At 41.4% G+C, this 144,179-nt stretch overlaps 3 protein-coding genes and 1 long non-coding RNA gene across 6 annotated transcripts; 2 read left to right on the forward strand and 2 right to left on the reverse strand.

The window, feature by feature from the left end:
* Positions 1-2,426: 2,426 nt before the first annotated feature.
* ZDHHC2 (zinc finger DHHC-type palmitoyltransferase 2) lies at positions 2,427-25,341 on the reverse strand. The gene is made up of 13 exons (XM_033160294.1): positions 25,024-25,341; positions 13,971-13,997; positions 10,962-11,056; positions 8,634-8,754; positions 8,046-8,115; positions 7,655-7,687; positions 6,468-6,588; positions 4,800-4,932; positions 4,579-4,705; positions 4,374-4,466; positions 3,543-3,655; positions 2,754-2,831; positions 2,427-2,588 (listed from the first exon to the last, which is right to left on the reverse strand). Exons 1-12 carry the CDS (start codon positions 25,220-25,222, stop codon positions 2,791-2,793), a joined length of 1,173 nt encoding a protein of 390 aa, XP_033016185.1. The 5' UTR covers positions 25,223-25,341; the 3' UTR covers positions 2,427-2,588; positions 2,754-2,790.
* An 11,145-nt stretch (positions 25,342-36,486) lies between these two features.
* Positions 36,487-83,382, reverse strand: MICU3 (mitochondrial calcium uptake family member 3). Of its 3 annotated transcripts, XM_033159542.1 has the most exons (14): positions 83,046-83,381; positions 67,478-67,631; positions 65,373-65,404; positions 64,418-64,496; positions 60,701-60,748; positions 59,519-59,601; positions 56,479-56,550; positions 53,789-53,827; positions 47,591-47,686; positions 44,837-44,937; positions 43,782-43,953; positions 40,250-40,358; positions 39,315-39,472; positions 36,487-36,561 (listed from the first exon to the last, which is right to left on the reverse strand). In XM_033159542.1, exons 1-14 carry the CDS (start codon positions 83,364-83,366, stop codon positions 36,493-36,495), a joined length of 1,533 nt encoding a protein of 510 aa, XP_033015433.1. In that variant the 5' UTR covers positions 83,367-83,381; the 3' UTR covers positions 36,487-36,492. The 3 variants fall into 3 exon arrangements, with proteins under 3 accessions (XP_033015433.1, XP_033015434.1, XP_033015435.1); XM_033159543.1 differs by lacking the exon at positions 47,591-47,686 and having other exon boundaries at positions 83,046-83,382; XM_033159544.1 differs by lacking the exons at positions 47,591-47,686; positions 53,789-53,827.
* A 3,731-nt stretch (positions 83,383-87,113) lies between these two features.
* Positions 87,114-90,060, forward strand: LOC117053278. The gene is made up of 2 exons (XR_004427374.1): positions 87,114-87,280; positions 89,748-90,060. It is a non-coding gene; the product is annotated as an uncharacterized LOC117053278 (long non-coding RNA).
* Positions 90,061-95,863: 5,803 nt separating this feature from the next.
* On the forward strand, positions 95,864-102,563 carry FGF20 (fibroblast growth factor 20). Its single transcript, XM_033161081.1, has 3 exons — positions 95,864-96,203; positions 99,666-99,769; positions 101,471-102,563. Exons 1-3 carry the CDS (start codon positions 95,909-95,911, stop codon positions 101,714-101,716), a joined length of 645 nt encoding a protein of 214 aa, XP_033016972.1. The 5' UTR covers positions 95,864-95,908; the 3' UTR covers positions 101,717-102,563.
* The last annotated feature ends 41,616 nt before the right edge of the window (positions 102,564-144,179 follow it).

A 144,179-nucleotide genomic window follows, 5' to 3' on the forward strand; every position in this document is an offset into this window, starting at 1 on the left:
TTAATCACCTAAAAATGTGTCCTCTGCTAAATAGGGCAGCAGCTTTAAAAACAGACATTTGAAAACATAATCACTTCTACAAACTTAAGACAGCAAGCAGCTTCTTAAGAGGCATTTCCCTTCCATTATATATTGGAGGGAATAGTTCTAAAAACAAAAGTATATTTCTTCCTTCAAAATTATTGTTTTCACCTGTGTAAAAGTTTATGCAAATTTAATCACAGATTAAATTGACCAAAATGTCTTAATCAACGTTTTAGCCATGCAGGTGGAGGTGGAGTGAGAAAAGATTCCTTTCCTCTGTACTGTAATTTATGAAGGAATTTGAAATTCCAGAAACAGAAAGTCATAGAGCTCCTCTAAAATTCTGCAGTAGCCATACCTACATCACCACTTACTATCTATGACACCCACTTCTGCTATTTGCTCACTCCCTAATCCCACATGCTTTTATTGTGAAGTCCCATCGCTCACAGATAGCACTGATATTTACATTCAAGAAATGTCAGGATGTATAACAGCCATTCCTACCTTAATACTTATGTGTGACATCTGAATTAGCTGGAAAAAGTGCATCATGATAATGCATTTACACCCATCAAAGGCTGGCTGAATCTTTTGCATGAACCCCACTTTCCCAGGAGGTATGTTTAAATACTGGAATCGGACAGTCATCAGTCTTCCTTTCCATGATGCAGCGATGTGAGCCATATTTAAAATGTGCTCTGATAGTCTGAATTTTACTGAAAAATACTATAAGATAGATTTTATCTGTATAAATGTGTCCCATGAAAACTGAATTTCAGCTTTCCCCTTCATTTTATACACATTTTAATGAATGCTGGTAAAGTATCAAAGGCAGCCCTGCACAACCAGAATACACATCACAATGTGCATTATGAAGCAATGAAAGTACCAGTCTTTCCCATTCGGTCCCTGTGATTCTCATGACCACTTCCAACACTAAATACTAAGTAAATACAACATTATGCTATAGAAACTAGTGGCTGCAAAACATGTCTGCATACTGTGTAAAGCTATGTAGTGCAGAACAGAGTTATCTCAAATATCCCAGGATCATATTCTGGCACTTCTGGTGATTGAACCTGTAACAACTCATTTGGATTAAAATGTATGTAGGGGTTGGGGGGGGGGCTTCCAGTTATAATGGCAATGATGTCAGAGACATCATACCATTTCACTTTAATAGAACCTTATTTACATGGGTGCATAATTTTGAAGTAATCCTCAAAGTCGTCTTTGTTGCCTGCAGAATAGGAAATAATGTTCTTAATTTTTACTTGGTGCAACTGCAGCTGTAGTCACGGAGCCAGATATGCATCCTACTGTGTCTATAATAATTAAAAAATCTGACTACCCAACTGATTTTAAAGTGGCAATTTGTTTCAATTGTGAGTTATGTATAATCTCCTCACTTTCATTTCTCTGCTCATAATATTATCAACTTCTACAAACCATCTTGGAATTAAATATTACCACCTATTTTATGTAAACAGCACAATGTATTTTACGTGATCCATTAAATGTATATAATTTCATCTCAGATATCGTGCATGCAAAGGCACTGATAAAAACATATTATGAAACTTCAGTTTTCTTGGCTTCAGAAATGTCTGACAAAAGAAATGTCTGACAAATCCTACAAAACCCTAAACAACTGTTAGTTTCATTTAAAATAAAAAGGGTCTCTGCAAGCCCACTTGGCTTTTTAATCTAGAGTGTAGTCATAATCACAATAATTAATTTTAGTATGTTCTACATGATAATACACATATTATATGAACATCATCAGGGTAATGATGAGGAATGCAGCAATTTAAGGATGCTAAATAAAACCGAGAAAAGATTCATATAGTTAAAATGGAGCCTCTTAAAGGCACAAAATTTAGGTTAAGCTTTTGAAGCCTAGCAGTATCAAGGAATATTAACATCAAACACTCCTAATAAGGTTGAATAACTGAATAGTAAACAATCACACATTTATAATCTCACTAAACTTTGCTCTGATCATGTTTTACATGCACATAAATTGAGGATGGAGTTTCTCTTCTGCTTCCCCTGTATGATTTAAGAGAAACTGTAGCCTAGCTAGAAGTAGGTAATTCATGTATAAAAGGGGGGGGGGAGCTATTATATTAGCATCAAACAAAACCTTTCCTAAAACTTAATCCAACCTATCTAGATTCAAGAATTGCCATAAGAGCAGGTTCAGGTTATACGAAAATAGCTTACACTCACCTGAGCTATCAATGCCAATGCAAAAATCACCCTTTTAACCTGTATGTGTTGTCCTGTATGTCTTGAGGAAAGACTACCTGCTTTCCCAATGTGTAATCTTCAAGATTTTCCTTTTTGAATTTTAACAATAATATGTGTTAGCCAAAACATTCTTTTCATACATGTAAGAGATGGTTACGGGTCTTATATTTCAAGTGATGATACAAAGACAGCTAAATTAGATCTTGAAATATCTTCTGGCACATCCACGCTGCAGTGGACTGGAACAGCTGGTCAATGGATGCTGATGTTGTCGAGGAATCCTTCATCCTCTCATCAACAATTCTTAACTACAACAAAGCATTAAAGCACACCAGTATGAAAAACAAAGAGTTCTGATGTAAGGGCTGTCATGTCTCCAAAATCTAAATCACATGCAGATCATGAACTACAGAAGATTATAAAAGAGAAATTTATTTAATTATAAAAGTTTATTTTTAAAAAGAACAACTTACTTTAAAGATCCAGAATTTCTCTCTTGTACTTGCATGACTAGGTTTCATTTTCTATCGTTAGTGCAGGATTGGTCATACCTTTGAAAAATAAAATGATGCTTTGAAGCACTGGTTCCTAGGTGTTGGGGTTTTTCTTTTTTTAATTTTACCAGACAGCCTCAGCAGCAGAATTCTACATTCCTTCAACATACATCTGTTGCTGCTACCCTTAATTTCTCTAAAATATATGATATTATGGGCAATGGATATTGTCTGCAGTGGAACAGATCTTGGTAATGCTTTGACAAATAGGAGAATACTGTCCTTCAGATAGCCTACATCAAACAGTTGCATGCATAACAGAAGTAAAAAAATATTATAAATGCCTCTTGTGGAGTTTGGTCATCTGTCTGTATGAGGTCTCTATACTTAATGAATAGGTCTCAAAATCAGAAATCCAAAGACTACTGTGGTCCATGGAGCAGGTATGTGTAATAAAGATACCAATTCCCCAACTGATTCAGGGAACTTTTTTTTTAAAGGACAAGCTGTGCTGCATTCTCATGCATATTTATTTCAACAGACTATATTCCCCTTTTTGTTGCCAGACATCCCCTGCTTTTAATTCACTCACTGCCCAGAAAGTTGCAGGTTTCAAATTAGGGTTTAGGTATAAAGGAACTGCTTATATAGTATCTGCTTTGATATGTACATAAATTTTATTTTGTTTTCAAATGGGACTGAAAGCTAGGCCTGCAAGCAAGTCACCCTGAAAACATCACAGCATAAAAAGCCACAATAATCTCTTACCCGATTTGTTATTTTCAATACTTGCGCTGGTTTCTGTCCAAGACTGAGAGTCAGTAAGGAGATGACTTTGGGAGTCTCGTAATGGTTTAGCAGGAAAATGATGACTATTCTCACTATTCAATGACAAAAATGTTGAAGGAGGAGCAAAAATATAGTTAGAAGACCACCAGGTTAGGGTGAGGAATCTCATTACCAATGTTTTTATTTTTCCTATAAATATTCCAACTTTGTTGTTCTGTGTTTCCTGGTGCATTTGATGAATTCCAGTGCCTAAACAGGTTAGTCTGAATTGTTGATGCATGTGTGCTAGAGAGAGCAGCAGGAGATACAAGCTAGAGGTTTTCAACTCCTCATTGAGATAAGATATTAGCCAGGTATTCGAGTGCTCATATGGTATGGTTGCCATGCTTTGTCACAATGCAGCATTCATGTGCTGCATTATGGGTACCATGTTTGTTTAATCGCAGTACTTACTTATTTTATAAATTTTATACCCTGCCCTTTTGCTGAAAATGTTCTCAAGAGTGGCTTACAAAAAACCAGCACGAACTGGAGAGAGTAAGATTCTCCTTTCTGTAAAAATATGGAGCAAGCATGTGTATTTGTTTTTAAATGATCACATTGAAGAATGCTATCTACAGTCATTTCTGCAATCAAGAATTGTGGATTGTACAAGGTCATTAATTATGTGTCTCAAATGCTACTTGTGAGAGTGCTTCTATGCCAATGTACACTTAAATGTTAATATGACTACTATCTAAGCAGCAGGCAAGAAACAAAAAACAACAACAAGGTAAGTGGAAACTTGACAAGGAATAAATATAGGTTTACTTTTTGTTTGAAGAACTATGTCCAGAAGGAGTAGAAGCCTGCTCAGGATCTTGGTTAACAAGGCAGGTAGGAAAGGAGCATCCATCACCTAGGCTGAAAAGTAAAATGAAACAACATTGTAAGTAGGCAAGCAGCATTAAAAACTCTTTCAACATTCACTGTTGGTTTCAAAACATAACCGGTTTTCTCTCAATATAACACCTACCTGGAAAACACTGGCAACAACCAATATTTTTTCTCATCCCCAAAGACTTGTCTTAGGTTTTTGTCAAATCCCAAACTAAATCCATTCTTATCCGTTCCATGTCGAAAAACAGGTGCTCTGAATGCCTCTGGAAAGTGAAGAGATGTTTACATTCCTTAACCCATTAAAAGCGGTGCACACAGTTCACAGAATATGGACTGAATCAAATTATGAATCCTCACCTAATGTTGATTTATTTTTGGTCACTAACCAACAGTGATATCCAAAGAGAGATGTTAAGCTGACAGAAAACATGGCTGCGGCAAAGAATAAAAACATAATATGGAACTTGGCTTGAGTATCAGGAAGGCCATTCTATAAAGAGAGGAAGGGGGGGGGGAATGTCAATACTTTATACTGGGGGGGGGGAAGAAAGAGAATCTTTTATCACGTGTGTTGGACTTCTCTAATTGCTAAGGAAATTTAATTAAGTAGTTTATAGAATTACTGGGACACACGTAGATACACCACCCTCAATACTTTGGGAGAATGGTGGAAGATACAGTTGCGTACCTCAGAATTTGAACGGAACCCGTTCCAGAATTCCATTCGACTTCCAAAGCATGGCTTCTGATTGGCTGCAGTAAGCTCCTGCAGCCAATTGGAAGCCTCAGAAGCCCTGTCAGGCATTCTGCTTCCAAAAGAACGTTCGAAAACCGGAACACTCACTTCCAGGTTTGCAATGTTCGGGAGACAAAACATTAGAGAACTAGGCTGTTCGAAAACCAAGGTATATGATAAATATTCTATGGGTACTAATGGATCACAGCCTCAGGAAGTAAGGTTAATTTTATTAATAAGCACTGTTTCATTTTCATATTGTATCACAGTGCGCACAATTACTATGCCTCGGTAATAATGCATTCTTTCCCTGTGTAACTTCTCATTTTCAGACAGGATACCTGATATTCGACAGCCACCGTAAATGGTAGTTCAGCAGTGGCCTGAAAATGAGATTATGAATATGAATCCAGAGTAAATCAGTTTTAGTTAAATTCCTTTGCTAAGTTAATTTGGACTAAAATAACAGTTAACATAGATTTCAATGGAAACCAAGCACAACTAAACAAAGTTTACAATGCTTACTCCTCTCAGCGCTGAACCTGGCTGTGGCCTGCCATTTTAACTCCTATACAATGCCACTGAGGCCCCAACATAGCATTGATCCAGAGTGATGCTACATTGGGGCAGCAGAGGCATCATCAATGAATTAAAATGGCAGGTGTCCGAAGTTACACTTGCTACTAGATTGGCTTTTTTCTTTTTGCTGCTGAGCCTGCCTGTCAGGTAAGATAAAGGAAAGGGGCGGTTAAGAGTCACTGCCACCAAAGGCCCTATCAAACCTGGCATCAACCCTGAGTGGCTTTTAACAGTGAATGTAGGCCATATGCCATTTTTTAAAATGCTTTTGATCTTTGTCAGCTAGCATAAAAACAACTGTGAATTCCAGTGACAGGTTTTTCCTCCCCAAAGCATTAACAAGCTTATTACTCTTCTTCTCCCTTACCAAATCATAATCACTGACCATGACTACAAAAACTGAGGTAGAACTCTTCCAATTATTATTATTATATTATTATTAGTTATTAAATTTGTATACTGCCCTATACCTGTGATCTCAGGGTGGTTCACAAAAGTCTAAAATGCAGTCTAAAAATAGATAATATATGAACATTTGTTAGAACAATCCTATGCTTTTTTTACTTGAAAATGATTCCCACTGTCCAGCTGGGTTTACTTTCTTTACTGCCTAGTAATTGTGTTTAGGATAGTACCCGATATATAAGCAGTCAACATGTTTATGTTTACAGAGCTAAATATTTGAAACATGAAATACTTTTAAAACTTACTGTCCAGAATTTAATAAAATACTGTAAATCGGTTGCAACAATGAAAAGGCAGTATAACAGAGAATATGCCAAGAAAAGAAGGAAAAATTTGTAATTGGAAAATCCAACACAGTTGTTCACCCTAGGGAAAAAGAAGCTTGCATCACTGAAAATACACACATATAATTAATTAATTTCCATTTATATTTCTTCATAGGCCTCAAACTATGTATTTACCTCCCACCTTTCTAATCCATTATAATCAATGAAATTTCTCTATTTAAGGCACTAGTGACGGGGTGCTGAGGAATATTGCAAACATAAAAATGTCTGTCCTCAAAGGGAGCCACTTGCATATCAATGGGATCTGGGCTTTTTCAGATGTTCTCCCTGGGCTTTGCACAAGGAGCACATCATAGCTGCAGTAGACTCAAGCACTAAAATACATCTATATTTCCTGTGCATGAACTTAAAATTATTGTTGAAAATATTTACTTTTCTCTAGGCTTCCATGGTTGTTCTAGATGGAATTCCAATGCCAAAAAAATCTGTGCACAATAACCAATGTGGTGTCTTCTAGGTACTGTTGGACTACATATTCTGAGTTTTGCAGGCCAGGTTGATGGCAGTTAAAATGCAACACCATCAGGACACCACCCTGACTTACTGGAGATTAATAACACTCCTTTTCCCTGGCATAAATTGCTATTCTGACAAAAACAATTATTCCTGTTTTTTAAAAATTAAAATTAAAAGAACGATAAAAAAATCTATTGTATCTAGATTTCTTTTGAAGAATGTGGCCCCATGTAGCAGGAGTTCTCACATAACCTTTTAATACCTGAAAAACTAACCATGCAAAACACAGGTTTCACTTTCCTCCTTCATAGCAATTCCCTGCCATATTGTGAAATGTTTCTATTTTCCTTAGCTGTAGACTATGTGGTACTCCTCTCCAAGATAGCACACACAAATACCTTGTTTAACAAAAAATAAAAGAAAAAGCAAAAAACAGGTGATTCCGTTCCAACAGTTATCACTGTTGCTGCAAAGCTACTATCCCCAATATGCTGTGCTATTGCCACAAGATCTTGTCATGCCACTTCCTCAGATCTTGTGAGTAAAACTTTTCACCCCTCACCATCAGGAAACAGTGTTTGTTTCCCATATTATCTAATCCAAAGTGATGAAGTAACATGGTTACTTACCAAGGGCAATGATGATCCATTTTCAAAATACATCTTTAAAAAGACAAACAACAATAATAGAATATAATCGGCAGCCTCAAGCTTGCAGTGATAGCTAATAATCTATGAAATGCCTCAAATATTAAGCATACAATTTTTTTCAATGAGTTACTCAGGTGTTATGTCCCAATGAGATCATCGGGCTATCCACACATGTAAATAATAGCAGAATTCCACACTGAGAGAATAAATAATCAAATACTGATTTATAAAGGAATAATAACCATTAATAAAAGAAAAAACTATTTAAGTATATATAATTTCTTCAGTAATCCATGCAGGTAATTTTCATTGCTCAACTCCTTCAGCAATACCAGAAATGCTACATAGCCTTGCAATATTTGTTCCTTACTTATCACAAACAGAGCAGTGATGACAACGGTCTGGTTTTACAAGTTGGCATCTGTCACAGTATCTGATTGCTGCAAAGACAGAAAAAGACTTCTGTTTAACATAAATGTTACTGTTCTGCTGGTCCCAGAAACTGATGCAGTAAGGGGGGTGGGAATGTTCTGCCAAGAAATTCATGTTTCTTTTTCATGTCTTAACTTGCTAACAATGTAATATTTCTAACCATAACAGGTGAAAAAAATATAAGCTGATTTAAGCCTGCAGTCCTAACCACCCTTAAAAAGTTCCACTGAATTAAATAGGACTTACTTCTAAGTAAACATTCTTAGGATTGCACTGTTAGTTACTACCCTAAAACTAACTTTGCACTCATGTAGCTTGAAAGATTACTGGCAATCATATCAACCAGCTGCTTGAAGGGGAACAGGACTAAATCCACACACACACCAATCTGTTTTAAGTTAATCATACAAAGCACAAGAGAAGTGGAGTTTTACAGGCATCTCTTCTAAGAGAATTCCCCCAGGAAGAACAATAATTTCCCAGTGAGTTTAGGAGTGGAAACGCTTCAATCTTTACAACTCTTTACCTCCAGACATTGTTCTTGTGTAGATGGGGAGGTCCTTGGCTGCTCTCCTCAGCACTTCTTGAAGGATTTCACTTCTGGGTTCTCTGTCTAACAGTTCCTTATCTGCATAGGTCAGGTGGTACTAGAAAAAAAGGAAACTGAATTAGTAGCACAATAATAGGCAAATGTTCTTACACATCTTGAATACATGGTTATGATGTACCAGGTGATTTTCATGATGGCTCAGTTGGTTATACCATGGTGCTGATAAAGTCAAGGTTGCAGGTTCAATCCCCGTACAGGACAGCTCCTTTTTCCTGCACTGCAGGGGTTTAGACTAGATGAACCTCAGGATCCCTACCAACTCTACAATTCTATGCTTTATGTGTGTGCCTCCCAAAGACCATGTGTAATCTGGAAACTATCATAAATTACTTCATGCTATTCATTTGTTAATTTTGTTTGTGGAAAAAAGACGAGTGAAAAGACTTTCTAAGGTACAGTAAATGGGGTTAGGATTGCAGTCTCTCTCTCTTTTTAAAAAAATATTTTTAATGATTTTCCAATTTCGTTCCAATAGTACCCTCATTATAACAATACCAATTTTATCCAATTAATACAATTATTAATGCCAATTCTTCAAATGTCAAATTTTACAATTTAATTAAACTGGCTCCCTTACATCCTGGAGTTGATGATTTCATTCTTCTACATCTTTTCTGCGTTGCAAATTTTTAATAATTTCCATTCCATTCCATTCAAATATAATAATCCCTTATAACAGCTACAATCTTGTGATTTCTATTCGTGTTGGTATAATATATAATTTATAAAGTTTCAAGTGAGGAACTTTAGCTGTAATCCTTATTCTTTCTTGCATATGACAGTTTTTTCCATGACGTTTCCTCATCCATACATGGTGTTGTATCCTTCATTCTTGCAACTGTTGATGGTTCCTATCATGCCCTGGGAGAAGCTGTTATATCACAGTTTTCAAAAGTCACTGCATTGCTTTGTCCCACAATTCGGCTTCCAGTAAACAAGCCGTCTTTGCCATTTTTCCAGCCTAGGAAGAACGGTCTGAATTCAGACTGCAAATAGTTAATCCAAAGACTTTTATTCCCGCTGCTGATAGACTCCTTTTCTCCCTGGCACTGATTTATGGCCAATTATCCTTATCTTGAACACATTCCTTTGTGGATAATGGAGATTAGGGAGGATTTTGCTCTGTATTTTCAAAGCATAGCGTTTCGCCCCCCCTTCCCTCTCAGTTCCTTTCTCTCACTCACGCAGTTCCAATTTTGTTAAATTCCATATTATATTCCAATTTCTTCCATCCTCACTTGTGCAGATATTTTTAATAAAACTTGCATTCCAGGGAGGGCTGCCATATCGTAAATGTACAAAAAAACTTTAAATAAGCAAACTGTGGGCTTCCCTCCCTCCATTGTCTCTTTCACCGAATGAAATCTGCTATTAGTCCAAACCTTTTACATCTTTATAGCTGGGTTGTTCTCACTGTTTCTTGTCTGTCTCTGGCACATGCCTGTAGTTTACTCCAATTAGAATCCAATTAACAGGACAACCTGTGCTTCCAGGAATGAGATTGGGGGGGTGGGGTCATGGCAGCCGGAGTGCTCCAAGCACCCAGTGCCTTTGCCTGCCTTCGCATTCCATGGGGAAGTGAGTGCCAGACTGCCAGGCAAACGGTGGGTGAGAGCCTGGTTCCTTTTCCAACCAAAGAGGGATGTAGATAATGAAATTCCCTCATCATTATCTGATTATCTCCCCCCCCCCCCGAAACAGGAAGCCCGCAGCCTATCTTTTTCAATGCTCCATATTATTCAAATCTCAACCCCAGGTGACAGAGTCTGAAAAGTCAACCTTTTCAACCCTCAAATGGTCTCAATGGGAGACACAATTAAGTTATCATGTCCTATTGCTAAGCTTGAAAAAATTAAGACCAAGTGCCTTGGTTTTCTTTCCTCCTTCATTCACAGTCCTTTTCTTTTGTGTGTCTTGCCTTTTGGATTGTAAGCTTGAAGGCAAGGACTGCCTCCCCCCCCTTTTTTTTTTGCTGAGCTGGGTAAAAATCTTTCAAACAACACACAGACAAACCAAAGTGCATGAAAGAACCCTGTAGTATTAGTTGTGATTTTATTCACCCAGGTGTAAAATGTTTGCAACTATCAATAATGACTATATTTTGCTAACTGGTGGCCTTCAAGTGAATGGGATCTAGAGTTAACGAATTCATACAAGGTGTTACTTACACCTTAAAAATGGGGATATTATGCACCAGAAACAAAATTAACAAAGGCGTTTTTCTTACACCACACTGTAACTTACTTCTTTGGAAGGATTCATTGGTGATGTAAAGATTGTTTTCCAGTAAGACCACACAAACATCGTGAAAAATAGATGGTAGGCAAGCAGGCACACCACTAAAACAAAGACATAAATAAAGGCATTAAACAAATTACAGAAACTGCATAATAGTGTAAGAAATATACAGGCAACTAAGATGAAGCTAAGCATTTCCAAGGATCCACAGTAGGTAACAGTGCTATCAAAACATCAGCACAACTATAAAATAAAGTAAGGGTAATTAAAGAAGTAGCACTACCAGAAAATGTGCAGCCAGACTTATAAGGTTTTCTAGGAAGAATTCTATGGGTGCAATTTAGTACTGTACTAATTTGATTATTCTGCCAGTGCAAGCATTTCTGCTTGCTTGATGAAATTATCTCCCATTCACCTCCCCACTTCCCAAGCCCACCAAGAAGATTTGGGGCAGGTGTGGAGGGCACGCAGGAGACAGCATCTATAAAATGAGTAAAGTCATGCAAGGTTGGAAGCTATAGGAGCAGACCAAGGTACTAGAGTGAGAAAGATGAGGTGTACTCGCAACCAATTTAATGTCCTCCGGTATCCTCCCTTAACCCATGGGAAATTTATCTGGCTGTTCTTGAAGAACACAGCGTTAAGAGATGAGCTTGTCTATTGGATATTTCTATTTATTTAATTAATTAACTCACTGATTCATCTGATAAGTTCCCATCACCATAGAGGGCTCCCACTGCTGTGGACACTTAAAATAATTAAACGAACACAATGATATTAAACACTAAATCAATAAGCCCACAGGATAAGTAGTCATTACTAATCAATAAAATCCAATAGAAGTCATAAAAACATAACTTAAGAAACAGTTACAGTTTAAATCAGGCAGACTACAAAGCCATGAACAAGTCTCATTAGTTCTGCATCTGAAGTAATTCCTTCCCAATGACTGACATTTCTGGCTCAGCGAAGGGTCCAGTTAAGGTTTCCAAGATTAAGGTTCTGAGCTGCTGATTTTCAGCAATGGTTGAGTGAGTATTACTTTGCAATGAGGACAGATATAATATACGGAACCAGACCTCATAGCAGATTCTCCAGCAGTAGTGTGAGCTTGGATTCCTCCCAGGTTTGCAACTGAAATGATGTGCACACCAGCAAACTGAACCCTGGTATTGCTCCTCTCGCATGCTTCAGATTGGTTCTCCACGTTTTTTTGTTTTTGTTTTTATAAGTGCCTCATGATCGTTCACACAGTGATGCATTCATTCATCATCTTATTAGTTTCCTTTCTGAAAAGGAAACTTCTTTAAACTGCCAAACTGCTCCAGGGATTGGAGGGGGGAGATTTTTTTTTTTGGCAGTGAGGACATATCCAGATTGGCAACACTGATCTAAGAATATGATGAACCTCTTTACTCTAATAACTATTTACAGTGGTACCTCGATTTTCAAATGTCTCGGAAGTCGAAAGTTTCGGTTTTCGAACGCCAAAAACGCGGAAGTAACTGCTTCAGTTTTCAAATGCTTTTTGGAAGTCGAACATGCCATGTGGCTTCTGTATTAAGTTTTCCGTTAGTTAAATGCTTCCATATGTAAATGCTTCAGTTTTCGAATGTTTCATAAGTCGAATGGTCTTCTGGAACAGATTACGTTCAAAAACCAAGGTACCACTGTATTTATTTAAATAAGAATATTTATTTATTTAATAAGAATATCCAGCCTTTCCAAGGCTTACACCTCACTCAAGGCAGCTTACATAAGTACACAATAAAACATATTAATAAAATACAGATATGACAGGCACGACAAATAACTGGTAGTCTTCAACACAGACTCTTATCCAAAGTGCTGCAGTGAAAGCTTGCTGGAATGGAAAGGTCTTCAATAACTGATGAAATTGTCCAGGGAGTGAGGCATTCAAACCTAAAAGGACAAGTCAAGATCTAGGTGTGGCCACATCAAAGGCCCTCTCTTGGGTGCCTACCATCCATGTTTCTTCTATAAGTAGGATACAGAGAGGGTTCTCCCCACTAGATCTTAGGCAGCAGGCAAGCTAGTCTGGAAGGTGGCAGTCCTTTAGTCTACCTGCACCTAAACGATTTAGGACTTTATAGGTGAATGCCAAAGCTTTCAACAATATTCTTCCCCATCCAAAACAGGCTGAATCCCTGTTCCAGAATCAGTCTCTCTTCTGACCAGGAGCACTTGTGTCTTGTTTGGATTAAGCATCAATTTAACCCTCATCTTGTGCATTCCTGCCTCCAGGCACCAATTTGGAACATAAACAACTTTCTTAGTAATTATTGAACAGCAGAAACAGAGGTGTGTCATCTGCAGTGACCTACCAACCATAATTGCTTCACAGCATAGTTTGTTTTTTTCCCCAAATGGGGAAAATTTTGATTTCTATATCCCCAAATGGGGGGAAAAAATAAAGAAGCCACCTACATTTCCAACATGTACTGTACTATAAAGCAGCAGTTTCTGCCATTCAGACTGTGCGGAAGGGGAGACACACTCTTAAATACCTCCCCATGCAAACAGTAATCAGGATATCAAGAAAAGGAGTAATAAAATGCAGAGTAGGATTCTACCAAAACTCTATTTTATCCTTCTTTACTTGCATTGATATTGAACTTGATAATTGAGTAACTTACATAAGCTGATTCAAAATCATATCTTCATAAGCATTCCTTCTCTCTCTCTCTCTCTCTCCCCCCCCCTTGCCTTATATTCTATATATGTTTCATTTGACTACTACTACTACTACTGCACAGAAAAATATTTTTTCCAGGCCTGTCAGCAATTTTTCTGTTGGCAGGCCCTGAATTCAAAACTGCTCATCCTGGTATAAGTTAAAAAAATAATAATTACATGTGTAGATATAGGAATCAATTTGCAGAGTGTAAATCACAAAATGTGTAGTAAAACCTTGATAAAGCTAACTGAACTCTGTTTTTTTGAGATATTGTAAGAAAAACAAAACATAAATTTTAATAATAAATAAACAGTTACCTTTTTCTCCAATATTTGTCATGGTTACTGCAAGAGAGACAGAAAGAAACAAATTGAAAAATATTAGTTGCCATTATTTGAACACAAACAAGACATTCCCATCTTCTGGAGACAATGTGTACATTTGTTAATTAATATAAAATTTTACCTTGTAAATTGCTGTGATTAATTAAACATCCATTCCAAAACCAACCAACCCTGGGATAATATCCTGGCAGTTACAATATTTATAAGTAAATAAAGGGGGGACATTCTGGGGCCGATATTCTCTCTTGAAAAAATGATTAGATCCTTGAGGGGGTGAACAGCCATAACTGCATTAAAAGGAAGAGAGAAGTACTCTTCTCAGTAAGTTCTAGTGTGAACGAGGATACAGGAGTTTCAACTTGAGACAGGAAAGACTTCTTAAGCCAGTGGAAAGTATTAAGATAGACAACACTCTTTAAAGTGCTAGTCTGCAGAGATATGCCCCCAAAGGGGTTGAGAGTGGTGGTGGAGGGAAAGGGGCTCCTGGCTCCCAGGGTCTTGATGACCTTTTCTTACAGCTAGGGGGTTGAAACCGAAATTTCCCATTATTGTTAGCTATAATGTTAAAATGGGATCACCAACTGGATGATCACTAACAATTTATCTACAAGTGGAATTATTATAAATTGAAATAGAGTGATAAACAACCATGACTTATTGGTAGTTTTCTTCCCCCATCCATCAATTTTATTTCATTTATTTCTAAAGGTATACAGCATTAACCCTTCATGATCAAAACTGCATTGGTGGTAAAAGAATTAAATGTGGGTTATGTAATTCAATTTTAGGTTTTACTAATTATAGTATTTTGAGACACAAACACTGCATTGGGCAGCAGCAGAGGGAAAGATGGAAAGCAGGTCTCACCCCACCCGATTCTGAGACCAGCTCTGTTTGGCTCCTGCTCTTCCTCAACTACTTCCATTCAAGTTTGTTATGATCCAAACTCAGTAACTTCAAAACTGCTACCTGAATTTACCTGTTCTTCTTTCCCCATCCCCTTTGATACACAACATTATGTTTTATAAAGTTTTACAATGTAAGCCTGTGGGCAGGGACTGTCATTTGTTTTTGATATTATGTGAGTTACTTTGGGAGTTTTGGGGCCTAAGAGTGGGAGAAAAATGCTTCTGAATAAAGAAACAAACAAACAAGTCAAATATGACTGAGTGGCACCTTGAGGTCCTTTGTCCAACATCTTCTGCTGAGTAAACTGAATGTGCTTACAATGTATGTGGATGCACAAGCATTTGAGGTTCAACTGATTTCAGCTGGAAAAATTTAAGCATGTGTTTTAACTTTCTCATTCAACTTGATGCTTCAAAGTGCTTCTGCTTCATGTCTATATATAGCTAAGTACCAGACGTTGCTGAATATTACTTATACTTGTCACAGTAAAATTATGTGACAAATCTTTCAATTAAAATACTTCCAATGTATTGCCTAACTGTCACAACATATTTTTTCAAGATCTTTTCCTTTAAAAATTTATATGCGAGACTCAACCAATATTTCATGTGCCACACAGAGCAAAGCTATCTAGTGAGCTGGTCTGCCTAATGGATAAAGAAAGACCCGCACTAAGGATATTTGGTTCAAATATCATCAGTGTCATGGATTTGACTGTGGTCTTGGCCAAGTCACTTTTTCTTAGCCTATATTTCGCGCATATGGAAATAAGTGGACTATTTTACATACTTGTTCAAACAGAAAATGTAATAGATTAAAACCACTTGGGAAAAAATAAAAAGTGCTATAGGAATTATCATTACAATTTTAACCTCCAGGTCCTTGTCATTTGTGGGGTTGTGTTTTTTTTTGCAATCACATTACTTTCTGCATAGAGTACATCCAAAATGTTCTCCTTGTTTTGTGTTATGTCTAATACACCATACTTTTTCACCGTTCTGTTTGAAACATACTGGTTTGTTTCTGTGCTGGTAAAAATCCACTCTATTTTAATCTCTAATACACTGCCCAGAGAGGAAAGCCCATATACTTCTGTACATAGTTATGACTAAGTTCTATTAAAACCAATTAAACAAGTTAGTCAAGCCACAACTAACTTCACTTATGAAATTCAAACAGGGCTGACTGCTCCTAGCCACCATGGCCATATAACACCAGTTTCCCTGGGCAAAAGAAGTAGACAAATGGCTGTATATGCATTTGGCATTTTGTTGGGGCTGTGGAATTGCTAACATGGTGCCCATGAATACAGCTGAGCCCCATGCTGACCTCCCAGGGTGCCCGTAAGGCCTCTGAGCTCTCCACCTTTTTCTTCTCCCTTCAGAAGAGGGAAGGAAGCAATCACCACCTTAAAAAGAACACCAAGATGACCAGGGGATCATCACTCTTTACCACGTCCTGCCTCTATGAATTTTTTCTGGATGAGATAAGGACCAAAAACAGGCAAGTAGGAAGGTAAAGTATGAAGACATAGTTTTTGGTTTGTTACAGCAGTGACCAACGCAGTGCATCTGGAGGGAGTGCACGTAAAATGATCCAAACAAGAAGGGAAGTAGTAAGAGTGTGTTTCTATGTGATTTCTCCTTGAGGCATAGAAATGTGTGATTCTCTTTATCCTATGTGGAGGGAGAGGAGAGTTTGTCTTCTGTGAAATGGGTGTTTTTGCAACGGTCGTCATTAACAGTCATTTTGTGAATGGGTATTCCTATGGTTCTCATTTTGTGACAGCATTCATGACACTCTCTCAAGATTTTAGATGTACTCATGGACACAAAAAAAGACTGACCTTTTTATGTGAGGGATAAAAGCTGCTAGGAGTAAAGTTAAAGGTAAAGGATTCCTGGATGAATAAGTCAGTCAAACAAGACTATGGAGTGTGGCACTTAACTCGATTTTTAGGCCAAGGGAGCTGGTGTTTGTCCACAGACAGATTTCCGGGTCATATGGCCAGCATGACTAAACTGCTTCTGGAGCACGGAGGACCATGAAGAATGCCAGAGCACACAAACACCATTTACCTTCCTGTCACAGTGGTATCTATTTATCTACTCGCGCTGGTATGCTTTCGAACTGCTAGGCTGACAGAAGTTGCTGGGAGTAGGGTGTAATTTGGAGGGGGAAGAAGGAAGAGGGAAGAAGAGTTAACAAATCTTCCATTTAGTTGTTTCTCCAAACTTAATTGTGGGTAAACATGGGAGAGTCATACACAGTTGCATACAAATTCCAGTTTGGCTTGAAGATACTATCTATATGCCTGCTTCTGGATTACCGGTAACAGGAAAAGTCCTCTGCTGTTCCCAGCGGTCATAATTATTCTTCATTTGTGTGTCTTTTTTGCTGAATACCAGTTTTAAAATACTAGTTTTTTAAAAAGTAAGTTCTTTAAAATTATTTCAACATTCCTGGCCAGAAGCCTACAGTCTTCCCCCTTGAGTAAGGTTATAGAATCAGTGGCTGCATTGCAGCTACATGCAATGCAAGTACAAATTATGTGTCAGAGGCAGTTCCTCACAAGCAGTTCCAGTGCAGCTCCTTTCGAGTATGGTTTGCAAAAATATTAAAATAGAGTGATAAAAAATCAGGGAGGGGTGGTTTCGCTGTGCTAATCCATTACAGCAAAAATAACAGCAGCATTTTATAACACCTTAAATATTAACAGATTCATTGTAGCATATGTTTTTCATTGAATGCTTCTACTACAATAAATCTGTTAGCATTTGAGGTGCTGCATGGCTCTTTTTCAGTATTGGAATATGAAAGGGTGAAGAAGAAGAGAGGGTAAAAAAACCCAGTTTCTTTAACCTTATAGCTACAGCAAATACAGCTGACGACCATTTCACATGGAGATTCTGTTCCCGGCCCCCCACATGCGCCAGCTGAGTGCGTATAAGCACACCCCACCTGTTATGCCCCTGTTCCACCCATTTTTTCGGTAACTTCCTGGTTCAGGACTGTGCGTGCATAAGCAACTTTCAGGCGCACATTTACTAGTCATTGTCTGTACTGGCAAGTCTCCAGTAGCAATTACAGAGATCTAATACATACAATGGAACCTTGGTTCTCAAATCTAATCCATTCCAGAAGTCCATTTGACTCCCGAAACTGTTCAAAAACCAAGGCATGACTTCCAACTGGCTGCAGGAGCTTCCTGCACTCAAGCGGAAGCCACATCAGACGTTCAGCTTCCGAAAAATGTTCCAAAACTGGAACACTTTACTTCCGAGTTTTTGGTGTTCAGGAGCTGATTTGTTTGTCAACCAGGCCGTTTGAGAACTAAGGTATGACTGTATTTCTATATTTTATTTAAACAATTTAAATAAGGACACCCATTGTATATCATAATGGTTTTTGACTGCTCTGGATGAAGGTAACTTGAGCATTAACGCCATTTCTAATATACAACTTGCAAAATCCCAGCCAATTTCTCTTTCAGCATGTGCCAAATGTGGTGCTGATAGTTAAGAACACATTGAACTCGCATATACGGTAGTATTAATTACATATCTATAAGGCAGTAGAGACTATTTTGGTAACAGCTGCATAGAATGCAATAAGAATCCTGCTGGATCAGACCAAATGTCCATCTACTCCATTAATTTGCTTTCATCAGGCAAACCAAATGCTCTGTTATACAGAGTATAACAGCAATAGACCTGTCCCACTGTTGCTTCAACTCCCAGATTTTCAGATGCTGCCTCTGAACATGGAGGTTCCACTTACTGGTAGCCTTCACAGCTAATAACTACAGATAAATCTATCCTCTATAAATGTCTGATTTTTAAAAAAGACCTTCTAAGCTAGTGGCCAGCACTACATCTTGTAGTCTAAACCATTGAGTCTCTTGGCTTGCTGATCATAAGGTCGGAAGTTCAAATCTGCATGATGGGGTAAGCTCCCATTGCTTTGTCCCAGCTCCTGCCGGCCTAGCAGTTTGAAGGCATACCAGCATGAGTAGATAAATAGGTACTGCTGTGGTGGGAAGGTAAACGACATTTCTGTGCGCTGTGGCACTCGGCATGGTGTTCCGTGCACCAGAAGCAGTACACCATTGCTTAGACTTCTAGGTTGTTCATATTAATTCACAGTACAATCCTATGAATCCTTACTCAGAATTAAGTCCTACTGAATGCAAGATGGCACTCTCTCAGGTACGTATTTGCAGGATTGCAGCACCAGAAGAATAGCAGGTTGAATGGTAATTGCCACCTTCAGAAAACCATCAAGGGCAGGGGTGGGGGAGAACAAGGTTCCATAACAATGACAACATAACTTCTATAGCAGTTACAAAACAAAGTGATGTACAATAAAATGAAGCACAGTACTGTCTGCAGGCTTATCGAATTGACAAAAATGTAAGAGATATGAGAATGACACAACAGGAAATGAAATGAAGGAAAATTAACTAAATGAGTAGAAACTGGGAGAACAAGCATGTATTTAAACATTGTTTCAAAACCAAAACTGATGGAAATGTTCTAGTATCAGGAGGCAGGGCATTTCAGAGATAGGGAACAAGAGCATACGGACACAAACAACACAATACACTAGTTTTGTGGCTTGACATGAATCATAAGAAAATAAAGAACAAGGAGGGGGATAAAACTCTTTGTCTTTAGCTATAGAATCTCTGGCACAGAAAATTAAAGATAACAACAACAAAAACCCGCCCCAGGAATTAACTTGAGAATGGCAGCACAAATCCCATGTACTCTGATGATATTGTAATGTGATTGACTGATCAAGATAATGTTAAATTAGAAACATTAAACAATACAATGAAATATTATGGTACAAATCAAAGCAAATAAAAATATGTTAATATAGGGTAGGGGTCACCAACTATTTTGGTCCAGTGGTCACAATTACAATGTTGAGAGTGTACTGTGGGCGCTAGTCATAAAACAGCTGCAAGGGGGCATGGTATGACAAAACATGGGACGGACGGACCATAAATCGTAGGCAAAACTTTCTCTACAATTGAATTTCCATACTATAAAAAGCTTAATCTGTTGAATTTCTGCTTATCATACAGCTGTTAAAGCCACAATAACCCCGTTAAAGCCACAATAACCCCACAATAACCCTGTTTCCCCCCAATGCCAACCAAAGCCTAGGCTGTGACATTAAACACAAAGAGACTTACCTCTGAATAAACATATACACCACCGTACTGTAAATAAACTATATAGTGAATTCTTAATCAGTGCCTGATCTTTAGCTCCTGCACAGGAGACAATCCTAGGCCTCTCTTGAAAGTTTTCACATTTACCTTTTGTGGGAAGGGGAATTATTTAATATCCACCCACATGTATTGTGCTGTAGCATTTGCAAAAAATCATTTCTGGGAGTTATCTGATCTCAGACAAACCCACCACAAGAAAGATGCATCTTAGTTGCTAGGGGAAAAGGAAGGGCAAACTACAGAGATTCCAAGGACCAAGGGGAGGGAAAAACAACAGCTCTTTGGGACCTCACAGATTCCTACTGCCTGGTATCTGTCACAGCTCTGAATTCACCTATTGGATAAAAACACTTGACAGGTGTGATCAGTCAGTCTGGCTCACTTCACAGAGATCAATTAAAATGGTACCTGTGCATTTTGCTTCACAACTTTCTTCCTAAGGGGGCCTTTTATAAAAAAAAATGAAAGCAGAGTCTGCAGCCTCTGCGCAGGGATACCGCTGAAGGCGATCATGGGTGCCATGGCACCAGCGGGTGCCAGTTTGCTGGCTCCGTTTAGAAGGTTGGACTAGGGAAATTCAAATACAATTGGTCATTAAGCTCACTGGATAACTTTGGGTCAGTCACTATAATCTAACTAACAGGGTTAGGATAAAATGTGTGTGTAGAGCATGTCCACCACCCTGAGTTCCTTGAAGGAATGGTAGGATATAAATGAAGTAAGTAAATAAATGCTTGGTAACTTCCTGGGGCTCCCAGTTAAAGATACATAAAGTATTTAGGGCTGGGGGAGATACAAAGTCTTAAAACTAATGGCACAACATCAAAAATCAAAATGGTATGCTAAACATCTGATCCTGTATGTGATTATGATTTGATCACAAACCATCAATGTGTACAGTAATCTCTGATAAGGCAATGATTGTCCAAATGGTCATCATGAGAATCTGCCCTATCTTTCCCAAAGATTAAGGACATAATGTTTAGGGCAAAAGCTAATGGGTGAGGAAGAATTAAATTTCATATTGAAATCCAATATTCCTAGTCCAATTGCTTTATTTATAAACACTATGGATACATTCCTGCTAACGTTATGCACACACTAACTTTCCCACTGAAACCAAAAGGGCTTAAAAGTGCTTTCCTTCGGCTAATTTGTGTCTTTAAACAAAGTCTAGATTTTGAAGACAAAAATGTTTATAACAAAGATTTTTTTATGGGAAATATCCAATTGTCACAGAGGGTAAGCCTTTGTTGTTGTTCAGTCGTTCAGTCGTGTCCGACTCTTCGTGACCCCATGGACCAGAGTACGCCAGGCACGCCTATCCTTCACTGCCTCCCGCAGTTTGGCCAAACTCATGTTAGTAGCTTCGAGAATACTGTCCAACCATCTCATCCTCTGTCGTCCCCTTCTCCTTGTGCCCTCCATCTTTCCCAACATCAGGGTCTTTTCCAGGGAGTCTTCTCTTCTCATGAGGTGGCCAAAGTACTGGAGCCTCAACTTCAGGATCTGTCTTCCAGTGAGCACTCAGGGCCGATTTCCTTGAGAATGGATAGGTTTGATCTTCTTGCAGTCCATGGGACTCTCAAGAGTCTCCTCCAGCACCATAATTCAAAAGCATCAATTCTTCGGCGATCAGCCATCTTGGCGATCAAGATTTATAGGGTAAGCCTATAAATGGTTATTAACCATTCACCAGGATTCTACAACCTATCACTGGGTTTGGGAGTCAATAATTGTTTCTAGCAGGCATTGAGCTTCCTCATTCTCACTTAATATTCCAGAAAGGTAAAGAAAGAGCATCTCTTTTGCACTCACTGCCTGACAATGAGCCTTGCAGAAGAGCCATAGCAAGTGGTGTGTGCTTACGTTTGTAGCAACCCCTGTCTTGCTACAATCCTGCTGTGACCCAGAACAGAATACAGCCTGGTACTTTTTGCGGGAGGCAGTGGAAGACAGGAGTGCCTGGCGTGCTCTGGTCCATGGGGTCACGAAGAGTCGGACATGACTAAATGACTAAACAACAAACTTTTTGAAAGCAGGACTCTCTCGCACATTATATGCTGGAAGCTTTTTAAAAAACTGAATCCATATGATGGAGTACTGTAAAAGATTTTCCTGTTATTTGTTAGATTTAAGTGTACGGTCACCACTGGCCCAGATAGCTAAATGGAACCTCCATGTTCAAAGGCAGTACACCACTGAATATCAGGTGTTAGAGACAAAAAATGTTGTTCTCTCCCATACTGCATTGCTGCCTGTTATGCAAAAGGAGGGGGAAAATCACATCAATAAATGAGAGGTGCATTGGGTCAGGTTGTGTCTCAAAACTAGGTCATGCAACTCCACCCTTTTCTTGTTCATTTCTTTACACTGTTCAGAGGAGGGAAAAGATTGGGGGAGGAGAGAAAAAGTAGAAGACAGAGGAAGAATGAAAGAGAAAAGGAAAAATTGGCATATGTACTAAAACTGACAACTGCATCCTGCACTAGCCCCAAGTTTGAGAAGCTGAAGATTACTGGTATGATATACACTAAAACAGTGATGCTATCTACCTTAGACTTTATTTGCAGAACACTTCCTTAAAAAGTTGGTCACTACCTATGTAGGCAGTCTTAAACATGGGCTGTCAGCCTTTAAAGCATCTGCTGTATGTTTAAAAAAGAAAGTTACAGGTAGGTAGCCGTGTTGGTCTGCTGAGTCGAAACAAAATAAAAAATAAAAAAATTCATTCCAGTAGCACCTTAGAGACCAACTAAGTTTGTTCTTGGTATGAGCTTTGGTATCTGAAGAAGTGTGCATGCACGCGAAAGCTCATATCAAGAACAAACTTACCGGTAGTTGGTCCCTAAGGTGCTACTGGAAGGAATTTTGTTTGTTTGTTTTAAAAAAGAAAGTTATGACAACCACAGAAGATCAACAAAAAATCTACTAAATAACAGCAGCCAGCCTTTAGCACACTTACCGGTAACATTATTTTACATCTGAAACTGAAACAGGGAAGACATTTTATTTCATGTTATAGATGTACAATTATAACCTTGTCCACACACACACACATAGTATAAAGTGAATTTTATCTCTACCACAAATTTATTCACAATAGCAGAAAACAGAATTAAACGGTCATATTTTGATCCAAATCCTCAAAGCACATTTGTGTGTGTGTGTGTGTGTGTTTATCTAAAGCATATAGAAAAGATGGCAATGGTGTACAGTTTTAATTCCCAGAAATTCATATTGTAGTTGTACTCTGTGTGTGAGGTACACTGCTGTTAGTTGTTTACTATATTGCAGATAAGCATCACCACCACAATAGTAAACCAGCAAGCATAAGATTTTTTTAGTGCATGACTGGGACCTACGGTAGCTTAGCACATGCTAGCATTTAATTAACCCAGGAGGCACCATTTACAAAAGGCAGAGTATCTCTCAAGAGACCTTTCTTTTTATTCTTAGCAGATTAAGGAAAATGCCAAGACTACTAAAAATCACACTCCAATTAATCCCTAGATCTCTTTTTAACACCAGAACCATACAAAAATAACGTTGGGGTAGGAGATGAAGGAAGATTTAATATTTCTCCATACAGTGCCTGCCAAGTGGGTTATATTTTGTATCTGTTCATTTCTAATAAGCAATGTGTTCTGGGCTACAGTAAATACTGTATACACGTTAAACAGAAATACCCACAATTATAAAATCAGACACAGAAGGGTCCCAACCATTTGGCCCTTAGACAATGAGCACCTGCTAAACATCACAAGTTAACTGTATGCCTATCCTTAGAGAACCCAAGGCACTGTGAGTGTGTGTACATCTGCCCCCCCCCCATCCTTCTTAACACATGGGATTGTGTAGAGAAAGGTCCTTCTTGGCTCAGCCCAGGCAATGCTAAGCATGTAAACAACAACCTGCGGTAGGAGCAGCAGCGGATTAGTTGCTGCTGTCACCACTCCCAAGGCCAGGCAAAAAGCAGGATGTTTTATTCAACATGAAAACATTTCAGACAAAATCACAGTGTGTTACTCTGCATTACATAATCCAGAGCACCACACACATACAGGAAAAAAGCCCAACCAGGAAGCTCGCCTTTCTATCATGATTAAGAGCAGCACCAAATCACTATTTTTGATCTTAAGTGTTCAAAAAGAAAGACAGAAAAAAAGAAAGAAAGAAAGAAAGAAAGAAAGAAAGAAAGAAAAGGGAGAAAAAGTTTTTTGGGGGAAATATTAGGTGAAAACAAGAGTCCCTGTCAGCCACAAACCCGCAGTGCCCACTTCCTCCTCTTGTGGAAGGTATTCCTATCAGCTGTGTGTCAGCAGCCGGTTTACCTTAGGAGAGTGCGCTCTGGGGCAATCGATTATGCCGAGCGTGCGCGCGACACAGTCTCTCTCTCTCTCTCTCTCTGAGTGAACGTGCGCGCGTGTGCACGCGTGTTTACACACACATACACACGCACATGCGGGTCTACTAAAAGCGCAACCCGTGTTAATAGTGTTTTACCTCAACAAACAACAATTAAAAAAAAAACCCCACACACACAAAAACCCCAGCACGCCACTAAGGAGTCAAGTTCAAATTCTGATGCGCGTGTTGTTATCGAGGGAGGAGGGCGTAAGGCAAGCAGGAGGGATAAAATAAAAAGGTCCCCCCTCATGCTGCCCCCGACGCAGCTTTAAGGCTTGAGGCAGAAGAAGAAGAAGAAGACAAGGCTAATAGGCTCTATCGGGACCAATATCCGAACCGCGACCGCGCCCCATTTCTTAGGCGAGCTTTGGCCAGAGAAACTCTCTTCTCCCCCGCGCCCTGCGAGTCGCCATATATATATTATCTCCGTCCATTTCTCTCTCCCCCACGCCTCCAGGGACTCACTCAAGCAGAGCTGGCCGACGTACGCGTAGTAGGACCAGGCGACGATGCTCCCGATGAAGAGAACCGGCACCCAATAAACGAGCCACTGGCAGCTTTTCCTCACGCCTCCCGCTCGAGAGCGGCTGCTGCTGCTGCGGGACAGCGAGATGCCCGACGAAGCCGCCGGCCCAGCCGGCGCCGCCATCTTCCCGCACCCCATTCTCCCGCCCGCTCAGCGCTCGGTGGTCCGTCGGGGGAGCCCGGGGCCCTCGACGCACATCCCCGCCGGCGGAGGCGGCGACGGAGGCGACGCCTGCGCGGTCCCAGGGCTTTCCCTCCCGTTCCCACCCGCCCGCCCGCCCGTTGTGCCTGCCTCTCCGGGCGGAGCGGCGTGAGGCGGCGGCGGCGGCCGCTCCTCCCCTCAGCCGCCTCCCGACTCCCCCCGCCCCGCGAGCGTCGTCCTTCCTTCCCGCCAGTCACACGCTACCAAGGAAGCCGCATCAGCCAGTTCTTTCTCTTCACACACAGACACACACGCAAAAAACAAAACAAAACAAAAAACCAGTACACGCACACATATACAGTATAATTGATTCCGGTGCAAGAAATCCCCTCAGGAACATAGGCACCAACATGTAGGGGCTGAAGTCCCTTCGCCCCATAAAATATTGCAAAGTTGATGGGCATTGCCATTCAAACAGGGAGGGTGTGTGTGTGTGTGTGTGTGTGTGTGTCTTGTGATTGATTACATGGGCGTAACTGCACCCCCCATCAAGTAAATAAATAAAAATACTTAACTAACTGCATCACAGATAACTCGTTTCTGCCTTCCCCCCAACATAAAACCTGGTCCCCCTAAAATTAATCCATGATTGATTATGTGGGGTCGGGTTTACCTGCCCCCCCAATATATTTTATTCAAGTAGGCACCCCTGGTCAGGAACAAGTACCGGTACCAGCAGAGAGGCGCTGTTTAATTAGGATTTCCCTGAAAAAGGGAAGTGGGGGGAGGGGGAAAGCAGGAAGCAAGAAAGGCAGCTATTCTATTTATGATTTGTAAGAAAATCACACGCCCTTATGTGCGAAGGTTGTGGTAATCTCTCTGCAGTAATAGCCTCTGATCTTCCTTGAGGCCACAGTTGTGTTATGTACATCAGGGAGAATCCAGGCTTGTTGGGTCTATTTTGTTTTTTTTACTAGAACCTCAAGATGCCCCAATCTGAGTGAAGTGCAAAAGACTTGGGATGAAAGGAGAAAGTGCCTCTGAATGCCTTTTGAGGCTAAGGATTTGCTAGTCCTAGCCAACCACATTGGAAAAGCTTAACTTTAATGTTAACTCACCATCCCATGAGTCTCTTCTAGCTGGTAAATAAGTGGATGTGGTGGTCAGTTTCAGAGGTCTGTAACCATGGGATGTGGTAGATCTGCACTGCTATGTCAGAATTGTTTGGTACTGTACCATGTGCCTCTTAAGCCCATCCAAGTCCAGAGCTTTAGCTTTTGAACTCCTGTGGGATTTGTGTTCTCAGTACTGTATTATTGTACATCATTTCTGTCCCTTTCATAGTGGCAAGGTGATTTGACAATATAGTCAGTAATAGAAAGGGTTTAAACTTAAAATAGCAGCAAATTATGGTAATATCCATAATTTTTTTATTGGTATCTCTCCTGCTTGAAACTGGTAGTAAAGTTTCATCCTGTCATGGAGATGTTATGTTCAAAGATAGTCTCATCCACAGGAGTCAACTTTGCCCCCCCCCCAAGTTGATAGGCATTGCCACTCAAATGGTTGTCAGTGCACCGTGTCATGTGATTGATTATGCAGGACAGGTCTTACTTGCCCCCCCCAATATTTTATTCAAGTTGGCACCCTGGTCTCACCCATGTGGAACTCTATGGCCCTCCAGATATTAGGACTCCAGTTCCCATCAGCCCCAGCCAGGATAGTCATTGGTCAGGGATGATGGGAATTGTTGTTCAGCAACATTTGGAGGACCACTGGTTCTTTGCCCCTGTGTTAATAATAATAATAATAATAATAATAATAATAATAATAATAATAATAATATTTATACCCCGCCCATCTGGCTGGGTTTCCCCAGCCACTCTGGGCGGCTTCCAACAGAATGATAAAATACAATAATCTTTTAAACATTAAAAGCTTCCTTAAACAGGGCTGCTTTCAGATGTCTTCTAAAAGTCTGGTAGTTGTTTTTCTCTTTGACATCTGGTGGGAGGGTGTTCCACAGGGTGAATGCCACTACCGAGAAGGCCCTCTGCCTGGTTCCCTGTAACTTGGCTTCTTGCAGTGAGGGAACCGCCAGAAGGCCCTCGGCACTGGACCTCAATGTCCGGGCAGAACGATGGGGGTGGACTTGGAGGCACTCCTTCAGGTATACTGGATCGAGGCTGTTTAGGGCTTTAAAGGTCAGCACCAACACTTTGAATTGTGCTCGGAAACATACTGGGAGCCAATGTAGGTCTTTCAAGACCGGAGTTATGTGGTCTTGGCAGCCACTCCCAGTCACCAGTCTAGCTGCCGCATTCTGGATTAGTTGTAGTTTCCGGGTCACCTTCAAAGGTAGCCCCACATAAGAGTGCATTGCAGTAATCCAAGCGAGAGATAACTAGAGCATGCACTACCCTGGTGAGACAGTCCGCGGGCAGGTAGGGTCTCAGCCTGTGTACCAGATGGAGCTGGTAGACAGCTGCCTTGGACACAGAATTAACCTGCGCCTCCATGGACAGCTGTGAGTCCAAAATGACTCCCAGGGTGTGCACCTGGTCCTTCAGGGGCACAGTTACCCCATTCAGGACCAGGGAGTCCTCTACACCTGCCTGCTTCCTGTCCCCCAAGAACAGTAGCCTACTTCTGTCTTGTCAGGATCCAACCTCAATCTGTTAGCTGCCACCCATCCTCCAACCACCTCCAGACACTCACACAGGACCTTCACCGCCTTCACTGGTTCCGATTTAAAGAGAGGTAGAGCTGGGTATCATCCGCATACTGATGAACACCCAGCCCAACCCCCCTGATGATCTCTCCCAGCGGCTGCATGTAGATGTTGAAAAGCCCATGTTTAATGGGCCATACCGGATGGAAACTGACATTTCTGTTAACATGGCAGCAAAAGAGCTGTAATCCTCACAGACATGACAACAATATTAAGGAAATGAAGTGCAGTGCTTTCAAGTATTTAAAAATAGTTATTTCTTCAGTCTCTTCCACAGATAAAGCAGGGAGGTGAACAGCTGTATTTATTCAATACATAGGAACACATGAGCAATTATAGTCCTGAGGCTACTAATTTATTATATACATAAAGCCATTGTATGGGTCGCCATGGCTGCAGTGTAAATTTTTGGGATTACATATATTGGAACAAAATACATTGAAATATGTGGTAATAGATTTCCTGTAGACCTCTCAGACTTAAGTCAAGAGTGCTGTTCTCTGGCCTATTAACCATGAAAATGATACACATACTCCAAAGTCCATCTACCCTCCTACGTTTTGCTTAAGCCATAGAATCATAGAGTTGGAAGGGGTCCTGAGGGTCATCTAGTCAACCTACTGCAATGCAGGAATCCTGCCCACAGCCATCCTTGGGTGGGCTCAAACCACCAACTCTCTGGTTAATAGCCAGATGCGCTGCTCCATTGTACCAGTGTTGCCTGTAATAACACATTCAAATATGCCCTCTTGACACTCCAATCTATGCACTAAATCTGTACAAAGAAGGGACACCCTTCTAAGTAATACAGCCTTGTGTTTTAAGCTTAAAACAATGAGAAAAAACTCAAACAAAAAATGCTTCTCATTACCGTATATATGAATTACTGTTTTAAAAGAAGATAATAGTTGTTCTGGGTGTGTTTGTGCTACCCAGCTTTTATTACCCTGCAGGATTATTTTTGTTGGTCCTAAAACATTTATGATTTAATCATTCATCATAAGACATGATTCATAGAGGCACACACAATAACTGCTTTCCTAGCATTTGGCTCCTGATTTTAGAAAAGTGATTCAAATAATTCTTGTGAAAATAAATGGACTGGGTCCAAACTATTTCAGCTATGAGCAACCCCACATATATCCATCTCCCTAATGTAAATAATGCCCTGTGTGTAGAACAATAGTGCACTAGGAAGAATGAAAAGCAGAAACCCTTCTGCCTGATGAGTGCTCACTTTCATGTGCACGCTGCCCCCCTCCCCCCGTATTCTGAAGTTGTATAGTCCAGGGAAGACTGTACCACGTGATTTCCTAATGTGTTTTTTGGCGTTGCGGTGAGTGTCTTAGCAGAGCAGGAATGGGCTCATAATCTGTCAGTTCTCCATGCCAAGCAATTTCTCTGCCTAATGGTCAGTTCCTTGGCATACAAGAAAAATCTTGCGGATGAGTGTATTTGCCAAGTGTTTATTTACTAGTGCAGCTGCTCAGCTCTGTCTCCCTTAAAGGAGCCAACCATCCAGTGAGAGTCAAAAGCAAACCATAGTCTATACTAGTGGCTCCCAATTGGTGCTCTGCGGACTCCAGGGAGTCCGCGTAGTGCACCCAGGGGGTCCATGGCACATATCCATCAACTGTCCAGGACATCCCTTTTTTGAGGACATCCAAAAACATGATGCCCAACCAACCCCAGCCTTGCACTGACCACTTCCCAGCTGCCCACTGACTGGCAGATGCTACTGCCTATGCTGCAGTTCCTGCAGCTCCATGAGTCTGAGATCATCCTTCATTGGGATGCCCGGCTGCTTGCCAGCGAGGTCACGGCTGATCCTGGTTCCTCAGTGCCTGAAGTCCAGGTATCTCATGGTGGGGAAGGGCAGGAGCCTGGTATCTGGATTGTGGCCCCTGGATCTGTGGAAGCACTGCTCAGCTCAGTCACCTTTGGCCAGATGGGGGCTACCATCTCTTCTGCTGCAGCTGTGGCCCCATCTGCAAGTGGCCTTGAGGCCACCTGGCAAAGGTGAGCATTTGGGTCACTCCCAGGAGGGATCTTTCACTCTGGCACTTACTCTGGCCTTGCATTTGAGACAGCTGAGGTCAAAATCAAGATATATGGAAACGACAGTTCTATGCTGTGGTCGCATAGTATTACATTTATCCTTCTCTGCTGCAGCAGGTTAAGGACCCCTGACCATTAGGTCCAGTCGTGTCCGATTCTGGGGTTGCAGCACTCATCTCGCGTTACTGGCTGAGGGACCCGACGTACAGCTTCCGGGTCATGTGGCCAGCATGACTAAGCCGCTTCTGGTGAACCAGAGCAGTGCATGGAAACGCCATTTACCTTCCCGCTGGAGCGGTACCTATTTATCTACTTGCACTTTGACGTGCTTTCGAACTGCTAGGTGGGCAGGAGCTGGGACCGAGCAACGGGAGCACACCCCATCATGGGGATTCGAACCGCTGACCTTCTGATCAGCAAGCCCTAGGCTCTGTGGTTTAACCCCCAGCGCCACCCGCTACAGCAGGTTACTACCACATAAATGGATATGGGTCTGTGTTAAATTTAAATACAGCTTTATACTGTATATACATTGACATTGTAGTTGCCTACCGTAAAAGAGAAACATAGCAAATACTTATTTTTTTTTAAAAAAAATTAATGATCTATCATTTTGTCCTTGTGTTACTCCTGTAAATTATATCTGAATGGGTTATTTTATCTGCCAATGAAATCTGGAGTAAGTATGCAACTTTTGAATGTTGAATGGTGGCAGATAAGTGCCTTATATGTTAAAGAATAGCCAAATCAAATGAGGGGATTAATGTAAACAGAATGTTGAAAAATAGGAAACTGGTATTTACCTGCCTCTTTTACGGGATATGTGTACATAGTTCCCTGCCTATTTCTAACTCATACTGACTCTAATACACAGTTCAATAAGTGATGAGTCACCATTAATAAAAAAATATATACCGGTATACAGGAACTACTTTATTCCTAGAATTTGGTAAGCTTTTTAAGGAATGTAGTAAGACCAGGATTCTTGTACAATATACTGTGCTGGTAAAGATGGGGACACAGAAGAGGCATCTTGTTCAAAGGTAAGCTAGAGCAGCTTCAGGGGGATGACTATCACATTAGGATCACAATGCATTTTATGCAACCAGAGAGATTTTGGGACTAGTTTCAGAAGGCAAACACAAAAATTTGGCCTGGCACACCTATTTCAACCATGGAAAAAGCAATGTCCAAAAGCATCCTTACCCAAGCCCACTGATCCATTCAAGCCCACAGGAGGGGGACTGGTGAAAACAGGGTTTTAGGAGACATGTAACTTCGGCAGGACTGATACAAAGAAACAGAACAAAATAAGTAACTCTGCTGAAACTACAAAATATGTGCACTTGTTTAGAGTATTTATTGAGGTTAGACTGTAATGGAAAAACTCCACAGTAGTCTGGCTTTTACACATTTTAAAGGGAGAGACAGAGAAAGGAAGGATTCTAGTAGAAGTATTAAATGCATTAATCTTGCATGTAGTTTAATGCCTGTAACAGTGATGTAAAAGTATACATTTTGGAAAGAGAAAAGTCAGAACCAGAATTTCTATACTGTGGCCTTGGATGTGGAAAGCATACATTTGTTTAGTTTCTAAACTTCATTAAATATTCTTTTTCCATGTTCTTCCTGCAAATTGCTCCTTAAATCTGTCTGTGTTGACTCAATTTTTCTGTCTTCTGTAAATGCAGCACTAAACTGTTTCAAATTATGGGTGTGATCCAGCACACATTTATGTATCCTATACAGGTATTCCCACTGTTTTTAATTAACTGGATACAAAGTTCATGAGTGATATATCTATTTTACTGAAATTCTTAACTTATTTCCATTGACCTTAATGAATCAAAAGTACCACCATGTAACGTTAGAAAATTAGGGCTGGGTCCTACATTTATCTTGCCCAGGATTCTCTATGCACAATGGTGTAGATACACCTCTCCTTTCGCCCCACCTTGCTAGGTATATAAAATCATTTGTGATCCAAACACTACACTAACAGGTCTGCATATGCACTCATGCAATCCCTCAAAACCGGGCAGCAGGATGTATGATTCTTGTGCACAAGCCTCTGAACTGTGTATCTGCACCTAATATCACATAATGAAGAAATGATGCCTAGCCTTCTATCATGTGTAGAGGTTCTGCCAAGTGAGTCTGTGAACTAGTCAGCAGAGCACATATGCTAAGAAAATTGCACTGTATCCATTCATTATCTTCTAAAAAAATCCTACTGCTATAGAACATTTATTTTAAAAAGCAGTCTTAAAAGCTGCAGCTTACTGCTTGCAGTTTTCACATGATTTCTTACTTAGCAACCTTTTAATTGACATATCAATATAAAATCATGGCACTTTATCGTTATAAGATTCTGTGACAGGCTATGACTAAAGATTAATGCAGGCATTCCATTTGTTTTGCAACTACAAAAACGGGAAGCAAACTAGCACAAAATTTAAGGTCTGTTTTAGTGTTGCATGCTAGTTAACTCCAGAAGACAATGCATCTGTCTACTAAGTCATGCACTACATGACTAAAGTACTTTCAGCTAACTAAAGAAAGTGCAAAGAAAACACTTAGGCTTGGAACCAAGAGTGCCCAAGTGCAAGCATAAGTTGCTTTTGCTCATGCAAGCCGATGTTCCTGATTTCCAAGGATTCCTCTTTCCAGTAGCAGCCCCCTGAGGTTCCAGAGGGTCTCTGACTATCAGGAGCTGCTTTTGTAGGAAAATGGGTCTGCAATGAGGAAGAGCCAAGGAACCCCCATTTTGCAAGTGGAATTATGTTCTGTTGTCAGGATCCAAGGATTGTGTATTAAGATAGCACAGAATAAGTAGGCTATAACACATTTCCTTTTGCAGTGCTATCCATAATTATATAATCTGAAGTCAGCACATTCTGATTAACCTATTGAGTAAAGCATAAACAATAAAACTACTATCCTTGAACCAGTTGAAATTTGATTTAGTCCAACAGAATGTAATAAGAAACACCAGGATTAAAATTGAAATACTCCAATTTAAGTGGCTTGTGCACCACTGTACCATAATGTTTCCATGTTTAAACTATTTTAACTTTCACATTAATCTATACTATAAGAGTTTGTTTAGCATGATGTTTCAGAGTGGTATGAATGCAGCTTTACAGCTTTGAGCTACAAAATTTTCTTCTGCTTCGGAAGAAATCTCATTTTGCATTTCCTATTTGCTTTCCACATGTTCCTATTATAAAATCATATGAAAACATTTTTTCCCTCCATCGCCATAATTATAGGCACATTTAACAGCCTAACAAACATATTAAGAAAATGGAATGGCATATGAAAACAAAATAAATACAACAGACATTTTTTAAAAATACATTCCTAAAACAATTCACATTTTGTTATTATATTTAAAGTGGAACAATCCCCTCCAACTCAGGGCACTAGATGTATTTGTCACACCTGGAGAAGGAGCAGGGTGTTACAGATCCGACACTTGGGGCTCTGCATCTGGAGCTGTTGCAGAAATAACTCAGCTGTTTTTAGGCATAGCTGTCAACTTTTCCCTTTTCTTGCGAGGAATCCTATTCGGAATAAGGGAATTTCCCTTAAAAAAAAGGGGAAAGTTGACAGCTATGTTTTTAGGACTAGATTGTGTCCTTTCATGCTAAACAGCTGATCAGCAGGATTTTAATTTCTTTGAAAGGGCTCCACAAGATCAGGAATGGGTGCTCCATGCATACTTTTTTAAAAGAAATGATTTGTACACTTTCCCCCCATTAGGATGGATCCAAAGCAACTCACAAAGATATGTAAAACCAGATAATACTAAATCATAATATTGTTGTGTTGTGTTTGGTTTGGTTGTAAGTGTTCTGTAAATATAACCCATTTTAAGACTGCAATCCTGTGCACACTTACCTGGGAGTAAGTCCTACTGACTTATTTCTCAGTACCTGTGTAAGTCTTCTCTGCAGATAATTAGAAAATAATATCTAATAGTTAAATAAAATCCTTACGAAGATTCACTTGAGTCCCTGTAAGAAGAAATATTCAGAGGATGACTCTCACTCCACAGACACTCACACCAAATGAAGTGAATGAAAATTATACAGCAGAGCACTTTAGGGATCACAGTCCAAGATGATAAGATATAGCTACAGCTGGAAGATATTTGGCTTAAATACCAACTTCATGATTTCTGCATTCAGTTTGCAAGGCATACCCAAAAAGAAAAAGAAAAATAATCAGCGGTGAACAAAAGTGGAAGTGTCTTGTCATCCATCACAGCATATCTCTATTCCGAAATTGCTTCCAACGCTGCCTAATGTGTTTGCTTGTTACAGTCACCACACAAACATAGTAGTCCTTCAACCCACATTTCGGTTTTTTCTGTTAATGAAAACAAACATAATTACAGCTACATTAAAGGAGGCCTGTATATAAAATACAATACGAAACAAAACAAAACAATAAATTCTAAATAGCTTACAAGAGCTAGGTGTTTTGGCTATGTCCCTTACGATGCAACATTAAAACAAAACCAAGAAAACCTGGCAGTGCCTCTGTTAACAGCTAAGGTAAAGGACAATATCTTTGTTTAACCCTATTCAAAATATAATCTGTTTTATAAAAATAAGATTTTTTTAAAAAAATGTCCTGATACCTTAATTTAAAAAATAAATGTTTAAATATTAACACACAAAGCAGAAAATAAAATTCTTAACTCTTGTAGAATTAATGTAGGTTCAAGCCAGATAAAGTGTAGATTGTTGAGCAAAAACTCTAAATCTCTAACCATTGAAAAATGCAGGCTTGAAGCTAGCCACTTGACTATGGGATATAAAAATCATTCATAAGCAAATAGCTTGCAAGAGAAGAGTGCTGAATCTGCTGTGTGACTTGTGAGCAGGCAGCATTTTAATTACACGTATCCTCCATTTCCTGGTTCCATTACACTTAGCCAAGCCAAAGAAAACTATACTTCTTGTGTGAATTCTATTTTGCAGAATTTGAGGACAAGCATGAATGTAGGAATCTGTGACCCCACACAACAATTATGCATGTCCTATAAATAAAATGAAGGGCAATCTCAGAAGCATTATGGTGTTCAGGACGGCAACCCATTAAATCCTCTTACATACTAGACATGAAGGTTATATTAATTAACAACATACGTATTCTTCTGGGAAAATCAAAATACTAAAATTTCCATCTAATTTGAAGTGTATAATGAACACTTAAACATTTCCAGAATAAAACATCACATCTCTTTTGTGCCTAAGTAGCAACAACAGAACATAAGAATCCTGCTGGTTCAGACTAACCTCTATCCATTCTAGCATTCCAGCCACACTGGACAACCAGAGGAAGCCCACAGGAAGCTCATAAGCAAGACAAAAGCACTCTCTCCTTTGTGCTCCTCAGCAACTGGTATTTAGAGGCATACTGCCACTAGAATATATAGATATAATGAAGCCACCGGCAGCCTTATTCTCCATGAATGAGTTGATCACCTTTTAAAGCTGTCCAATTTGGTGGCAGTGAATGGCATACTTTAACTATGTACTATGTGCAGAAGTGCTACTTTTTGGTCTGCCTGATACCTCCCACCATTCAGCATAATTGGATGAGCCAGTGTTCTTGTATTATGGGAGAAGGAGAAAAAATTCTATTGATTTTCTCCATACCATACATTTTACCTACCCCAATAATGTCCCTGGTTCTTCACAGGGCAGATGCTCCAGGCCCCTAATCATTTTAGTTAATCTTTCCTGGAAAATGATCAAGGAGCTGGAACAACTCCCTTTATAGAAAAATGAAATGTTTTCTAAATGGGGGAATGGGGCAGAATGATCCTGAAATATCTAACGGTTGCTTATAATTTTTTACTATCAAATGTATGACACGTGTTTATATGAAGTATAGGTCTCATTGTGCTGTTGTGGGAAACACTGTATTGGAGCTTAACACGGCTCCATATATGCCAGAGGTCACCAATGTGGTGCCCGTGGGCACATATACTCCTGTAGAGGCCTTCCCTGGCACCTCCCTCCCTCTGCATGCTGAAAATTGTGCTGAAAGAAGGAGTTTGTGGTAGCCAACAGCATAGGTTGCAGTGCCTGCTTGGTATGGTGCCCACAACAATTTCTCCAATTTTCAAATGTGCCCATGGACCCAAAAAGGTTGGCAACTCCTGATATATGCCAACAAAAATAGGTAATACAAGAGTCCTAGGTTAAGAGCCTCCAAACTCAAGCCTAAAGACTTGGACATAGATTTTCCTAGAACAAACAAGTTTATGCACAAATTCCCCAAGGAAAATGGAGAAGAAATTGAAATTTTGATTCTGAATGAACTGAACAAAATTATATAGAGTTCACTTTCTCATCAGTTATTTTGATTCTCAGTTGTCAAATGAAAGGTCAGCTAAGTACAGTGGTAAATCTTTAACCAACAGTTTTAGAAACACAGTGCATCATAGACATACCATAGTTTATCTGCTATTGAGTTCCTTCTTCACACAGGATTTGAAAGTGGTGTATTTTTGTAGGGTTTTGTAGCCCTGAGAAGAAGACAAAGAAGTGTGCATGTGCAAGCATCATGTGAAGGCAGCCAAAGGTGAGCATTAGGAGATGATGGCATGAAAATAATAAAGGAATTGTACTTGTTAGTCATAGTGTAGAAAACTCAGTAAAAATAATTTTAGGCTAAAATATTCATGCACCTGTGATACAAGTATGTATGATACCACAATATAGGCATAACTATTAATTTCAAAGATGCTACAATAGAGAGTGTTTTTTTCTTAAAGTTCTTGGTAAAGAAGAGAAAAATGTATGTTTTAAGCAAAGATTTTGAATCTACATCTTAAATAAGGTATCATGAAAACAGCCTCCATACTCTACTTTCATACAACTTGTGTGAAATTGCAAACATCACTACAAATGTTGGCAATACAGTCACTGTCCACAGGGTGGCAGTTAAACATACCAGATCTCAGAGCAGAAATTCGTAAAGTTTAGGTTAGAAAACAATTATAAAATCCCTTAGTACATTTGCAAAGGAGACAGAATATTCAGAATTATGAACAGTGTATATAGGGAATGCTAAAAGAAGATTGGCTAAAAACACATTTTAACTCAACACTAATAACAAGGACAATCAGCAACTCCACACTACCATGGCACTTTTAAAAAACAACATTCAGAGCACAAGCAATGAAATAAATTTTGTCACCACATTTTGAAGGCAAGGTATTACAGAGTTGGCTTGCCAATTCAAATTACAGTACTAGAGAAGGTGTATAGATTCACTCTTCCTTCTTTAAAGGCCTCATAAATCAGATATGATGTAAGAAAACAAAACTGGGGTTGTATGAGTATTTCAGCCCACTTGCTTTAATCCTGATTTTGAGTCGCCCTTTGAGCATGGCAGAGCACAAAATAGCTAGCACCCCACCTCATATGTTCCCCACACTCCCCGGCAGTTCCCATGTCCTAATGGGGAAAACACACACCCATACATTGGAGAAGGGTGTTCCAGTTGGCTGAGGATCATGTCATCTGCCACTGAGGCGAAGCCCTGCTGTGTTCCATGCCCTCCGCACCTGGTATTCCCTCTTCAAGATATTTTTTTTTCATTAGAGAAGGGGGCTTTTTCAACTGTTTGAATAGTCCATCTCAATTGTTTATGGGCTGAGCAAGTAGGTAGCGGCTTAACCGAAAATATTTATATTGTACATTTATTTCAGGCTTATAAATAAATGCAATCTGATTACTGTATTTTTGATAGAAGACTAAGCCCAATTTAAAATGTGAAATTAAATGCAAAATTACATGCGAAAGGCTGGACTGGATGAATCCCAAAATGGAATTAAGATTGCCGGAAGAAATATCAACAACCTCAGATATGCTGATGACACAACCTTGATGGCAGAAAGTGAAGAGGAATTAAAGAACCTTTTAATGAGGGTGAAAAAGGAAAGCACAAAATATGGTCTGAAGCTCAACATCAAAAAAACTAAGATCATGGCCACTGGTCCCATCTCCTCCTGGCAAATAGAAGGGGAAGAAATGGAGGCAGTGAGAGATTTTACTTTCTTGGGCTCCATGATCACTGCAAATGGTGACAGCAGTCACGAAATTAAAAGACGCCTGCTTCTTGGGAGGAAAGCAATGACAAACCTAGACAGCATCTTAAAAAGCAGAGACATCACCTTGCTGACAAAGGTCCGTATAGTTAAAGCTATGGTTTTCCCAGTAGTAATGTATGGAAGTGAGAGCTGGACCATAAAGAAAGGCTGATTGCCGAAGAATTGATGCTTTTGAATTATGGTGCTGGAGGAGACTCTTGAGAGTCCCATGGACTGCAAAAAGATCAAACTTATCCATCCTTAAAGAAATCAGCCCTGAGTGCTCATTGGAAGGGCAAATCCTGAAGTTAAGGCTCCAGTACTTTGGCCACCTCGTGAGAAGAGAAGACTCCCTGGAAAAGACCCTGATGTTGGGAAAGATGGAGGGCACAAGGAGAAGGGGACGACAGAGAATGAGATGGTTGGACAGTGTTCTCGAAGTGACTGGCATGAATTTGGCCAAACTGCAGGAGGCAGTGGAGGATAGGGGTGCCTGGCATGCTCTGGTCCATGGGGTCACGAAGAGTCAGACACGACTGAACGACTGAACAACAACAACAACAACGTTTACAGAATTACTTAAAAATACTTTGTGACAAAATTAATTTCTGCTGACTACTATTTAGTTAATTTATTGTCTCTAGGGGGCAGTCAGGAGTACAGATTAAACTTCTAAAACTACTCAATAGGCTATCAAAAGCTTTTAGACATTGATTTCCCAGTCTATAAATTGCAATGTCGAGACTGAACCTTCTAGATAATTAACTGGGGACCTACTTGATCAACAGCAAGTTGGATCAGAATGTGTCTGTAGACTTGGCTATAGAAAAAACAAACAAATCCCAGTTCTGTAAATTAAGGGTTAGTAAACTAAACATATACAGAGGTAGTTTTAACTTCAATAATAACCATAGATTAATTGTGAGTTTCTTTTCATAGTCAGACTAATGTTGCTGTTTATTGCAACATACACTATGAATTTTGGCACATCCTTAAATAATAATAAAATACACATCTACGTGATGCAGTTCTTGAAACCCTTTCCAGTTGAAGAGTAGAACAGATATGTATAAAAAATGGCTATATTTCAAATAGTTTTGGAAACAGCGAAAATTTAATAGTTTATGGACTGCTTATATCTCATTCATAAATTTTTGTGATTAAGAGATAATCCATGTTCTTACCTTGAACCCTCGTTGCAATCGATCTTTCATAATACCAATAAATTCTTTGTAGCTGAGCTGATCATCTTTGTCTACATCAAAGATCTTGAAGACAGTGCTCACTAAATGCATTGAAAGCTTCAAACCTGTAGCTACATATACTGCACGCTTGAATTCATCTACGGAAACAAGGAAATTTAGCAGGTAGCCAAAATTATCATGCAACATAGTGATTATATAACATATTATTGAAAAAAACTCATTCTCCATCACATATATATATTTGTCAAGAGCACTGTGTTCTAAGTGACCCCTTATTATAGCTATAGTTGCACAGCTGATCTCTTGAAAAGAAGCAACTGCTAATGCAAATGATAAATGAAGAGTACAGAATACATCTAATATACACGTATATTTTCATTCATGTGGTTTGAGGTGGTCTGCTGGAGGCTTATGGTATCTTGAAGCTACTAACATGAGTTTGGCCAAACTGCGAGAGGCAGTGAAGGATAGGCGTGCCTGGCGTGCTCTGGTCCATGGGGTCACGAAGAGTCGGACACGACTGAACGACTGAACAACAACAACAGTTTGACCATAGGTGGAAGCATGCAGCTTAACTCCTGTGGAGCTGCTGCTTTACTGCTACTGTGGCTTTACAAGCATATGCCTATAAAAAAGTATATAAATGGTTCATAGATGAGTCTTCCCTACCACCCTTGCATATATTTATTAAATGGCAAGAAAACCCTTAGATACACAGAGGCATTTTATGTCTCATAGGATTCAAACATGGATAACTGCCATGCAGTACATACCTGTACATATTTAGAGGATTTTGGAGAGGTCGAACAGGCAGAAAAAGCACAATTTTGATGCTCACACAAATATTAAACAAAACAGATTTCTTTTCTTTTAATATTAAAAAAGTATTAACCATTGACATTAAATATTTTTACCTTTTCCTATGGAACGGTTTGCAAAATTATACATCTGCATTGCAATTGCGAAGTCTTCTAGATTATTCAAAAACTGGAAAAATGATCTGAATTCATCAAATGTAATGCCCTATGGAAAAAAAGAATACTGACATTAGTACTATAGAAATAGCATCAGCAGCATTCTTTAATTGTTTGGCAGCAGTTTTGCAGCTGATAATGGAGTCAGCATACAATGGAGACAGTTCTATACCTCTCATAGCCCCCTTCCCTCACAAAGTTGCAATCCTGCTGCTGCAAGCCAAATTGTAATAGTAGAGAAAGAATGCCTCTCTCAGGAGGAGTCAGGCCTCTCCCATGTGGCCAAACGGACAGAAGCTTTATTGGTAATACAGTACCTGTTCCCCACTTACTGGGGAGCACCATTTGTGGCATGGAATGGTGATGGGAGGAGGGAGCAATTGGCAGTGGGAGCTTCCTGCACGGCTGGGAAGTGCTTTACATGCTGTCTAGTCAAGTGGGAAGTTGGGAGTTGAGTGTTGTTTTACTGTCAACAAGCCATGATCTGAAGCCATCTCTTATTGTTGGCTTACTCACTCTGGTTTATTTTGCTTATGGCTTGGCATTATGTATGAACCTAGTATCCTTCCTTAAACAAACTACTTACAAGTTTTGTTACTATCACGTGGTATACACAATTTGTTTGTATGGAAATAAATAAAATAAAAACCATGGTTTGTTTGCCCACTCCATCCCAGACACTCAGTAAGCTACAAAGGGACATTGTAAGAGCAGCTGGAAACTAAACCAAATTTTGGAGAAACAAGTCATAGTTTGTTTGATCTGTGGACAACTGATTGTTAAATTTTAGTTTGATAAGCAACCCATGACTTTGATTTATGTGCATATGATACAGATATGTCCAGAATTTAAAACATGCAGTTAGGTTTCCTTGCTCTCTAATTCTTTCTCCCATTTCCCTAACTCCGAATATTTGGGGTTTTTTTTAGGTGGGGGTACATGACCCATTTTATTCTTTAACAAGTATTTATATTTTTAATGCTTGTTTATACCACTATTATTGTAGCACATTCATGTTTCTTTTTAGTACTGTGCTTTAAGTATATTTGTTGAGTGCCTTATCTGTGTCATGATACCGAAGCACTTTGGGTGTTTCCCCCCCTCCTTTTAACTACCACTAACTGCTAAATGATGCTTACTGGCTCTTTTTTAAGCCCCTCAAACTAAAATGTCAAGAGTTGAAAAGTGTGATCATTTGAAAATAAGCTGAACTGTTTACAAATAGATCTAAAACAGTTAAACCTGATCTTTCTGTAAACAAATAAAAGTGAATTATATCCAAAGCACTCCATGCTTGAAAGAGTCCCTGAAACATCAACCCTATTGGTTTGCACTGATGCATTTAGCTGCCACTATGTCTCTTTGTTGCTTAAATTTACCAGACAACACCTTTGTTTCCTAACAAACAGTTTAGCTAGCAAGGTTATTTGCTTTTGCAACTGCCCAAGTTCTTTGAAAACCTCTTTTTAGTCACTTCTAAGAACCACTCACTCCACACTGGCCTTCTACAAATGATCCTGTGTTAAGGAGACTGAAGAACTAGATTAAACGTGTTAAAAGAAAGCATACCCTAAAGATGGCCAAACTGCACATGGGACTTTGTGGCATTCTATCAAAATTAAATAATATGTCATTTAGGATAGATTATATTGAACATCATCTTTTGCAAGTTAAAAAAAACCCCAACAACCTAAACATGTTCATTCAATAATATTTATGACAAATTCTACCCATCCCACTAAAAGGTGAGCACTACAAAGGCCAAAGCCCTAACTCATGACCCTTCCAGGTAACAGTCAAAGTCCTGGTTAAACAGAAATGTTTTAGCTTGGTGCCTAAAAGCAAACAATGATGTCCCCAGGTGTATATCCTAGGGAGAGCATTCCAGAAATGGGGAGTCACTACTGAGAAGCCCCATGCTAAAATTGTTTTACCAAAGACAGCTATCTGGCTACTGAATTTTGCACTAGCAAAGGCAACACAATGCATAATGCATTGCCACAATCTAACCTAGTACATCTGTAACCCACTTCAACCACCCCTTTGTACTTTGTAGATGGGGCTGTTCCGGCTACATAAAGACTCAATAGTTTACTATTGGTATAAACATGTAGGGCATATACTATTGGTATAAACATGTTGTTTTTCTTTTCATGGTTCAGCCACTCCATCCCATTCCCCCTGGCTTTCTGTCCCAGACAGCATTCTGTGCCTATTACCATGATCAGATCTCATTGGGTGGGTGTGCTTTTTTGTCAGATTGGGACACAGTGGTCTCCAGTCCCAACTACATTAAAATCTTCGATTTCTCCAGTGAATTCTATCAGAAGGCTGTAACTGTCATCATTTGGGGACTTATCTACATACCCTCAAACATTAGTCCAATGAAAATAGAGATGTCCTATTTAACAACAACAATTTTTATTATTTATACCCCGCCCATCTGACTGGGTTGACCCAGTTATTCTGGATGGCTTCCAACATTTTATATATAATAATAAATAATAAAAGATTAAAGATTAAAAACTTCCCTATACAGGGCTGCCTTCAGATGTCTTCTCAAGGTTGTATAGTTTCTTATCTCATTGGCTTGGGGGTTGCATAACTGCATACTCTCCAACATTTCTCCAATGAAAATAGGGATGTTCTAAGGAAAAACAGGACATTCTGGGATCAAATCAGAAACCAGGATGGCTTCTGTAAATCCAGGACTGTCCCTGGGAAATAGGGCCAGTTGGAGGATCTGTATCTATATGAACCAGGAAATGACCTGTCCAGACAAGGAAATGGGTCTTCCTACCATTTTTATATCCCTGCGCATCTTGCTTTGTATTTATCTTTCAGTTACTCATTTCCATTCTCCTTCCACCTGGTTTTCAGTTTCTTTCCCTCTCAGTCAGCCAGCATTCCATGGGCACTGTGCATGCTTAATCCTCATTGGGCTGTTTTAAGGGTTTCCTCCTTGGGGTTCCCCTGATACTGCCAATACCTCCCTCTTGTGTGTAGCTGTTGATGTATATGATCTACATGAGCAATGGCCCTCAAAGAACAGGACTACAATTAGAATATAGAATAATTCTGTTATAATTAGCCATTCTGAGATAATATCAAAATCCAGTGAAAGGTGTTTTTTAAAGTATTACTCCTTCCTGCCTATGTGCCCAGGCACAATTCAGATGCAAAATAAACCCAGAATGTCCATGTCCAAAAACTCACTGAAAATGAATGAAACCTAAGTGGTTAACAGGACCAGTCCTTATTTCTCATTTTTTGTTCTCCAAAACTATTTGGCCTATTCCAACCCACCCCTCCTTCCCACAAATCCCACCTGCTCAACAGCAGGTATTACATTTCAGCGCATGTAACTGGAAGTGATTGACATTTTCAGGTAACCGTGCTTTCAATCAGGCTATGATTTTGTGTGTGTGTGTGTGTGCAAGTGCAGATGTTTGGGTCTTTGCTGAAAGCTTACTTGCTCTTCTGGCATGCTGCAGCGTACGTTTTCCAGATAGCTTGATGTATTTTCCACATTTGTATATCTTAAAAGTATATGAGCAAAGTCTTCCTCACTGATGGTAGTCATTCCATTAGAGTATGAAAGAAATTCTATTTCAAGAACTTCAGTTTGGAGATTATCCATAAACCTGAATTATAAGAGGTATTGATTTAATAAATCTTATAACTCCATATGTAGAACACCGCCCCCTAATATTTCAAACATTCCAACTCATGCAAAATGAATAAACTTGCAATTTCATTAACAGCTGATTGACTTCTTGGTTTGACCTAGTAAAGGAAATTTATCATTGGCAGATCATTTCTGCACACACAAAAATATTGTGAAATATATAGAGGTGAAATTTGCGGGGCTAAAATGTGATGCAATGACACTAGAAAAATATTTTCATGCCAAGGGCTGCAAGCTTCCAAAGTTACATGGTTTAGTATTGCACTCTATACATGTCTATTTAAAATGCAGTCCCATTATTTTAAAAAGGTCTTATTACTGTATTAGGTAAGTATATAGGATTGCAGTTTATCTCACATTGGTTTCAGTGTGTTTTAAGCTACCTAAATGTGCAAAGGGTTTAAGCTAGACAAGATAGGCCTTTGGTGGCTCTTCTCAGGTTCTAGGCTATGGAAGCCATAGACTCCAAAGTTGTTGTTTTTTTTAAAAAAATCAGAAAGTACCTTCAAAAATATTTAAGGATACAGACAATATTATTGGCATGTATGATTTCTAATACAGTGGTACCTCGGGTTACATATGCTTCAGGTTACATACTTCGCTAACCCAGAAACAATGCTTCAGGTTAAGAACTTTGCTTCAGGATAAGAACAGAAATTGTGCTCTGGTGGTGCAGTGGCAGCGGGAGGCCCCATTAGCTAAAGTGGTGCTTCAGGTTAAGAACAGTTTCAGGTTAAGAACGGACCTCTGGAACGAATTAAGTACGTAACCAGAGGTACCACTGTATGACATATACAAAAGGATTTGTACATATTAAAAGTATTAAAAGTAAGGCTCACCTATAAAAATCTTCAAAGTTAAGCTCAGCCTTTCCTTTCTTACCAAAAAAGTGTACCAGCAGTGTAGTATCGGATAGTAAACCAGTGATGTCATCTGCACGCTTAAAAACATATTAGGTATATTAATTGCTTAAAGTTGCAATAGCTTTAGTAACAAAAATAAAACCCACAGAATTTTATCAATGCACTTTGCTATAAAAAGATTGCTTCAAGATTAAATGCATCCATGCATCAAATACACATTAAATCTATTAGCAAGATCAGTTAATAACATTAGTCAGGTCATACTTCCCCACACAATATTTTACATTACATTTTATCCTACCAAACTTAAAAAGTGAGATGTTATGATCAAATGTGTTAAATAAACCAGGGACCTGGGTGAAATTAATCAGAATAGTGAGATAATAAAGTGAAAATAAGTTGGCACATTTTAAAAAATGATTATGATGATGGAAAGGCAACCATCATTGCAGACGTAATTCTCATCCATAGCTTTGTTAATGTCAAAAAAAGTGAAGGAAATATTTTGTTGGAGAAAATAATAAGGAAGGCCTACCTCAGGAGCTTGTGGTTTTTTGTTTTTTTTTTGACAGTGATGTTATTTCTCTGCAAAAATCTGTCCATGCAAAATATGTCAAAGATTCTACTTCCTATGAGGAAAAACCTCAAGTGTGAACAGAGGAAGAGTGGAATTATAAGAAACTGTCTATAGTTAAGAATATATATTCACACATTGAGATATTTTTAACCTACAGCTTCTGAAATGTAATCTAATAGGAGTAGCAGGTCCTCAATATGAGACCTGACCAGCTGACTTTCAGATTCATATAGTACACAAACCAGACATATTTAAGCAGTATGAAGAATTGTGTATTTTCATTTCTACTTCTGGACAGCATTATTAACCGTTGCATCTATTTTTATTGCTTATTTATCAAAATACTGCCCTTCTGAAAATGCAAGCTTGACCTACAGTACCAGCTCAAATAATTGGCTCCCAAAGACCTTGCAGTAAGGCTACACTTGATTCATACGAATGACACTGACAGATGACCATTATATCAATAGCTTCCAAAACCTCTGAGTACAGTTGGTCCTAGAATGGTGCAAATTCAATTTACAAGCACATGCCAGATGCACCCCAGGACTTGTATTCTCCAGGTCATCCCAGGTGATCAAGGCAATTGCTTTGAACTTAAAATTGAGTGTTTTTATGTGGTTGTGCATGAGTTTAAGTTTTGTGGCAGCAGGATGGTCTACAATCCGAGTACATGGTAAAACAATTACTTAACCTCTTTCCTATGGATTTTATATATTCATCATTATACTCAATATTCCACAAGTAAACCACCTATATCTACATGAAAATAATCATATGACTCAGTGGATGAGAAAGAAAAAATGGTTATAAAGGGGCTTAACATGGAGAATAATTTGTTGTGTATGAACTATATCCTAGGGTGGATATACAAAGACCAGAAAATTACTTATTGTAGGCAGCAGTACTCTATCAGGGTCTATGCACATACTGTATGAAACCCTTTAATTCTGACTTCCCAAATAAAATGCTTTTCCTCTTCAATTCCCATAGCCTCAAGTCAGTGTTTATTAATGCATTCATTCCTTTCATTGAAAGAAGTCTAAATGTCTCCTCTTCCTCAAATGTCTTCCTTGTCAGTCTCACATAAATATGAAAATTGCCTTTCGTCTAGCTGGGAGGTCTGTAGATGCACCAAACGGGGCTTAAACCCATCAGCAAGTAAGACACAGAGCTAATGTCAGATGAATTTTCAACTTGCAGTGGGGATTCTGTGCCTTCAATAGTTATGTAGAAAAGGGAATCTTGGCAGGCACAACCCCTCATGCAACAGTATGAACAATTGCCCATGCCTGATCCCATCTTCATATCTACTAAAATTAGCTGTGCCCAAATAATCCTAAATGGAAGCTATTCCAATGTACAATGGTTGTTACCAGGCAGAGCTGTTCTGTTAATCCACAGGCAGCTCCCAGTTTCATTTTAGGTAGTCCCTCAATTTTTTATGATGCTGTCCCATTCTATCCTTACAGCGTTTCTTGCTTCCTGTTGGTTTCCTCTGTATTTTTCCTGGGTTTTTATAGTTTTATCCCACTCTTGCTATGTAGTTTCAGGACAACTGGAAGGAGCAGCATTCTAAGTTAGCTAATTTATAACACTTTTGTTTCTGGCTCCACATACAACCAGCATGTGTCTCTGACAGATTTACCCCAAGGGAATGTACCCTTCAATAGAGAAAGGTTGCCCACTTATGCTTTTATGAAACATAAATGTTTATCATCAGATGGTTCATTAAATGGAAAGCACTGAACCTATCTATACCTTTCAAATGTAAAAGACTAGTTTTCAAGATAGGCATACTTACCGTATAACTGTGAAGTATCTTTTCAAAATACAATATAATATAATACAATAGAATAAAAAGATATCCAATATTCCACGAATAAAATAAGACCAATTATTTCACTGTTAGTAAACAAGAAGTATGGCAGTTTAAAGTATGTGTCAAATGCATGTTTTTCTTATGCAACAAATATAACAAATGCAAATACCAAACCAAAACCATGGGAAAAACAAAAACAACAACCCCAAAGCAAGGAGGAGGGGTAATTTAAAATTTTAAAATATTTACAATATACACAATAAAATGGAATACGAAAAAGAAAAAGAAAAACGAAGAACAGCTCATGGACCATACAGAGGTTTTGTTATACCTCTGCAAGGTCCGAAAAGAGTGCCTGGCTTGTGCTACGTCTCAGAGTATCCCAGTAGCTTCTTGGAACCAGGTCCTCTCCTTCTGATTTTAGCACCTGCAAAATTTTCAAGATGCATAGGTTTGTTGGGAAGGGGTAATAAAGTAATAAAAACCAAGAGCAGCTTATACACTTTTACATCTTTGCTAACTAATCTTCAAAAAGAGAAAGCTCTTTGGGTATGTGATCACCTTTTCCATTTTTCCTACACAAAGAAAAATATTGTATAACACATTGCTTATAACGCATTGCCCTTTTCAAAGCAGCAGTGTCCCTGAGAATCACTTATTCATGATGATGTAATCTTATTAGGTTGATACTGCCAACTTTAAAAATATTATGATATAGCTTTGCACATGGGAACAAAACATAGTTTTGTACATATTTTTAAAAAGAATGATTCTCATGTGATAAGTTTTCTTCTTCATGAGACACTAGAATCTTAGACTTTTTCCCCCATTCTATTTTAGGGGGGAAATGTGGGTCCATTCCAGAAAAAGTTAGTCACGGTTCTCCATTGAAGTAAATGGGATTTCAGTCTTGACTAATTTGTCTCGCTGAACTCTCTCCTAAATTGGAGCCTATGAACTCTCTCTTAATTGGAGCAAGTCTGTGAAGTATTACTCTTACTAGATTAAAATGCAGTATGGGGAAGATCCCACCCAATTAAGAATTTTAAGTTCTATTTATTTCAATGGGAAATACTTAAGCACACGCTTAACTATCTCCTACTGAAATCAGAAGAATTTAGTGACATTTAATTTGGCTGGATTATGCTCGGAGTTTTGATCAGTAGCCAACATATATGAAAAGATAAAAAGAACACCCTCTCTATATATTATATAAATATTTCTAGCTACTTTAGATATTTTTCTTCAGGCAAGAAAGCTATCTTTAATTATATGTGAAGAAATAATGTTCTTATGTTGGGGTTTTTTGTAGTGACATGTCAGATGACACGGAGTGAAGCTTACAACGTGTATGTTCGTATACTAGGTCATCCTTCTGAAAAGTACCAAAATTATTCAGCTGACATTCTGATCCGTAAGTGTAGTCAGAAATAAGTACCATCAATTTTAACTAAAATTCCAAACACGTGTGCTTAGAAAAGTAGTGCTGGGACTCCAAATTTGCCAGCAATATTGCATGAAGCTTTGTGCTGAAATCCTGGACACAGTTATGTTTTGAGAGGCTGGAGAAGATGGAGTGTGGTAGACAGAGACCTGAAACAAAAAAAAAACTAGGAGCATACCAGGTATTTCCAAGAAAAGTCCAGTACTCAGCTCATAGATCCTTCATGAGATAACAGCAAGAAGTGTGTGGGGTTTGGGAGTCCATGTTTGCTGCTATCACAGCTGCCAGTCCTGATCATCTTTAAGTAGTTAATGAAGGGGTCTTTCTCTATACAAAACAATTTTGTGCTTGTGGTTTGGTTGGTTTCTAAAAAATGTTTCTTGTTAGATTCAGGTGAAGGTATTGGCATGGTGCTGTACTACAGCATCTCTTTCCTATGGTTCAAAATGCAGAGGACATGCAGTAGGAAAACCATGCCATTAAAGATTTGGTATCTTTTTTCTTTTTTTAAAGGGCCATCGTAGCTGTCATTTGAAAACACTATAAATCACACCTCAGTCTTCCACTGGTGTGAATGGATGTGTCTTATATCCATAAATGCAGCATCCTTAAATGTTATAGTGACAAGATGGGGTAGCATATATAGGAACACATACTATAAACAAGGAAGTGAAATAATTCACAGCAAGCAGAAGGATCAAGGCAGAAGGAAAGAGATTTTCCATCCTACACTTTGCCTGTACTCACATTCCTTGCATGTCTCTGTGTTTGCTGTTTTGTCCCTTTGGGAGCTGTCTCCATGGAGATAGTTCTCAGCGGCTGCTGCAACAGGAATATTTCAAGGTGGGAAATCCCTCACTTTAGCTGGGTTACTTCAGCAGCAGGTGTGTATCTCCTTCATGGAGACAGCTGTCAGTGGGAGATACTGATGGATGACATTACTGTAAAATCCACCATATTCTAGGATTTCCTGACTTGAATAGGATTGCTCAGGTGATGGTGAAGATAGGTCTCACTAGAGATTGTCCTGGGAGTCCATGGAGGCAGCTCTTAGAAGCACACAGCACCAGGTGTTGACATCTACTTAAGCCTGATTTACTGGTGACTATGGTTGCTCGATGGGCAACATGTTCCTGTGACACCAGTGAGACTGGTGGAATGAAGTACAGGACACATTACAGTGGCACAATCTGAACTTGCCAGTAAAAACTATCCTCTGTTGGGAAGTAGGGACTCACCAGAACCCAAGAGCTGCTTGGTCATACAATCTATTTAGTGTAATATGCTGTTTTCTTGTAGTGGTTCTGTCAGATTCCATAGCAAAATTTAGAAGTAGACAGTGATGCAGTCCAAGGTGACTTGTGATTATGCTACTGATGTTTGCACCTAAGACCATTTACATTAAATATAAAGGGTGATTCATAATGAAGTATAGAGTTTTCAGTTGCTGTAAGACAAGCAACAGGCGACAACACGGAGCACAACTGCGAACCGTGAGGTAAATGTACTCATAAAGTTTGTGTTCCATTACTGAGGGAAGTGACGTAGGCAACAGTGGGAGCCAGTGTGGTATAGTGGTTAAGAGCGGTAGTCTCAATCTGGTCAACCAGGTTAGCGTCTCCACTCCTTCACGTGCAGCTGCTGCGTGACCTTGGGCTAGTCACACTTCTATGAAGTCCCTCAGCCCCACTCACCTCACAGAGTGTTTGTTTTGGGGGAGGAAGGGAAAGGAGAATGTTAGCCGCTTTGAGACTCCTTGGGGTAGTGATAAAGCGGGGTATCAAATCCAAACTCCTCCTCCTCCTCTTCTTCTGCGCGTGTCATGTGACTAGTCAGGCAAAATAGCTGCGTTTACAGTGGAGAAGGCGTTTTGTGTTCTTGAATTGAACAAAACAGAATCTAACTATTGTGCGATGGCAATTTCGATCGCAATTCAGAAAAAAAACCTCCAAGCAGAAAATGTATGTACAATTGGCATAAAAAAATTTGAAACTACGGGCTGTTTCTGCAAACTTAGAAGTCCTGGACGACTGTGTGTATCGGAAGAAGTCGTTGATAGTGTTTTCACCGCTATTCAACGAAGCCCGGGAAAATCAACGTGTAGGGTGAGTCGTGTTTGGGCAGAAATGGATTACCGGTTCAATGTGTGTCGTGTGACAAAGGGTGCACACACAGAACATCTGTGACTGTTTATAAAAAAAAACTTTAAACATTCCCCTACAATTCTGTTACAGGTAACATAAGATACATTACATTCTTCTTTTTTATAGTGCGTTGAAACTGTATACTTCATTATGAACCACCCTGTAGCGTAGTATATATGTAGGCAGCAGAATGCAGAAATGGTTGGGAAGCCACGTACAGATTGTTGTGTCCACCCCACACCTAATAATGAACGTCCTTGGCAGATAGTAGCAGTTGTGCTATTCCTGACGGAGGGTGTCCTGAGGAAGAGTTATGTTGACTACAGAGGGAGGGGGTTATGCGTCCTTCAACTACAAAAGGATGATGAGCAGTTCCCTGATGGCCTTAGGTTCAAGGGATAAGCAGATGCATGTAGCAGGCTGTCAAGGCATTTAATATGTGTGTGTGTGGGGGGGGGGGAATATCAGATCCTCTAATGTCTCACTCCTTCCACATTGACTGATATCATAGAGTTGGGTACAAGGGGAAGTGCTCTTAATGCTGACTCAGTGCTCAGAGGCATCATTCAGGAAAAACCACTTGTCACTGCACTCATACAACTTTTGGGTAATGCCAAAGTGGCAAATGAAGGTGTAAGCACTTTCCACAAAACCATCTTGAGCTCTCTTCTTCTCTTCCAAATCTTTCAGGTGCTGCAGCAGAGGTGGCAGAACCAAGATTTTTCTTTTAGGGTCTGAGGGGAAGATATGGAATGAATCTCAAAAGTGGAGAATCTTGTGAACCCAGGAGTGACAGGACCCTGGACATCCATCTATGCAGCCATGAACTGGCAGCTAAACCTAGATATTAATAATTTTTAAACTTATATTTCAGGGAATAAACAAGTGTGAAGAAAGATTGGGGGGGAGGTTTCTAGAGGAGCAGCCATGTTAGTCTATTGCAGCAAAAACAACCAAGATTGTTGTGGCACTTTAGAGAGTAACAAATTTATTATGGTTAAAAACTTTGTGAACTTTTGTGAATAAATCTGTTAGCCTTTAAAGTGTCACAAGAATTTTTGTTTTTGTTTTTAAAAATAGTATTCCTTAGCTTTAGCTTTACCAAGTTACACTGCATTTAACTTCATGGCTAATTCCAGCAGTAGAGAAGAGAGTTTTGAAGTCTGCATCAATACATTAGAAACAAAATTAATATATTTTTCATGTAGCCGTGATTGCCAATCTTAATTCATACAATACATGCAAATACCTTTCTCATTAGCTTCAATGGTATGTGGAATGCATCATTTACATTTTAAACCTTAAATTCTACAGATGAGAACTTTCACAATATGTATTATCTATGACATAAGTAGTTCTATAGTTGTGACCTCTCCTGATCAATGTACTTTTTTCAAATAAAATCTGTTTAGAAGAGTCAAGGAAGGCTTCACAACAAAATGGCAGTACAGTATCTTTCCATTTCAACTTGGACAAAAAGAAAAACTTCTCAGGCCTGTGCCTAGAAGTCATGGACCAATGGAAGAAATTGCAAGACAAATACTCATTGCCATAATCCTCATCATGGGATTCTCAGGCAAATATATTGTGTGAGCAGTGAAACAAGGAAAACAGTACCCAATTCTGGGGTACCATTCCTAAAATGTATTTGCCTGAAAAGCCCAATCCAGGAATAATTCTGTGAGAGGAAATGTATGTGTGTGCATGTGTGCATATACTGTAAAAATACCGGTACTAGCTAACTAGCTTGATACTTGATGTTATCTGCTGCATTCAATACCAAGGATGTCAGTATTTTTACATTATACATGCTTCATCTGCATAAAAGGTTATACTAAAGTCATTAGCTGTGACATTTTCAGTTCAGCCAGTCATGAGGCACATGCAGTGCATGCGAAATACATACACCAGGCCATGCACCAGAGAATTAACCCACAATATGAAAGAAAAAGAGGGGGGGGAGGACAGAAGCAAGTTCCTGTATTTTTTCTTGTAACTTAATCAAACTTTCAGGCAGAATGGTTCCTCCTTCTTCCCTGCATGGTGTTGCTAAAGGGCTCCCAACCCATCCAGAACCAATTTCAGGGAATGCACAAGGGAGGAAAGGTAAAATCCCTGTTGCAGAAGCCCTTGCACAGGGCTTCCATTAGTTGAATCCTACCCCTAGTACTAAAATCCTATCAAAATAACCTCATCTACCCTAAATGGTATGGTGAGCTCACCAAAAACAGGAACATCTATTATCTAGTGTGAGGATTAAAGCTTGCATTTGGTGAACAGTCAGAGAGTATAATCTACCAAGGATTTGAAAAATGAAGAACCTATTGAGGCAGTGATCCCTCATGCTTCTACTTTGCCTATATGCTATACAGTGGTACCTCGGGTTACATAAGCTTCAAGTTACATACGCTTCAGGTTACATACTCCGCTAACCCAGAAATAACACTTTAGGTTAAGAACTTTGCTTCAGGATAAGAACAGAAATTGTGCTCTGGCGGCACAGCAGCAGCGGGAGGTCCCATTAGCTAAAGTGGTGCTTCAGGTTAAAAACAGTTTCAGGTTAAGAACGGACCTCTGGAACGAATTAAGTACGTAACCAGAGGTACCACTGTATAAAAAAATGACCAAGTATTTCTTCAGTATAAAACTGACTCAGCTTACAAATGAAAGCTCCTGCCCACCCCTCTAAAAGTTCTGCAGCAGTGAAATAACAAATAACTGTTACACCTTCTACCAGCTTCTTCCACCAACCCAATCACTGATCCTCCCAGATCAGCTATAGGGTAAAACTGGAGTCCTCTTGGTGAACCTTAAAACAGTTTCTTCTTATCAACACTGAACATTTTGGTTTTAATTTAACACTGTGCATCATTTCTTGTAGTGAATGCCGATTTCACATAGATTTAATACTTCAGAAGTATAATACATTTAGAGTACATACAGCATTAGTAGAACTGTGGTATCCATAAAGCTGGAGTTGCTGATATAGTAAAGAGTGAAATGAAGAGTTGCATTTCAAAAGGAAGCCAGGATAAAAAGAAAAGATAACAATAGGTTAGGGCTTAACAACTTCCATTGTACTTGTTGTGAAATACAGTTTTACTTAAAGATAAGTCTTTATTTAAAATTAAAGAAGTTCAACAATATTTTTAAAATTAAAATATTCTTAAGGTTTTTAAAAAGTAGGTCATCAAAACAAACTATTGTCACCACAGCAATAGGATTATCAAAAATGAAGGACTGAACAGAGTTCCACCCACAACAGAATTCAAACAGAAACCAGGATTTCAACAGAGTAGAAGCATTTCTGTAGTAAGCCCAGTTTTCTGTAGGAACCACTTTCTGGCTGGTTCTGCAGCTGCTCTAGAAATAACAATCTAGAACAAGGGAAGACATAATTTTTGCCTCCTCTTCAAGCACCTTATTATTTATTTCACTTATGAATTGCTGCCTATGAAGTTTCCTGAAGCAATTTCACAATAAAATGTAAACCATATACAAAACAATTACATATATAATAACAATTTCAAATAAATTCACAGACTGATGGGCATTTTAAAAAACTCCACTTGTTAAAAGTCTTCAACAGGTGCCGAAAAGAAAATAACAGTGGCACTTGTCTGAAATGTAATGGAACGGAGTTCTAAAGGTAGGTACCACTACACTAAAGGCCTGCTTCTGACATGATGTGGAATGGACCTCCTGATAAGATGATATCTGCAGGTTGTCCTTTTCTGCAGGGTACAGTGATCAGTTGGGTGTGTAAGGGATGAAATTATATTTTAAGTATCCTGGTCACAACAGCTCTGTACAATTGGAAATCTGTACAATTCTTTCAGCAGCAGATGATAGCCTGCCCCAGGAGCAGCTGAGCAGCCATTTTGCACTAGCAACATTTTGCACCTCAAGGGCAGGCCACAATCTACAGGTTACCAGCATACCTTTGTACAGCTTTCCAGGTCATGTGACCAGCATGACTAAACCGCTACTGGTGCAGAGGACTGTGATAAGTACCAGAGCACACAGAAATGCTATTTACCTTCCTGCTGCAGATGTACCTATTTATCTATTTGCACTGGTATGCTAGGTTGGCAGATGCTGGGAAAGAGCAATGGGAGCTCACCCCGTCACACGGATCTGAACTGCCGACCTTCTGATCGGCAAGCCCAAGAGGCTCAGTGGTTTAGACCACAGCGCCACCCACATCCCTATAACATATAAACAACAGCTGTCAGGCTATCATGGTCCAGAAACATCTGCAGCTGTTTTACCAGCTGAAGCTGGAAAAAGGCACTCCTAGCTACTGGGGTCACCTGGGCCTCTAGTGACAAAAATGGATTCAGGAGCACCCCCAGACTATGAACCTGCTACTTCAGGGAAAGTATGGCCTCATTCAAAGCAGGAAACTGACCAATTAACCACACTCAAGAGCTGCTTGCCACAGCACCTACGCTTTGCCAGAATTCAGAGTTGGTTGGTCCACCATCAGCCCACTCCCAGGCCCAGGGCTTGAACAGCCTCTCCTGATACAGATATTACAGAGAAATACAGCTGGGTATCATCAGTGTACTGTTGAAACCTTGCCCCCAATCTCCTAATGGCTCCATATAGATGTTGAATATCATTGTGGACAAGCACAAGTGACAGGTGTCTAAAATATATTCTCAATGCTGTTCTCTGAAACTGACCTTGGAGATTGGCCCAGAACCACTGTAAAACAGTGTTCACAATGCCCATCTCACAAAGTCAGTTCATGAGGATACTATGGTTAATTGTATCAAATCCCCTGAGAGATCAAGTAATGATTACAGGGTTGCACTCCTCCTTTCCTTCTGTCAATAAAAGCCATCCATCAGGGCGATCAAGGTTGATTCAGTCCTGCAAATGGCTCTGCAAATGGTTTGGAATGGGTTAAGGCAATCTGTCAAGGGTACTTGTAATTGTTATACTACAACCTCCTCAATTGCCTTCTCCAAACAGGGCAGTACTAATCACAATCCGGTCTGGGCCTTTTCAAGGGTGGGCTTATGAGATACGAAGGTCTACCACAGCCCCTGGGCTGTGCAAGATCCCTCCCCTCCCATGTGAATGACTCTGACCTAGTGATGTGGTTCGTGTTTTTATCTTTCACTCACTGAATCTGAAGGTTTTGGTCAAGGAATGCAGAGTGCCACCCACAACCTAGGAGATGTGTCCTCGGATGCAGAGAAAGCAGGAACAGTAAGACTTGCTAGATCAGAATCCTCTGCACCCAACAGTCTCTGATCCAAACACTGGTTTGTTTGTTTCCCCCCCTTGCTGGATCTCAGTGTAGCAAGCCTGAATTAAACATTCAAAACTTGGGGTGGAATGGAATTAAAATAATTCTGATCACTGCCACAGCTAGTAGAGTGGAATCCAGCAGTTCTGCCCATTCTTACGTATGACTTTAGGTTTCTTTGATTAGCATACCAGTACTCCTGTCTCCCTCTAAATGTCTCCCTTTCAGTTAAAGTTTCAACATAATAGAAAATATGTACCTGTGATTATTACTGTAAGCTTAACACTCTGTGCAGTATTTGAGATAATAAATCTCCAATAATCATGCGAAGAAAACCAGAAAGTCCACAGGTTTCTTTCATCAATACTTACCAGCATAGCACGTTTATCTACATCTCCTCTTCTTTCTTTCTTTTCATTTTTCTTTCTGAATATGTCTTGCAGCTGCAAAAAAACAAAAAGCCAATTGCATTCCCTATAGTCATTCCTCTGTCTTAGGATATTTACAGACATAAAGCCATCACACACTAATGCCTCAAGGCACTATCCAACAAAAGCTACGGTATATGCAGTGAGGCTTATCTGCAACTAACTTTTGTTGGATTGTACCCTTAATATTTAAACTTATTTATAACAAACACAATGGAGTTTTTAATACACATTTTCTCCTCCTGAGTCCCATCTTCATCTCTAGGTAGAAGCAAGTGCAACGCTGTGACGTATGTACCAACTGACACAAACCTATCCCACTCTCTCTGTGTGCTATCTGTGCAATTGTAAATGTAGGAAAGACACCATAAAAACCAATGGAGAGATATTGAGCAACAGATACAATTTAAGTACTCAGAAACAGAGCTGAAAGTTCTGCATTGGATTTTGTTATCAGCAGGCAACTAGACTAACATGATCTATAGCTCCTTACATACTTGGACTGATAGGCACCTATCTCCAATAATAAAGCTACTTGAATGTGTCCACCACAGCATGGTTCACCAGTCCAATCCAATCCAATCCAATCCAATCCAATCCAATCCAATCCAAGCCTCCATTGCAAATTGTGACTCCATGAAGAAATAATGAGCCATAGAGCCAATTCAAATGCTCAGAAAAAGAATATTGCTCCCCCTGGAATTTCAGAACTTTAGAAGGCAGGATGAGGTTTCATGTTTGATTGTTCCCTTCATCAAAAATTTCCCACATATAGAAAGCTATTACCTTAGGGAGAAGGATTCTAGCCTAGACTTCTTCCTGGCATATTAGTTTTCCAAGCACAGAGAATGTGGGAAGCCTTCAAACATGCAAAACCCCATCTGCATTCTGAAGTAGCACAGTCCCAGGAGACTATACAATATATTCTTTTTGAACATTTGAAATACCTCAGATTGGCGTAAACTAAAAAGTAAGGTCAATTCATCATGAAATGGTAAGGAGAGTGTTGGTAATTGAAAAAGCAGAAAGAACTTTTTTTAAACCTCCAGTTCATGCTTTGATTTCCTCTACACCAGATACGGGGAGGAAGATCTTGTTGCACTCATCAATAAGGCTCATTTGATCTTCTGGAAATGAACCTTTTGTGCAGAAGAAGTGCTACAGGATACCAAAGAGTACGACAGTGAACATGAATTAATCTGAGAGCACTTTTCATAGGAACATTGTCTGAAACAAAATAATGGGATTGACTGTTGAAAGCAGAAAGGACAAAACAACATCTCTTGTATCAAGGGAACAAAATCCCTCTGTTCTCTGACCTCAAACCTATGACATAAGCAAACAGGATTTCTTTTAATAAAAAAAAGTCTGTAAAGTGTTTGATGACTTAGTTTGGATAATTTTTGGTGTGGTGTTGTATACAGGAAAAACTGGGTGTTATAAGCTCTTCCTTGTCACGTTTTATGTTCTTTCTGCAATGGGACCTAATAAAGGGCAGCACCATTGCCTTAATTAGACAGGTTTTATTTACATGAGAACTCACTTAAGAGTCTGCTTGGCCTTTCAGTAACTCTTAGTATTACAGATGAATGTTAAAACAGCCGCTTGAGGGCATATTAAACATTCAGATTTTCTTTAGAACAGATGTTAAGGATTTCCGCCCATTCATATATATATATATATATATATATATATATATATATATATATTAGTAAAGTCTTTTCTAACACAGATGGTAAAGTGGTTCTTGCTCTGAAAGGTTGGTCACAATTCACATGGCCAATACCATAGAACAGGTGTAGGGAATCTGTAGCCCGCCATATGTTGCTGAACTACAACCTCACACCAGCCTCAGCAAGCATGGCCAATGGAGAGGGATGCTGAGAGTTCTAACAACATCTGGAGGGTCAGAGATTACCCAAACCTGCCACAGAGATTTTTAAAAAATAATGTTTTCATTTGTGGTCATCATATTGCTACCGCGTATCCAACTCATGAAACAACAGCACAGTGTCATTTCTCCCTTACTGACTGATATTAAAATACCCATGCATGTAATGATCAACAACCCCTTCTTTCCATCTCTGAACTGCCACATCTCCAAACTGTTACCATGGATTGTAGTTTAACTAGGTGGTCTAAACCACAGAGCCTAAGGCCTGCCGATCAGAAGGTTGGCGGTTCAAATCCCTGCAACGGGGTGAGCTCCTGTTGCTTGGTCGCAGCTCCTGCCCACCTAGCAGTTCAAAAGCATGTCAAAGTGCAAGTAGATAAATAGGTACTGCTCTGGCAGGAAGGTAAATGGTATTTCTGTGCGCTGCTCTGGTTCGCCAGAAGTGGCTTAGTCATGCTGTCTGTGGACAAACACCAGCTCCCTTAGCCTATAGAGCAAGATGAGCGCTGCAACCTCAGAGTCGTCCACGACTGGACATAACGGTCAGGGGTACCTTTACCTTTACCCACCATGTAGTTATCCAATCAGTGAAAAACAGGAGAAATTTCTCATTTTCATTTCTTTCTACTTACTTGCTTGTTTTTCAGTCTCAATTGTTTCTCTTTTCACCCACATTTCCCAGCTCTCTCCCCACTCCGCCACACACTTCACCTCCTCCGTGAAGCATGTGCTGTTTGCTTTATCATCACAACCACAAGAGTGTACCATGCACATGGTTGCTAGGTAACCACCCACATGGTTCCTTAGTGCCACCTTTTCATAGTGGGGCCACATACTGTAGCTGGAGTATCCAACTAGGAAAAGTCACAGTGAGTAACTGGGAAATAAGTTGTTGCAGAGTGTACATGCTTTGAGGGTGGGATACAAAGGCCTGTTCAGACAATCTAGTTGCTGACTCTTGAATCAGAGGGATTTTTTTCTGATAACAATTTCACAACTTTTACTTAAAAGTTTTCTGCTACAATATGCACAAATACAACAAACAAACACTTAAGAAGCTGGTAAAAGGGCAATGTATAATATACATACCACCAAAAACTCTTTTTTGTCCACCATCTCATTTCCATCTGTATCAAACATGTTGAAAGCTATTCTAAAACCAGCATGTGGCTCTGCCAAAGGAAAAAAAGAGGGGAAAGGTGTAACAGAGAAAAGCAATTTAAAAGGATACACCTGGGGTGATGGGCTGCAGAGAGGGTTCAGTTCACCTCACTTCTGCTGTTAAAATAAGACTGCCTAAAATCAGAGATACACCCACCCATCCAAGCATGACTGTGACAATTTTGTGTTTAAACATACATAATGTTTGGTCTCTACTTTGACCCATAGCTGTGGGCCAGTTCCAGGCAGCATGGCAACAAGGCCATGTAATCTGAAACCAACACCCCATCCCAACCACTTGAAAAGTATTGAGTCTTCACACACATGTAAGCTATGCCACTTTGTAGATTTGCCACTGCAGATCACCTAGATGAAGTTCATGGACCACTTGTGGTCTACGGGTCACATTCTAGAAACCCTTGCTCAAATCATAAAGACCACGTACCAACTTGGTGTTTTTTTTTATCAGTTCTTGCAGCACTATTTCATGACAGGACCATGGGCTGTTGTGCAGAGGAGGTGGAATCTTAGGTCTTCACATAATTCCTAGGAACCTCCATGGTAACAGACAATTTTGGAAAGCAGTTCACTAATGAGTTTTTGACAGCAGCACCCCATTCATTTAGATAGGGGGTGTATTGCATCAGTTTGAGGAATGGGAATCTTTCAAACAAAAAATCCCACACACGTATTCTAAGGTGCAATGGGATAATCACATGGAAGATTGCATCACGTACAGTATGTACTAGAACCAGCCCTTCAACTGGGATTGAAAGGGAGACGTTGAAACTTATTTTGGTATTGCCTCCTGCCAATAGAAGACCCTGTTTCACTTCCACTGTGGTAACTGACTGAAATAGTAACAGACTTATTTATTAGAAGAATGAATATGTTAAAGAACATGTTCAGTACTGCTTCCAGGATAGTGATTTAAATTGTCTTTGGTACTTTTGTATTGAATTATTCCAGTAATGTTTCACCATGGGCAGATAAGAACAAACTGTAAATTATGAGTTTTTCCCTTCTACAAAAATATTGACTCATTTTAATGAGCATCAAATGGCATGAAATGTACAAATATAGGATATAATTTTTACTTTGAACACTTACTTGTTAAGATACATAACAGAAACAGATATTCTGTATAAGAAATCACACCTGAAAAGAGCAAGGCAACAAATCACTTAAATTATTTCTCCAGTCATAGATCAATAGTCACAGAGTAAATAATGGGGTTTGCCCATACAGTATCATAGTCCCTTTCTATGGCAACTCTACAAACACACTGGAACTCCTTCATCTGCAATAAATCTCTCTTGGCTAATGAGTTAAGCTTGATATATAACCATTTATTTAATAACATAAGAAGAGCCTCCTGGATCAGGCCAGTGGCCCATCTAGTCCAGCAATCTGTTCTTACAGGGTCAACAGGATTTGGAAGCCCACGAGCAGGCTCTGAGTGTAACAGCACTGTGCCCACCTGCAATACCCCGCAACAGGTATTCAGAGGCATGCTGCTACTGACAATGGAAAAAGTACATAGCTATTGTGGTTAGTACCTGTTGGTTGCATCTTTAGCAACTAAAACGGCTACCTTATTTACATTATTAGAGAAATCCTGTTATCTCCATTGGAATTTTTCCCTCTCCTTTGGTTTCCAGCAACTGGTATTCAGAAGCATTTCTGCCTCCAACTGCGGAGGCAGAGTACAGCTATCATTGTTAGTTGCTGCTGATAGCCCTCTCCTCCATGAATATGTCTAATCCTCTTTCAAAGCCAATGGGTTTTGGTTGCAATTTCATACCCACTTGCATCAATGGGATATACCTCTAAATAAACATGCATAGGCTTTAGATTCAGGTAGGTAGCCGTGTTGGTCTGATGCAGTCGAAATATATATTAAAAAATTGTCCAGTAGCACCTTAGAGACCAACTAAGTTTGTTCTTGGTATAAGCTTTTGTGTGCATGCACACTTCTTCAGATACACTGAAACAGAAGTCACCAGACCCTTATATATAGTGGGAGGGTAGGGTGGGGTTTTTCTCAGGAGGGTAGTAGGAGATGGGTGATTGACTCAATGGGTATGGTAAACCTGTTGAATTGATGCTTCTGAATTATGGTGCTGGAGGAGACTCTTGAGAATCCCATGGACTGCAAGAAGATCAAACCTATCCATTCTTAAGGAAATCAGCCCTGAGTGCTCACTGGAGGGACAGATCCTGAAGCTGAGGCTCCAATACTTTGGCACCTCATGAGAAGAGAAGACTCCCTGGAAAAGACCCTGATGTTGGGAAAGATGGAGGGCACAAGGAGAAGGGGATGACAGAGGATGAGATGGTTGGACAGTGTTCTTGAAGCTACCAACATGAGTCTGACCAAACTGCGGGAGGCAGTGGAAGACAGGAGTGCCTGGCGTGCTCTGGTCCATGGGGTCATGAAGAGTCGGACACGACTAAACAACTAAACAACAACAACAAACCTGCTGACAACTGTTAACGACTGCAATTAGTCCAACAGGAAAAAGCAGGGGATAGTATGCAGAAGATTAGCATATGTAATGAGACAGGAACCCAATATCTCTATTAAGACCAGGTCTCTCCATAGTTTATCAGTTTAGTGATAAGTTGTAATTCAGCAACTTCTCTTTCAAGTCTGTTTCTGAAATTCTTTCGTAATAACGCTGCTTTGAGATCCTGTATTGAATGTCCTGGGAGACTGAAGTGTTCCCCTACTGGCTTCTCTGTCTTGTGATTCCTGATGTCAGATTTATATCCATTTATCCTTTGGCGTAGGGTGTGACCTGTTTGTCCAATATAGAGAGCTGAAGGGCACTGCATAGGCTTGTATCATTATGGACCATGAATAGGGCCAAACTAGATGAGATATTAAGAGATTCATGATCACTTTTTTTAACATTTATATTTCTTTCTTTAAAGCTGCTGCAAATTGGATTGGATCATGGCACTGGAGGAGTGGGCTCTAAACCTTCCCCCTCTGTTTCTCTGGTGTACCTCTCCCTGCCACAGAATTCTGCTTCTTTAGAAAAACATACAAATCCAATTTTAAAGTACAGTACTGTACGCTATTCTGGCAAGTAAGTACTCAAAATGGGTTAAATTGATTTGACTTCTGCCCAATCACATTTTTCTTTTTTATTAACGCCTCTGTCATAACTAATTTCAACGCCTTATTGCAAATACCTTTTATATAAATTACCTGGAAAGAAAGCAACATGCTTACCCACATTCAAGTGTATTGAAACTTAACATACATTTCAGCTTAAAAGAGCATGAACCGCATGAACTTATTGCTTAATACTCCAAACCCTCAAAAGTGGATTGCAGAATCCAACAACTGTTAGAAAGTCTTTTTCTTTTACCTCCCATATGCTCACTGCCACAAAAATGAAGAAGTCAAACTTGCACAACTAATCTAGCCTGCTCATTTAAGCCATCACATTTCTGGCATTTAATTTTTTTCACTGAAAGTCTCAGTCACCTAACAATTAATGATCTTTCCACACCATGCTTATTCATTGCACCATAAACAATGTTGTTCACTCTCCTTCAGACTATTTGCCTCCAAAGGGCAGGGCTTCCCTTGGCTAGAGAGGCCTCCCATAGTACCCAGAGTGCGCGCGCACGCAAAGACCCCCTGACTTTAAAATGTTCTATTTAAGTCACTTTACTAGAGACCAATGAATGAAAAGTGGCTCTTGTGAAATAGGTCAGGCAGACAAGAACACAGCTATCTAGGAAATCTCGAACACATTCCTGCTTTTTGTCAGTACTAGTATATTGCATCCTATAGACAGATAGTTCTGGATGACTGCTCTTCTTGTTCTGGGAGAGAGATTCTGGAAAGGCTGCAGGCAACAGAGAAAAATCCTTTGGGCAAATTACAGCTCAGTCTGCTGAAGGCAGTACTATTCGTTTAGGTACAAGTTATTACAGTGGCAATATAAGCAGCACAAAACAATAATAGCTAGTCAAAACAAAATGAAAAAAATCCTTCCAGTAGCACCTTAGAGACCAACTAAGTTTGTTCTTGGTATGAGCTTTTGTGCGCATGCACATTTCTTCAGATACACTGAAACAGAAGTCACCAGACCCTTATATATAGTGAGAGGGTGGGGAGGGGTATGACTCAGAAGGGTGGTGGGTATGGGTGATAGGCTGATAGCTGTGGTAAACCTGTTGACGACTGTTAATGACTGCAATAACAGCTAGTGTGAGGGAAGATCCTAAAAAGGTAAAGGGAAATCTAAGGCTTAAGGTAAATACTGTTGTGAGTTTGTGGGTGCCAGATTCCCCTGTGTTATGAGTTTCTGGGTGCCAGACACGGAATTCAGGCAATGGTAAAATATAAACCAGGCCAGTTTCTTGATGAGGAAATCACCTGGAATGATGGACCATTAGGAAAACAAAAGGAAGGTGATGAGCCATTAGGGAAGTGAAAGAGAAGGGGCTCTGTGCCAGACAGCAAATGAGAGGGTGCCCTCTCTCAATTCAAGAATCAGTTGTAGCACAAAGTGCGAATTTGAGGGCAGAGTTTGCTGTGATGTGACCTGGAGGCTGTAAAACAAGAGAAAAAGGCCATGCCTGGTTTCTGCTTGAATCAAAGGCTTCAGCTATGGAAGAAACAAGACCCTTTTGGGGGTGTTGATGCTGTGACCCCCTCCATCGTAGGCTCAGGTTGCATATATGTGTAAATAAACCACGTATTCTAAAGACTCCGCAGATTCCGCTGTGCCTCATTTTCAAAGGAAACAGAAAGCCTGGGACTCCTGGAATCTCACATTCTACAAAACATATATTCCTCTGTACCTTTCTCTTGGAGGTTACGAAAGAGTTTTGATGACCCTTTCCAAACTGGTGGAGTTTCTACAAGTATTTGATTCAATTCCTGTAAAACAGTAATTAAAAGAAAGTCGACTATGTATGTGATAAAAAGGCTCAATAAAGCTGTAATCCTCTACAAACCTACCTGAAAGTAAGTACCCTTGAACTCAATGGGACTTACTTCTGAGTAGATATATACCATATTACACTGCAGAGAAGAAAGGTTGTGGCAAGAACTGGATTAAATCCCATGGTACAAGATACTGGAAAGTCTAGGTTACAACAGCATGCAAACATTTAATAAAGTAGAATGATGGAATGCAGATTACATATACAGTCGTATCTTGGTTCGCGAACGCCCCAGAAGTCGTACATTTCGGCTCCCGAACGATCGAAAACCAGAAGTGAGTGTTCCGGTTTTGAAACATTCTTTTGGAAGCCGAACGTCCGATGGGGCTTCTGCGGCTTCTGATTGGCTGCAGGAGCAGAAGTTGAACGTTTCGGAAGTCAAACGGACTTCTGGAACAGATTCCGTTCGACTTCTGAGGTACGACTGTAATAAAAATATGCAATATATAACACCTCACTCATTCACATCAACAATATGAATTGGCTACCATTATCATCTCCATATACTGAAAATGAGGGAGCAGCTTGCCTAAGGTCACCAATCTGAGTTACATCTGAGCTGTGAATTGAAAGAAGGGCCCTCAGCTTTTGACTCTTTGTTACTACATCACACCAGTTCACCCAATACTGAATACTTTACAGTAATGTCAATCTCTTTACACCTATGAGCTATTTATACAATTCAAGCAAAGGGAAGTGCTTCAGACATTCCTCTCAAAATATAAAGTAACTGTAGATAGTAAACACACATATAAAAATTACACACATTGAGGCAAATCCTAATTCTTTGTTGTGCAGAATTGAAGCTCACCTGTTTTGAAAGAGACTTCCATTTTCTTGTCCCTAAAATGAATACAGAAATAATTACTCACACAAAATATTCAATAGCACAGGAACATAGGAACTGTCCTATTGACCAAGCAGATGGCTGTTCCATCTAGTTCTGCATTGTCTACACTGACTGGTGTTGGCTCGCCAAGGTTTCAGACAAGAGTTTTCCTCAGCCCTACCTGAAGACATCAGGGATAGAATCCAGGACTGCATTGGCTGCACAAATTATCACCGCAAAGCAAAATAGTGGTTGTTTTTTTTAAGCTGGTGTTGGTCAGGAGTTGCTAACTTGTGACGCTCCTGATGTTGCTGAACTACAACTCCAATCACCTCTGATCATTGGTCATGCTGGGTGGGGTGGGGCAGATGGCAGTTAAAGTCCAACAGCAACATGGAGTCTCACAGGTTCCCCATCTCTACTACAGAAGGTTTCTAAATCACAGGACATTTTATACCACCTGTTACTCATCCAGTTGCTATTATTTTTGTTTACATAAACCATTTTAAGACTGCTTTTTCAGCAACTCAAAACAATTAACAATTAATTTAGAAACACCAGTTAGATCAAAGCAACAATCAAGCAAACAAAACCAGGTTATCAAATAAGCACAAGAATATTAACTCATCCTGGAGACCTTAAGAACTGCCTTCCCCAATATGACTATCCCAAGACCTGAAAACTTATTTGGAAGCCCGTGTTTGCATCCTCATGCCTTCAATGGTGAGGTGGCAGGTGACATAGCCACCCTTGCTGTTGTGATGCCTGACTGCATGACCCCAGACTGAGACCCCAAAGTCTGGCTACAACTGCGCCATTCGTAACACCCCCCTTTGAAATGCCTTGACCAGGAAGGTTAGCCTGGAACTGAATCTTGTCTTTTATTGCACTGTGCTGCTTTTATTATGCTTACTTTATTATTATTATTATTATTAGTAGTAGTAGTAGTAGTAGTAGTAGTAATTAATAAGTTTGAGTTTCAACAGGCTGAACAGCAGAACAGAAATCAACCAAATGTACAAAACAAAAAGCAACAAAATTCAAAAAGTGGGCTTCCAAATATCCAATAGCAAATGGTTTTAGGCTTCCAGACCAGGAATTATAACTACAAACGCCCATACTGCCACCTTTCTCTTTCACTATGATGCTTGCTGACCTACGCTCAATTGGAGCATGAGCTAATATAGGGAAAAGCAGCCTTTCAGGTTTGTGGATCCCAGGCCATGTAAAGGCTTTAAAGGATTAAAATCAGCACTTTAAATTGAGCCCAGAAACAGATCAATTACCAGTCAATTCTTTAGTGTTAATAGTTTTTCTATACAGAAAAGTATAAAAGAGTTATTACTGTTTAAATGACTTTTGCGACCATACTCTTCCTTCAAATTGCTTCTCAAAGTACGCTTTTCCCACACAGCCTTTGACTTATCCCTTTAATCCTCATTCCCTTATTTAACCATATTCCTCCCTCCCTACTCTTGTCTCTCCTCCCCTACTTTTGATTGCTTCCCCTATTGCTTATTTTAGATTTCGAGAACCCTAGGGAGAGGGTTCCGACTAGTTTTTCCCATGCAAAACGCATCATACAAACAATAACATCAGCTTAAAAGTATTTTGCATAGTAAATTTTAGTGTGTCTAACAGGGACCATGAAACCAATATTATTTCTATTTTTAATTTTTACCCTTGATTTCACGAAGCTCAATGGTTTAAAGTTTGAAAATATCAGTACCAATATACAATTGTAAATACTTGGGATACCTAAAGTGAGCCCAAACAAAAGGGAACCTATACTTTAATTAAAAAAAACTGGAAGACTGCATATGAACATTCAGTGTAGCAAACACATTGGTGGTGGATGCACAGGAAATTGACTAAAACATCAAACAAAAGCAGTTATAGAAGCAGCACACAGAGATAAATTTATTTATTTATTCACACATACCTAGATTGAGTGCCCAGGTGGTGAGGGTTAGCTTCTTACTAAAATGCTAGTCTAGCTTAATAAAGTTCTGGAGATTGCTCTGCAGAACACATATTTGGAACGACTCAGAAACCACGCCCAGAAAACAACAACAAACTATACTTACTCTTTGGTTCATCATTTGAAACAGACTGAATGAAGTCATATGGTGTCATAAAAAGCTGCCCTTCAAATTCTAAACTGGCAAACATGCGAAATCGCTGCTCCCGGGAAGTTGCATAAAGATCCAACTCTTGAAGATCTGGTCTGCTTTCTGTGCCCTTTTAAAAAGACAAAAGAAACCAAGAGAGTGTTAGCTGTTTCGTTGACAAAGATCCTATATGCTCTCTGCCACAGTTTAAACTGGCTGACCTCCCTCTCACCTTCAATCCCACAGGTTTTTTTTTTTAAAATCATAGACTATATATTTCCTTTTCTTAACTCCCTCTTATAGTTTAAACCTACAGCTGAAAGAAATGTGAGTTATATGCATGTATTACTTTACTATAAAAGCAGCATCTATTACAGAGGACATATCAACTATTATGCCCTATCATAATGGGTTTGTGGTTTGGTTTAGTACTGAGCTAAAAATGCCTCCCTCCTTTTCATGCTGCAATTCATCTCCAGTAAAAGTGGGGAAATTATTATTTTTGTCTTTTTTTTGGTGAGTAGGTGTGTGCGGGGGGCAGGAAGAGAAATTTATTCTACTTTTAGTGGGGCTTATACAGTGGTACCTCGGGTTACATACGCTTCAGGTTACATACGCTTCAAGTTACAAACTCCGCTAACCCAGAAATAACGCTTCAGGTTAGGAACTTTGTTTCAGGGTAAGAACAGAAATTGTGCTCTGGTGGCGCAGCAGAAGCGGGAGGTCCCATTAGCTAAAGTGGTGCTTCAGGTTAAGAACAGTTTCAGGTTAAGAATGGACCTCCAGAAAGAATTAAGTACCTAACCCGAGGTACCACTGTATACAATATGGGTATGAGTAGGCAGTAGGGTTGTAGCCTTTCTTTTCATAATAAAATTGTTTTGCTAGTTCAAGTGGTGGCAAAGAGTTAAATGGTTAAATCCCACCATCAGCTGGTGGGATCCCTCATTGAGTATAGTCCGGGAACCATGCCATGCCATAGCATTCTTTCCAGAAGGATTGTCAGCAATAAATAAGTATATATTTTAAAGGCTGTTTCCACTTCCCTGTTGCTTATTGTGGCTCCACCACTGCTTGAAGCAGTGTCAAGACTGCAACCGGCTGACATCTAGCATGGTAAGCCATTCCATCCCTGGAAAATTATTGAGAACTTTCTCCCAACTCGCATAAGTAAGAAAAATAATTTCAGTGCTGTTTTCACCCTCCCTGTGCCTTAAAAGGTCTGTACCGTGTTATATTTTAAGGAGTAGTCAGGAAACTTGCCAATAAATCATGCTGCCTTGTTTTGGCCAGGCTTAATGGCTTAAATGGAACTAATCTCTTTCCCTCCATAAAGCAACTTGTAAAGCAGGGCAGAGAAAGAACTTGCCTCCCACCATGTATAAGTATTAGGACTGCTATGAATGTGTGGTGTTCTGGAACAAAGATGGCAGAAGTGTGCCCAAGTCATGCAGATTCAAACGTTTTCACAAAACATAATGGAAATCACACCTGACACACCATGCAATGAGATCCAGGAAAGGACAAAAGCACTGGTGAGGTAATAGGTAAGAGTCAATAAGGGTCCAGTTTCTATTCTTACTTTTGGAGATTATCTGATCCAAATCTCCTAGTAATTAGCGGCAAACCTCAAAAACTTCCATGAAAGCATATCCCTATCAAAAGATGTTAAGACTTTTGTTTACTAATCTTCTTGGCAATCTTACAGTGATGTTGTATCATGTTATAGCTCAGCACCTTTACAAAACTGGACACAGCCATTTCTTTCAAGCAAAGCATCACAAACCTCTAATTAAAGCCATTTTCTTACCATTATGAAAAGTGGATTTTAGAGAGAATGTGTATTTCTATGCGAAATCTGGAAGCTAACTATAATGAATTATGTTGAAATTAACATCTTAAAACATACGCACTCAGAATAGAAAACACTTATGTTGGAAATATTTTAACCTGCCTTCCAGAAGAATTACCCTATGTATTCAGCATTGTAGCAATAGACAGAAAACAGCTAACATCTTCAGACACCAAATAAGGTCACTTTTCCCAGAACAAAGCAATTCAATACTTTCTTACTCAGAAGCAAGTCCTGCTGAATTTTATCCTGCTTTCTTCCAGGACAACAGCCCAAGCATATCAATGTTATTAACTTTTGCAACGTATATAAATGAAGCTCAAAAACCATTTTGTCAACTCATATATTTCATCAACCCAGCTGTAGCTTTCTTTTAATGTCCTTTTAATTGTGCATTTATGATTATTTGTGTTCATACTGCCATCAGGGCAGTCATCCATGATCCCACTTTCAACACTATTTGCGTTTACAGAAGTTGTGAGGCAGCAATACTGCTCTATTTACATACCCTGCAACTTGTGCTGGAATCCCATAACTTTTTAAACCCCATGTGTTCTGGGGTGGTGTTTGTCCAACATAGTGGCATTGGAGAAGCATTTCAGAGCAAGTAATAAAGAGGAAGGAAGTCCAAAACAGATCCACCAACAATGCACAATTATTGTGTGAAGAACACATTACAGAACACCCGCTGTAGAAACCACCAGGTTGGAAGAGCCTGTGTGATTTACAGTAATTTGTTGGAACTCCAATAAAATATGTTTTCAAAAAATGTAAATATTCAAATGCATTTGTTCTGCATTCTGCTGCATCCCAATCTTGCCTCAGACAGGGCAATCCAATTGGCCTATCATGTTGACAGCTAGTTTCTGTTGTTCTGCCTAGGGAAGTTAAGCTCCTATGGAATCCTAAGAGAAAAACTGTGAATGAAATGACAGCACCCCACCAGACAATGTAGCAGCTCCTCCTCCAGTGCTCACCAATGTCCCACCAATGACAGAGCCCATCCCTCTATTAGTCAGGCACTGAAGAAGCAAATTGATGCATAGCAATAGGCAGTGCTTTTTTCCCCTAAAAAAATATTTAGGGGAAGTCTCATTTTCCTACTCATATTGAAATACTGCCCCTCAATGAGACCAAACTTAGATTCACAAAATGTTTAGGGGTATGCATCCCCCTGTGTCCCACCAGAAAAAAGCACTGGCAATAGGCATAATTTTGCCAGGGAGGCCCTATGACAAGCAATGAGAGAAGCTATAACTGTATTCTTTCTGACATGAGCACATGTTATCAGCTCACTGGATAAAGCAACGGGATGGGATACAGACAACAGGTTCAAGGTCCACCTGGAGGAGTAACAGAACCTAGACCCAGCATACCTTTTGCATGTCCCACAAGTAATATCCATGTTAGATAGAGGTAAAAGAAATTTGTTGTTGTTCAGTCGTTCAGTCGTGTCCGACTCTTTGTGACCCTATAGACCAGAGCATGCCAGGCACGCCTATCTTTCACTGCCTCTCGCAGTTTGGCCAAACTCATGCTAGTCGCTTCGAGAACACTGTCCAACCATCTCATGCTCTGTCGTCCCCTTCTCCTTGTGCCCTCCATCTTTCCCAACACCAGGGACTTTTCCAGGGAGTCTTCTCTTCTCATGAGGTGGCCAAAGTACTAGAACCTCAACTTCAGGATCTGTCCTTCCAATGAGCACTCAGGGCTGATTTCTTTAAGGATGGATAAGTTTGATCTTTTTGCAGTCCATGGGACTCTCAAGAGTCTCCTCCAGCACCATAATTCAAAAGCATCAATTCTTTGGCGATCAGTCTTCTTTATCGTCCAGGTCTCACTTCAATACATTACTACTGGGAAAACCATAGCTTTACCTATACGGACCTTTGTCGGCAAGGTGATGTCTTTGCTTTTTAAGATGCTGTCTAGGTTTGTCATTGCTTTCCTCTCAAGAAGCAGGCGTCTTTTAATTTCGTGACTACTGTCACCATCTGCAGTGATCATGGAACCCAAGAAAGTAAAATCTCTCACTGACTCCATTTCTTCCCCTTCTATTTGCCAGGAGGTGATGGGACCAGTGGCCATGATCTTAGTTTTTTTGATGTTGAGCTTCAGACCATATTTTGCATTCTCCTCTTTCACCCTCATTAAAAGGTTCTTTAATTCCTCCCCACTTTCTGCCATCAAGGTTGTGTCATCAGCATATCCTGAGGTTGTTGATATTTCTTCTGGCAATCTTAATTCCGGCTTGGAATTCATCCAGTCCAGCCTTTCGCATGATGAATTCTGCATATAAGTTAAATAAGCAGGGAGACAATATACAGCCTTGTCGTACTCCTTTCCCAATTTTGAATCAATCAGTTGTTCCATATCCAGCTCTAACTGTGGCTTCTTGTCCCACATAGAGATTTCTCAGGAGACAAATGAGGTGATCCGGCACTCCCATTTCTTTAAGAACTTGCCATAGTTTGCTATGGTCGACACAGTCAAATGCTTTTGTGTAGTCAATGAAGCAGAAGTAGATGTTTTTCTGGAACTCTCTAGCTTTCTCCATAATCCAGCGCATTATCGCAATTTGGTCTCTGGTTCCTCTGCCCCTTCGAAATCCAGCTTGCACTTCTGGGAGTTCTCGGTTCACATACTGCTTAAGCCTGCCTTGTAGAATTTTAAGCATAAACTTGCTAGTGTGTGAAATGAGTGCAATTGTGCGGTAGTTGGGGCATTCTTTGGCACTGCCCTTCTTTGGGATTGGGATGTAGACTGATCTTCTCCAGTCCTCTGGCCACTGCTGAGTTTTCCAGACTTGCTGGCATATTGAGTGTAGCACCTTAACAGCATCATGCTTTAAAATTTTAAATAATTCAGCTGGAATATCATCACTTCCACTGGCCTTGTTATTAGCAGTGCTTTCTAAGGCCCATTTGACTTCACTCTCCAGGATGTCTGGCTCAAGGTCAGCAACCACACTACCTAGGGTGTACAAGACCTCCATATCTTTCTGGCAGAAATGCAATGCATAGTGGATACACTGTAAACCAGCTCTTGAGCTACATAGCCACAGCAACAGATAGGGGAAGGACACATAACTGGACATTTCCTATCTTCTGATTCACTTATACAGGAGGAACCCTAGTTCCATGAAACAGCCTAGGTTTCACACACAGAAAGTCCCAGGTTCAGAGCCTAGAGTAGAACAGTTCTTATCCAGTGCTGACCATTATTAGCCCCAAACTCTGTCATTTTCCAACTGGGAAAAGGCTGCACACAAGATAAAAAGATCTGCTGCATGGAAACCGATGCCAACAATGGCTTAGAAAAGTAACTCAACAAATATATCCATTATCAATAAACCATGCATTTTATTTATCATTAAAACATGCAGTTTATTTAATCCACAATGGATCATGTCAAAACATTTACAAGTCAGAACAATCTTATACCAAGTATATAGTATAAAATATATAGTTTCCTGTCTATAAGACGCCCCCATGTATAAGACGGACCCAATTTGGGGGGGGGGCTCAGATTTAAGAAAAGGGGGGGAGATGTATCCATGTATAAGACACTCCCTAATTGTTGACATTATTTTTTAGGGGAAAAACCTACCGGTACAGTGGTGCCCCGCTAGACGAAAATAATTCGTTCTGCGAAAATTTTCGGCTAGCGGGTTTTTCGTCTAGCGAAGCAGCAATGACAGCCGCGCTTTCGCTAGACGAAAAAGAAAAAAAAAAGACGAAAAATTTTCGTCTTGCGAGGCAGCCCCATAGACAAATTTGTCTTGTGGGACAGCCTTCCGCTAGACGAATGCCTTCGTCTAGCGAGTTTTTCGTCTTGCGAGGCATTCGTCTAGCAGGGCGCCACTGTAGTCTTATACACAGAAAAATACAGAGATTGGAGCTCTTTCACTGCTATGGAACAATTATTGTGTTCTATGCTTAAATGTGTGGGTGTCTATCTGGACACCTCAGTTGTTGGAGCAGAGCAGGATGTTGAAGATCCAGTTCATTTTTTTTATTCTCTCACTCAGTTTTTTTATTCGCAATATTTATATTTACTTGTTACATATATAGTTCAGACAAGGCACTGTATTACTGTACATATGGCAAAGGGAAGGTGGAGACAAAAAGAAAAGTCACACAAGTTATACTTTGTAGCATGTGTTTTCACCTTTCCTTGTGTACCTGTGTGGGGTGCTCTGTTCTGGTAGCCCCAGTTACTGGAGGTGGAATTTGAGTTGTTTAGCACCTGCAGTCCTAAGGCAGGGTTACTTGTGAGTTTGATGCAGAGAAGAGTTAGCAGTGTGCTCAAGTTGCTATCTGTGTTGTGAGGCCAAGCTGTTTTATGTTAAACACCCTCTTTGTGTGCAAAGTGCTCTTTCTCCATTGTTTCTCATCACCAGAGTTACCCTTGTGTATATCACATGGAATCAGAGAGGTATAGCCAGATGCCCTACTATCTGAGTTGTGGTGTCCCCTGTGGGGCTTACATACTGGTGGCTGTGTGCTGAGTTACAACATATCCTAGGCTCTGTTGTGGTGACAGCTCCCACTGAGCTCCCAAAATCAGCTCCCACTGAAGTCAATCAGAGGGAAATCAAAATCCTTTCTGCTCTGCCCAGTGTTGATGTACAAGTTGTGCCATTGACAGGGTGTGGCTTTGTATTAATGGTAGAGTATAGGACATGGCATACAGATGGTCTGCTGGCATATATTTGCTGATGGAACAACTATACCACTGCATAAAGGGAATTACACTGGTTTATCTGTCATGACTGTGGTGTATCTGGTGCTGCACAGGCTTAGTGGGGATTCTACAAAATTCTAAAGACTCACAGCCTGCACAACACAAGTATAGGATTGTCCCATGAATTATTATATGATACTTTATTTCCACTGTGGGACAGATAATCCATTTGAGATTCCGACTGAAATCACTGTACTATGAAACAAACACATTCTGACCAAAAAGGTAGTAGCTGTATTTTTGTACTCAGCCTTTAGAAAGAAAAGTTGCTGCACAAATACAAAGTACAGGGACACAAAATTACAGTGCAATGATTATTATTCTGCTGAATTTTACACTTAATATAAAAAATGTAAACACTTTGTGACTATAAAACAAAAATCCTTAGGAAATTATCACTTCCAATTTTCAAGCCAAGTTCTTACAACTTTTATCCAAGTTTACTATAAAGGGTTTCTTTTTATTTTAAATGAGCAATTTTCACATTCCTTGATGCAAAGTCAGTTTGTTTGAAATTAGTGTGATTCTGTACAAATGAAGGAAATGAAGGAAAAGAAAACAGTTTTTAAAAAGCTGTGCTTTACTTGGCCTCAGGCTAACATACTATGCTCCCAAGTAGATAAAAGTAGTATAATTTTGTTTGCGTGCTGGGTGGCCAAAAGGTTAAACATCAAATTCTTAGTGTGGGAAAATCCCAAAGCAGGCAAAATTGTTTTGGTACTTAGCAAACTCTGGAGCAGAATGTACTAGTTGTCCAGCTATGTGATTTTCTAGCTAAAGGATTTTATATAAATATTCTAGATACACAAAAAGTATAAATATCTATAATATTACATTTTTTGTCATATTTTAAAAAGGGGAAAGGGGGGTTGGGTCAAATATGTCACAGTTCTGGTAGTTCAGAATCTTTTTCCAAAAATATTTGACCATACAAAGTTGCCAAACTTTCAAAGACTTTATGGTAAAACACATCCTGCACCCAAAATTCTTATTGCTGTCACACTTCTACCAAACAGTATTATGTGGTATTGCAATATATTCATTGTCTTGTTAAAAAAAAAAAGGTGAAGGACCCCTGCATGGTTAAGTCCATCAAAGGCAACTATGGGGTTGCGGCGCTCATCTTGCTTTTAGGCCGAGGGAGCTGGCGTTTGTCCACAGACAGCTTTGTACAGTATGGCTACCGTAATACAAATCCTATAATGCAGTACTTCTTGACTACATATTCACACGTGAATGTGAAAAATCAAAGGGGAAAAGCTGACCTTAATTTTCAGATCAGCAGATCAGGATTTCACCAGAGTGATTATATATTATGATCAAATCCTGTATGTACATAAAAAGACAAGGGGTTGATTTGGACATAATGCTAAACCATCATTTTACTTCCCTTTCTCCTCTCCGGCATGGCTGTTAGGAAGAAGCTTTTGCTTTTGCTTTACCACAGCTTCCTTGATTGACCAGGGCCAGACAAGCTATGGTTAATCTTATGCCTAGTGAAAACAAGCCAAATTTATACCGTATTTTTTCGCTCCATAGGACGCTTCGGACCATAGGGCGCACCTCGTTTTTAGAGAAGGAAACAAGGGAAAAAATATTTTTCTGGTTTTCCTCCTCTAAAACCCATGGTTTTTTTTTAGAATCAGCTCAAAGTTTTACAGCTTTTTTTTTTTTTTTTTTGCAAAGGATCAGTTCAGATTTGTGCAGCTTTTGCAAAGGGGGAAAAGCATTGCTTACAAAACAGTAAGCACCAGTACAGACCAGTAAGCACCAGTAGAAGCCAGTACGCACCAGCAAGTAATAGGAAGCAAGAGGAAAGCAAACCAGTACAAACCAGTAAGCACCAGTACAAACCAGTACAGACCAGTAAGCACCAGTAGAAACTAGTACGCACCAGCAAGCAATAGGAAGCAAGAGGAACACGAACCAGTATAAACCAGTAAGCACCAGTACAAACCAGTACAGACCAGTAAGCACCAGTAGAAACCAGTACGCACCAGTAAGCAATAGGAAGTAAGAGGAACACAAACCAGTACAAACCAGTAAGCACCAGTACAAACCAGTACAGACCAGTAAGCACCAGTACAAACCAGTACGCACCAGCAAGCAATAGGAAGCAAGAGGAACACAAACCAGTACAAACCAGTAAGCACCAGTACAAACCAGTACAGACCAGTAAGCACCAGCAGGTAATAGGAAACAAGAGGAAAGTAAACCAGTACAAACCAGTAAGCACCAGTACAAACCAGTACAGACCAGTAAGCACCAGCAAGTAATAGAAAGCAAGAGGAAAGCAAACCAGTACAAACCAGTAAGCACCAGTAGGTAATAGGAAGCAAGAAGAAAGCAAACCAGTAAGCATCAGCAAGTAATAGAAAGCAAGAGGAAAAGTAACAGAAAGCCCCAAATGGCTGAAAAACTCAATTTCCCAGGATCCTCAGCCCTTGCAAAGGAACTACTATGCAAAGGGCCTGGGCGGGGCAGGAAGGGAGCTAGCTCCCTTATCTCCCTCCCTGATCTCCTGCAATCAGCTGTTGAGCGGGTTCTTTTCAACACTCTCTTTCCCCCTTGTTAGCCTTTAGCTCTTTCTAAAACAGAAAAAGCAGGATTTGCCTTTCCTCCCTGGGCAATTTGGCTCCAGGGACCATGCATTCGCTCCATAAGACGCACAGACATTTCCCCTTACTTTTCAGGAGGGAAAAAGTGTGTCTTATGGAGCAAAAAATACGGTAGTTTATGAAGCTGGATTGTTTGCACTAACTATTGCTTATTTAGGTCTGAATGGCATGGTAAAAGGTAAAGGTAAAGGGACCCCTGACCATTAGGTCCAGTTGTGTCCGACTCTGGGGTTGCGGCGCTCATCTTGCTTTACTGGCCAAGGGAGCCGGTGCACAGCTTCTGGGTCATGTGGCCAGCATGACTAAGCTGCTTCTGGCGAACGAGAGCAGCACACGGAAACACCGTTTACCTTCCCACTGGAGCGGTACCTATTTATCTACTTGCACTTTGACATGCTCTCGAACTGCTAGGTTGGCAGGAGCAGGGACCAAGCAACGGGAGGTCACCCCATCGCAGGGATTTGAACCGCCAACCTTCTGATCGGCAAGCCCTAGGCTCTGTGGTTTAGACCACAGCGCCACCCGCATCCCACAGCGCCACCCGCGTCCCTAATGGCATTATCTGTATAGGTTATATAAAGTACCTGGTAAATGTTTTAGGATTTCTATAAAATGAATAAACATGGCAGAATATGAGATTAGGAGAAGAAGAGGTGCTTTTCATCCAAGATTTTTCAATACCTTTGGGTGTATCAATGTGAAATCTAGAAGTGTTCTAACTATGCTACTTCAGTTGCATTCCTGAAACCCTTCACAGCCTTCCTGACTTCACTGGTTGGGTGCTCTTATTTCTACAATTTCTCTGTTCCCAGAGTTTCATTGAATTTACCCTAAAGTGTACAAAGCAAAGAATCCAAGAATTGCTTCTAATGGCTGTACTTCCTGCATATTTATTATACTACTCCCTAGCTCCCATCTGAGACCACTTTGATTTTATTGTCTCCCAGAACATTTTTTTTTCCTAAGCAGGGGTGTAACGTAACAAAGTAGACTGATGGATGCATCCCTGCTATACTCTCCAACATGTAGACCCCACGAGAAACAGAAACATAGCCATGTCAGTTTGTTGCAGTGACAAAACTGAGAAGTCAATTGGCAAGTTGTTTTTCAAAACTGTAAACAAACTTAAATATGCAAGTTACAGGTCGGTAGCCATGTTGGTCTGCCGTAGTCGAAACAAAATAAAAAAATTCCTTCCAGTAGCACCTTAGAGACCAACTAAGTTTGTTCTTGGTATGAGCTTCTGTGTGCATGTGAAGAAGTGTGCATGCACACGAAAGCTCATACCAAGAACAAACTTAGTTGCTCTAAGGTGCTACTGGAAGGAATTTTATTTATTTATTATTTTGTTTTAAATAAACAATAAACATACTTAGATCTGCACATTAGGAATGCTGCCAAAATAAAAACAGTAAGATAAGCAGCAAATAGAGAAACTTAGAACTGCCAAGAGTGTCTTACCAACTGTAATTTGAATGATTGCTACTGCCACTATTTTTCTTCTTCACTACCACTTTTTCTATAGCACTGAAGGCATTTCTCCCTCAATGATGCTGCCTTGATGCATATGTGTTTGGTAATCATGCACAAAACAAGATGAGGCTGTACCCAGATATAACCTTGGGAGGCCCAACTTAATAGCATCTGATCATGAGAAACCAAACCTCGCTCTCTTTTTTATCTATTCCATGAAAGTAGAATATTGCTGAAATTTTAGCATTGATAAAAAGGTTGTTTATAAATTTTTAACCTTTAATAAGTTTACAAAATTATGAAGTTAATGGAGCCATTCACCCAGAACATTCAACATTACACTATATACAATGTCAGAACAGTCTTTCAAGCTCTTTTGGATGCACACTTTATCGATTATACATTTAAAACCAGTAAGTCACAGTTTATCATTTTCTATGCAAAGCAGGCTTAGATCAGATAACCGATCTCGGGACATGATTGACCTTAGATAATTATTTATCCTTTTTAGTCTAGAACATGATCTTTTGCAAGTACAATCTGTAAACATTAACGCATGAACAATCTGAAAATTGCTTCCATATTCAGAAAAGCTGTCCAATTTTTCTCTTGGAATATTATATGACACAAATCTTGGTGGCTGAAATTTTCTTTTGCAGGGTGACTATGTTCGATGGACAGGTGAAAGAATTAAATGATGTGACTAAGTTCAGCATCTTTTTGATTCTGTTGCATGAACACCATTGTGAATCTGTTCCTCGATTACTTGCAGGTTCACCAAAAATGAAAAATCATTAGCTGCACTCCTGTACACTGTTGCTATTCTATCTAGGTTGGCTTCAGGAGCATCAAAAACAGGGATAAATGAATTTACCCTAAACTTGTCTCTTGGAGAAAATTAATCTAAGGCTTCAGGTGCTGTCCCATCATTGGTACAGTGGTACCTTGGTTTACAAACTTAATCCGTTCCAGAAGTCCGTTCTTAAACCAAAACCGTTCTTAAACCGAGGCACGCTTTCCCTAATGAGGCCTCCTGTTGCCAATGCCCTTCCACTGTTCGGATTCCATTCTTAGACCATTGTAAAGTTCGCAAACTGGGACACTACTTCCGGTTTTGCAAAGTTCGTAAACTGAATCGTTCATAAACAGGACTGTTCTTAAACTGAGGTACCAATGTATTTTTAGTGTACTCTTTTTGTACTCTTTTTTGACATTTCTTTTGACAATTTTGTGCTTTATATCCAGTAGAGTAAATTTTACTTGCTGTTAAATTTCATCAAAATTAGACTGAGTGTTTGATATGAACTGCAATAGTAAGCTGTAAATATTTACACATGTGTTCAATGAAATTTGTGAACTTTGGAATGCCTTGCTAACTTTATGAAATTGGTTTAGCAAATGTGTCCAAAGGCGAAGCATTAAAATGAATTCAAATTCATTGCTTGAGTGGCATACAAAAGATGAATTGGTAAAATCGGCAATGATAGATTGGGTGAAGGATGTTGGTCATAATATTATGATGGATGACTGGGAAAAGTTGTGGAAAATTGGTATTAAATTTACAGCTTCCAATATTTGAGAGAGAATCTGATGAAAATGATGTACAGATGGTATCTAACCCCAGTTAAACTAGCTAAAATTTATCATGGTTCTAGTAATAAGTGTTGGAAATGTAAACAAGTGGAAGGTACTTTTTTCATTTGTGGTAGACATGTCCGAAAGTAAAAGACTTCTGGGAGAAGATTTATAATGAGCTTAAGAAGGTGTTGAAGAACACTTTTACTAAAAAACCAGAGGCCTTTTTACCAGGCATTGTAAACCAGGAAATCCCAGTCAAAGATAAAGTAATTTTTATGTATGCCACGACAGCAGCAAGGATATTATTAGCAAAGAACTGGAAGACAGAAGTGATTCCGACAGTTGAAGAATGGCAGTTGAAGATGATTGATTACATGGAGCTCGCAGAAATGACCGGGAAAATCCGAGACCAGAGGGACGACGCGGTGGAGAAGGATTGGAAGAACTTTAAGGACTATTTAAGAAATCATGCAAAAATAAAGATTTAAGAAAGGAGCAGATGGAAGTAATAGGCAACAGTTAGTTTATAGTAGAAATAGAAGAATAAGTTTAATAGTATTTCTTATTGGGTAGAATTATGAGGTTAGGGATTACTACAGATGTGATACAATGTACATAGGAGAGGGTGTCACTAAGACAATGTAAAAAAAAGATGTAATGGAATTTATGATAATGTTGTTGGTTTATTGTTTGTATTGTTGTTGTCTTGTATTTGTTTTTCTTTTTTGTATTGTTATATTAGAAAATAATTTTTTTATAAAAAATAAAAAATAAAATGAATTCAAATTCTTCCATTTTCATAACTTTCACTAATAGCTGCAGTAGCTTTGGTGAGCCTTGCATCTTGTGTCAGATAAATGTTGAGTAACTTTTGACTCGAGACAAGAATTAGCACTCTCCATCTTTGTGTAGAAGCTGAGAGGGGGGAAAAGCTCCTTTATTGTGGCAAAAAAGTCACTGCATCCAGGCAGAAGTCAACTGTGGTTTGTCCAACTAGATTTAGGGAATGTCCAGTGCATGCAATAAACTCTGTTAACTTGTTCCTTTCTAGAACTTTTTGTTGAATGCTGTTATACTTTTCCAGCCATATTGGCTGCATTGTCCTCTACATTTACTGAAATCTATTTTCAAGTTCACTGACACAGTTAAGTATCAACTCACCTGTGAGAACTTTCAGTTCAAAAAATTCAGGAAGTGTTAAACTGATAACCCATCTCTAGAAAAAACGTACCCAACAATGAGAGTTAGTTGATCAACATGGGAAACACCAGGGGTTGAACTGATTGATAAACTAAAATAACGTAACCTGCTTGTTTGATGTTGCTCAGTATTGCTTCTCCAACTGGATAACCTCTTCACATATGGTTTTGGATAAGTATAATGGCTGACTAGAACTTTTATGTGAGCACATGGAAAAGGACTGAATTTGACAATTAACTCAAGCAATCCAAGAAGTTACCATTGTTTGATGAATCAAATGTTTCATCATCTCACTTAAATGCCAAACCACATTCTTTCAAAAGAGAAGTCACTGGGATAACTCACTGATGTATATGCCTCCAGTAATCCTGCTCTGCTTTGATTTGATCTCTGAGTTTTGATGTGAGCATTTGACCATACTTTCTTGTTAAGTATGTTAGCAGCAAGTTCAAATGATTGTTTCCTGTCAGAATGGGATACTAATGATTCAATGTAGATTTGTAGCTCTTTATAGTAGCATCACTTAGTTTCAATGTAACAGTTATACGTTGCTTTTTTAACCATATCTTAGTATTAATGATCATTAATGATAATCTGTAAACCATTTTGAGGGTTTTCTTTTTAACAACCAAGCCATGTATAAATTTTATGAAATAGATGAATAAGTAATATGCCAATTGCAGAAAACTTAATATGTGAATTGCAGAATGCAATCTCCTTCCCAGATTATCTATGTTGATACTCCACATACTTCTAGACAAGCCCACATAACAAATGCTAAGTCTGAACTGCCCAACTTGGGGTTTACAATTATATGGATTGCACCTTATTTAGCATGCACAAAATTGTGACTGCTTCTCTTGTAAAATCAATAAACATTTAAAAAACTGGCTTTTGACAAACATCATGTTAACATCTGTACAATAGCCACTGTTACACCTGTATTGAATTAAATATTAATAGTTCCATTATTGTTGTAAGAATCACCAAGTACATTGTGATGTCAACAGGGCTACTCCTAAACTGCTCTGGGTATTCATATTCGTATTTACTACATAGACAAGAATCTGGACATGCTGTCACTAGCTGCTAAGCTTTTAAAATGAGTAACACAGATCAGCTGGCAACTTGATAACCTTTCTTTACTTTCTAACTGGGGAAGAAATGTAACAAAAATAATCTTCCAGACAAACATCTTTGCCAATTGTCAAATTCCTTTTTAAAGTAAAAAGTGTTGACTGTCAGTGTGTGGTGGAGAGTATGGAGGACCATTTCAAAACAGTTAACCTCCTACACAGACAACATTTCACATAACGAGAAACACACACAAAAAACCCCACTCATGGAGCGTACATGTGTCTATTTTCCTGTAGGTACAAATGCAGCAGGTCAATCAAAGCATCCCACCATGTGCAGGTGTAATGGAGCCAGCTAGCGGGAACATCAAAGAGATCATCCAAAGAGGCTGCCTTTTGTCTTTTCCTTTAAAATCAACGGAGCTGCATAAGCCACTCTGGGAACCTAAAGAGGTGGGATGAACCAAACAAACCACACACACGGACTCCACTTTATATGCGGGGAGGGGGGGGCAGGCAAAATACGTAGCAAACTGCACTACGAAGCAGCTCCGCTTGACAAAACGATGGCAAGGACCGTGCCAAGAACAGAAAGGGGAAGAATAGCTCCGCCAAGGCCGTAGCATCCTTGGCAAGGCGGCTCCCATTTCCCCCGGAGAGCAGCTCGTCTCGCTTACCCTTTTGCAAAACAGCAGCTGCGCCAGGAGACGCTGACCCAAGCGAAGTCTCTGCTGCTGCCGCTGCGGCGGCAGGTGGCGAAGGACGCCGCGCTGCCTGCAGAGCGAAGAAGGAGCCGCTTGCAGCACGAGAGCGGCGGCGCCTGCTGCCGACAACACTCCCGCCCTCTTGCAGGCCGGCGGCTGAGGAGCAGGCAGCCGTGCAACAGGTAAAGCGCCCGCCTGAGCCGCCGCCTGAGCCTGGGAAGCGGGAGCTGAGTGGGCACAGAGCATCCCCTAAGGGCAGCCGTTCTCCCGAGCCCTTCCTCCTGAGGAGACACCTACCGTCGTATCCTTGGCAGCGGCCGCGACAGGGATGGGCAGCAGCGCGCGGGCCTGGCTGGCCTCGCCGCTTCGTCCCTTCTGCCGCTGCTGAGGCGACGGCCGACGCTCGTAGAAGCGCTGGCAGACGAACCAGGCGAGCGCCCCGCCGGTAGCGCCCGCCGCCGCCGCCGCGCCCAAGCTGCTCAGCGGCGCGGCGCTGCTGCCCGGCGGCCGGGCCCTGACACCCCACAGCCGCCTTCGGTGAGGCAGCTCCGAGTCGCCGCCGTTGCCGTTGGGGAGGCGGCAGCGACGCCACCTTAGGAAACCCCGCAGCGCTGCCATAAGTGCCGGTCCGGCGGACTTGACAGAAAAGAGCGAAGCCGCCGTCGTTGCTGCGCCGCCGCCGCTGGGGAAGCCTCGCGAGAGTGTCTTTTTTTTTTTTAACCGAATCCCCGTTATTGCTCCGCCCCTCTCGCTCCCCTCCCTCAGGTCTCATTGCCCTTTCTTCAGACTACAGTAATTTACTCGCCTCAGGCCACAATACAGTGACGGCGAGTCCCTTTTCCCTCCGCAATTGCTGGTCTTGAAGGGACCGGCAGGTGCAGGCAGCCCTAGACGTGTCTACTCAGAAGTAATCCGCACTGACTTTGAATTAAAGGGACGGCTGTCTGTGGGATTTAGGGTACAAGCGGAGGAAGCGGGGCTTCTGCGCCTTTAATAGCTGGGCAGCATAGCTGTCAACTTTTCCCTTTTCTTGCGAGGAATCCTATTCGGAATAAGGAAAATTCCCTTTAAAAAAAGGATAAAGTTGACAGCTATGCTGGGCAGAAGAGGGGGTGTCAGCAGGTGCAACTTGACACACCAGCTGAAATTTCTTATTCTGAACAATTTTTAAGGACACAGGAGCTCTGTTATCTTTTTCACTTGGTCACACTATAGCGTGTTCCCAAACCTGGGTCTCCAGTTCTCTCTCCCCCTCCCCCTGCCCTAGGTTACAATTCTCATTATCCCTGACCACTAGTCTTGGTAGCTAGGGATGATGGGAGTTGTAGTCCAAAAAAAAAACAGCTGGCGATCCAAGTTTAGGCAACACTATTTTAGAAGAAGTAATATTGGAAACAATGCAGATTATAAATTCTTCAGGTCATGTTTACCATAGTTCCATCACTAGGCCATATATGTCCTACCTATTCTCTTCCTATAGAGTGTGTGTTAAATTTTCAGACCCAATTAAGAACTGCAGGATTGGCTGATTTGTTCCTGCCGAGGTGATCCATTTAGTGCAGTGCTGCTGCCAGATGCCTCTGGAAAGATCATATAGGATTTAATGGTGATATTCACCTTCTTCTGTTCACTCTATCACCTAGTCATCAGAAGTAAAAGGTAAAGGGACCCCTGACCATTAGGTCCAGTTGTGTCCGACTCTGGGGTTGCGGTGCTCATCTCACGTTAATGGCCAAGGGAGCCGGCGAACCAGAGCAGTGCACAGAATCACCGTTTACCTTCCTGCTGGAGTGGTATCTATTTATCTACTTGCACTTTGACGTGCTTTGGAACTCCTAGGTGGGCAGGAGCTGGGACCGAGCAACGGGAGCTCACCCCGTTGCGGGGATTCGAACCATCCACCTTCTGATCAGCAAGCTCTAGGCTCTGTGGTTTAACCCACAGCGCCACCCGCGTCCCTAGTCATCAGAAGTACATTCCCCCAAACATGGAGGCTCCATCTGCCTACGATAGCTAGGAGCTGTTAGGAAAAACTGCTCATAAATCCGTCACCTTGTAATATTGGGAAGGTTTCTTATTAGCAGGTTTTCCCTTGTTGCCTAATGTTAAAATTTTCAAACTGACTTGGAGTACGAGATTTACATTTATCACTTCAAAACATGTATGAATCAACAGATAGCAGTGCTGCTTCTACCGGTATTTCCTTGAAGTTTGAGTCTTCAGTCGAGAAGTTAATGAATTCAGTAGCACCTGCAGGCTAATCTTTTCAATTGGGGAAAAATGCACATCTGTATCTACTTATGTCTGAATATGCTCCTCAGACCCTCCCACTGAGATGTTTGTTTAAGAACATAAGTTCATTTTAATCACATAATATTTTCAATCAAGTTGGATACTATTACGTGCCTAATGCACATCTCATAAATGAAACACTGTAAAGCAAAGGTTCAAGTGCCATTGTTGGAAACTTCATTGGAGAACTACTGAACATGCTTTCTAATGCCTTATATAAACAAAATTTTATTCAGACCAAGTAATCAATGAGATAAAAGGCATATGTAACAAATATATACCCACTAGAAATAGAATTAGATGATAAAAGTGAAACTTTTTTGGGGGGTGGGTGGGATGACCCTAGAACTTATCAAGCCTGAAAAATGTTGTCTGCCTAGACTTAAGGCTCCAGTTTAGGTAGGTAGCCATGTTGGTCTGCCATAGTCAAAACAAAATAAAAAATAAAAAAAAATCCTTCCAGTAGCACCTTAGAGACCAACTAAGTTTGTTCTTGGTATGAGTTTTCGTGTGCATGCACACTTCTTCAGATAGATTGAAGGCTGTTTTTGGCTTGGTGCTGGTTTGCTTTATGTGTATATTGCAGTGTTCCACTGATGAATCTATGAGCTTTCAGTCAGGACCTCAAGTAAGTGTTGCATTTGTGTTTTCTTTAAATCTGATTTTTTAATTGAAAGTTTTCAACATACAATATAATAAAAACCAAACTAATTTAAATAAAAATAGAGAAATTCTGTCGTGATTTGCTTTGAACATTATTTCCATAAGCCACTGGGATGATGACATATCCTTGCTATAGCCAACATGGATTGACTGTGAACACATGGAGAGACAAACAGATCCACAACTGCCACTACTGGACATTGCATTTTCTTACCAAAGAATGGCTTAGACTGTGTGTAGATGTGTATGATTTAGTGGTGACACTGCTGTAGAAACAGTGAGCTGCCTCCTGCTGGTATCTTCAGCCCACAGCACATGATGATCCTCTTATCCTGGGGTCCTGAAGTTGTTTGTCTACACACCCATGCTCACTTGTCCTTCCTGGTATTGCTGTGTTCTCATGTGCTCTTCCATACAGCATTCAGAAAAAGTTGCATAGGCAGTAAAATTTAGTTTAGTTCCAAAGCAGTGAAAGTCCCTAAATGATTGTTACAGAATTCAAGAGTGGCTTGTAAGAGTCATGTGGTCTGAGCTGGGAGCAAAGGCTTGATTACCGAATCCCTCCCAAGGCGAGCTAAGCCTTGCAGGACAGCTTACTCCATGGCAGTGTTTCTCAAACTTGGGTCCCCAGCTGTTGTTGGACTACAACTCCCATCATCCCTGCTAGCTAAGGATGGTGGGAGTTATAGTCCAACAATGGCTGGGGACCCAAGTTTGAGAAACACTGTTCTATTGTATTAACCCCTGCATGCATTAATTAGACTTAATCATGTTGGTTATATGAGGCTGGTTACCTCTCAAGCAGAACAATATCCCATGGGGGTAAAGTAGCTACAGCAATATATACACAAAGGGTTAGGGAGTTGGACTAAATGACCCTCAGGGTCCATTCCAGCTCTACAATTCTATGATTCCTCTGTTGCCTCTCAGATGTCAGGTTTTGATCTTGGCATAGGTACATCCATACATCTAGTAACACCAAATTTACTACCTACTATCCTAAGAAATTGTCGCCACTTCTTTATCCCATTGAGATCATGGACATAATTTTGACACTATCACAGCCCTAAGTATCTCAGCTATCACTCCATATTTAAGGAGCTTCTTTCCCAAGGAAGTCCATTAAAACTATTTTCTTTCTGCACTGAAAAAGGCACCAAAACGTCTTTGAAACAATATGCTGTTTTTAGCAAGTGTCCACGTACTACGTTGTCTATTGCAAACCATAATACTTACTTGCTTTGGGAGTTTAGAAAACCAAACCTGGATCACCTATATATTTGTTCAATAGCATTGAAAGTGCCGCTTTAGGAAGTAAAAGGGGAACGATTAGATTGTAGAGTATACTTAAAGTAGAGTAAGGAGTTCTTGCAGAAACATTCAAATATATTTAACTTCCCATGATAGTAAGACAGAATGAGCAAAAATATACATACATATTGGTGTTATCGCTTCCTGTCACATGACTAGTGCAAACGGCAAGGTGAAAATAAGGCCCTTATCGTGTTTCCCCAGTACTTGATAAAATGGCATAACTGCTTCCAAACTCAAGACATGAAAGGCTGCGCTTGAAAGAGGTCAGTTTGTTTAGTATTTCACTTTCACTGCTATTCTAACCCTCTTCATATTTGTTTTAAGAGCATTATATTGAGCTTTCAATAAACCTGACTAACAAATGATGCCTTTAGAAAAATTATTGGTGTGGGTTAATTGCATCGCTGTGATATTTCTACAGTTTGCTATCCAATGGGCAGGTTGGATTTGCTAATCCCTCAGCTTCTTCCAACGTTGTGATTTTGGCCAAGTTGCTTACTAAGGCAGGAGAAGTATAGGCAAGGTTCAGATTAGCCCAGATTACACCCATGTCGGTCTTATTTTAAAGACTGCTGAGTTGGAACAGATCAGGGGGCCTGCCTCCTGATGCTATATCATCTATTACACACATACAGGTGAAACTCGAAAAATATTGTGGAAAGAATATTGTGGAAAGGTTCATTTCTTTCAGTAATTCAACTTAAAAGGTGAAACTAATATATGAGACAGACTCATGACATGCAAAGCAATATACAGTGGTACCTCAGGTTACATATGCTTCAGGTTACATACCTTTCAGGTTACATATTCCGCTAACCCAGAAATAACGCTTCAGGTTAAGAACTTTGCTTCAGGATAAGATCAGAAATCGTGCTCTGATGGCGCAGCGGCAGCGGGAGGCCCCATTAACTAAAGTTGTGTTTCAGGTTAATTCTGGAACGAATTAAGTACGTAACCAGAGGTACCACTGTATGTCAAGTCTTTATTTGTTATAATTGTGACGATTATGGCGTACAGCTGATGAGAACCCCAAATTAACAATTTCAACTTTGGGGTCTTCATCAGCTGCACGCCATAATCATCACAATTATAACAAATAAAGGCTTGACATATCTCGCTTTGCATGTCATGAGTCTATCTCATATATTAAACTCCAGTAGCTAATGAAAACAATTGCTTACATAAATGGACTTTTCCACGATATTCTAATTTTTCGAGTTTCACCTGTAATCCTGCAAACTGGCTGGTTTTCCATTTGTGTTCCAGGCTCAACTGAAATTTCTAGTTTTGACCTAATGCTCTATTTGCCCCAATGTCTGTAAAAGACTGCGTCCCTACATATATCCCATTATAATCTCTTATAAAGCAGCAAAAATGCATTCTTCTTCATCTCACCAATTTGGGCATCAGAGGAATGGTTCCTTCTCACCACTACAGAATCACCACTCCTCAAGTCTTACCAAGAACTCAGCCTTCTCTTGGAAGTCTTCTCTTTGAAGTGGTGTGAAGCTCAAGGATATGTTTTAGGGAATCTGTTTTCTAACTGGACAGTGTGTATGTTCTCTGTCTAGAAATGGGCTGGGCTAGAAGTATGAATGAATAAATGAATAAATGAATAAATGAATAAATGAATAAATGAAATGATTAAACCAAATCTTAGATTAGGATGATCATCACCATCAGAGTGCCATCCATTTATGTCTGTAGCAGATGAGGAAGACAGCCCCTGTGCCAGGAAGCTTCTAGTCTAAATATATGATCTTAAGGCACATATGACACCCAGGGATAGCTGTGGGCAGGATTCCTGCATTGCAGGGGTTGGACTAGATGGCCCTTGAGGTCCTTTCCAACTATGATTCTATGGTATGATATGATAATGACTCTATGATACGTCACAGTTACCTTGCAAAAAGCTAAGGCGATGCGTGTCTGGTCAGTGCATGGATAGAAGACTGCTTTGAAACTGAAATCATGTCTTCCATTAAGTTGTGAACTGCCCTGAGATCTATGGAAATAGGGTGGTATAAAAATCTAATAATAAAAATAAATAAATAAAAGAAATCAATAAATGATTACAATTGCAAACTTCTTAGTTTCAGGCTTTTCCCTGTACATCTGAGAACTAGCTGACTAAGCTCACTGACACAACACAATAACTGGATCACGTTGGCTGGGGAAACCCAGCCAGATGGGCAGGGTATAAATAATAATTTATTATTATTATTATTATTACTTGCTTTTCCTGGGAGATAAGGTGCAAAAGAGGGCAGGGCTCCTCCTGAACCTTTAATAGTTGTGTCAAAGGGGGAATTTCAGCAGATGCACTCTGCATGACAAGCTGCACCTGCTGAGATGTTCTTTTCTACACCCTTCTGCATCTTGCTACTCAACTTGGGACCAACGCAGGAAGCATTTCTGTGACTTGAAATAATATCTGTAGGCTCAGGGTCTGATAACCTGTTTCTTAATTATAACTATTTTGCTTGTGCTCATGTCCCCAATGTTTTGTACTGAGCTGCATTGATAGTTCAATTCTCCTGTCCATATGTACACATGTTTTAAGATATCTATATATCTATATATCTGAATGACATGATGTGTGCTTCAATTGTTGGGGTGGGGTTTTCTTGTTTTGGGGGGTAATGCTATCTTTAAGACATAAGTGTACAGGCTCCCTGCACAATTGGTTTTCTTCAGTTTCTGCAACTTTGATCTCGTTCTTTGATTTAGCTCTGCAATTAAGAAGATTTGGTTCAAAGCAAAAGCCCATTGGTTGATGTTTTACACTGATGTGATAATGTTTACACAGATGTGCTTTGAAAGCTCGATTATGAAGGATTTTTTGGGTCCAGCCACATGACAGGCTCCTGTTATTTGAAAGGTAAACTTATATAACATCTATCTGCAACAGCTTTTCCAACAAGTCTGCCAGCTCTCCCTCTCGCTCCCTGCTTTGGAAGTGATTTATCTGATCATTGTATTTAACATTATTTTCGTTTTGAGGTTTTAAATCCTTCCACAATAAATCACTTGCTTTCAACAATCTTCTCTCTCTCTCTCTTTTTTTATCACTCAGGTGCACACAGGGCAGTACTTAGGACTACTGTGATGAAAAGGTGTTGTGTTACCTGCTTTAAGCCACCTGCCAATTAATTAGCCCCAAACCTCTCTCCAACAAATAAAGCAAAGCAGCCAAATCCATTTGATCTCCCAGATTTACATGGTTGGTGACTGAAAAGACACATGGAAAGAGACTTTGGAAAGGAAAAAAAAAACCACCTAAGAAAAACATCACTCTATTCTTTCCCATTGCTCTACAACTTTTGTTTTCTTTTGTTCGTTAAACAAAAGTGTAAACCCACCAAGCAATTTCCCGCCCCCACGGCCCTTTCAAGATTTGGTTCTGAAAGGTCCTTGATAAGGAAATAACATTTATCTAGTTGAGAATATACAGTGCATTAAGGCGGGCAATAATACACTTTGCAATACTAGGGTTACATTAATGTTCCCAAAACACACATGAACCGGTGTGTTTTGTACTGAGCCAGTCAGTGACTAGATTCAGATTTTATGGATCTGGGAAATGGACAAGTTACTTTCTCCAACATTAATATGCAAATAAGCTCTTCCTCTCTTACAGGGTGGTAAGGATTTTTTAAATAAAAAAATATTGTAAACAATTTTGCACATGAAAGTGTGATTAACAATGATACACTTTTTATTTATATCCTACCATTCCTCCTAAAATGTCATGGATGTATTCAGTTAAGTTCCAGTTGGAGTAAACCCATTGACATGAACGAACCTAAGTTAGTCATGTGCATTAATTGAAATGGGTCTACTCTGGAGTATAACAATGGATACAACCCTCAGAGTGGACTCTATGGTCCCTGCCCTTTTATTCTCACCGAAACATCTGTGAAGTAAATTAGGCTGAGAAATCAAACTGGACAAGGTCACCCAGAAAGCTTTGTGGCTCAGGGTTAGGATAGTCAGATACAAAAGAAGACAGGGCTTCTTCAATGAATGTGTAGATGAAGGAATTTCAACAGGCACAGATGACATGCGCTCTTCTACGAAACTATTAAAGGTGCTCCAGTCCTGTTCTCTTGCATCAATACAACTTTAATGAGCAGAGATTTGAACCTGGGTTTACCCAGTCCCCAAACTCTAGCTACTACACCAGCTAGAGAAACACATCGGGTGGTATTCAACCAAGTCTTACGCAGGGTAGACCCACTGGAATTAATGCCCTTAAATTAGCCATGACTATTAATTTCAGTGGGTCTACTGTGAATAGGACTTACACTGACTCCAACCCGTAATTTAAAATATGGACGTACTTAATTGCACCTGAAATTATATTAAAAGAAGATGCCTCTGAAACAATCTGAAGCTGGTCCTGAGTGTCACCATTTGCATTGGGAATTGATCACTACTGGAAGAGTGATGGCTCTCACTTGTGGTACAGTACATGTTCTTGAGACTCTGGAACTAGACAATCCTTTGCTGAACACTTTCAAAAGTTAGTTCTTCATACAAGAGGACCCCTTTCCTCTTTTACATCTGGTCACTCTACTTGCTAATCCACTTGTGCTGGTATCAACATTATTAAAACACCCCCACAACTGATGGACAATCAATATACAGGCACACACTCTGCGTAATAGAAATATCTGGAAATTGGGATAATTTTTACCTCTCTCTTGAAATTTGGGACAATCTGTCTCTGACCCATAACATAAACTGCAGTCTTATGCACACTTACCTGGGAGTAAGCCCAACTGAACTTAATGGGGCTTACTTCTGAGTAAACATGCCTAGGCATGTGCAGTAACTCTCCTGCATGAAGATGAACCCATGCACATGAAACAGACTCTTAGGTTGTGTGAGGATTCCACTATCACACCTTTTCTCTAACCTTATTAAGAAAAGGTGGGGTTTATTATAGTGGCAGTCAGGAATGCGAGTCTGAAAATTGAACAACAAGCCACACACAGATGGGACTTTCCCCTTCATGAGCTTGAGCAACCCTCTGGTAAGGAACTGTGAAGTTTCCCCTTGCCAGCCAGGAACACATCCATGCTTGCAGAAGCAGACTAGGAAGTTGCAAATGTATCTTTCCCCAGCTATCAAAGTTTGCCCATAAAACATTTTGATCGCTTTTGTCTCTTTAACAACCCAAATACAGAGAGGTCCTGAAAGATTAAGTGGAGGACCTCCTGGCAGTCATGCAGAAATGAAACCCACTGACTACTTCCCTAATGCTTTCATTACAAAATACGGCTTTTTTGATAGCTTCTTAAACTTTAAATGAATCCAGGTGCATAACTAATATATTTCTCTGCCTCTGCATTTCCAACAGGAACACTATGTGTCGGGAACCAGGTATGACCACCAGCATCTTGATACATTCCTAAACACCTGAAGGCAGGGGCAGGGAACCTTTGGCCCTCCAGGTCTTGTGGGACTACAACTCCGACAAGCCTTCATTGTAGGCCATGCTGCCGGGATTGATGGGAAATGTAGTTCAGCAACACCTGGAGGGCCAAAGGTTACTCACACTTGTTCTCAAAGGGATTGCTGAGTCCACCAGAGAGAGGGAGGGAAGCAGCAGCAGCAGCAGCACTTGACATCCTTCTATCATGTCTGGATACAGCTCTTGGTGACACCCCCTGCCCTGAATGTGAAGCTAAACTGTTATGTATAATAATATCCCTCTATCTATGAAATTAGTTCTTTTGGGGGAGGGCTTTACCCTGAAAGCCAACATGTAAGTATTGAGAATAAATGAAGACCTTTAATCTCACGGTCGTGGGTTTGAGGCCCACATTGGGCAAAGGATTCCTGCATTGCATTTCAGGGTGTTGGACTAGATGATCCTTGTGGTCCCTTCCAACTCTATAATTCTATGATTGTTGCATGGCAATTCTTACATAATGCATAATTGTGTCAGACTGCCATCTCTTCAAGGAGACAGAGACATGCTCCCAATGTGACACCTACTCTTTCCATATCTACTTGACCAGAGCGTCTACCGTGTACCAGGAACTAGTTTCTCCATCCAGAGATGAAAATGCTTTGATCCTCCATGTTGTTCAACTATGCCTCTTTAGCCTACAACTCCCATGGTCCCTAGCTAGCCAGACCAGTGGTCAGGGATGATGGGAACTGTAGTCTCAAAACATCTGGAGGGCCTAGGTTGAGGAAGCCTGATCTAGATGGCCATAGGTTAGTCACCTGTAGCATAGAAATGGAGAGTGGTGACTGTGGTACTAAAATATATATTTCAGATAGAGCCCCTCTATTCATGGGTGATCCAAAAAAAAATTGCAGGAAGGTCAGTTAACATGAGATTACAAATCTGCCTTCCTGCATTACCACCAATCATTTTTAAAACACAATACAAGAAGACTGAGAACTCTCACATATGCACACCAAGGAGAGGGAGAGAGAGAGAAGGGAGAGGGGAGAGAGGTTTAGTTTTCCTGAGAGTCAGGCCCCTTGAACTCAGTGAGGCTTACTTTGGAGTAGACCTGCTTGGCTTTGCACTCTCAGGCTGCAATAATTATGAACTTACCTACTTGGGAGCAAGCCCTATTGAGCTCAATAAGGCTTTGAGTAAACATCTTTCAGATTGTGCTATCAAATCACTAAGTGGCAAGTATGCAATCAGTTATAGCCTCCTGAGACCTGATGGAAAAAAGCAGAAAACATTGTTGGGTTCTGCCTTCCCCTTCCCTACAGGGTATGCAGTATGGGGAGATCTAGGAGCATGCCTAGGATTGGATGAGCCATTTAGAAAGAGCAGGAGAAGATTAGCTTTTCAGATCAAAGCACAGCCAGGCACTACAGTTCTATGCATAGAGTTGCTGAACCTCATTCCCTCCCCATTCTAAAAAAACAGCCCTGCAAAAGATGGTTGGTGGCAATCTGGTTGGTGTAATATGGGTTCATAATGTGAGCTCTAACAATTTCTCTAAGGCCCACCAGATGTTGTTGGCCTCCAACTCATCTCAGCCATAGGCAGCAAAGGACAGGGATGATGGGAGATGGGAGTCCAAGAACATCTGGGTGGCCAGAGGTTCATCACACCTGCTGTAAGGCCACATGTGTACGTGTATTAAGGCAATGTCAGAAACTTGACATTGCTGATGTTGATTGGTAAGCTGTTGCAAGACCCAGCTGGAAAGGCGTTCCCACTTGTGGCATCTCTTCTCCCTGTACGCCAACCTTCTCCAATTTGGTACCCTACAAAAGGTTTGGACTACTGCTCCCCTGTATGCCCAATAGTCAGGGTTTATGGGCATTGTAGCCCAAACCACCTAGAGGGCACCAGGTTGAAGAAGGGCACCACAAATTAGGGGAATGACATTTTGTCATTTACAGATGACCATAGACGTAGCCAGGATTTTTGTTAGGGGGGCAGGAGTTTTGTTAGGGGGGCAGGACTGATGTGATTGGTCAATTAAATATTTCTATTGTTCTACTTGATCTAGGGAGGCAGTTCCCCCCCCCCCCGTCTATGCCCATGGAGAAAGCATTCACTTGACTTCATCATTTACAGGTAAACACCAGCATTTTCTGATATTTCCCGCTGGGCCACTTCTAATCTGGAGACTGACCAGTAAATGTCGATATTCACCAATAGCCTACCAGATCCCCGAAACGCATCTGTTCTGCTCTATTCAGATAGATTGTTAAGCACTATATTAAGACACACCAGAACAATAGTCCTGTGTCACATTGTCTGTGATAAATGAAGTATAGCAGCCTTCAAGGAAGGGGGAAACCCCAGTTGACGATGCCAATTCATTTGGAAACAAAATCCCCCCTCTTTTGGGGGGGAAACCTAAGGTGATAAAAGGAAAGGGTAATAAACGCAACACTTTTATGAGTGCTCTGAAAAATCTCAGAGTGGAACTGTTAGATCTTTTGCTTTCTCTCCCCCGCCTCCCCCCCGCCCGCTGCTCTTTCATGTGTGTCTGGGCAGGTCTAACCCTCAGGTAACGCCCTTTCTCTCCTGCTTCTCGCTTACCTTTCCTTGCACCTGTCCACGTAATGCACTGCAAGCTCCCCAAGTCCAACCCTGCTTCTTTCTCCTGCACCTCTTGCCAAACTGGGCTTTTGCGCCTTCTCGATTTACTGCTGTGTGAAGAAAAGCCTGAACATCAAAAGCAGGCAGGGAACCGACGGCATCCTTCGCCCCACCGACAACAACCTGGTCTCTCTCTCTCTCTCTCTCTCTCTCTCTCTCTCTCTCTGGGGGGGAGGGGCTGGTGCTGGTGGCGGCGGAGGGGAGGGGTGTTTCCTAGGCTGCTAACTTCGAAGGGGCGTGCGCCAAGGCGCGAGAGAATGGCTGGGGAACGTTAGGAACTCCCCTCCGTCCCTGCAGAGTGAGGGTGGAGGCGGAGGGGAAGAAAGGTGTGAGAGGAGGGGCGGCAAGGAGAGAGAGAAAAACTCCGTCTAGGGTTTCAAACGCAGGGGCGCGCATCCGCATTAGCATATGTCAGGGGGGAAACCCGCCCGACGTGGCTATATATAGAGAGCGAGAGAGAGATTTCCCCCACGCGCAATTTTGGAGCGGCCTCGCTTGCATCGAGCCAGAAGCAGCAGGAACAGCAGCAGCAGCACCGGCTGTGGATGTTTATGCAAAGCTCAGCACAGTCCTGCCAGCCCCATGCCTAGGGAGAGAGGAGAGCCTCCCCAGACAGGCAACTGCTATCTGGATGCGGAGTCCGGCCTCCGGGAGAAGCCCCAGCTGTGAGCGTTGAGGCGTGACTCTGACTCTCTGCATACATCTACCTGTCCATAATATATATATATATATATATATCTCCCCGCCCTCCCTCTCCGTCCCTTCCTCGCTCCCTCCCCGCTGGGACTCCTCCATGGCTCCCTTAGCCGACGTCGGGGGCTTCCTAGGCGGCCTGGAGGGCTTTGGCCAGCAGGTGGGCTCCCACTTCCTCCTGCCTCCGTCCGCGGAGAGGCCGCCTCTGCTGGGCGACCGCCTGGCGCAGGTCGAGAGGGGCTCCCGAGGAGGCGCGGCGGCGTCGGGGGCCACCGAGCTGGCGCACTTGCAAGGCATCCTGCGCCGGAGGCAGCTCTACTGCAGGACCGGCTTCCACCTGCAGATCCTGCCCGACGGCAGCGTGCAAGGCACTCGGCAAGACCACAGCCTCTTCGGTAAGGCTCTTCACTCTTTCCCCTGCCTGCCTGCCTTCCTCCCTTCCAGATTCTTTGCTTCCCTCTCTTTCCAAGCAGGCTTCGCTCTCTTCCGCGGCTTCTCCCCTTGCGACGGAAGCATCCTATAGCAACAGATGGTATAGCAACGGACCTCAGGCTTAAAGGCATAAACCGCTTTAAATCCGGGCTAGGACCGCGGCAAAGGTAGCCAGCGTAGCTCCAGATGATGCTGGAGACAAGAGTTTGAGGGAATTTGGGGGGGGGGGGAGGCATCATTAGAATCGTAGAGTTGGAAGGGATCCCGAGGATCATATATTTTAGTCCAACCCCCTGCAATGCAGGAATCTTTTGCCCCAACCCTTGGCCCTGAGGTTACGAGTCTCATGCTCTAGCATCTGTTTGCAAGGCTTTGTTTGGAGCAACAACCTTTTTTTGGGGGGAAAAGAAGGTCCTTGTAGGCATGATGTAACAAAAGAAGATTTCCTTGAGCATGTGCAGAGTGCCTTTCCGGCACCACTGACAGGTGCATCCCATACTGTGCAGTAGAGGAACGTTGTGGGTGGGATCCTTGGAAGAAATAGCGTTGCACCTGAAAACTGCAATGGGCCACAGTTTCCATGTCAATAGTTATTCTCATGGTGGTTGCATGCTATTTTGGTCACAGGTGTGCTTTCCTGCAGGAAATAGGTAATTAGTTGGTGCGGATGAGAAGAGAGGGGTTCCAGGTCAGGGCGTGCTGCGCTAGAGAGCCTCAGGACCTCTTCTTTTAGAAAGGAAACACCATATGTATTTGCTCAGTCATCTGCACTGCTTGTATGTTGGCAGCATGTGTGTGTGTGTGCGTGCATATGCGGAAATACAGAGACATACCACAGCGGCATACCTGGACACACTGCTCTGGCTGAGGGGAGGAAGAGGGCGTGTCAATTCCAGCCTTTCACTCTGATCTTTGCCAGGGCTTTGATTTTTCTCCTAACAAATGAATGTAGGTCTTGCCTTCCTTAATTGTTTGCAATGCAGCCCTGCCCTTTGCTACCTGTGTATTAAGCCCCATGCGTTCCAGTGGGAGTTAGGCGTACGCAAATGTGTGCAAGGCTGCACTTTAACAAGACGCTGCTGTGCAAAGTGGAACTGAACTGTGCTGGGCCTGCATAAACAGCAGCAGCTACTGCTGTTTCACATCTGTTTAGCTCTGTTGTGCCAGGCACTACATGCGACAGAACAGGCCGCCTGCCTGCCTTAAAAGCAGTGAGGAGACTGTGAGTCTAGGGCTGTATTCCTGCGAAGATAGTTCAATTCTCTTCCCAACAGCTCTATTAGATTTTTTTTTACTATGCCCATTTCACAGATTGGAAAAAGAAGGCAGGGTGACTTGAGGAAAGCCAACCATTGAGTTTATGGCATAGCAGGTGTCTCCTAGGTCCACACGTGACCTGACACACTAGGCACTAGTCCGATAACTTGCTACATCTCTGACCTGCATTAGTAGTAGTAGTAGTAGTAATTAATTTCTTATTTATACCCCGCACATCTGGCTGGGTTTCCCCAGCCACTCTGGGTGGCTTCCAACAAAAGATTAAAAATACATTAAAACATCAGTCATTAAAAACTTCCCTAAACAGGGCTGCCTTCAGATGTCTTCTAAATGTGAGATAGTTGTTTATTTCTTTGACATCTGATGGGAGGGCGTTCCATAGGGCGGGCGTGACTACCGAGAAAGCCCTTGTTCTGTTTAGGATTCAAGTTTTCTTCTTCTTCTTCTTCTTCTTCTTCTTCTTCTTCTTCTTCTTCTTCTTCTTCTTTCTTCTTTCTTCTTCGGTGATCACTCGTACCCGAGTAAGATTGTCTTCCCATGAACACGGTCTTAGCAGTGTGTCCATAGGTAACTGTGGAGGCCAGTTCTGGATCCGCACATCCTTCCACATGGTGAGGGTTTGCCAAATGTGCTGTCCTCTTAGCTCATTTCTCCCTTTCTCCCTGAGTTTGAGTGTCTTCAAAGTCCATGACACCTCTGGTAAAGGCTGTTCTCCAATTGGAGCGCTCACAGGCCAGTGTTTCCCAATTATCAGTGTTGATACTACATTTTTTTTTTTAGATTTGCCTTGAGAGAGTCTTTAAACCTCTTTTGTTGACCACCAGCATTATGCTGGGAATAGGGTAGTTGCTTCGGAAGACGATAATCAGGCATCCGAACAACATGAGCAGGCCAACAAAGTAGATGTTGAAGAATCATTGCTTTGACACTGTGCATTAATGACAATAGGAGACTTAACGCATGATTGGGAAAGGTTGCTTAATTTGTAAGAGCAAACAAAAAGGGGCAGATTGTAGGAAGCACAGCCTTATCTGAAGAAACCTGCTACTGTTGACAACCATGGAGGGGTTTGAACAGACACAAAAGGCCAATGGAGGGGTTTTCTATCAGGTTTCCCATAGTCAAAACAACCCACTGCAAAAGGTTCTTTACTGATTTTGCAATATGCTGGAAACATCAAGGTTTCCAGACTGAACAGAACGTCAGTTCAACAGAGTTCTGCACAGAAGGGAAATTTCTTACAGCATGTAAACACAGAATAATTACCTCCAAAGAGAGAGAGAGAGAGAGTTTGAGATCGAGATCAAACATTCTTGGTGCTTCTTTATTCTATCGCCATTCTCAATAGGTTTGTCTGATGTGGTGTCTTTGTGGATTGAATCACCTGCTTATTATGAATTGGAGCGGGGGAGGGGAGGGGAGTTTTTCTTTGAAAATGATATCAGAAAGGCAGAATACCTCCCATGTCTTTCAATGGAACTTTGAATATTGGGAACTCTGAAATCTCTGATGATTTATTTGCAGTGGGAAGATTTAATATCTGATCTTTGTAGAAGATTTGGCTGGGCTGCCACTCAGCATTACACAAACCAAGACCCTGGCAACTTTCAATTAAAACTCCCAAGCAAATGATAGAACATTCATTATCTTGCTTTGGGAGTTCGGAAAATAAAACAGCATTGATAAATACAGAAGAAAGATTCAAAGCCATGCCTAAAATCAGATGGCAATATTTCAAAGGGGGGGAGAGCCATGGTTTTTAAAAGCAGTTATCAAAAACTTCCTTTCCAACAATCCAAATATTTGATTACTGTTATTATTTAACAGAGAATGGGATAGCCCAGCCAAAGTTGCACTTATAAGTTCCACTGATTTCAACTGGAGAGACTTGGGCACATGCTTAACACTCTCGTTGAAATCAATGAAGTGTCAAAGTGCTTAGTTTTGGCTGGATCATGCCCAGTATTTGAACCATTGTAACTCAGGGCTACACCTTTTGAGGGTGTTCTGTGCTATAACAAAATATTACAATTAGATTTTGCATAGCTAAGTCTCCGTCTGCCTTTAGCAATATTTTATAAATATATATCTTCACTGCAATGTGCATGGAAGTTGAAAACATTTGTTTTTCTCCCTCCTAAATGCAGGTATCCTTGAATTCATCAGCGTGGCTGTGGGATTAGTCAGTATTCGAGGGGTGGACAGCGGCCTTTACCTTGGAATGAATGAGAAAGGAGAACTTTATGGCTCTGTAAGTATTACCATTGTATCACTCAGCTTGTGCTATAAGCTCAGATTGCCTGTTGACCTGAAATGTTATAGCCACTGGGAATTTTGCTGCTGGTGTCAGAGAAAGTTGGATCATACCAATTTATTATTATCCTTTCCTATCACCTAGTGCCGGACCATTCTGCATGCAAAGATATGCTCTGTCTCTGAGCTATGCCCCTTCCCCAGATGCCAGGCCAACTTCCCTGGCTGCTACTAGCAGAGTTAAAGGAGTCATTGGGTGCACTTTTCATTCATATGCGGTGGCAAACCGGTTCCAGCCAGCCTGGCCCAGGTGCTCATGTGAATGACATTTGGTTCTGAGGGAAGAAAGAAGTCCAAATTGCAAGGAGTGAGGGGACAAGGGAGTCTTAGTATTGTTAATCTAGAACAACTTTAGCCAACCCAGGTGCCTTCCAAAGCTTTTGGACTTACAACACCTACTAGCTGCAGCCAGGGCTGATGGGAGTTGTAGTCCGAAAGGGCACCCAGGTTGGCAAAACTGGTCTAGGAGTCCAGACAGATTCGTAAAGGGGTTCAGTAGCTAATATTTTCCTTCAAATATCAATCTTGGAAAGCGAGTCCTGCTCCGAGTTCACTCTCTGTTCACCAAAATAGAGAGAGAGAATGAAGGAGTTGTACACATAAATACCACAGCATAGACGGCTAGCAGTGAAATTTGCGGCTCCATAGTGGAGCTCTGGGGTGTACTTTCTTTCTTTCCTTGTTAATAAAATAATCATCTTATATTCAGGCCAATACAGTACAGTGGTACCTCGGGTTATGAACACTTCGGGTTACACACTCCGCTAACCTAGAAGTAGTACCTCGGGTTAAGAACTTTACCTCAGGACGAGAACAGAAATCATGCGGTGGCAGCGGGAGGCCCCATTAGCTAAAGTGGCACCTCAGGTTAAGAACAGTTTCAGGTTAAGAATGGACCTCCGGAACGAATTAAGTTTATAACCAGAGGTACCACTGTATATCCCCTATGCTTCCAGAAGAGAAGCGATAGATCCATTGCTTTAATAAAAGAGTCCCTTTTCTGGAAGCATAGGGGATATACCGTATTGGCCCAAATATAAGCTGCACCCGCAAATAAGCCGCACCTTTATAATTCATTGGGGGGGGGGGAGAAAAAAAGACAACACCCGAATATAAGCAGCTCCCTTAAAATTCTGCAGGCACTCACACCTGTTCTGTTTTACCGTATGTCTGTTTCAGCGGCGATATCGTAAAAGACCATTTTTGTAAAGTCGCGAATTTAAGCCACACTTTAACTTTTCACGGTTGGAATTTGGAAAAAAAGTGCGGCTTATATTCGGGCCAGTACGGTAATCCAAGGTGGGGAGGGTTAGGGGTATTGCTAGATCTTTAAAATGGCACAAATAGGTCCATGGTACAAATCTGCATAAAAATGCACCTGCTAATTTATATGTATAGATACACATTTAGACTGACTTTTGGAGGGAAAGCTTCCTTGTAAGCAAAATTCACTTTTAAGAAGCTTTTATTCCAAAAACAATTTATTTGTGAGTTGGCCTAAGGACAGTCGTTGGCTAAGGGATTTAGTTAGCTCTTATCTGAGCGAGTGAAAGGAAAGCTGCTTTTGAGAGATGCCACCTTTGATGCATTTTCTTAATCAGATTTCTCACCTCTGTGTTTATTCCTAAAATTTCCACAGGAGAAGCTGACTCCTGAATGTGTCTTCAGAGAGCAGTTTGAAGAGAACTGGTACAACACGTACTCCTCCAATGTGTACAAGCATGGAGACTCTGGCCGGCGGTACTTTGTGGCGCTAAACAAAGACGGCAGTCCCCGAGACGGGGCGAGGTCCAAAAGACACCAGAAATTCACCCATTTCTTGCCCAGGCCGGTGGATCCAGAACGAGTACCAGAGCTCTACAAGGATGTGTTAGTATTCAGCTGAAGTCGGAACACTGGAGGCGAATGGAGCCTCTTAGCCTCAATGGTAACAAAGCACGAAGGACTTCCGAATGCTGTGGAGTTCCTGAGATATCTAGGGTGCCGGTTGTCAGAGAAGCTGTTTAGTGGTAGACAAGCCCTTCATTGCCCAACGTCTTGATTTAGGAAAGTGGGCCTTGAGGTCAAGTGGGTCAACCTCTTTTTTGGTTTGCTCGCTTGTGCGCCGGTCAAGTAGACAAGGAGAAGTTGGAACTGGACTTCAAACCAGACTGTTCTGGATTGCTTTCTCCCTTCACCTAGAACACAAATAGCTACCTAAAGCATGTGGAGGCGGATTGTAGGAAAATGGAAGAAATGGCAGGAAAAGAATGAATGGCAAGCCCAGTGAGGGAAAGCACAGCTGTGTGGTTTGGGAGTGTCCATCTATGGGGACCGCGCTAACTTGGGAAGTGAAATCCGGATTTGTTTTTCCCTTCAGGATGGACCTAATTTATATACTTTCAGAGTGCATATATTTATTTTAAATATTTATTTATTACAGAGTTTATTTTTTACTGGGCTATGAAGAGAGTACAACCCTTTACCCCAATGAAAAATCAATTTTGGTGCCAATATTTACTCCAAGGTAGTGTCAAGAAAAGGTGTGTTGTATCCCCCAAAGAGTTCAAATGGAGCAACATCTCTGGAAACATCATTGTTGAGAAATAACAAATTGGGGTTATATTTCTATGCACGCTCCGTTGCCTTACACAGGAAAAGTTGTTGGCTGCCTTGTGACTGCCCCCTATATTTGTACTGGATTTTTTAAAAAATGCACATTTAAAAGGGAATTAAAGATAAACTTCCATCTGTTTGTTTCACTGTTGTTACTTAATGGAATTGTCAATCAGTGGTAGCAGAGGCAACGGTAGTCCTCTCCCACTCCTGTTTCTCAGATTGCACATGGTTATTATACAGAGGTTGGTATCTATATTTTCAACTCTCTGGTTCTTCATAATGTCTCTGGTCCTTGATAGTAACTGTTACGTTATGAGATGGGGAGTCTGGTGTCCTCCAGAAGTTGTTGGACTCCAATTCCCATCAACCCCAGCCAGCATGGCCAAAGGCCGGGGATAATGGGAATCAGAGTCCTGGAGGGACCACAGGTTTCTTGCCCCTGTTACAAACATGTAGGTGTGCTCAAGAAATGCACAAAAATTGCTATGCTGAACAGAAAAAGGAAACACAAAAGTGACTGTCAGCTGCTGATAGCATTGATACAGTTTTTGTATTGGATTAGAAAGAAAATAATCACAACAGATGTTCTTCAAACACACTGGTCTTTTGCAAGAGTGAGTATCTGAGCCCCGCTATGAAACTTGCCTCTCGGTGACTTAAATCTCTTTGTCTCTGCTCTTGAAAACTTGAAATCTGGTCCCTGTAACTGAGGCTGTCAAACATGAACGCATTGACCAGGAGTTGAATGCTATTGGGACATGCTTCTTAGACTCGTTCTCTTAGATTTGCAAAATTACAGCCTTAAAAACGTACTGTTCAATAAATCATTTAAAAGGGCATTGTGAGATCTTCACCAGCATTTTGAACTCTGAGGAAGGGCTGAAGCTCAGTGACAGAGCACATGCTTTAGACATAAAATGTCCTGAGTTCAATTCTTGTATCCTCCAGGCAGGGTGGAGACAGACTTAGTTGGTGACTGTAGACTAGGGGCCAGAAGCCCCAGATATTGAACTCCAACTCCCATGAGTCGTAGCCAGCATGGCCAATAGTCAGGTAATTGTAGTTTAGCAACACCCAGAGCGCTACAGCTTCTCCATCTCTGCTGTAGGTAACATTGAACTTGACCGGCCGGTGGCTGATCTCTGCAGAATACAGCTTCCTAGGTTCCTGTCTTCTGAAGATATTAGAATACTTATAGAAGTATTATTTATTGAGTAGAGATGAGCAGCAGTGGACTGCAAGGGATAGCGCCTCCACACTGCTTATTTCAGAATAGTAGCATTAAAAATATTTGACTACCCAGCACCTAAATTTTGAGGATTGATTGCTGGCCTGGAATTCCTGTTTTCTGAATGAAATACAGGCCCTTTGGCCTTCAAGTGGTTACTGCCTCCTTCAGTAAAAAGCCCAGTAGCTTTGAAGACCAACCCCTGCTCAACAATGATTTTATTGCATCTCTCCAGCACTTTGGAGATTGATCTGTGAGAATATTAATAACGTTAGACTACTTCCTGAATGATAGCTGCTACTAGCAACTGCCCCCCCTGAAAAACACAGCAAAGAAGAGCTTTCTGACTGTTCTAGAGCACTCTCCCAGTTGATAAATGATTCACTGTGTCTGAGCACTGGTCCACCAGCATTGTCTACACCCTCCACGGTGGTTAGGATGGCTTTGAAAACTCTTGTCTTGGAGAGTTCTGAGACAGGAAACAGATAAAACTTGAGTTACTTGCACTTCCTGTTTCATCCTGGTCCACTTTAATGCCTGAAGTTGCTTGAAGGCTCACAGATAACAAAATGCAGTGTCCGGTACCATTATACATGCTTAAAGAATGGCTATAGATTTGGAACAGAGATCCTGAAGATGCCACACTTTTCAGGATCCTAAATACTGGTAAGTCTCATGCTGGAATTTAGTGGCATTGTCAATAATACTCAGACTCTGGAAGGCATCATTCACCCTTCCCTCGCTTTAGTCACAACCCATGAAAGGAACCATGGAAGTAGTGCTAGAGAATTACAGCTGCTCAGTTGCTTCCATTCAAAGGTTTTGCATGGCATAATTGGTACACTCCATGCTATTCCCAGTTGCTTTGACACCAGAGGCTTCAGAGACTTCAGCCTGGAAGAGTTTCTGACATACGGTTTGCAACTGAAGTTCAGAAAAGGCAGTGGATGGCGTTTCACTGTTCACCACAGACATACATTCCATCTAGACGTAGGCCTACTCTTTAATTTCACGGGAACAAGTGAATTTATTCCTTCTGCACTCCTCCACTCAGCCCCTAACCCAGCCAGTTTTCCTATGTACAAATACTCCCATGGATGGCTAGAATTACAGGAGCACCATGCTGGAGCTTCTGGAAAGAAGCATGAACGGGCCGTTGCATGCTTGCAGTGCACGTACAAATTACACGTACAAAGGGGAAATGGTGGGTAATATTACACTGAAGCTAGACACCAAAAGGCTCCACAACTTCTGAAAAAAATACGTACGAGACATTTTATCCAAAGCAGTTTGGTGCCTGGTAAAGACTCGGTGGTCTTCAGGCGACTATGGTTGATACATTAGCTATATGAGTAAATAGAATGCAACACTATTTCCGGTATTACTATACTGTAATGCTTCAGTAGATGGATAGAGGACAATGTTTTTAAAGAGAGAATTGCAATCATCACATAAAATCCTGGTTAGCTGAAGCCATATGGTGGTTCATCGGCTTTTAAGGATATGAACGATTCTTGACCTGTGCTTTTGGGCCTAAATTTTAGATAAATTGTAAAATTGGCAGGGTCCTGTACAAAGATAAAATCCCCCCCCCCCCAAATGGCTCTGTGCCTATCATATATTACAAGTGAGGTCCTCTTGAAATCACTTTGGGTATAATCTAGTGATATGTAACTCTCTACCTAAATTCTAGGGATGTGGGTGGCACTGTGGTCTAATCCACAGAGCCTAGGGCTTGCCGATCAGAAGGTTGGCGGTTCGAATCCCCACGATAAGGTGAGCTCCTGTTGTTCGCTCCCAGCTCCTGCCAACCTAGCAGTTTGAAAGCACATCAGACTGCAAGTAGATAAATAGGTACTGCTCCAGAGAGAAGGTAAATGATGTTTCTGTGTGCTGCTCTGGTTTGCCAGAAGCGGCTTTGTCACGCTGGCCACATGACCCAGAAGCTGTCTGCGGACAAACGCCGGCTCCCTTGGCCAATAAAGTGAGATGAGCGCCACAACCCCAAAGTCATCCGCAACTGGACCTAATGGTCAGGGGTCCCTTTACCTGAATTCTGTTGAAATCAGTGGGATGAAGCCCACTGGGTCATGTGGGTCATGACTAAGCCACTTCTGGCAAACTAGAGTACCGCACGGAAACGCTGTTTACCTTCCCGCCGGAGCAGTACCTACTTATCTACTTGCACTTTGACGTGCTTTCAAACTGCTAGGTGGGCAGGAGCAGGGACCGAGCAACAGGAGCTCATCCCGTTGCAGGGATTTGAACCGCCGACCTTCTGATTGGCAAACCCTAGGCTCTGTGGTTTAACCCACAGCGCCACGGCACCCAACCTCTGCTTAAAAACTTCCAATGAAACACAGTCCACCACCTTCCGAGGGAGTCCGTTCTACTGTCTAACAGCTCCTACTGTCAGAAAGTTCTTCCTGATGTTTGGTTGGAATCTCCTTTCTTGTAACTTGAATCCATTGGTACGAGTCCTCCCCTCCAATCAGTGTGGAATAAACTCACTTAGAATGGTTCTGAATATTCATTCACAAGACAGAAAAGCCGGAAGATGAAGCTGTGGCCAGAGGTGCAGTTTGGAAATCTGGGCTCATGGGACCCCCCCTGTCTTTAGAGGACAATATGTATTACCGGTATATTGCTTCGGTCCCCCCCCCCCTCCAATGTGGCAAGCCAACCCTATTTGGCCTCTGTTATGCTCATTCTGCCCTAGACATCTGCTCCAAAGTCCTGCGCTGATGGTGCCCCTGGTTGCGCTAACATCTACGAATGATGGGCTTCTAAGGAGCTCAGCCATGTTTTCACATAGGCCCCGCACTTTCGAGAGAAATCAGGATGTCATGTGTGGCATACAGTGTCATCGATAACGTGAGCATGCTCAACACTGACCTTCTTTATACTGGAGCCAGACAGTGTCATTCGCTTGTCTGACAAAGATTGGGTGCTGGAGGCAGGCCAGTTGGCTCCATCTCAGCACGGATGAGTTAGAGGTGATGCTTAATGGGCAGCGGGGAAGCAGTCAGGAGAGCCTGCCAAGCCTCAGACGGCATGCTAAGTTGGCAACAACATGTCCGTAAGTCAGCACTATCGGAGATAGGAACATCAGCCAAAGTCTCTTTTCTTCATTTAGTCAGAAGTTGTTAGATGTGCAGCCTGCTCCCACTCATGCTTATGTAAAGCTAAGAGCTGTTCTACACATTATGCCAAATGAGGACGGGAGCTAGACTGTGATGATACAACTCTGAATTTTGTGCCACTTCAGGAGTACACACCGCACCTTAAAAGCACATTTGAAACACGTGCTTTCCCTCAAACAGTTATGGGCCCTGCAATCTACCCCTCAGAGTTACAATTACCAGAAACCCTTAACAAACTACAGGACTCACAAATCAAATGTGCTTTAAATTTAGAGTGCCTACACAGACTGAAGGTGGGGTGTGTGCATTTTCTTTTCATTAATACACTCCCATGTTGTAGTATACCAGCAAACAGTGGCCAGGGAGACATTGCAGGTGGGGCTCTGTTGCTTCCCCAGCTTCCCATTGTTGCTGCTGCTTACAGTGAAGGAGGAATGGAGGTTGAGGTTTGGGAAATGTGGGGTGGCAGGAGCATTGGATTGGGTCTTATGAGACCCACCCCCTGCCCCTCATGCTCTTGATAAGCGACACAATGCATATGAACTGACTTTATACTGAGTCAGACTTTTCCATCTCGACCACTGCCCTCTCTCCCTAATGGTGAAATCTTTCCCAGCTCTGCTGTCTGAGGTTCATAGGGCTGGAGGTGTCATGGATTGCACCAGGGGCCTCAGCATACAAGATGTGTGCTTATACCACTGAGCCAGGTGTGCCCCCCCCCCCGTAGCATAGTTTGGACACCCAGAACTTCTGGAATTCTGAACTGCAAGTGAATTGGTTGTTATTCTATAGCAAGAGCGCGGAAGCCAAAAAGGGCCACTTGCAAATGAGCCATTTGGAATCCACTCATGGATAAACTGATGTCCCCCCCCCCAAACCTTGCAGAGATATTAATTTACTTTTGCATTTGACAGCGAGTGAGAAATATACCGGTATTATAAAGGCTTTATACTGCCATTTTATAAATGAAAAAAATAAAATAAAAACTAAAGTTTGAATATGGTATGGTTTGTCATCTCAACCTCAACAAGATGCAGTGGTATAGATGGTCAAGCACAGAATAATACTTAAGAGAAAATATTTCATACAGTCAAGTATGTCTCTAGTAGTGCTAGATACATCGTCAAAAACTGGTTTGAAGTCCATATCGTGATATCAGTTTTATAATTTTTGACCTGGAAATATATCACAAATCATGGTGTGTGTGTGTGTGCGCATGCTATGCAAAAATCACGATGTAGAAAAAAGCCATGAAGCCAGCCAATGACTCTACATAGCTCCATGCTTATTTCAGACATCATGATATATCAGCATAACATGATGATTAGCGGGTGATATATATCACAATGTTGAAAACCAGATATTGCCCTGCCCTAGACACTAGCAGTAGCATCCATTTGGAATCTGCACCTCCATGTTAGAAAGAACAGATTTCCAGCCCTCTTGATTGCAGTGAAATTCTGACTTACATTAGTACTTTCCACTACAAGCGCTGGAGCTTTCATTAGGGGGGCATCCCCCCCATTTCTCTCATCCCAGCTGTTTCTCAGGGGCAGCTGTGGGAACACCTGGAAGCTGCTCACATGATGCCCCATGGAGCTCAGGTGCCCTGGGCAAATGTCCCCCTCTCTGCTAGCTATGAAGTCAACATAGTAGCAAACGTGAATCCATGTGAAAAGGACACTATTGTTTCAAGCAGCAAATCCCTTTTATCTCGTGGAACTTTCCTCAACACTTCTCTGAAAGATTTGGTTGCTCAAACATTACCGAGGGTACGCAGATGCTTAAACAGGATTCTTTTATGATGTTGGCCAGCAGTGATGAAATTAGCATGTTTTGATCCATACACAAGTTGTTCATAAAGAACTTGAAAGGAGCCATCAGGAAAATCCAAGTGCCGAAACGTTTTAAGATACGCTTTCTGCTCTGAGTTTTGTGTGATTGTCAGCCAGGGACTATCATGATCCAGGTAGCTTGCCAATTCCCTGCCACAGACACAATATTTATGAGTGCAATGGGGATTTCCTATCAGAGATCTGAAGATATGTGGGCTTAAACATTATTTTATGCTAGGTAACCTATAAAAACCAGAAGAAAAGATCTGCCAGTAAAAAAAAGCAAAGGGAAATGTACAAGGAAGATATTGATTTAATTCAGTTCTCTGATTTACATTTATTTAGATTCTCGCATTTTATATTTTTTTTAAAGAAATCAGGACATATAAATGAAGGCACCATTATTTAAAAAAATTATTAACATATTTATATAGCACGTTAGAAGCTTTGAATGTTATCCTGTTCTAATTCTCACAACAACCTTGGAAGGTAGGGAAATTGCAGCTCAGGACTGCAATATCTCAAGGACCGCCTCTTTCCATATGAACCTACCTGGACCCTGCAATCATAATATGAGGCCCTTCTTTGTGTGACTCCTCCAGCTCTGACGCCAATAAAATGTGTTTTATTGTGGATACCAACAAATCAAATTGATAAATGAATACACTGAGGTTTGAAAAGCCAGTAAAATCCCCAAAGCTCTACCTACAACCCACCAGTTCATGCCCAATCGCCACTTTGGCTCAATCTTATAAACCTGGCTGCAGAAGCCATTTAGATTGAAATCATATTTTAACAACCCTAACAGTTTCCAAAGGCTATTCACAGAGAAGGGTGGTTTGGCGTTTCCCTTTCCCAGACTGGCAAGAGGAATTGAGGTGGGAGGAAACCCCCCTGACACTTGCTTTGAATTTTCTGTCCATAATTTCTGATGTCCAAACTGAAATAAACAATTGGAAATGTGGTTGCTGTTGTTGAGGATGGCAATTTATTGTCGTCCGTTTGCATCCATTTGGCACGAGAGACAATGGAATGTGCCTCTGGGGTGAAGTCAAGCCACTACATTAGCAGCACCAAAGTGCAGGATACAAAGCCTGGTCAGTGTGCATGGAGGACCCTGGGCTGCCCAGATGACAGGACAGCCCTCTTGGCCTTGCTGATGCTGTCCAAAGGAAAGCAGAGCAAGACGTCTGGCACCAGCTTGGCTGCAGGAGTCCAACCATTTTAGGGACTCCACTCTGCATTTGTGTAGGGCAGAGCTTTCCAAACTGTGTGTCGTGACACGTTAGTGTGTTGGCTACGGTGTGTAAGTGCATTGTGTGAACGCTCTCTGTGCTGCTCCTGGGGCTGGAAAGGGGTTAGTTTAATCTTTGGTTTGCTAGGTAAAGGTGAAGGTACCCCTGACCATTAGGTCCAGTCGCGGATGACTCTGGGGTTGCGACGCTTATCTCGCTTTACTGGCCAAGGGAGCCGGCGTACAGCTTCCGGGTCATGTGGCCAGCATGACTAAGGCACTTCTGGCGAACCAGAGCAGCGCACGGAAACGCTGCTTACCTTCTCGCCGGAGCGGTACCTATTTATCCACTTGCACTTTGACGTGCTTTCGAACTGCTAGGTTGGCAGAAGCTGGGACCGAGCAACGGGAGCTCACCCCGTCGCGGGGATTCGAACCGCCGACCTTCGAATCGGCAAACCCTAGGCTCTGTGGTTTAGCCCACAGTGCCACCTAGTAAAACTAAACTACTATGTCGCGAAATGATGCGTGTCTAAAAAGTGTGTCACAAACATGAAAAGTTTGGTGTAGGCTTTACTCTTTAATCTTTTCTTCTCCTGAAGATATCCCACAAAGCAATGAAGGTTTAGGATCAGAGTTTCCCTCTGGGCTACCTTCCCAGGTTGATGAGCCCACCTACATTTCACTTCCCTCTACAGCATGTGCAGAAACTGCCTTCTTGACCGTTGGAACAACACTATTGGTGTTGTCCACTCAATCCACCAGAGCCTGTCTTCACGTGCAGGGGAAGTCCTTAAGTCACTGACTCTTTGGCTACTCTCACTTGGCTTAGCTGGCCACTCAAAGCCATTTTCTGGGGTGTGGCCCCTGTTGTATGTTGACAGCTCGTGGGAGGCCCAGATGAGAGCTGAGTGCAGGGTGGGGACCAAAGGTGGACAAAGTACCTCAGAAGGAGCACGACATGTTCCCCACCAGAGTTACTACCCCACCCCTAACACCCCATAATAATTTATAGGTTTTCAAAATTAGGAAATTCTTAACATCTGTATGGTTAGCTCATGCTGCACCTTGTCTTTATGTTGATACCAGTGGGTTGCTAAATCTGTACAGGTGATGTTTCAGAGCAAAAGGCATGTGCTGGCATGTTGCAGAAGGCCATTTGCTGGTGCTCCAGGCACTTTGGGGATGCAAGCAATTGAAGACATATATTAATGGTCTCATAAAACGTTGCATCAAGTCTCTCGCTGCAATTACACCATTGTTTATTACCAGTTTGCGACTTTGTATGGGAGGAGGACAATAAATAGAGTAATATAAACAATGGTTTTAGACGGAAAGCTCTGTGAGGGAAGGAGCCCTGTCTATTTTTATTTTATTTTATTTTATTTTATTTTATTTTATTTGCTTATGAAATTCTGTCAAGTGCCACGAACTAGGGACGGGGGAAGAAAAACTTGCTTTATTTGTTGGTTCAGGACACATATACAGATTGGAACATAGTTAAGAAATGAATTGTGAAGTTCCAGTTTTTTCAGTGCAACCCCCCCCCCCCCCCGTTGCCACCAGGGTTGGGTGGCAGTGGCTTCTTCTTCCTCAGGTGGCAATGATGGATGGGCTGCCCCTGCAGTTCAGGTTCAAAAAATTTAGGGGAAGAATGCATGCAATGGATCAGGCCTATAGAATCATGGAATTATAGAGGTGGAAGGAACTCCAAGGGTCATCAAGTCCAACCCCCTGCAATGCAGGAATCTCAGCCAAAGCATCCATGACAGATGGCCATCCAACTTCTGCTTCAAAATATCCAAGGAAGGAGAGCCCACCACCTCTCGTGGGAGTCTGCTCCACTCCCGAACAGTTCTTACTGTCAGAAAGTCCCCCCCCTGAATGTTTAGTCGGAATCTCATTTCTTGTAACTTGAAGCCATTGGTTTGAGTCCTACTCCCCAGAGCAGGAGATATCAAGCATGCTCCCTCTTCCACGTGACAGCTATCATTGGGTGCATGTGAAACTGATACGGAATCGGCATTTGGCGATCTCTTTTTTCCATACCTTGATCCCCAACAGCACAATGAATATGAAACCATGAAAACATGAAAAGAAGTCAGTCAGGGAAAAGAATGCTCAGCACTCAAGAGATGGGCCCAATTCGTTCCTTGCTTTTTACTCTGGACTAAACAGGGATCTATTTCCCACTTTCGCAACATAAAGAAAAATGTTTCGGATCTTCAGCAGGAAAGGAAGAAGAAGAAGAAGATGATGATGATTTATACGCCACCCATCTGCCTGGGTTGCCCCAGCCACTCTGGGAGGCTTCTAACATATGTAAAAACATAATAAAACATTAAACATTAAAAAAACCTTCCCTAAACATGGCTGCCTTCAGATGTCTTCTCAAGGTTGTATAGTTACTTATCTCCTTGGCTTGGGCATTCCATAACTGCATGCCCTCCAGCATTTCTCCAATGAAAATAGGGACATCCTAAGGAAAAGCAGGACATTCTAGGATCAAATCAGAAACCGGGACGGCTTCTGTAAATCTGGAATTGCCCCTGGAAAATAGAGACACTTGGAGGGTCCAAGTCCAGACACACATGTGTACTTCCAAAGGTTTCCTTGGGAAAGGTATTCCTTCAGAGGAAACAATCCTCTCCAACCGAGATGAGGTGTAGCTAGAAAACAGAAGGCACCAAAGCAAACAACAGCTGGAGCAAGTTGTGTGACATCCTCTCAGGCTCATGCCTTTGGCAAAAAAGCCACGATTTGCACACCCAGCTGTTTTGGTGGCAGTTAAGAGGGAGAAATCCATCCACATGAGATGGAGAGCACCGTTTTGTTTCTGAAAGGGTGGTTTCTAGCGTACGGCCATTGCTCTTTGTGACCCTAATACATGAGATCCCATTCTAAAGTTTGAGCTCATAATATCCATCTGTGAAGCCTTTGCCGCTAAATGTGTCATTGGCAGAGGCTATTCAATTAAGGTTGCAATCCTATAGCTTCTTACCTGGGAGTAAGCGCCACTGAACTCAGTGGGATTCAGTTCTGAGTAGACAAGTATAGGATTGCGCTGTAAGGTTCCAAGCCTATACATACTTGTTGTTGTTTAGTCGTTTAGTCGTGTCCGACGCTTCATGACCCCATGGACCAGAGCACGCCAGGCACTCCTGTCTTCCACTGCCTCCCGCAGTATGGTCAGACTCATGTTAGTAGCTTCAAGAACACTGTCCAACCATCTCATCATCTGTCGTCCCCTTCTCCTTGTGCCATCAATCTTTCCCAACATCAGGGTCTTTTCCAGGGAGTCTTCTCTTCTCATGAGGTGCCAAAGTATTGGAGCCTCAGCTTCAGGATCTGTCCTTCCAGTGAGCACTCAGGGCTGATTTCCGTAAGAATGGATAGGTTTGATCTTCTTGCAGTCCATGGGACTCTCAAGAGTCTCCTCCAGCACCATAATTCAAAAGCATCAATTCTTCGGCCTTCTTTATGGTCCAGCTCTCACTTCCATACATCACTACTGGGAAAACCATAGGAAACACTCTGTGAGGTGAGTGGGGCTGAGAGACTTCAGAGAAGTGTGACTAGCCCAAGGTCACGCAATAGCTGCATGTGGAGGAGCGGAGACGCGAACCCGGTTCACTAGATTACGAGTCTACCGCTCTTAACCACTACACCACACTGGCTAAAAGCAAATTTCTAAGAAAGAAATTAAAGTGAGAATCTTGCTGAGGGTTCATTTCTCCTTCTGTAATAACTGACACTTAATATTGCTGGCCCAAAGCAGAGACAATAATACTAATTCAGCAGACTTAACAAATCTGATTTAGGATTTGCTTGTTAGAGCCAACATGTCAGCAATGTGTTCAGTTTGTGTGACATAATATGCCTGCAGGTGCATATGTTGGATAGAACATGGTGGTGGCAATATTGTGAACATTAGGAAGCTTGTATTGAGTGTGTTTTCCTGGGCCCACAGATACCCTAACAGGGTACAGGGCTGCCACCAAGGAACCTACTATACCAGTGACACACCAGACTTGTGGCATTGAGCCAGCAGTGGCTTCTCTTCCAGGACTGGTTATGCTGGTTCAGCTGCAGGTGGCACCAGTCCTGTGCCAGATTAAACATCTGCCAGGGCCAGCAATGACATTCTTACTTTCCTTTGCGCTGCTCAATAATCTAGCTTTGAGTTCTATCCTCAGTTTCATTTGGATTTAGTCTTCCCAGATGTGACCTGCTTTGCCCCAGACCTGTTATTGGCTAAGTCCACAGCCCGGCCCTGGATTAATCTCTGCATTGCTTCATGGCTGTTGCTTGAGAACCTGACAGCAGCACTTGACCTTGGCTTCATCTTGTGATCTTGTCCACATTCCCTATTGCTGACGTGCATTTTTTTAAAGCAATTCATAAAATGGGGTAGAAGTACTTTAAAAAAAAAACAGTTGTTCAAATTAAAAGTTAATTTTCCATACCCTTTTAATTTTTTTTTTACATAGTGTGCATCGACTGCAAGAGAGCTTTAAGTTGTTGATTGACAGGTTCCAGCCAATCAGTGACGAGGTAGTCATCATAAAGATTTGACTATGGATTGATCAGTGGCGTAGCGTGAGTTGCCCGCGCCCCGGGGCCAGCAGAGGTGGGGTGGGTGAGAGGGATGTGCACATTCAACTGCCTAACAGCCTCTGCGTCACCCAGGAGATTGCAGCTGCAGAGATAAGGAAAGAAGAGTTGTTGCATTGTCTGGAGAGGTTACTTCCTGGTTCAGATGGAGAAGCCATTTTCAATGGAGCCCAGCAATGGATGTGCTCAGCTGTACTGAGGCAGCACCAGGTGATGAAATTTTGCACCCCTAACAATTTTGCTCCCGGGGCAACTGTCCCTGTGTTCTCCCACGTTATGCCACTAGAACTGATGTCCCTCAAGGCAACCCAAGTGTACTTGAAGTAAGAGCCATTTTTCTGTCATTGTAGGATGATGATCCTAGCCAATCAGGGATCACTCTGAGTGTTGAATATGTTAGCAGCCACCTCACAATCACCCTGTTTGATGTCAATAAAGATTTCCATCAAACGTGCACATTTCAGTTCAGTCCTAACTTTGTCATACGAACTGAAAGCAAAATGGCTTTTCCCAAAGGCACTAGTATATATAAGATATGGGACATATAGGGAGAAGCACACCGGCTGACATAAATCTGTTCAAAAATTACACACAGTCCCCATTCATGGGCTTTTGCTTTGAAGGTTACACTGCCATCTAATGATGTAACAATAAATTACACGAATTGCATGAAAACATTTCCCCTCTTATTTTTGTTCTGCTGCTCTTGGAACACAGCCCAGAAACGTAAGCAAACATAAAGAGGCAGTGCAGTGCAGTGGCTAGAGGACTGGGTTTGGATGGGGAAATTCACATTTTAATTTCCCGGTCAGCCATGAAACTCGCTGAGGGGGCAAGTTGTTACCTCTCTGCCTAATCCATCTCACAAGGTTGCTTTGAGGATGAAATGGACCCCAGTATATTACTCTGAGGTTGCTCAAGGAAAATTAAGATGTATGTGAAATGTGTGTGTGTTTGTGTGTGTGTGTTTGTGAAATGCTCCTGAGGGGAGACCTTAGTATCCAGTTTCAAAGTAGGGGGCAAACAAAGGGATGGGTGGGTGCTTAACCTTTACCCTGCCCTCCACATTTCCTCTACAGCTGCTTCACCCAAAACTGCTTCCCACCATTCTGGCACCTAGACAAGGTTTACCAATCAAGTGGGGCAAAAGTGTCTTTGGAAGGTTTCGGTAAGAAGATGCTCAGCGGATTGTCTCTGGCCCCACAGAACTTAAAAGTCAGACTTTTTTATTCCTCTTCACTTATTTCTAACATTTAATTTAGCGACTGCTTTTCACCGTAGACGGTCACAAAGCAGTGCACAGAACTATCAATGAAGCAATCTAGCAATCAAAATAACATGGTGTTTAAAAGTGTTGTGCCCGCTTCCCCTTAATATTCACATTTCTTTACTCATTTTATTTTGCTTGGGGAACTGCATTGCAAAATCCAGAGGTGTAGATTTGAAAGTGTAACCGCATTTCAGCTCACATATGGCTCCAGGAAGTGTGAACTTGGTTCGGCCATGAACTGAGCCAAACTTCTACCCAATCTCCATCTCAGCAGGTGAGATCAAGAGCATGCAAGATCTCATTTTCAGGAATCCAGAGTAGAGGTGCAATTTTATCCACATGAACCTAGGAGCGAGTTTCATTGAACTCAATAGGACTTGCTTCTGCGTAGACAGTCATATGATTGCACTGTGAAGAAGAATAAAATGATAGTTTCCCCTTGCCCCTCTTCTCCTATTTCTGTGATTTTTTGGGGGGGGCACACTTATACTTAGGAGAGGAATATTTTAAACCAAAACAATGTTAAATGTTCTTTGCATTGTAGATATCGCTTTTGAACTTTCAAGAGTGGCTGTTATATAGTTTTGTTTTGTTTTTAAAAAAGAGGTCGGGATGTAGCTGTATTTTTATTTATTTGGTTTGTTTTCTGTTTTTAAACCCTTGCAATATAAATCCTCAGGTCAATTTGCATATACGATAAAAAAAACAAAGAAACAAAGAAAAGACACCAAATATACAAGCCTTGTGCCATCACTTGTACGTACTCTAGGCTGATTTAAAGAAAAAAATAGGACCTCTTATTCAGTAGTCCTAAGAAAAAATCAGCTTAGCACAATTCCTTACAATTATAGCTTCTTTCCAATAATACAGAGTATAGTTGCACAGCGCAACATATTGATGGTAGCATGAACTCTTGACATAAGCCATTTTTTTTTTTGGTATCTTGCAAGTGTCCTGCCAATGAAGACAATCATCTAGATGGTTGTTTCCCCCCTCAACAGATGAGAACATGCTGTTGAGTTTTGGGAGCATCAGTATCTTCACAGGCGAAGGGGATCAAAGGGATGCATTATGTCGCTGTACATAACTTTATGGGACAGATGGAATCTACCCTGGAAGACCCATGACACTTAGGGCCAGATTAACGAAAGTATCAGGCACTAAAACCTATTAACATGTTCAAGCCTTTATCCTCGCACTTGTCAGCACTTTTTAGTTCTGTTTATAGGGGCCAATGGGAATTTTAACGGCTGCAAAAGTTCAAGTCGAGGTTAGGCGAGTGGCGAAGGGAGTTCAAAAATTCTGACCAACTTTGCAGGCCATGCACACCCACAACTACTCGCCAGTCAGCACAGATTAATATTCAGCTAGATGGACTCATAGCCTGACTCTGTGTAAGGCAGCTTCCTATCGCTAATAGACAAATTTCTCAATTTTGTTTCTCTTGGTTTGCCAGTTTGCCAGTCTTAAGTTCAGTTCTCCACATTTCTGCACAGTTTGCAATATTTTAATTTTAAAAAATCCTCATGAATTTTTCATCCTTCCTCAGCATTTTAGTACAAATTTCTCAAATGTAGTAAAAAGCTATACATTTTTCTGTATGCAATTCTGCCCTCAATATACACCTTTTTCGAGCAATTTCCCTTAATATGCATTTTGTGTGTTATTTCCCCAGGTTTATATGCATTTTTATCCACACTTTACCCTAATGTACACATTATTTGTTTGGGGGACTGCATATCAAACTTCAGGGAAGTATAGCTACTTTCAGAGAATAGCTGTGTCTCAGTTTACCTAGTTTCAGAAAGTTTGAATTGGGTAGGTTTGCATTGAAATCCTCAGCGAATCAGTTTCCTCGCCCATCCCTAGCAGTCTGAGAAACGATAGTACAATAGAGTAATAATAATAATAATAATAATTTATTTATACCTCGCCCATCTGGCTGGGTTTCCACAGCCACTCTGGGCGGCCTCCAACAGAACACTAAAATGCAATAATCTATTAAACATTAAAAGCCTCCCTAAACAGGGCTGCCTTCAGATGTCTTCTAAAAGTCAGGTAGTTGTTTTTCTCTTTGACATCTGGTGAGAGGGCGTTCCACAGGGCGGGTGCCACTACCGAGAAGGCCCTCCCACCAGATGTCAAAGAGAAAAACAACTACCAGACTTTTAGAAGACATCTTCTAAAAGAGTTGCAGTGTATGAGGATAAAAAATAAAAAATAAAAAATCTAGTCACACAGGAGAAGACCTCCCATATCAACCTGCTCTCCCACCCTGAGTAGAATACAGTATTTTCTTTTTGGTGACTTTTAATTTGGTCATTGGGTTCCCCCCATTGAGAAGAGGAGCAATCAAGAGCGGAAGAGAATGGGTTAAAGCGTATTCTCTCTCAAGCAGGTGTGTTGGTTAGCAAACTATCGGGCTTCCTTTTTGGCCACTTGTTCACTGCAGGTGTTGCTCACCAGCATTTCCATCCTGTTTGATATCTAGGCTCTTGTGTCTGTCAGCTGGGGAACTTTCTCCCCCTTCCCACTCAGTGTGTGTAGCAACACTCCCCCCCCCACCCACTTTTGGCTTTGTTGTTCAGGTTGAGCAGGATAAAACAGAGCCGATTCCTGATCAGCTGGAAAGTTGAAAAGGCTCAGGCAGCTTGAGCTCCACGAAGCTGAGTCTTGTTTTAACTTGGCCTTATGTACAATTCCTTCCTCATTAAGGGATGCAGAAACAAAACAAAGGAACAAAGGCAGCAGGCCAAAACACACTCATGAGGGAATAAACCCTGCCGAACACAATGGGGCTTTAAGAGTACTCTGGTGGTCAGGGGCAGTGCACATCCAATTTTGCCGCCTGAGGCAAAACAGGGACTCGTGTTTTGAGGCTCTTTGCAGCACGGCTGCTGTGCAAGGAAGTGAAGTTTCTGGATAAAAGAAAGTTCCTGGGTAAGCATCATCACCTATGCAACGGTTTGTAATCTTTTGTACCAAAGCATAACATAAGCCTGATGCACATCAATGCCTTAAAGTAGAGCTATATCAGTGATTGCCATATAGATGTGCCCAAGGAGCTAAAGGGGCTGCATGAGTTCCATAGAACTTATAATTACACCAATAGTCTGATTCCATTCATCTTTATGCAGAAATAGCCTATTGGTTTCAGCCAAATGTATTCTCTGAACAAAAGTTGGTAGGATTGCAGCCCTGCGGTACAGCCTGATATATGTATACTCCAGAGCAGGGATCATCAAACTTTTTCAGCAGGGGGCTGGTCCACTGTCCCTCAGACCTTGTGGGGGGCCGGGCTATATTTTGAATAAAATTAATAATGAACGAATTCCTATGCCCCACAAATAACCCAGAGATGCATTTTAAATAAAAACACACATTCTACTCATGTAAAAACACCAGGCAGGCCCCACAAATAACCCAGAGATGCATTTTAAATAAAAGGATGCATTCTACTCATGTAAAAACACGCTGATTCCCGGACCGTCCACAGGCCGGATTTAGAAGGCGATTGGGCCGGATCGCGCCCCTGGGCCTTAGTTTGTCTACCCATGCTCCAGAGTAAGTCTCATTGAAATTGAGGGTAGGGGAGTACTCTCAGGTAAGGACTTCAGCCTTAGTGCAGCTTTTTCAATGGAATGAAGAGCAAACCAAGAATCAAATCAAATCAAATTAAATTAAATCTCATTAGTTGGATCCAGCTATTCATAGAGAAGCTCTATGAATGACTGAAACTAGTAGACAGCAAGCCAGGGCATTCTGAGAAGGAATAACCAATGAAATTGGCTTGTGTCAAATAATTTTGTGCGAGACTGAAAAATTGATTCATTTCTCCTTTTGAACACCAAGACCGCAAATGCATCCATCATTCTAATTTTGCATCTCAAACACTTTCACCTAAGGACACAAAACATCTGCTCCTGTTGGATCAGCTATTGCTGCTGGTTAAATGCACCACTGCAAGTGGGGAACTCGAGATCAAGGACAGGCTCATCTCTGAAGCCATTCACATTCAGGTTACACAATTATCAGGATTGCACGTATCGAATAAGAAAGTATTCTGTACAAAGGTAATTCACTTGTGAGTTCATCATCCCATTCCTTTACCCTGAAGTATGCACAGTTGCAACAGACTAGCAGGATATGGAGTAGACCAGGGCAGAATGGATGAGGAACGGTTTAGGGAGCTGGGTATGTTTAGCTTGGAGAAGAGAAGGTTAAGGGGTGATATGATAGTCATATTCAAATATATAAAAGGAGAAAGGTTGTTTTCTGCTGCTCCAGAGAAGCGGACATGGAGCAATGGATTCAAACTACAAGAAAGAAGATTCCACCTAAACATTAGGAAGAACTTCCTGACAGTAAGAGCTGTTCGACAGTGGAATTTGCTGCCAAGGAGTGTGGTGGAGTCTCCTTCTTTGGAGGTCTTTAAGCAGAGGCTTGACAGCCATCTGTCAGGAATGCTTTGATGTGATGGTGTTTCCTGCTTGGCAGGGGGTTGGACTGGATGGCCCTTGTGGTCTCTTCCAATTCTATGATTCTATGATTTTGAGGCACATCTTTCAGCACTACTGGGTGAGATCTGCCTTTAATTAATAAGGGCTTGCTTTATTTATTTCTTTAGAGCATTTGTACCCTGGTCTTCAACCCAAAAGGCTCCCAGAGTGGCTTACATACAATCAAGACAGTCCCTGCTTACAATCTAAAAGACACAGCATGCAAGGAAAAAGGGACAGGGAAAGATGAGGGGGAAAACCTCACAAGCCAATTCTTAAATAATAGTTCTTATAATGACCAGCTGGAATGGAAACAGTCTGCAGCAGGAGACATCCGATGGAGCTGGTCTTTGAGCAGATGGAATGAGCCCTGCTTCTCATTTCTCCTACTGAAGCAGCCTGCTGGAATGGTTGCTACTCAGTGATGCTTGAGGAACAGGAGGCCCAATGGAGTTGGGCTTGCATTGGAGCTATAGAACGAGTCCTGTTTCTCATCTCCCTCAATGAGGCAGATGCTTTAGGCCTGCTTCTGATGTTTCCCTTAGGCATAGCTGTGAACTCCCCACCCCCTTTTTAAGGGAAATGCCCTTATTCTGAATAGGATTCCTTGCAAGAAAAGGGAAAAGTTGACAGCTATGCCCTTAGGGGATGGATGCAGAACCTGTGGCCCTCATTGTCGGTCATTGTCAATGCCAACTGCAGCCTAACAGCATATCAGGGGGGTAGGAAGTGCTACAGCACATGCATTTCTTGATGCTACTGAAGTGGCATGGAAGATGTGGGACGGGGGAAGGAACTCATGGTCCAGGTTGTCCCCACACTGGCACTGCTGTTGTTTCTGAGAGAGGTGATGCTGCTGAGCCAAGAAGTCAAAATGCGACCAATTTCCACAGGGAATGGATTTTCTGGTACACGGCACAGGAGATTTCCATGCTGTAGCAGCTGCAACACCCTAAACACGATGTTTAAATGAGCCTTCAGAAGCACACTCTGCCTGTATGCTTGCTGCCATGTTGTTTGAGAGAAGGAGGGTTATATACCGAGGAGCAAATAACAAAATATGTATCTTCATCTCTTGGTGTTAAGCAAATTTATTAACAGGTGAGTCTGATCCAGCCTTTACCCACCATCTTGCTTCCAGAAAATGAGTCGAGTGAGAAGCATTATTTAAAGTCCTTAACCTTCTAATGGCCCTAAAAGCATCTTACATTCCCTCTACACCTAAGAGTACTGGGGGTTGTGCATTGGCCAGGGCAGTTCCATCTGAGCTCCAGGATGAAATCCTTTTACGTGTAAGCTTTATTGGATTTCTAGAATTGACAAAGAAAACCACATAAATGCTCCACGTAGATTAGCAGGTCATCCTTTGGCCTCTTTGCTCTCAAGAAATGAAACCTCCTTGATCCTAGACCATAAAAGGACTCCTGAATTCCATTGAGCTTCTCTTTGATTTCTGCCCCCAAACGTTGCATTTTCCCACAGTGCCGAAGTTCTGTGTTTCGTTAAGGATCTATTATCTCCCTCCCTCCCCACTCCCTCTTTAGCACCCCTGCTTGTTTTGAAGATTCCCTGTGAATTTTTGGTGATGCCTAAAAGACAATAAATCATAACGATGAACGTTTGTTTGTTTTGCAAATACCACATGTGTAATATTTTTTCTCCTTTCAGGGTAATGTAATGTAATTTCTACCTTTCATAATACACACTTTTAGTTCAATATTGACCTATGTAGCAGCCAGCATCTGTCACAACCTGTCATCACATCCTAGCACATGGTCAGCCAACATAGTGTTTGAGTCCAGAGGTTGTTGGACTCCCATCAGCCCCAGCGAGCATGACCAATGGTGAGGGGTGATGGAAGTTGTGGTTTAAGAAGAGCTGGAGGGCACCATGTTGGCTATTCCTATTTTAGCACCACTAAGAAACTGAGCCCAAGATGGTGCTCTGCAGAGAGGGGCTGGCCCAAGTGGCCCAATTTTCAGTTGTGTTTGCTGAGTTCCATGGGACAAAAGAAAATGGATTGCAGTTGAGGACACAATAGAGAAAACCTACCGCTCATGTTGATGTACCCACTAGGCACAAGAGCAGGTTTAATCTCCCAGTCTAATGGTGTTTTTGAGTACACTGCTGTTCAGACGCTGCACTTCTGGATAACATTTGGTTAAAGTGGGGGCTTAAGGTGCATTTTTTTGGTACTTCCCATATATTCTGACTACCGTATTTTTCCACGTATAACACGCCCCCGTGTATAAGACACCCCCTATTTTTGGGACTCCAAATTAGGTAAATGGAGGGAAATTGCTCATAGTTGTTCAGCTGCCTGACCTACGCTGTCACTAGTATGCATCAGAAAAGCCACCTATTGTCTGACCCCGGCAGAAGAAGCAAATTGCCCGCCCTACTGCCACAGCGACAGCCAATCAACACCAGCCCTTGCTGCAGCCATCAATAACACGCTTAATAGCCACTGACAATCTCCTGCTCGCAGCAGCAACCATCCCACGCCCCCCATGCACTATCCGTGTATAAGACGACCCCCTATTTTTAGCACAATTTTTAAAATAAAAAACCGCGTCTTAATCAAGGAAAAGTACGGTAAGATCATGGCTTTAAAAGGTATCAAGACACAATTTTACAATTGTCTGCTTTGAGATGATACGATTTTAGAAATGTGCATCGAAATGCAAATTTAAAAAAACAACAACACAATAATGTGGAAATGGGGCAAAGGCAACTTATGGGTTCAATTATGCTGAAGGGATGCAGACCAAAGCAGACTGATTTCCCCTATCCCTCCATTCTCTATTCTCAACAGGGTCTTCACAATCTTGCTGTGAAGCATGCAGAATAAAAATTAAGTCCTACAGTTCCTCTGGGAGAAGGTGGATCTTTATATGGGCACCACTAATGCAAACATTAAATTGACACCTGGTTAACATTACCACAGTGAATAATAGAGTACCAATGACAACTGGGTGGCAGCCAGCGAGGGCTTATAGTAATGAAGATCATTTCCCTCCTTTCAATGTCTCTGGCTGGGTAGTAAAATATGTCTTAATTTAACTTGTCAGGTAGCGTTAGTAGAACAGAAACACAATTACAGTATGCACCAATGGGATTTAAGGCGACAACCGTCTCATGTAACAGTGACAAGTCTTTACAAGTAGCTGAGTCATCCTTATGGCTTTGTTTTCCTTAAGGGGGTTCTTTTTCTTTTCCCAATTTTAATAACTTCCCATAGTTTGGCTGAAATTTTTGCTGTGCTTCCAAAGTGGGTGTTCTCTCTCCCTTCCTCTCTCTTTTGGCACCCTTTGCTTGTGGCAATGCAAGAGAGCCTTGAGATTGTCCGGTATACAGTATATCACCTTATGTTGCTAACCTTTTCTCAGCATCATGAATTCACAGCAAAGTTGACACTATGCAATTCAGTTTGAACCCTTGCAATGGACCATGGGTGGGGAGTGGGGTGGGAAGGGGAATAGGAGAAAACTGTATGGGAAATTCAATACTTGACGGAGATTATACAATGTATGTAAAAATTCTCGTACAAAAATAATTAATAATAATAATAATAATAATAATAATAATAATAAAGACACTATGCAATTCAATTCAGTGGGTTGCACCCAATGGTGGCTTTGCCTTGGAAGAAAGCACTTCCTATTGCGCAGATCAAAGCTCCTGGTTTTCACATCCCATTCCTCCCTCCACAACCCTAAAAAAGCTGCTTCTTATGGCTGGCGGTCTCTCTGGTACAGGGGGCTGCAGTAGGGTGACAGGTAGGACAGATGAAAATATGATATCCTGACTTTCAGGAGCAGAAGTGCTTTCCCTTACAACAGGAGTGGGTAACCTTTGGTCCTTCAGATGTTTCTGAACTAAAATTCTCAGCAGTCCCAGAAAGCATGGCTAGTGTGTTGGTCCCGAGGCTAATGCAAGAGGCGAGGTCCAAGTCCAGTCTGAAGTCCAAGGAGACGACAAGGGGTTAGTCCAATGAAGTCAAAGCAAGGTGCAGGGCAGGAATCCAGGCAGGGTCGGAGTCAGGAACAGGAACACAGGCAGGATCTGGCAAGCAGCAATGTTGCTCCCACAACCTGGGGCAGGATCTGACCGCCCTTTTATCTCTGATGAGGTAATGGCTGGTCCCGATCCCCCGATGACTCACCACCCTGTCTCTCCTGATGGCGAGCACTCCTCCTGCGAGTACTCAGGTTCCTCCTTCTCTCAGCCCTGAGTCTCTGCAGCTCAGGAGATGCCTGAGGGTTACTAGACCCAGGGGCTGCCTCAGCCTCTGATGGCCCAGCTGACGGCAATGAGGTATCCTCAGCACCTGGAGCCAAGAGAGACTCAGGCCCCTGACTCGGCCCGGCTGGTGCTTGTTGCAGGGGAACCTGAGCAGACTGATCCGATATGGACTGAGCCCCCTCCGGTTCTGAGTCCGAGCCTGGGTCCCAGGCCATCACAGCTAGTGGGTTAGCAATATCTTTAGGTTAGGTGTCCTCTTCCCACCTCAGAACCTTTGTAGTCTTGGCCACCCACTTTTTAATCCTCCTGGGGCAGGGGTGGCCCATATGGTTTTGCCGCCTGAGGCAACATGGAAAGATAAATGGTAAAGGTAAAGGACCCCTGGATGGTCAAGTCCAGTCAAAGGCTCATCTCACTTTCAGGCCAAGGGAGCCTGCATTTGTCCACAGACAGTTTTTCGGGTCATATGGCCAGCATGAGTAAACCGCTTCTGGCACAACGGAACACTGTGATGGAAACCAGAGCGCACGGAAACACCGCTTACCTACCTATTTATCTACTTGCACTGGTATGCTTTTAAACTGCTAGGTTGGCAGGAGCTGGGATAGAGCAACAGGAGCTCACCACGTTGCAGAGATTCGAACCATCAGCCTTCTGATCGGCAAGTCTAAGAGGCTCAGTGGTTTAGACCACAGTGCCACCTGCATCCCATATAGAAAGGTACTCCCTGCTCCTGCCACAGCCTCGCCTGCCAGGATTACATGGCTTCTGGGTTCCAGGTGAGATCTTGTGAGAAGTTCATGAGATCTTGCTGGCAGCTGTTTGCTGTGCCAAGACCCCATGACCCCGCAGTCCCCTAGGGAGTGAATAACCAGACAAAACAACAACATATAGGGTTATGGGTACAAATAGGCCACAACTTTTAAGGTTACAGATGCATAGGCATTGGGTGAAGCCAAATTATTTCACTCCAGCCCATCTGATGGAAATGCATGTAAGGGTAAACCACCACTTTGGATGGGGGGCGGGGCTATGACCAATGCTAGGGCAGGCTGCAATTTATCCCCCTGGGATCGGGGCCAGGCAAAGCTCATTGGCTGGCCAGGCTCACCCCCAGGGAATACCTGCTCAAACCGGCTGGGAGCCATCCGACCAGCCATTCACCAGAAGATCATTGTAGTGGCCTGTGGTTCATTTGCAACACTGCCCACAATTGAAGGTAAGCAGACTTCTCCTTGCTTCTCTTGTAGAAGCAGCGGCAGCAGGGGGCAGGTGGGTGGGGTACCCCTGCAATGGGAGAAGTGAGAAGCAGTGGCAGCGGAAAGCTCTCGCAGAAGCTCCACGATAACTTTCTGGAAGCCACCACTTCTCACATCTCCAGTGGCAGTAGGGGAAGGGTAGTGGTGCCCTGGGTGTGCCGCCTCTTGGGATTCTGCCGTCCGAGGCAGCTGCCTCAGTCTGCCTCATGGGTGGGCTGGTGCTGTCATGGGTCCAGCTTCCCCAGCAGTTTCAGTTCAGGAAAGGGCAAAAGGAGCAACTTGCAGCAAGAAGTACAGGTTCAGGAACAAACTGAGTGATGACTTGTGCCTTCAACAGCTCTTTGGCTGGCACAAAAAATGAAACAGGGTAAGCCTTTTACAATTATGGGGAAAAGCTTTACGTGTGGATATTCTGTCCACCAGAGATCTTTTTTTATTTATTTAACTGTCCTTCAGCACCACAGCTTTTAACATTTTGAATGCTGAATCCGACCCCCCCCACCCTACAAGGGTGAAGAAGAAGAAGAAGAAGAAGAGTTTGGATTTGATAGCCTTCTTTTTATGAAATAATAATAATAAAACCATTTACATGAACTTGAACCAGAGTAGTTCACTTTGGAAAAAAGTGCAAGCTTCAAATACAACTACCCGTAGTTCCTTTTTGGACAAGATGAACTTAAATTAGAACTAGTTCCTTTTTAAAATGAACTTTCCAAGCACTGGAATTAATCATGCATCGTGCCCTTTTAGCTTTCACTTACAGAAAACAGGTGGCTAAAAGGCTATGATAAAATATAATTTGTTCACTGAATTAATGAAAGAATGCCGTAGGAAGAATAAAGCAGGAAACCTGTGGTTTTAAGAACTTTGCTCATTTCCTTCTGTGAAAGGACCTTTGTTGGGAATTTCTACTGTCTAATAAAATAAGGACTTTGATTCAGGACTTGTGCTGAATCGGTGTGTAAACATCAGCAGGTACAGAATAATGAGAATTCATGTGGGTCAACGATCTCGAGATCCATTACTTTATTTATTGTGCGATTAACTAGTTCTCTGCTTCAGTACTTCTACATTTTTTATTGCCGATTCCTTAATAAGTATGAGAAGATAGCTGTCTCCCCGCTCTTTCTTCTGAAATTAAAGGTCATATTCTGACTAAGAATTCATTCATATGTAAAGGGCATATCATTGCAGAAATATGCTGCAAAATTACTATTCCAATGGGGGAGCTGCTCATGTGAAAATAAAATGTGGGTCTTTGCCACCCCAAATATTTAAAAAGCATGATCTGGCCCTTCACATTGTAAGATAAGGGTTAGGTGAATCTGCCCATTTTGTTTTTTCTCAGTTTCTCATTTTTCCAATTAAGTTTAATTCACTGGCATTTTAATGTGAATTTCCTTTAATAGACATGTTTATGTGCAATTTTGTCTAATATACACATTTCTGCAAAGCAATTTCCCCTAATATAATTCATTTTTGCACCAGAGCTGTCAACTTTCCCTTTTTTTGCAATGGGAAACGGTGCTGGAATAAGGGAATTTCCTGCAAAAAAGGGAAAGTTGACAGCTATGTTGCATGTTTGTTTTTACTAATATATGCACTTTTATGCACGCTTCATCCCAGTATGTGCACTTTTGCATACCTTTATTGGTTTGCAAAGTGTACTGCGTAATTTGGATAACTGCAAATTTCGAAGGATGGCTGTATTTCTGAAATCAGATTGTCTTGGAAAGTGCAAATTCCATAGGTTCACCTATAAATGTGAATTGAATAAAAAAAATTCTCCCCCATTGCTGCTTCAGAGCACACTGTTTAACTTTGAAGTACAAGTAATGCTCACATGTTACTTTGCATGACACAAATTTTAACGGAAGCCCATCACATATCGTTTAAATTGTTTCCTTTTCCTCGAGTTCAAATTCAGCAGGGATTAGAGAAAATGTCGGCGTTAATTAAAAGTAGATGCCCTGCATCCGTACCAGCATAGCTCAGGCTGTGTTCTGTATCTTTGAACCAGATCTCTCACAAGCATAATCATCTAGGATTTCCATTAAACTTGTGTGCGTTTTCAGAGGAGGTTAATCTTACCACAGTTTGAATTAGATAATTAGATATTAACTTCAGCCTGAATAGCCCATTTCCTACTAGGTCTCCAGCAAGCCACTTTTCCACATAGATTCTGACTTTGCAGCTGTCATTTATCCCAGCCTTTGGCAAATGAAGGCACCTTTTGTTCTACTGATAAGCAGCGCATTGTTCACTACTCAGGTGCCCAGAACAAAACGTATAAGAGGCATACAATGAGCACCTCTCCAGTCTTTCTTATTTATTTATTAAAAAGAAAATCTTGCTTAGCTTGAGATATTTTGTTCTAGTCTAGTTTGTCTCTCTTTACCTCTTTCCATCTAAGAAGAAGAAGAAGAGGAAGAAGAAGCAGCTGACGGAGGGTCTCTCAGTTTGGAAGTGAAATGGGGCCACACAAATGCAATGGTTTCCATTGTGTAGAAGTAGGTAAACTAAAAGAGAATTTAAAACAAAACTGCCCGACAAGAACCTACGAGCTTGCAGATTGTCGATGACAGTCGAGCTTAAGAGAGACAGAGGCAAAAAAAGGGGTCTAAAGCATTTGTATAGATATAGAATATACAGGTTTGGAAGTCAATCCCTGGAGCCAGGAAGAGAAAAATGTGTCTGTTATCCCATCTCCACTCTTGAAGCTCCCATATCCAGAAAGGACTAAATCAGCACAAGGCTGTTGTTCTAGTCTGGCTTGATCCCTGAGCAGAAATGTTGTATGTGAATGGGAACCTTAGTTCTTAAAACAATTGTCAAACAGAGGATTAGGAGAAATTGAGAGTAAGGGTTTATTGCTGAGCAATAAGGTCCAGTGAGTCACCTCCTAACCCTTAAGGAATTTTTTTAAAATAATAATAATATTTTTATTAGTTTTCAATTATAGTCCAATAATAGCCTCATTATAACAATGCCAAATTATAATACAATTACTAGTACCAATCATTCAGATAACAAATTAGATAATTTAGGTGGCTCCCCTGCGTGCTAGAATTGATGGTTTGATGATTTTCTTTATTTCTGCGTTCCAAAATCTTATTAATTTCAATTACACTCCAGTCAAGATAACAATCCTTTATACAACAACTGCAGTATTAGCAACTTCCATTCATATCGACACATTAAATGATTTATGAAACTACAAGCGAGGCACTCCATCTATATCCTTGTTCTTCCTGTGTGTGGCAATTATACTGTCCGTGATGTTTCTTTCTGTCCTTGTAAAATGTTATGTCTATCTTTTCCTGGTTGCTGCTGTTCTCCATCATGCCTTGGGCGGAGTTAATATCCCACTGCTGTTTCAGAAATTCTCCATTGCTCCGTCCTGCGACTCATTGTTTTGCAACGTTAACAGCAGCTGCAAAAACCACACTGTCCCAATAAATAACCTGTTTTCGCCATTTTCCCTCTCAGCCTATGAAGGAGAGTGATCTGTTGAACTGCAATTTCCTGAGCAGAAGCTTTACCCTTAAGGGATGTTGATGTGTTGCACAATTGTGTTACAGGCAGTGAGTGGCACAGCACGGGGAGGCAGGGGGATATGGCCCCAGACAAAAAATTCTGAGGGGATATACCACATGGAACAGATAAGCCAGAATCCAGGGTACTGTAGGTAAGGGTGCTGAGAGTTGTTTGGAGACCTCTATGCCCCTCACAGAGTGACATTTCCCAGAGTTCCCTGGGAAAAGGAATTAGCGGCTAAACCACTTTGAATATTGTAGTTCTGTGAGGAAACTAGGAATCACTTAACACCTTTCAGCACCCTGAACAAACTACAGCTCCCAGGGTTCACTGGCAGAAGTAATGACTGTATAAAGTTGTGTGATATGTCATTAAATATATAGTTCCTATGGGGCTACACTTGCTGTAATCAGAGGTATTATTTATTATTATTGATTTAATAAATTTATATACCACCCTTCAACTGAGGATCACAGTATAAAAACAAAAAAATACGTAACATAATAAATGAAACAATAACACACACCCCAGTATTGTTATTTATTAATATTTGTTTTCAGGGCAGTATATGTCAAAGCCACTTCAACCACACGTAGAATGTCTGCCTGTTTTCACCCTTAGACTGACTGAAATAATGCAGAACATTCTGGAAGAGAGGCCCAAAACATGGGTGTTCTTGGGTAGACCATTTAATGCGGAAACGGTTCCCAAAGGCAAGGAAGTTTAGCAGCCATTGATGTGGACTTTCAGTGTTTCTTCTGTTAACAACAAATGTCCTTTTCTGAGTACAAAGGAAATTCCCCAAAGAGTAAGCTGCAGAATTACTTTTCACTTTTGGACCACCTTGTAAGCTGGCTTGATCTGTGCAAAGTAATAGATATGGATTTGCAGAAGACTTACAACTGTCAATAGAGATTTTCACAGGTAATGACTTTGTAATTTCATCAGTTTGGTAATTTGCTTCCACCAACAGGTGAATTTTCTGCATCTAAAACAGCTGCCAGCCGAGCTTAAACATAATCTCCCAAGGTTTTCCGAAAGGCTAAACAGAGCCTTCATCTTTGAGCATTCCGTGAATCCGTCAGTAAAAAGTAATGGCAAAGTCCTACGTTTCTCTAATGTTAGTTTAGTTTCTGAATAAACCACACACCGAACTGCCCACCCTATCTCCTATTTTAAATGTTTTCAGAAAGAAAGTCAGCAACACACCTGGCGTCAAAGGTCAGTGGTGGGTTTGGAGGCTATTCTGCCCTTGGTGTAACTGAACACTTGAATGAAAGGAAGCAGAATTTCTTGTAGCAAAGCTTAAGAGCACACATGAACATACAGCCTTGTGTGACCAAAGCCCTGGACAATATATTGTGTGTTGCACACAGATTCCTTGTCAGGATGGGGTTATTAGAGGCTAATGGTACAATCCTGTTCTTGAGTTATGCTAGCTGGGTGAGTTTGGGAGTGCAACTGAATTTCCCACACAGCATACTGAAGTCACAATGGTGTAGTGATGATATTCAGCCACCATAAGCAAAAGACAATGGCAGTGCTGTGTCAGTTTATCAATGGTGGCCTAATTTTGCTTAGTTATCATCCTTGGTTGCTTAGTTATCATTCTGTTTACTGTTTTTGTGTATAAGTTGATGTTTTTTGCTAAAAAAAATTCTAGGTGAAAATTTGGGTTGTCGGCTCAACAACTTTGGCTAACTTCTCTAAAAAGCTCAGCAACTCAAGAAATATTGATTTCTTAATTTTGGGTTCAAATAAATAGGGGTTGTCTTATACACGGTAAAATACGGTACTTTTCCTTGTGGACTTTACAATCTGAAATGTAAGGGCTGCACATCTGTAAATTGTACTACATTCCTAGATACAGTAAACTATATAGTGTTACCTCGGGTTATAAACACCTCGGGTTACAAACACTTCGGGTTACAGACTCCGCTAACCCGGAAGTAGTACCTCGGGTTAAGAACTTTACCTCAGGATGAGAACAGAAATTGCACGCTGGCGGCGCAGCGGCAGCAGGAGGCCCCATTAGCTAAAGTGGTACCTCAGGTTAAGAATGGTTTCAGGTTAAGAACGGACCTCTGGAACGAATTAAGTTTGTAACCAGAGGTACCACTGTACAGCATAATGCAGGGATGAGGATTTCAGCAACAATCTACCTTTGACACAGAAATTTGTGATCAGATTTTCCAGTATCCTAATTGTTATCTTAGAGCAGACATAAAATAAAGCTAAATCTACTAATTTTCACTTGAATCTAATAGGTTGGGTTAATTTGCCACCTGTGTCAGCATTTTCTGTTTAAATTCAACTCAGTTCCTCTATCATTGAAGCGGCTTGATAAGGAATTCCTTGTATCATCAGATGTATTTATTAAAAAAAAAATCACATGGCAGGACAGAGTCTCAAACAAAGATGTGCTCTCCCAAGCCCACATTCCCAGCATGTTTGTACTCCTGTCTCAGTGATGTCTACACTGGCTTCATCAGGATCTCCAAGGATGTGCTCTATGGGGAGCTGGCTTCAGGCACCAGGTCCATTGGCAGACCAACTCTGCCTTACAAAGATGTATGCAAATGTGACATGTAGACTGGCAACATTAACCCTGCCATATGGGAATCCCTTGCAGATGATCATAGTGCCTAGAGACGGATAGTTAACTCATGTATCCACAGCAGTGACCAGAAGAGGAATGACTGCCGGGAGGAGAAGAAATGCCATGGTGCCTTTATCTGCCCCACCTACAATAAAACATTTCTCCCATACTGGTCTCTACAGCTACAGCAGGACTGTAACTTTCCAACAGTATGACTTTATCCCTGAAGATGCACTTTTCCATTTTCTCTTGAGACAAATGACGACAACAACAACAACAGCAGCAGCAGCAGCTTACAAACAGCCATAATAATAATTATTGAATGTTTGAGACCAAAGCACATTAATTATGGGAAGATCTGTTTTATTTAAAGTCGGCGGAAGAACAGGTGAATGAAAGGAACAATGTTCAGCAAATCGGGAGCTGCAGCGCTTTTGTCATAATTCACAAATAAGAGCTATTAAGAAAATAGGAACCACAGAGATTCATTTATCCTCTGACATGTCTCATACCTTCTCTTTCCTTGGAGCAGAATTAATAAATTGACAGATTAAAGGAGGAGATGTTTCTTTCGATCAGGAATTACAGGAAAGTACCCCAGGGGAGGAAAAGACAGACAAATCCTTTCTGCCTGCCCATCTTTTAAAGTTATAACTTACTTTTGGCATGGATAGAGAGCCACCTGGGTGGAATCCAGGCTTTCATTTTTCTAAAATGCATGAGCAATGTTGCAATCTCAGTTTAAAGAGGGAAACACTGGTACCTACATTAAGTGCAAGACAGTTAAGGGTGGATACTAGTCAACAGCATGGTGTAGTTGTTAGGAACATGGGAAGTGGATAGATACCATTGGGCCATTTAGCTCAATCAATACTGATTGGCAGCAGTTTCCCAGGATTTCAAGCACGATTCTGCTAGTGTCCCTTTGCTCCTTTTTGCATCGTCTGATTTTCTGGTGTCCCTTTCCCTTTTTCCGACTCCAGGGGCAGCAAGGCGAAGAGGTTGACACCATCCCCATTCAAGATGCGCCCCCTGACTCTCTTACTCAGGTGAATGCCAAGGGTTCCTCGGAGTCTGTGTAGTTGGACCCCCTGAGTTTCCTTGTCAGTGGTTGGAAAATTATAAACATTATGGGCATTATCTAACAGTATGGACACTGCCATCATGAAGAACAGGTGTTCCTCATGAACATAGCCAAGCGTAGCCAAGGTATTACATATACAATCTAAAGAGACTTGTGATGTAAAATTGTGGACTTCAAGAACGTAAATACAGAATTTCTTTCCCTTAACAAGTGAAACTGTGGGCAATCCTTCATTTCTCCCCATCCTTGATTAAAATTTCGCCTGGTCATTTAAACCGGCTTGAGGGGAAGAATATGGTCTTCGGTCAGCAAGTTGACCAGCCTCAGTCCTAGAGGTCTGACTTAACCATTGCCTTTTAATTTCAGATCCTTTGCTACTTTATAGACAAGACTGCTGATAGCAATTTTGGACCGTAGCATTTAGCCAGGCAATACAAATACAGTTAAAATCCCATCAGCCATCTTGGAGACTTATACTGTGGCATATTAATTGCAAAGTTCCAAGAGGATCCCTGTGAAGCAAACTAACCAGCATGAGATGCTTGTGTTCAAATGTTTTCCGTACACTCCACTGGAACATGGTTAAAGATCCATGTGTTCCATGGGGCATTCTTTTAGATAGATCACTTATTGGAAGTAAATCTATCTTACTGTGGTCATCTTTCAAGTAACTGCAAAAAAAAAAAAGACGCCAGGCAGTGATCATTCAAACTTTAATTCTCCACCAGCTCCAGCATTTGGGGGTTTAATAGGCATCCTGACTGATGGGAACAGGACTGCTTTGTGGCGTGGCTGGAAAGTAGAGAGACACTTAACAGAAAAAACAAAATGTGCTCCCTTGGGGTCTATCTGGCTGCTGGATGTGTGTGTGTGTGTGTGTGTGTGTGTGTGCAGAGCTTCTTTCTGTTGTCAAGTGGCAATTAGCCAATCTGCTTTAATTCCTGTCTGCATGGACTTCCCCATGCCAATTGTAACTCCCAAGTAACTCCATATAAGGAGCTATGCCAGTAAGCAGCCCAAATAGCATGTTTTTGCCAAGAAAAGTAAATAAATAGAAGGATTGATGCAGCTGGCTCTATTTATGGCATTTGAAAAGTGGGACAAGTTATGGATTTGATCATCTGGTCCACGTGGGTGATGGCACCAAGGCAACACATGCTATTCAAACAGTGTATTAGAATACATCCTTGAATGAATGGACTCTCCCATTGTATTAAATATTGTACAGGTAACTCCCACTTTGCATGGGGGGTTGTGTACTGAGCCACACGACAGTGGAACACACGTAAATCCACTCCGCCCCCTTTTCAAGCCACTTCAGTATTGCTGTGATGCTTGTGTGTGCAGTTGTGTGTCAATTGGATGCTCATAAATTGGTTGGTGCCTGTACATAGGAGTTGGATCAGGACCACGGCATTGCAAGAGATAGTATAGCTTTCTATCCAGTGCTATTTTCCTGATTGAAACGACCCCAAGCTGCTGTTTGTCCCACAGGGCGAAACATGTAGTTTGCAGTTTGCCCCCAGGAACAAATACCTGCTTTGGTCCGGGAGTAGATTTTAATCATGATGGTAGCACTGCCTCTCAAGTTCTACTTATTCTTCACTTCTGTGCACAAGGAGCAGTGTGCATGTGAACTGTAGGAACATAGGTTCTGCCTGCGCAGTCTGTACACTGCAGTGCAGTGCAAAGCTTAGATTGCTTGGAGAGAGCCAAAACACAAACACATGGCACATGCAAACTGGGTTTACAATAACAATCAGTGTATGAAGGGCCAGGGACAAAATCAATAGGGGCTATTCCACTTATCCCACCTGTTAGGGCGCCAACAAGTTGGCGTGCTGTAGCGCAGCGGTCAGTCAGATAGGCCAAGGTCGAACAGTCCGGGTCAGAAGCCAGCCGAAGTCAGATATCAGTTTGGGGGTCAGGAGAAGCCGAAGTCAGAACAGTCCAAGTCAGGAACCAGCCAAGTCAGTCAGGGAAAAGCCAGGAACCAGGAACAAGCCAAGGGTCAGGAACAAGCCAGGAGTCAGGAACAAGCCGAGGGTCAGGAGCAAGCCAGGAGTCAGGAACAAGCCGAGGGTCAGGAACAAGCCAGGAGTCTGGAACAAGCCAGGAGTCAGGAACAGAACAAGCAAGAGCAAGCAGGCACTCAGCATGTCAGTTGCAGGTGCTAGTGAAGGGAGCATTCAGCCTTTGTTAAGTAGCTGGCCTGCAACTATGTCTCTTACGAGCTACAGCTGCCTCTAATTGTTCCCTGCGTCTCTCAGCTCTACGCTCTACAGCTGAGAAGGGAGGAGGGGAAGGGCTGTTTCTCTCTTCACAACGGCCTGATTCTGGCTCGACTTCCTCCTCCTCCTGTTCTGGTCTTTCCCCCTCTCCATCTGACTCTTCCTCTTCCGAGGAGTGCCGCCACCAGTCTTCTCCAGGTACGAACTCCTCCATTTCCCCAGGTTCTTCCGTGGGTGCAGCCTCACCAGGGGGGGCTTGCCACCACTCCTCCTCATCCGGCTCAACCCTGACACCACCATATTGATTGCACTGGGTTTGAGAACATATATACACAGGGTTATGGTCTTGTTTAGGGCTGTGCACACAGCAGAGGGCATACCCCGTGTGTATTATATTTGGTTCAACATAGGATTTTGTGTGTTCAGATGTTCTAACTTCTAGTAGGTTCATCAAGTAAATTTGCATGGCAAATAACTCTCCTGAATTGAAAGGAAACCACTTCATTTTTCTCTTGCACAGTCCTTTCCGTTTGTTCTACCCGCCCCCCCCCCTTTAGCAGATATATAAAGGAAGCCCATGTTGAAGGGCGGTGTCTGTAAAATTCTCCTGCGGTCCCCTGGAGCCCTGCTGAAGCCCAGTTGCAAATGGGTTTGAAATTTCACCCATTCCATTGAGCCTATTGCTCAACAGTGCCTATGAAAAGAATGGAGTTGACACTGTATCCTCCTCGATCCTCCTCTGCTTTCTTCCTCCAGCAAGAAAGCAGTTAAAGGTATTCTTCAAACAGGCTGCGTGGGGCTCCCAAAAGGAGGCAAGCGGCATGATGCTTCTGTCTACATCTTCCACAAGGAAGCTCAGGCCAGCTGTCCAATCTTCCTTCATCACTTTTGTCACTCATGTACTTGAGATGAAACAAAGCCCGAGCACCAAAAAGGGGTAAAAAGAAACCTCCGCCGCGAGATGTCAAAAATGTTTCAGTCTTCACGTAATTTGCTTAGGTCTGGCTCCCTTCGTATTTACTTCAAAGCTTCAGTGAAAATGAAAGGGAAGGGGGTGGGGAATCACATTTTTTAAAAAGGATTGTAGATAGATGTACCTGTGGTGTTGTTGTTGTTGTTGTTGTTTGGCCACCACAGCAAGCCTTGTTGATAGGCATGCTCCTCTTCAAAACCAGGAACTTCTTCACAACTTCCAGGATATCTGGCCAAAAAGTTAGCATTAAAGCTCTACTTCGTATACACTCTAGTACTGGTATTTGCTTGTGTTACCTCACACAGAAAACCCATCTAAACAAACTTGGCCACATGTAAAAACTTTTGGCTGGGATCCAGATTTCCTTTTCCATGAAATGAATGGCACCTTAAAGGTAAAGGGACCCCTGACCATTAGGTCCAGTCGTGTCTGACTCTGGGGTTGCGGCGCTCATCTCGCGTTACTGACTGAGGGAGCCAGCGTACAGCTTCCAGGTCATGTGGCCAGAATGACAAAGAAGAAGAAGAAGGAGTGGAGACGCGAACCCGGTCCCCCAGATAACGAGTCTACCGCTCTTAACCACTACACCACACTGGCGAACCAGAGCATGGAAATGCCATTTACCTTCCCGCCGGAGTGGTACCTATTTATCTACTTGCACTTTTGATGTGATTTTGAACTGCTAGGTGGGCTAGGTGGGCATTCCTGTGTTCTTGCATTGTTGTAAACTGCCCTGGAACTTTATGGCAAAAGGTAGGTAAGTAATCTTAATCATTATAGTCATTATTAACACCATACTGGTGGAATGGGGAGAACTGGTATAATCTATTCCTCCTGCTCCACCCTGCTCCCATGTTGTTCTAGCAGGTGCCCTCAACACTGGGAGTCATAAAAGGCTGCAGAGAGAAGAGGGGGAAGTTTAAGACCACCTTCTACCCCTTCTGCCATGGCAACATCCCATGAGCATAGTTCCATGTATGGTATCTCTGGAGCCAAGCCAATAGCTTTTAAAAACGAGACTTGATAGCCGAAAGGTGAAGTTTACTTTTAAGAAATAGATCTGTTACATTCATATTTGGAAACATCAGGAAATGCACATCTAACAAGTGCAGAACCCACAGAAAGTGACCAGAGTATTTATTACATTCTCTACAAAGGAACATGTTCACATCAGCCAGCACCCTAAGAGCTGAATAAGCAGGATCAGACGGAGGCAGAATTGTTTTCTGAGTTATAGGGTCTTTTTTATGGCTTTTGGAAATGTGTCGTAAGGCACCTTGTGGAATTTTAAAAACAAATAAATAAATGAGGCAAGTCTGTTGCTAGACTGTAGAAGAAGAAGAAGAGTTTGGATTTGATATCCCGCTTTATCACTACCCGAAGGAGTCTCAAAGCGGCTAACATTCTCCTTTCCCTTCCTCCCCCACAACAAACACTCTGTGAGGTGAGTGGGGCTGAGAGACTTCAGAGAAGTGTGACTAGCCCAAGGTCACCCAGCAGCTGCATGTGGACTGTAGGGATGGGACTGCAGATTTAAATGCTCCTTTCTCATATATATATAAAAACTTCCTGTGCATAATTTTTTTTAATACTCTGATGAAAAAAATCTAACCTAGCTTTCTCTGTGATGAGCCAGTTCTCTATGTGTAGACAGATTTTAAACACAAAGAGCATTTCAGTCCAACATTTATAGGATTAATGCAAGCTGCCTTATATACCGTACTGAGTCAGACCATTGGTCCATCAAGCTCAGTATTGTCTACACTGATTGGCAGCAGGTCTCCAGGGATTCAGACATGGGTCTCTCCTAACCCTATCTGGAGGTGCTGAGAACTGAACCAGGGACCTTCTGCATGCAAAATAGATGCACTGCATGATTCTGTGGTTCAGTTTAGGATGCAATCCTGCACTCAGTCGAGGGGAACATTGTTGCTTGTCTTTCTGAGTATACAAATTGGGCCCAAGCACTTCAGAGTGTTTAACAGAGTGTTGTAATGTGTTGCACAAGTTGGTAGTGTAACGCAATAATGGGAACAGCCGCACACGTTCCACCAACAATATAATATTTTTACTTGGGGACTCCGCTGTGTCCTAGGACTCCACTCAGCTACCTGTCCAAACTGAGGGGTTGATTCTGGTATTAACATTACAGTGTGGGACTATTGTGTGTCATTATAGCCAATGGCACACTGTACCCAGGAGCTGTGCAGGATTGAGAAACATATTTCCCACACCACATGCAAACGTAAGAGTGAGTCCAGTTTATTAATTGAAGAATGATATTGTCTTATATTGCAGATCCACTGCAGGAGATTATTGATAATGAAGAAAATAACAACAACTGTATGTATCATTACCCAGTAGATCAGTACTTTATAACAATCATCTATTATATCCCTTCAAGAGAAGTGCAGCATGACTTTTTTGTAGAGCAGAGTGATGGAGAGCATCTTCCTACCAAAAGATTTTAGTTACTCAAAGAAGCTGTCCCTCCTTGTAGCTGTTCTTCACTTCTATCACACCCAATAAATTTCAGAGTGTCTTTAAATCACTCTTTCCATCCTCTGGAAAGAATCACTCACTTGGTAGAGTAGTAAATTGTACAGATGGATCTCTCCGCGTAAGGTAATTTCTTTGCTCCATAGTGCACAGGCCAAAACCACCACCAATGCATTACTGAAAGCACTGTCAGTCAATCAGAATGACATCTTCAGTGACAATATTTTTGCTAGTATGATCCGCAAGGGGATTTTGAGTCTGAAGAATGCTTCCAAACACTCATTGGGCATCTCATTGGCCTTGTACCACAGAACAAGGACTGGGATGGAATCTACACGTATATTTAAAAAAGGCTGTGAAAACGCTTAAAAAAAAGTTTTGAAAAATACATTGAATTTGACGTAGCTCACTGTCGCCATCTAGTGTCGCATTTGTATATTGTACTTTACAACACATCTAAAACATTTTATTTGCAGCTGTATACCTGAGTCCCAGGTTTCTCCAAGAACTCAGTAGATAGTTTCTCCAATTAACAAGCATCTTTTGAGGATATGATTACTGCATGAATTCTGAATTGATTAAGGTGCATTTTGGGGCTCTGTGATCTCGCACAATGGCACGACCTTGTGCATTTTTGGGCACCATGCTTAAGAGAACAGCACCCAAAAATGGGATGTCCCGATTTAATCAGGGCAGTTGAGGGCTATGAGAAGGTCATTTGATGTTCATGGAAGAATAAACTACCTGTACCTACTTTGAATCTTTTACAGGGATATGAGTGAGTCAATGGTTGTATATACCTCTCTCTCTCTCTCTCTGTCTGTCTGTCTCTCTCTCACACACGTGTTGTCAAGTCACCAGATGGAAATAATGTGCGGTTGCCAGAGTAACACACACTGAAGGTACCACATTATCATCAGCACCAGCAAAGGGAAGAAAGTTTTGGAGGCTACCGTACTTTCTGCCCAGGTAGCCTTTGTATTTCAGGGTGAGCCTCCTTGTTCTTTTGAACTGGCTCCAGTGGATTTTCCTTTTCTTGTCTGTTGCTTTTTTTCTGTCCCTGAGACAAATTAGGAATGTAGGGAAGGCTTCACTCACAACAAAACAATGATTATAGCAGGTAATAGGACCTCGCATTTATCAGGGCTTTGAAAGAAAAGGCCTCAACTGATGCTTTTGTTTTGCCTTCTGGTAGGTCAAGGTATTTCTGCTCCCTCCCACCGCAGACCTTTTCAGTGTCAAGACATTTCTTCTGTCTGCAGTGCAAACAAACTATCGATGTTTCTTTTCCCACAGGGCCTATATATATATATCCTAGCAAAAGGTACTGTAGAAATTTGAACTTAATAATGACATTCTTTTATATTTCTTTACAATGAACAATAGCTCCCTCAAGACCTGCAGTACGACCCACAGACTTATGCAACAATGCAAGCCTAGGGATGAAGAAGGGGGGATAGTCTATTATTGCAAGACAGGCCATTTAATGGGTTGGCGGCAGAGAGAATCCTGTTTTCTTCAGCCAAATCTTTTTCTCCCTCTTGTTGAAAACATTCAAAAGCTTTTGCGAACCAACGTGGAGATGGGGGAAAGATAAGGGGGGAGGATTAACATTTTTCTTCTCCCTGGGACAAAACATTCACTCTTCGGTGACAAGGGAATTTTGAGATCCTGCGAGCGAGAGAACATTTCTCCTGATATCTCCTCGGCCTTGACCTTTGAGCCGAGTCACAGCAGAAGTCAAACACCAAGATTTAAGCTAAATAAAGTGGGAAGTGAAATGTTTTCACAATGAGCAGGGAGTTCCCCCTACTGACTAAAATGTGGACCGGCACATTAAATAAAATTCTACGCAAGGTGTGAAAAAAGACCTGGAAATGTGTGCTTAACATAAGTGACTATCTTTCCCATAATGGGCAGGAAGTTTTACTTTTCTTTTCCATTTACAGTATTTTCAGAACATGAGATTGTCCAGGGACAGAGATAAGGAAAGGACTAACATATATTACTCTGGCTTGCTTTCCTAACAAATGTTCTGCACCCATTAGATTACATATAAAACAATTCATTGGGTAAGTGGAAACATTCTTTCATACTGAATCATCCTACACAATCTTCTCAAAGACAATTTTGTAACTGGGAACTAGCCATTGATCCAGTCTTGGCTCATAATATTGCCTTTTCATGTTTAATTTCTGTTTTTTTGGGTTGCCCCATTATGTTTCAAAATGATTTGATTGTTACCGTAATGATGCATAGATTTATATTTCTTGTTGTTCTGTTGTGAGCTGCTTTGGAGACATGGCATACAAACAATAAAATAAATTATAATAGATGATGATGAATTGGCAGTTGATAACAAATGTACATGTGTGATGTCCTCATGTTGCAATGAAGCACAACTGGTGATTGTGCTGACATGGGTTTTCTATAAAGTTGGAAAGATTGTTTGTTGCATTTATAGCCTTCAGTTCACTGATAAGGAAGAGGTTTAACCTTACAATAACCCTATGAATCTGGGTAATGTGGAAATGAAGCTGCTTCTCAAAATTGTCTTCAGGAATTCTTCCTTTTTTTGTTGGTGTTAATGTCTGTGAACATCCGTTAAATATTTGATATTTGAGATCTAACAATACCTGACACATATAGAATGTGCTTCCTCTGTCAACCCATTTCAGTATGTGGGTATGGAAAAGGTGAGCTATAGGACCTGAATTCATAGATTATATAGAATAGGTGTCTCCAAACATAGGACGCACTCTTTCCAAGCCACCAGCCTTTAAATCTTCTAATTAGAGGGCGAAACTAACCAATAGACAAATAGTATGTAGTAATACCATCTTTGCTAAATCAATCCAAAGCTTACACCAAAGACTTTATATTCTGACCCCCCCCCCACATAAAATATCACCAATTGGAAAAATATATACTATAATGCCAAACGACTCCAAAACCCACATCTATAAACAATGTAACCTGATTTTTTCCTACACAAATTGACTCCACTCAAAAAGCTTTCCTACCTAAGAAATTTTAAACAGAGTGGTGGTTATTAAAACTGCCTATATAGGCAAGCTCTTTGAGTATATGCTAGAGATCCACCTCTAGGTATTCTTTGATGAAACTGATTAGCTAGATCCAATCCAGTCTGGCTTCCAAACATTTTTGGAAGCAAACCTGCCTTGACCCGCCTGTGATACTGTTGATCCTTGAGATCTCTCAGTGCCTTTTGATACCATTGATCCTGGTACGCTTCTGAATCACCTGCCTGGAATAGGAATAGCGGGGGAAATGGTGTTTTGTGGTGGTTTGGTCTTTCCTGATATGTTGATCTTAGAATGTGTTGTGGGGAGGCTGCTGTTCCACTCCAGGACTTTGGGCTTATGGAATTCCACAAGGATCCATCTTGCCTCTTGACATCCACATGAGTGCACTGGGAAAGCCATATATTTGGGCTAGTGTCTAACTATTTCTATCTACAAGTGCCAAGGAAGCACTGGAAGTCCAAGACCAGAATTCTGATGAGGGTGAACTCACCAAAGGTTGATTCAGACCAGATAGAACTGTTGGTTGGGGATTCTAGTAAGCTAGGTTTCAGTATTCAGCCTATTTCGCATATGAAGCTCAATGTTTGAGAATACTTGTAGACCCAACCCTCATCCTGGACAGTCAACTAGCAGCAGTGGTTGGGATTGCCTTTCACTAGTTTGGGCAAGTGCACCAGCAGTGTTCTTTTCTTGAGAAGCTAGATCAGGCCACAGGTCTTGACTATTTCCAGAATGGATTACAATAGCCTTCCTCAATGTCATGCCCTCCAGATGTTTTAGACTACATCTCCCACAACCCCTGACCATTTGGTTGTACTGGCTGGGGCTGATGGGAGCTGTAGTCCGAAAAATTAGAAGGCATGAGGCGGTAAAGAATGAATTACTGTAGTATAATCTTATGCGAGGCTGGCTTTGAAGATCATAAACTTCCAGAATGCTTTCTCATGTTCACTGTTGAGAGCATTTAACTCTGAAACTGTATCATCTGCAGTGGCTTCAGATACATTTCTGGGTTCAAGTAAAGCACTATTTTTAGTCTTTAAACCCCTATCTGTCCTGAATGAATATTTAGAATACAGTAACTTCCATACTCATGGCTCTGCTTGGCCTTTAGATCATCCATTGAGGCCCTCTCTGTGTGCCCCTGCCATCTGAAGTACAGAAAGTGTTCATGAAGGGCAGGGCCTTTTCAGAGGTGGCACCACTTGATCACCCTGCCTAAAGAAGATTGTTTGGTCCCATTACTAATCATATTCTTTTTCATTTTAAGCAGGCTATTTAAAGATACTGCTTCATGGCTTTGATCTTTCTGAGTGCTGCAGGTTCTGCACTGATCTCAACTACAATTTAAACATTTTGTTTGTTTTGATTAAGTCCATCTCATTGAATTTAATGGGGCTTACTGCTGAGTATTTATTCTATAAATAGCTAGACAGCTAAAGTATATATCTATATATCTTGGCTATGTTATCAGCATAAACCAGTTGATTCAACTCTTTCTCTTGCTGAGTCCTGGAAATGTTTTTTTCTGCCCAGCTTGAGTCCTTACAGATCTCAGTTAACAGCAGTTATGACATAATAATGCTTACCAACCTCACTGCATTGCTGTTACAAACCTTATGTTGATGACATCATCAAGGGTTTTTAACCAATCAGAAGAGCCTGCTTGGCCCTAGTTCACTAGCTGACTGGTCAGTTAACAGCTCTCTAGATCTGTTTGTTGATCTACAGTATCTGGATTAAGGATTGTTTTTATTATGAATGTCTCATGATCATTTATTGAATTCATGTTATATAGGTAAGTTTTAATTTTATTCTTTCTTTCTTACTTACTTACTTACTTACTTACTTACACATTTTGGCTGAGATACTGAGATCAGTGAGTGGTAGAGCTATACTAAGGATCAGGGGAAAACTTAACTTGGGTGGTTTGTCTTTCCTGCATTGTCAAACAAGTATAACTTATACAAGATTTGGCTTGCTTATGAAAGGGTACCATTTCTTCTCTCTTTAGATTGGATGATTTAATCCATTAGTGTTTGGAGTAAAAAGCCTTATTCTACTTATTCTTCTTCATGTCCAAAAAGTTAAGGAATACAATAGTTAATATATGTTTGGGGGGGACTTCCGATTTCACCGCGGCTGCAACGGGTGAGCTCCGACTGCAGTTGGCAAGTCGGGGTGTACGCCGGTCTGCGAGGGGGAACGTTAGGCTAAAACGACCCCCAGAAGGCTTGGAAGGAAGCCCAAGCTAAAGGAACTTCGGCAGTGCCATTTGGGATCCCGGCACCCCTCGCCAGAAAAACGGCTGAGGTGGGGGGGAACCAAGGCACAGAGAAGAACAACACGCAGACCGGCAGAAAGCCTCATGTTACCGAAGCAGCTACAAGACGGTGAAATTTCTATTTTTATATCAAAACTAACATAAAGTGGTGGCGGTGGGAAAGGATTGA

Source organism: Lacerta agilis, chromosome 9, assembly GCF_009819535.1.
Source record: "Lacerta agilis isolate rLacAgi1 chromosome 9, rLacAgi1.pri, whole genome shotgun sequence".
NCBI lineage: Eukaryota > Metazoa > Chordata > Lepidosauria > Squamata > Lacertidae > Lacerta > Lacerta agilis.

Excerpts from the sequence above, each read along its gene's own strand:
- FGF20 (XM_033161081.1), top strand. The coding sequence starts at position 95,909 with ATGGCTCCCTTAGCCGACGTCGGGGGCTTCCTAGGCGGCCTGGAGGGC. Across the intron at positions 96,204-99,665 it reads GCAAGACCACAGCCTCTTCG|GTATCCTTGAATTCATCAGC; the intron begins GTAAGGCTCTTC and ends TCCTAAATGCAG. Across the intron at positions 99,770-101,470 it reads AAGGAGAACTTTATGGCTCT|GAGAAGCTGACTCCTGAATG; the intron begins GTAAGTATTACC and ends AAATTTCCACAG.
- MICU3 (XM_033159542.1), bottom strand. The coding sequence starts at position 83,366 with ATGGCAGCGCTGCGGGGTTTCCTAAGGTGGCGTCGCTGCCGCCTCCCC. Across the intron at positions 59,602-60,700 it reads TCTGTTATGTATCTTAACAA|AGCCACATGCTGGTTTTAGA; the intron begins GTAAGTGTTCAA and ends TTCCTTTGGCAG. Across the intron at positions 39,473-40,249 it reads AAACCGTTCCATAGGAAAAG|ATGAATTCAAGCGTGCAGTA; the intron begins GTAAAAATATTT and ends TTGTTTCCGTAG.
- ZDHHC2 (XM_033160294.1), bottom strand. The coding sequence starts at position 25,222 with ATGGGGTGCGGGAAGATGGCGGCGCCGGCTGGGCCGGCGGCTTCGTCG. Across the intron at positions 8,755-10,961 it reads CAATGAATCCTTCCAAAGAA|TACCACCTGACCTATGCAGA; the intron begins GTAAGTTACAGT and ends CTTTTTTTCTAG. Across the intron at positions 4,467-4,578 it reads TTGTTGCCAGTGTTTTCCAG|CCTAGGTGATGGATGCTCCT; the intron begins GTAGGTGTTATA and ends TTTACTTTTCAG.